Genomic DNA, 129570 nt, shown 5'->3' on the forward strand with positions numbered 1-129570 from the left:
TGACGGCAGCATCCGGAAGTCTGACCCCCCCATTTTTCTGTGCCCCCCAGAGCATTTCCTATCAGAAGAAGGGCAAGTGTCACCACCACCACACCAACAGGACACAGCACACACTCCCTCCACCATGCTGCGAAAACCCCTTAATCCCGATATTATTTTATTTTATTTTATTATTTGGTAGATTTACAAAAAGAAAAACACACACCAATTTTTACAAAGGGGCAAGATCAGGTGCAGACACACAAAGCATTTTTTAAATGAAAAATAAAATAAAGACTTATTGCGCTCCATTCCTCCTTTCTTTCCACCCAGGGCAGCCGTGCCCCCTGCCTGCCCCTCAGAGCCAGCAAATCACATGGGGCTGGGCCATAGCAGCAGCAGCCTCTCCTCCTCCTTGCCTGCTCTCCAGCAACTGCTACAAGCTGCCCAACGGAGGTTACTGGCAGTGGCAGCCATGGCGAGGCAACAGGATGCTTCTTCACAGCTGCCATTGCCGTCGCTCAGGACAAGCGCTGGTGGGGCAAACAGGGACATTCCAGGATCAAATCAGAAGCTGGGGTGGCTTTCATAATTCCAGGACTGTCCTTGGAAAATCAAGACACTCTGAGGGTATGTGGTCATAATGCTACCACTTCTGTTCTGTTTTCTAGCATTCCTTTCACACAGAGATACCTGCTATGCTATGGTTTTCTGACTGATATGCCAACATGTTGCACTAAATTTCATTCATACCAGTGGCCATGGTGTGACACATTGATGAATGGGCAGGTTTCACTTAGAAATGCAGAAGGCACCCTCTCAGGTAACCAGGTCCCAAGTTGTTTAAGGGCCTTATCAGTCAAAAAAAATTAAACCTTACGCTTAACTCAGTAGCAAATTGGTAGCCAGAGCAGCAAATTCAAGAGAGATGTCACATGACATGCATGCAATATAATGCTGCTGTATCCAACCTAGCCTCATGCTGAGAAATTTATATTTCTCTAAATTCTTTGGCAGGGCCTGCTAGCAAACACCAAGAAAGTGGTTCCCTCATTACACTGCTTTAGTCAATTATTAAGAGAGTTCAGTGAGAACAGCCCTACCATTAGGCAAGGGAACAGGCTGTTTAAGGCAGTGCTGGGGCCCTAGGAGTGACAGTTTGGTTTCTGTAAGTGGAATGGGGGAGCCATCTTGTCCTTCACCCTCAGGCAGCAAAATGTCTTGGGCCAGAACTTGAGTGTGGGAAGGGTTTACTTATTTATTTTCAGGGGAGAAAGGGGCTTGTCACCTGACATTTTGTCACCTTATTTATTCAGCATCTGCAACCAGCTTCCCAAAATTACACATTGTTGTTTGCACACAGAGTAGAAACATACAGATATGGCTTCTTGTTCCATTTCCAAACTGTCATCCAGCATATTTGGCCACTGCCAGTTGGCCATGTGGTAAGTATCTCGGGTTTTCTCCCCCTTCCTTTTGTAGAGAAGCCCAGCTGGGTTAGCACACTGTGCCAAGATGCAGAATACCGTATCCTAGAGTGATGACAACAACAGTTTAAAAACACAAGGACCTTTGAAGGCCTTGTCATTGAAATAAAAAGGCAAAAGCCTGGGCTGTGAGCCCATGGAAATTGATGCCAGGCTGTATAGTCAGCCAAAACCTTCCTTGTAACTGGAGGCACTTATAGCCTAATTGGTCTGCGGAGCTGACAGCTGTCACTTGAGCAGAATTTGAAATCTGGCCTGTGCCCTGCTGAAGGAATGGGCTTGGAACGCTTTCACTGCGTTCCATTTCAGTTTGGGTGGCCCCATCGATTGCTCTTCTCAAATGAGGCTATAGGAATTAGCCAACACTTCTCAGGTTCTTAAAGACAACTTGATTATACTGCCCTGTGCTATCCAGGTTTTTGCAAACTGGAGCAATGTTTCTGTTGGGTCAGTAGTGATCTCATTACATAGACATGCAATACGGTGTAAGAAAATGCATGGACAGGGAGGGCCTCTTTCTTTTTTTAAACTGCAGACAGGAATGATGCATTGAGCAAAGATACCACACAGGTAGAAGTGGGAATGAATATTTGCTGCGGCATTTGGGTCAGCCCCGGCTAGTCAGGTGGCCTTAAGCTGTAAATAGTACAATTAGCCACACCCGGGACTCCAAAGTTCATAAAAATTACCGTATTTTTTGCTCACTTTTTCCCTCCTAAAAAGTAAGGGGAAATGTGTGTGCATCTTATGGAGTGAATGCAGACTGCGCAGCTATCCCAGAAGCCAGAACAGCAAGAGGGATTGCTGCTTTCACTGCGCAGCGATCCCTCTTGCTGTTCTGGCTTCTGAGATTCAGAATATTTTTTTTCTTGTTTTCCTCCTCCGAAAACTAGGTGCGTCTTGTGGTCTGGTGCGTCTTATAGAGCGAAAAATATGGTAAGTGTGCCTGGTCAAAGGCTTGCGAGCACTGTCAAAGTGAGTGGAACCCTGTTTATGTCAATAATTACAAGCACCACCACTACCTTCCCTTTCCCTAAGGCCCAGGCATTCACTTTGGGGCATGGAAAAGAAACAAATTGTGGCGGCAGCAGCAGGTGCTCCCAGTCCAGTCCATGGCTTGAGAAGATGTTCCACCAGTAAGTGAGGCAGCATGCCTCTGTTTCCCATTTGCCGGGAATCACTAGTGGGGAGAGAGGGCTGTTGCAGTCAGGTCTTCCCTGTGGGGGCTTGGCATAGAGTCTGACAGGCCTCTGTGAGAACGAGGTGCTGGACTAGATGGGCCATTGGCCCAATAAAGCAGGGCTGTTTTTGCGTTTTCAGTTGCTAGGACAAAGGTGGCACGCCAAGAGAGCCATTGAAACCTTTGTGAGCCTTCAATTGGGCATTTGCAAAAAAAACACACACAAGCTTTTCAAAGCATCCAAAATGTACACCCTTAAAAGTGCTATCTTCTTTGAGTCGAATACAGTGGTACCTCGGGTTACATACGCTTCAGGTTACAGACTCCGCTAACCCAGAAATAGTGCTTCAGGTTAAGAACTTTGCTTCAGGATGAGAACAGAAATCGTGCTCCGGCAGCGCAGCGGCAGCGGGACGCCCCATTAGCTAAAGTGGTGCTTCAGGTTAAGAGCAGTTTCAGGTTAAGAACAGACCTCCGGAGCGAATTAAGTACTTAACCCGAGGTACCACTGTATTGGGTGAGTTGCTCATCCTACTGAAAGCCCAAAGAGTCATGTGGCATCTGAAGAAAACAACAACACACTAACCAGTTTATTACAGTATAAACTTTTGTGGGTCAGGGTCCACTTTGTCAGGTAGGAAATTCACAAGGGACCCTCTAGCATTCTATATCCTGTGATCCGCTCTATATAATGCTATTTATTATATTGTTTAGTTGGTTCATGCAAAAGCCTCCAGGCGAAATAGAATAAAACATAAACAAATAAAAATATACAACTACACACATAAAGCAAGATAAGCCGCATGGAGAACAATTTAGACCCTGGCACAACTTATTAAAAACAAAGAACAGAGCACCATACAAGCAAAACTAATCACCATAAAAATTAAACAGGGATTGAAATAACTGATGTAAAAATGAAAGAGACATTAAAATACAGTAATAAAGGATTGGTTTCCAAAAGCTTTTAATTTTGTCAGAGTTCCAGAATGGGAAATCACCAACAAAGATTATTATCGTGATTACTTAGGACTCAGCTATACAGCTGCAAATAAAATGCTTTAAGTGTGTTTTAAGTGCAATATATCATGTGACGCTAGATGGTGGTGGTGAGCCTTATGGAAAATTCAATGTATTTTTAAAAACGCTTTTTTTAAAAAAGCATTTTCAGAACGTTTTTAATATGTGTGTAGATTCCACCATAGTTAACTTTAGTTTATAAAGTATCGGGTACTATTGATAATCAATTTTCAAGACACTGGGTTGGATCCAAAGGGTCTCTCCTTCCTCCAATGAGAAACAAACCATTCTCTTTACAATTTCAAGCTATAGGGTATTTCAGTATCCATTGCTAAATCCAAGACAGTGTGTCGTTGTTGGGGGTTTGTTTTTGTTTTTAAGCAACTTGTGGTCTGTCGTCTAACAGGAGAGCAAAATTACAGACAAATCCTAAATAGTATGATGATTCTGGATTATAGAAAATCATGTTTGTCCTCAGCAAGATTACATGACGGTAGGTCGGATTTCAGTAGATCTACTCTGAAGCAATTGGTTAGTGTGGGTTGTGGCTTTAGAAAGGAGTCATAGCAGAGACAACTTAGCTGGAATGGAATTTCTTGAATAATGGAAAGAGTAGAATTTAGAGTCAAATATATGACAGAACAAAACTGGACCCGTGGATAACTCAGAGTATATGGAGGGCGGGGGACAGCCAAGTTCTTTTAATGCTGCCTTTAAATTCAGTTAAGGTCAATGAACTTTAGTGACTTCTATTATTCTCTTTTTAACAATTTGCCCTATAACAACACTATGAGCCTTAACTTGTCTCTATTCTCATGGAATCCTTCTATAATTAACAACAGCACTCTATCAAGAAAGCACTTGTTTAGCATGTCAACACTCCCCCCCCAAAAAAATGATTCACTCAGCTGGCTTTCCTTATAAAAGGTGCTTTCTGATTCTGTAATCCCCGAGGTATGTGTTTCATCTCCCAGTATGGAACTGGTGTGGACACATGACTAAAAAAAATAAAATCCTTGATCTTCTTTTATAATACCCCCTTTCCAACAATAAAAGTTTTGAGTGCCCATCTACTGAGGTTTACGAGTAACTCCTCCACAGATAAGATATGTAATGCTTCTTTCTCAAAGCAAGACAAACACAAGACACGGGAATTAAAAATCACAATAATTCCTGCCAACTCTTCTAAACAAGTGCCAAATGATTATTACTTTTTAGGCGTTCATTGTAAAAAAGTGACTCACAGTACATTCTTTGGGTGTTCCGATCTATCTCGTATAATCTCTCAGGCTCCACCACTGATCCAACTTCTTGGCTTTTATCTGCCATATACAGCCATGATGGGAATCAGTGATAGGCATGTGTGGAGACTCATGTATGTCCTGTCATAGGCTTTGCAGTTCTCACTACTGAAGAGAAAAGCCATGAGAAATAAAGAAATGAATGAATGGAACCTTGTTTCTTTGGCTTGTACCCAAACACATTCCTGGGCAAAGATGGAGAACAGTGTACTAGGGTCAGGTGTGAGGAACTTTGGCCCTCCAGATGTTATTGAATGGCAACACCCATCATCCTTGGCCGTAGGCTGTGCTTTCTGGGGCTGATGGGAAATGTGGTTGAGCAATATCTGCAGGGCCAAAGGTAACGCACACCTGACCAACACTGTTCTCCATCTTTGCCCAGGATTATGTTTAGACAGTGCTATTTTTCCACAAAAAGAGGTGCTGGAATGGAGTTACGGCTGGGGGGGGGGGGGAAGCCCTGTGTTTGGGTACTTTTAGACCTGGGACTTAATCATCTTGCAGGGTAGGGCCCCCTCTAGATCACAACTTGTATTACTTTAGATTGTGTTAAGACAACTGAACTTGCAGGATGGTCTGCCTGTTCCATTGGTGAGGTCTTGCCTCAAACTGACTGGAAAGGGTCTAACACTCAGTTCCTTCTGATGGTTGAAGGACCAGTCGTTAATATGATGTATCAATTTAATGTAAAATACGACATTAGGTAATTATATAAAGCTGGTGCTCAATTTAAGAATTAAATCAGTGGAATGTAAAAAAAAAAAAATTCTTTTCTTTATTTCTTAGCAGACTGAGCAGGCACACAGATCACACTCTTTCCACTTACGATGAGATATATTTTATTTCATGGTAAATTATAGTCGTTATGTCTATACATATAAATTAGCATAGGTGCATTTTATGCAAATCACTACCCTCTCTTGCATTCTTTTGCAGTGATACATTTGCTCCCTTTTTCGGGGGCTGTATGTAAGTGGCCACACCCTGGTTGTTCGGCTTTAAAGATTAGAAAGGGTCAGTTATTCTGGGTCTTGCAAAAAGCTCCGCCTTGCAGCTGCAGTTTTTCATTTCCCCATTTTCAGTTGCCATCATTTCCCAGATTATCCGTGTGGTCCACATGCTCCAAAACAAACACAGCTCAATGCCCTGGCTACTACTAACATTTTCTTAACATTTTTCAAAACCCGGCTCTAGTTACTGCCACCAAGCTGTTAGCTGGGGACAACTGCATATTAGAAGACTGAGTAATATGGAATTCTCTCAACTCACTGCTGGTCCAGGGTGCAAAATTGCTGGCTTCTGCCATGCCTTCCATGAGGCAGGCTGCTTTGAACGTGGAATAATCCCTGAATCTATGTAAATTTGCAGCAAAAGGAAATTTAAAGTGTGGGGCATTGTTTTAGCTGGTGAAGCATTCACTTTTATTTCCTGCAACTTTCACTTTCTATCGATTGGGTTGCCAGTTCTCTCATTTGCTTCATATTTCTAACTACTTCTTGCCTTTTTTGTAAAAGAGCAATGTGAGTTCAGCTTGAATGAGAAGTCAGCAAGAAAGTGTAATCAACAGCACTGGGTAAACATAGCTGCAAATAGCAAGAGAAAAGGAAGGGGTAGGGTAAAACTGGGATTATATTATCTATTAAATTTCAATACCACCCTTCATCTGAGAATCACAGGGCAATCTGCAACGTAAAAACACAAGGGGCTCCACAGAGATTTGCAGTTGGGTATCAATGCTGAGGCAAACACTAGGATCTTTACTGACCCTGGATCTAGTTGCGGTGAAGTGCTGTAGGCTCAGTCTGGAATCAGTTCAGTAATTCCAAGCTTTCTCAGTGGGTGTTGAATGGGACCAAGCTCTTTCTCAGCTTTGAATGTTGGTGTGTGCATGCTAATGGTGCTCTTTAATTTCTTGCACCCCGGGAGTTGTAGTTCCCAGAACAAATCACAGTTGACAGCATAACCTCTCAAACAAAACACACTCAGGAACAAAAGGTTCTGCAGAGGACTACCTGAAAACCTTTCAGATCAGCTGAAATTATCATGATGCCAACCCATTACTAGTGATGTTTATGTAACAAAGCCCTATTAAAATGTAGGAAAGTCGGATACTCAAATGTTTTGTTTTAATATAGAATTCAAGTGTTGTTTTCCCCCAGATCACTCTAACTGTTAGCCAACAGTTAAATGCACATTAATAAGCCCTTACAGTTACAATTTTTATTCCATGAACATGCACGGATGAAAATACCATGTAAATACAGTGGTACCTCGGGTTACATACGCTTCAGGTTACATACACTTCAGGTTACAGACTCCGCTAACCCAGAAATGTTACCTCGGGTTAAGAACTTTGCTTCAGGATGGGAACAGAAATCGTGCTCCAGCGGCGCGGCGGCAGCAGCAGGAGGCCCCATTAGCTAAAATGGTGCTTCAGGTTAAGAACAGTTTCAGGTTAAGAACAGATCTCCGGAACGAATTAAGTACTTAACCCGAGGTACCACTGTACATGATTTATAGGACAAAATGTCCTATACGCAATGCTTCTTTTCAGGGGGTACTCAAGGACACGCAGTTCCAGCACTTCATTTTGTTGTTGTTGAGAAGTGTGGCACTTACTGTAACAACTTCATTGTGAATACCAGCACTTATTTTTCTAGGGGGGGAAAGCACTGCCTATAAGTGTAACATATGCCCAAGCAAACCAGTAGGGTGATACAGGAGCCTGGCTATGACAGAAGCTTAATATACTGGGGAGGTGGGGGAAGAAGGGCTATAATGAAGCTAACCTGAATCTGCACAAATTCCTCGGTAAATAGGTTGGTGGTAACATGGATCTTCTTTTAGTAGCCCCAGCTGGGTGAAAAAATGTGGCATTATCTAGTGAGCTGAAACCCAGGCTCAGCATTCCAGAATTCCCATCTTCCCCATACCTGCAACTGAGAAATGTTGCTTGCAACTAAGAAGGAATCTCCCAGGAGGACCTCTGAACTTAAAACAAATGCTGTTTAATTTGCCACTCATTAGGGGTGTATCTGGATTGATTTATTGAGCACTTATGACCTGGCTTCTTTTGAGAAGCATTCCTTCATGATTAAATAGGGAGAGGATTTGAGAAAACAGAGCACAGGCAGACTTTTAAAAAAGCTTCCTATCATGTAACAAAAAAAAGGAAAGAGCAAATGGTCTGCAAAAAGCTTTCCTTTGGCTCAGACTACACATTTTCTGACCAGACTTCAGGTGGCTTTGGTAATGGATACGATCACAGCAATTCATGAGCTGTACACATTGTGATTCTATTACTTCTTCCAGGTTTGGTGTATTTGAGAAACGTGCAACCACATGAAATCAAAGAGATCTGCTGCTTCTAAGGAAAACATCCTGGTTTCTGCCGGATAGTAAAAGCCAATATATGTGCCCCTAAGGGATCAGTTCCTACTTGCAACCTGGTCTACAATGATCAGGAAATAAGAAAATTAAAACAAAGAACAGCCCACTACCACTGTAAATATTTCACAGACAATATGTTGTTATGGTAACCTCATTTTCGCCACAGAAGAACATATACTTAAGTGCTCAGGCTTCCATAGCGCTAGGCTGGCCGTGCAGTGAACGGGATCAGGAACTGCTCAACAGTACAAGTTGTGATGACATAGCAATGGCCAGAGAGGACCTGCGATGGAGATGGGGCATGTGGTTGTCCCTGCAGTGCTGTGAAAAGTGTTTTTGTACATCACTGGCAAGAGCCAGAAAGATGATGGGAAGAAGACTAATGCGTCCGCAGCAACACACCGTCTTTGCAACTGCAGGAAAACCTGCGCATCTGTGGACCTGCTCTGGAGCTGTCTCTGACATAGTATTTCCTGCTCACTACAGTGAATGGATTTAAAGCAATCACATGGGAATGAGTCTTCCACTTAACTTTCCCAAGAGCTGAACCGGTGACCAAGATCCATTGGAAATCTAGACTCTTGTTCATGGATCAAATTGAGAAACAATTACATTCTGACAACTCCTTCCCTAAATCGAGTCTGCAGAAAGTTAAGTATCTCAGAATGAACAGCAACTCCAGAGTAAGCTCTTTGGTTTCTTCATCTTCATGTCTGTTTGTACAGCTAATGGTTGAGATTAACCGACTATTCTTCTACAGTGGTTTTTTTCCCCCAACACAAGAGAAAGAGATGTACACTTACAAACTTTGTAGCAGGACAGGGATGGGGATTTGATTCAGTTCACATTTAAAGCCAAATTTATCAAATGTTCACTTTACAAAACAATGAAAGAAGCAAGACACTGCCACCCTTAGAAATTCATACTTCTCTGAATTTTGCAATGCAGTTCTCCAACTAACCAATGTTTACAGAAACACATATACTATGGAGGAATGTGCAGAAAAATGGATAAATTAGTGGAAATAAAACTTGCAGATTCATTATGGTAGAAGAAATTGCATTACTTCAGGAGAAAAATGTGTACATTAGCCAAAACTGCATACAAAAATGTGTTGAGGAGAAATTTGCATGAAAATGCTGAAGAATTTTCATGAAAACTTTTTAAAAAAATCATCATGATTGCCAGCTGCTTCAGAAATGGGGAGAACTGGATTAAAATTGGGGAAATGAGAAATGAAGAAAACTGAACTGGCAGCACCCCCACAGTAGGGAAAAACAACCCATACCATGCGACCACCACGTTTCAGTGTAAGGCTGTAATTCTACAACAGCAACACTGTGGGGACTGCAAATGGCAGCTGGACCCAAAAACTTGGCGCTGGTTGGAGCATTGCTGCTCACTTGCAGGGCTCACCAATGCAAGGGAACCACCAGAGAGAGGGCCCTCAACCTTGGAGTTGGCCCTGGTCTGCTTCATGCCTTGTGGCACACCAAGATTATAGCAGCTAACTCCCACCTGCTTCAGAACTGCCTTTGTTGGCAGCTCCAGGCAGGCAGGAAAAACAGGAGCCATTGATTCAGGTTAGGATGACCAGAAGCATAGATTCTGACAGAGCTCTGGCATTTCTCAGCATCTCCCTTCATCAGAAGTTTCACCTGACAAAATTTCCTCTTTCAAGCACACCAGGAGTTGATAGAAGAAGCCCAGCTCTCCTTTTTCCAATGGCTCGCCCCAAATAAAATCCAACTGCAGTCCCAATCATCAGAAGATAAGATCAGTTCCTTACAATTGTGGGGAAATTGGCTCGGCAGCTCAGATACACAGCTGATCTCATATTTGTCATATATGCCCAGCAGTGATGTCTGTGCAGTCCAGGGGCCATTCAAGTGAAGGTTGACCAGGTTGCGAACAGCACAAAGGCTAGTTTCTGCCAGATCTGCCTTCTGATTGCACACAAATCAGAAGGCTGTGTGAAATATGTAGTTCATAAAAGAGCACTTTGAAGTGGCTGATGTTAAAAGTATAGTACATTTGGTAGAGAGCCCTGAATATTAGGCTCTTACAAGAACACGTCCCGACGGCTGCATGTTTATCTCTAGATGTTTTTTTAATGCTTCAACTGTTGTTGTTGGGGTTTGTTTTTAAGGTGACAGTGATTTTATATGTTTTGTAACTTTTCACAATAATAAAAAAAGTGGGGCTGAGGCTAGCTACATGGATTTCTGTGCAAATTCTCTGTAAACTCCCCGGAATCAAGAGAGTCCTTTCTGTCTTCTCACTCCTGGACATTTGATTCATACAAAGGCAGTTTAGGCTGAAGGAGCAACATGCCCAAGGCCTCCCACTGAGCTTTCTGGTGGAACTGGGTCCATAGACAGAAATTCTGTAGTGAGGGGGCCATAACGGTGTCAAGTCAATGCAAAACATTTATTCTTGTATCAAGATAGTTGCATTGAACATTAATAAAATAACAAAAACAAACAAACCACCACATCTTCCACATCTGTAAGTCCCTGTGATGGGATACAGGGAAACACTTTTCTCCACATTTGGTGGTATTTTGCTGCAATAAAATCCACATTCCAGGACAGAAACCTCATTTCCTGAGTGTTGTGAACTGAGCCTTTTTCAGAGTCTGCAATACAGTACCAGAAGTAGGGGTGTAAGAAGGAAGCGAAATCAGCCCTGTCTCCGTTCCACTGCAGTTCAGTTTCTGCAAAATTTTATATTGTTTGTATCTCTGTCCTCCATTTTAATGCTGGTTACGTTACCTCCATAACTTAGATTCATTTCAGTGTAAAGGAAATGTTAAAACAATGTATGGCACAACCACCCAACAGTGAATACCTATCATATCTGTTTGACTTGTTTATGTTCTTGACCACAGACAAACATACAAAGTGCAGCAATTTCTTCCTCCTTTTCCATTTTTGTCAGAATTTTCTGGCACCCCTAGCCAGAAGCTACCTGGCACAATGAATGTGAATGCATTTCAAAGTCCTGTAGCTTAACTCTGTGAGACTACATTTTAAATAAAGCAAGTGAAATTGCCTTGTCAATTCCCCCCCCCTTCTCTTTTCTTTTCGCCTTTCAGCCTTATATAATTCCCAGGCAGCACCCTCCCAGCAGGAGCCATGACAAAGAAATTAAGTTGTTTCTGCTGATTGAGTGATTCTCTCAGGTGGGGCGGCCACCTCCTTCCATCGCCCTCGCTCCAGAAGTGGAAAGATTACAATCTCAAGCGACACACTTGCTGTGCTAACTGCAGGGTATTTTTTCCTCCCTCTTTTTAACCCCACAGGCATTTGGTTTCCTTCCTCTTTTCCTTTTCTTCATGAAATGATTGTAGAGGGTTGTCTGGAGCTAGAGGTTTTTTTTCACTTGTTTCTTTCTATGAGTTCTGTGGGTATTTCAACACCGCCCCCTGTTGTGTGGTGTTTGTTTATCTTGGCTCCAGCTTTCCCTGTAAGGCACTACCTAGCCTCTCTTGTGTGGGTTACCAGTCATCGGGTTAGAGAACAGATCCCATACAAGGAGCTGATAGTTACGCCAATCAGAAAGAAACCCAAACATAAGGGCTGGAATCCAAAGGGAAGGTCAAATTAACCAAAGGTACCCTCTCTGTTATTTTGTACATACAACAAGATACCATTACAGTGAACGCTTATGCCCTCGTGAAGCGGAGAAAATAGAAACTGTGAGGCATGTCTTATTGCATTGTCCCTTCTACTTTGATATCCACCGCCATTTTATTAATCCAGTTTTACAAAATATACCAGGAAGATCTGAAGTGTTTTATACCAGTTATCTTTCGGCTGACCAGTTTCCTGAGATTCCTGCCAAGGTAGCTGGTTTTTGTGTGGCAGCAATAATAACAACAACAATAATTTATTATTTATACCCTGCCCATCTGGCTGGGTTTCGCCAGCCACTCTGGGTGACTCCCAACAGATTGAAAACACGATAAAACATCAAACATTAAAAACGTCCCTAAACAGAGCTGCCTTCAGATGTCTTCTAAAAGTCATATACAGTGGTTCCTCGGGTTAAGTATTTAATTCGTTCTGGAGGTCTGTTCTTAACCTGAAATTGTACTTAACCTGAAGCACCACTTTAGCTAATGGGGCCTCCCACTGCTGCCGCTGCTCCACTGCTGCACGATTTCTGTTCTTATCCTGAAGCAAAGTTCTTAATCTGAGGTACTATTTCTGGGTTAGTGGAGTCTGTAACCTGAAGCGTATGTAACCCGAGGTACCACTGTAGTTATTTATGTCCTTGACATCTGATGGGAGTGTGTTACACAGGGCAGACGCCACTACCAAGAAGGCCTTATTGCCTTAATTTTAAAAACTATAAACAACTTACCGTGATTCTTTTTACCATTTTAATATAATCATTTTATATTTCTAACTTAAAAAAAACAAAACATTATTTAAAGCTCTATATTTAATTGTATACTTAATGTATTTCATTGTGCTTTATGTATTCTATTTTCTTCTTATATTGTCTACTGGTTATTCTCACACACACACACACACACACACACACGTGTAATATTGCTTTTAGGAGCCAGTTCACAATTTTTTTTTACCCCGATTCACTGGTATTCTGCAGCCTGCAGGCCAAATAACATTCCACGGTGCAGGAAAACTGTGTTCCAATCTCCCATGTAAAAGCAGCAACAGTTGTGCTTGGGCAGGGGGAGGGTTATCTGATTTCAACAGAAGTGTGCTAACCCATTTCTAGCAATAGTAATCAATGCTTACAAATCCTGATAGCTATGTTATACCTCCACTGTTGGAGGCAGCATGCTTTGGAATACCATTTCCTGGAAAATGGAGGAGGAGAGAGTGATGTTGTGCTCAAGACCTTGTTTGCTGGCTTCCCATAGGCATCTGGTTGGCTATAGTGAGAGCAGGAAACTAAACTGGATGGGGCCATTGGCTTGATCCAGCAGAACTCTTCTTACCAACTATTTCCCTGTATCTCCAAAGCTGCTCTAAGATCTACAGTAGAAAAAAAAAAACACTACCTGGATTATTCCTGCATTCCCACCCACCCCCTGCTGTGGGACTAACAGCAGCTAGCAGAAGAGGAGACAATTTAGATCAAGAGAATGCAGTGGAAGAGTTAAACACCGTAACTATATTCTGAGGCCTTGGCAGGTGCTTCCAGACTGTAGCTGTTTCCAAAAGAGATTCAGTCACATCCAGGCAATTTTGGCTTGCCCAATTAAAACTGATTTGGAGCTCTTGAGCAACAAACTCACCCCTCCCCCTCCAATATTGGATCTCCCTTGCAATAAGGAAAAGTGATGGGGAAGCAATTGCTGAATGCAAACAAATTATTACTCAGTTCTGGGCTGGCACATACATTATATCACAGCATTTTTATGATGTAGAATTCTGAACCAGCTAAGCTCCTACCACCCTTTCTAAAGCTGCTCGCTCCCTTTTACTAGCTTCCTCTCAACTTTCACATCCAATTTAAGGGCACTTTTTCATTTCTGTCCTACAACCCTAGTCAAGCCACACATTTGCAGCAAGATGCCGAAAGAGCCAAGTCTGCTGTTTACACTTCAGTCTTCACCACATCAACACTTTAATCTCAGTGGAAGTGACTTTAATTCTATTATAACCCTTGACACAGGTTCACACCTGCTTACTGGGCTGTTAAAAAGTCTGCATCTGGCAAACACGGTGAAGGATTGGGGAAAGCACACTGAGCGACTTCATTTCACAATTCAAGACATTTCAGTGAAACAAGTTAAGGAGGTTATCATGGCTTTATTCTGCACGTATTGTTATTTCTCCCTATGGTATATACAGTGGTACCTCGGGTTAAGTACTTAATTAGTTCCGGAGGTCTGTTCTTAACCTGAAACTGTTCTTAACCTGAAGCACCACTTTAGCTAATGGGGCCTCCTCCTGCCGCTGCGCCGCCAGAACACGATTTCTGTTCTCATCCTGAAGCAAAGTTCTTAACCTGAAGCACTATTTCTGGGTTAGCAGAGTCTGTAACCTGAAGTGTATGTAACCTGAAGCGTATGTAACCCAAGGTACCACTGTATTTAAAGACTTGATTCAGGATCTACTCCCATTTTTAAAAGGTCCTGCAGAGTTGGCAGAATTTGGAAGCAACAATGGGGTGGGGGTCAAGAGAATGATGAGGGAATATTCAGAGTGGGTGGTTAAGGGATATTAGAATCACAGGTTAATGATCATGGGGGGTACGTTCCATACGTAAAACTTCCTCCTTCACTTTCAAGGACATTTTCTTTCATAGATACAGTGGTATCTCGGGTTACAAACACTTCAGGTTACAGGCTCTGCTAACCCAGAAGTAGTACCTCGGGTTAAGAACTTTACCTCAGGATGAGAACAGAAATTACGTGGCAGCAGCATGGCAGCAGCAGCAGCGGGAGGCCCCATTAGCTAAAGTGGTACCTCAGGTTAAGGACAGTTTCAGGTTAAAAATGGACCTCTGGAACGAATTAAGTTCATAACCAGAGGTACTACTGTATATAACCTGGAATTCTACATTTTGGATAAATGAAGGTGACAGGTGACCACCAGTACCAAGGATAAAACCCCAGCTTGGTTTCCATTCACAAGTAGCACTCTGGCTTGGCAAAATGGCTGCCTAGGGTCCTGGTGAGGCCAATGAGGGGACTTTCTGAGCTTCTGGGACCCATGACCAGTGCTTGAACAGGCCAACTGTTGGCATTGGGCCTGCCCGTGATGGAAATCTATCATCAATGCCAATTCCTCTCTTGATTTGCCTGTCCCTGTCCCACAGAATGTATGTGCAGTTACCTCACAGCAAAGCTAACAGGATTTGCCTAGAAAGATATCGGCTATGATGTGAACCAGGCTCCCCATCTTGCTGTCTGAAGAAACACTGCATCTCCTGAGGCCTTCAAAGGATTTCGAGAGGAGAGTCTTAACTTGCAAATGTTTTTGTCTTCATGCGGAAAGGCAATTGGCGCAGTCGTAAATGGAGAAGACAGGCAATGAATGGTGTGAGAGGAATGCAAAGATAGGCTGTGTGTGTGTGTGTGTGTGTGTGTGCGCGCGCGCCCCATAGGTGTAAAGGCATATCTCCCAGTGTTTTGCTTATGACTGTACACTGAACTTTAAATACACTTTGATGGAAGACAGGGCCCTTTCATTCTGGGGGCGACTGTTTAGGAGCTACAGTATACAAAGCAAGAACATAATGCTGTTAGCTTTAAGCTGTGATATACTGGTAGCAAAGACACTTGATAGCTTCCCAGCCCCCCCACCCCCCCTGTTAAATTAAGCCACCCACTGTGAATGCCTTTGCAGAAAGAATGGGGGGGGGGAGAATCCTCCAGTGCTCTTCTCACTACATTCCTTTTGTTAATTGTAAAACCTGTCTGGTTATGACAGTGCTCTTCTGGAAACTTTCCATCCGGGCCGCTCCTCCCTAGGAACAAGAGAAGCACAGCTCTCTCCTCATGTGTGTTTTCCTTGTGGCAGCCTTTGAAGTCCCCACTACCACCACAAACAGGAAGGAAAAACAAACCAGCCAATTCAAGTGTGGACGCAGAATGGCGCCAACATGGCAGATGATGTCGTCCACAGTGATGATCACTTGAACCCCATGGAGCTACTTGTGCTAAAACCAATAAACAAAACCACCTCAGAAAACTTTCAGCCTCCTGCTCCTTTCTCATTGGTTCTTTCCTCCACCTGTTCTGCTTTATTAGCCTCAATTTTCCCGAGGACCCATTGATACATATTTCTCAGATCTAGGGAAGTGCCAAGATGTGGCCGCCATGTATGTCATATTTGCTTTCAAATTCTGCACGCAGGAATGCAAGCCGATTTGGGTGAAAATATGTCAGAGCTCAGAATCTAGTTATGTGGAGTAGAACTCTGTGTGTGACTTGATACTATTATAGAAACCCTCTGCGGAATCTCTGGCAATTCCAATTAAGCATACTCATGAACTAGGGCTCGGAAATATGTTTGCATGGGCCATTCAGGTTTGACAGTCCTGGACTAGACGGAACATTTATTTGCCTCCATATAAGGCAGCCCCTTCTCCCCAGTTGCAGGGCAGTCTGTCAGATGAGAGAGAAACCCCTTCCTCCTCTTGCAATGTACTGCATGCTTGATTGCTTGAATCAGTTCAAATATCTGCCAGCTGGAATAAAGCTATTCATTGATAAAAACAGTTAAAAACACTGCCCCAAGTGACTTGGTCCTTTGATTCTCCAGCACAAGCCAGCCATTGCTGAGGAAACATCAAGCCCAGATTCCAGAAGAGTAAAGTAAATACAATGCTGGCATGGTCAGGTATGAACATGACATTTGGTGATTTATATCCCTTGCTCAGAACACTCTACACAAGTGTGTACTAGTGTTCATTGTTCCATGCTCCGAGCTATACTTGAGGCTGGCCTCTGCAGAAAGAATTTGATTGAAAGCAGCCTAGTCAAAAAAAAACAAGAAAGAAAAAACGCTCTGCCATAAAGCTAATGTTTAATATGTAGACTATGACCATGCAGGAACCGTTCCTGCTTCACTTAGCAGGATCCTAAGCCGCATCATAAAAAAAGAAACCTATTGATCATCTTTGAAAGAGCAAGGGCTAAGACTTGTGTTGTCTTCCTTTTAGCTGGTCCCTTGCAAGAGAAGAAAATGAGGTCACAGGAGTCAGCTGCCAAACATGCACATTTTAATTATTTGTGTGTGTGTGTGTGTGTCTGTGTGTGTACACATCTTAAGGCCACCCTTTCCAAACTCTCTGGTAAGGCGGAATCTCAAAGTTGAACCTACATGAAATCTGAGGACTAAATGTAAAGCTCTTGAATGTGTAATGCTTGCCCTGGCCTCACTTTTTATTAGGTGAAACTTTGGAAGCGCAGCCGGGGTTTTTGGATGGCAGAGCTTGTTTCGAGTAATGCTGCTGCTGCTGCTGCAATGTGAAAATAGCAGAATTGGTGATGAAAACAAAGAGGCTCTGACAACCTGGAACGGCCTTTGCCAACGTGGTGCCCTCCAGATTTTGGGAAGCTGTAACTCCTATCATCCGCAGCCGGCACAGGCCATTTCAGTCCTAAACTTCTAAAGATCTCCAGGCAGTGCTGGACTACCCAATAAGCAGAGTGAGTGCATGTTTAGGGCACCAGCAAAGCAGCCCCCCCCCCACTCAAGAGAGACTTTTAAAAAAGAATAATTTGGCATTTGATAATGTCAAAAAAAAAGAGAGGAAATCATCATGGGAAACATCAGAACTTCTGTCCTCCAGGTAGACCTGGTAACCTAGAATATTCCAAAATTTCTGATGGACCCTCCAAAATCTGCAGCCTTTCTGCTGACTCGCTATGCCCCTTCCGATCTTCAGGAGGAGGGGGGGTTGTGGGATCACGACCCCGCCCACACTCGCTCTCGCGAGGCTGGCGTCAGCCTCGCGGGAGACAGGGATTCCCCCAATTAGCATACCCTGTGGCGCCAGCCAATCGGCTGGCGGCAGGGGCGGGCCTTCGTAGGGCCACTTAAGCTCAGGGCAGCCCCTGGCTCGCCCCCTTTCTTCCCTGGAGACGACGCGGTTTCACTTTCTTTTCACACTCGCTATTCACTTTCTTTACTTCAAACTCCTTGAAAGATCGTGAGACACATCAGTAAGACTCGTATTACCAGACAATTCCAAGCACCTTTAGCAAACATAGAGTTGCATTTTGTGACTTTGTCTGGCCGTCAGGAGGCCACACTGCCTATTTTAAAGCATATTCAAACCACACCCCCACAAAATCCTAGGAACTGTATACAATTCTCAGCACTTTTAACAATATGCAATTCTCACGATTCTTTGGGAAGGAATACAGGCTTTGGGAAGGAATACAGGCTTTCAAATGTACTGTGTGTACAGAGCCCTGGTTCGCTTTGGTTTTAAGGTTAGTAGCTTTGAAGTGCTTTTGGTGCAAAATGAGAGATATAGATGTTTTGATTAAATAACTACTAATTCATTAGCCTACCCCAAGCCATCACAAAATGATAGGGTTAGAATTCTAAAACAAAATTTAAAAACTCAGCAGTGCATTATCCTTCCATCCATCCCCAAACATTTTCATGTAACTAGCCAGAAAGGGTGGGAAACATCTCAGAAATCTGCCCCTCCAGCAGCTCCCAGCTGCTGCTGTTGGATACATATGGGACTCACACTGCACACAGTTTACTCCATTTAATTGTCTACGAGGAGAGTTGTATGAATGGCAACCTTTGAGTAAAAACAAAAAAAAGCACCATTCCTGACTTATGGCAATCGCTGAAGTCTGCACTTGGCATAACATGAACATAGCATGAAATGATTTGTACATTGCCCCCACTATGGAATCAAATAACATTAAGGATTAAAATAGTTCTGCACAATAACTGCAATCCCAGTTATGTAAATTCTCCTGTCACTTTTGCCTTCGTACTGCAGTTCCAGCAATTTTATGTTAATAAAACGTAGACCTGTTGCTGTTGTTTTAAAAAATTTTTGATTTAAATGGCCAATTGACAAACTGTTCACCACTCAAACCCTCCTGCTATTAAACAATCCTTGGTTTGAATTGCACTCTTTAAAGACTCAACCAGAATGAAATAATGGCATAAAGTGCTGGTACGGTGTTCCAAGAGAAGCAAAGAGAGAAAAGAAAAGAAAAGAAAAAAGGTTCTAATATATACCAGTTCTTGCCAAGTGGCATTTCAAAGTTTGAAACAAAGGGTTCTGTATTCACATTGTTCACTTCACCAAATAACAGCAAGCTATAAAACACCGATATAGTCATATTCCATCAAGCAATTTGTTGCAAGTGCAAAATCATGCACTCAGATTCATGCCCATACAACCGCCCTTAATGTCATGAACTGGCAGAGCACAGAGGAAGGGGAAGAGGATTCTGGAGAGGGGTGCAGCAACAAGCTGAAGATGGGGAAGGGGAGGTTGGGGACTTAGGAGGTACTCACAGGACATCAGAAGACATCAAAGGGGCAGCTGATAGTTCACAGGAGCCAGGGGAAGGCGCCAGGACCAGACGTGCCCACATCTTCCCAAACATGGTGGGCTCTGAGGTGTCAGGAAGAGCAGGAAGTGCTGGGCAGGAGACTGAGGCAGCCCAGCTCACTACTGGACCAGGTGGAGATCACTGGACTCATTAGGTCTGGGAGGAGGTTGTGGTCACTCAGCTTGATTAGGCTCAAGGCAAATGAGGATCACCTACTTCATCAAGTCTCCACAACATGGCTGCTCAGCTGAAGCCAACTCAGGTGTAGCAATCAAGATTGTGAAGGAGAAAAAGGAAGCAAGGCAGAAACTCTGTGTCTGCTCACCTTTCTCTATTGATGGACCATGGACTGGCTGCTTCAGGGATTCCACTGGGCTGGGACTTTGGGACTGATCCTGGGTGTTTCAACCCTGGATCTTCTGCAGAGGCAGGAACCTGACCTTGCAGATTGACTTCGGACATTGCTCTTTGCATTGGACCTGGACTGGTATTTGGCTGTTTGGACTGTCCGACTATTCTCTAGTGTTGCCCAGGACTTATCTTTGGGTAGGCCAGGCTCAGGACACTTAACCAAAGGACCATTGTGATCAACTTAAATAGGCTACATTTGTATTCTTCTGTACACATATTCAGGAGTTCCGTGTTTGCACCAGCAGCTTCACAGAGCATTTTTGCCTTCCCCTATCTATGGCTCCTTCCCTCATTGCTCCCATTAACGCAAACGGAAACCAAGTTGGAGGGGAGGGGAGGGATAACAAGAACAACCTTCTTCTTGATCTGTCCTCTGGTGCCAGCATAGATCTTCCCTTGAAATCTCACATGTTTTTTGAATTCTTACACTGCCATGGAATTGAGCCATGAGGGAAAAGCAGCTATAAGAGTCGAAACTATGTCATATTTGGACATCACGGTAAACGTTGCATGAAAAAAAAATTAAGATGTGTCTGTGTGAAAGGACTGGTTGGAGTTACTTGTTTTAAAAAATAATAAAATGCAAAGCCAAGCACATGGCACACTGCATATATATATATATATATATGTGTGTGTGTGTGTGTGTGTGTGTGTGTGTGTATTCTCAATTAATTTAGCCTTGGAGAGTTCCTGAACAACTCTGGCAGTGAACTTAAAGACCCACCAACATTTGTGTGGTGGGGAAAGAAGGTTGGAGCATGAAGTTTCCATTTACCTTTCAGCTTCTCAGATCTGGATTTATGCTATGTTGGGAATTTCACACTAAGACAAATGAGCAAATAGCAGCTTGCTGGGATTAGATAATTAGAGTAACAGCCACTTCCATTTAGAAACCCAGCAATGTCAAGGAAAAAATAATTGTGGCCTAAGCCAGATCCACCTGAAAATATCATTTTCTATATCCAGCTGTTAACTGGCTGGCATATGATGGTCTTAATTAAAAGTTTGAAGTATTGTGGAAACATGTTGACCTTCAAAAGCCTTAATGGCTTCAGCCCTGTATACCTGAAGGACCATCTCCACCCCCACCATTCAGCCCAGACACTGAGGTTCAGCTCCGTGGGCCTTCTGGCTGTTCCCTCATTGTAAGAAGTGAAGTTACAGGGAACCAGGCAGAGGGCTTTCTCGGTAGTCATGCCCACTCTTTACAACAGCCTTTACCGAAGCTGTCATGGGGTTTGAAGATGCTCGAACTCAGGACGAAAGGGAGAAACGTGTTAAGAGGAAGGCAAGCTTGGCAAACCCTCACCATGATCAACTCCCACCCGGAAACCTATGTCCCCACTGTGGAAGGATGTGTGGATCCAGAACTGGCCTTCACAGTCACTTACGGACTCACTGTTAAAACAGTGTTTATGAAAGACCATCTTACTCGGCTACAAGTGATTGCCAAAGAAGAAGAAGAAACCCACCCTATGGAACGCCCTTCCATTAGATGTGAAGGAAATAAACAATTTTCTGACTTCTAGAAGATATCTAAAGTCAGCCCTGTATAGGGAAGTTTTAAATGTGTGATGTTCTGTTGTGTTGCTGTTGTTCTTTTATGCTGGAAGCCACCCAGAGTGGCTGGGGCAACCCAATGAGATGGGCATGGAACAGAAAATCATCATCATCATCACAACAACAAAACAACAACAACAACAACAACAACAACAACAACAACAACAACAACAACAACAACACTGAATAAACATGTGGAGAATTGTGCCACACAATTATTAGGTCTTATTTTTTAAAAAAATCAGAGATCATCTAAACCTAACTTGTAAGCACTGAGGAAAATAAGCTTAATTTCTTTCAAAGCTCAAATAACTTCAGTAAAGGATAATGTGCTGATATTTTAAATAATTTTTAGATCATATACTTGTTTAGATTAATTCTTGTCTACATAATATCATATAATTTCTACCCTATTTTGCAGATTCTTTACAAATGGATTTGTGTGCCTGCAGTCCATATAAAGCAAGAGGTTTTTAATGTACTCACACAACCAAGGACTCTGTGGCACATTCAAAAGAGCAGTAAATTAAGATTACAGCCTCTTTTTAAGGACGTTATTTTTCCAGAAATGTTTATTTAAAATTTAAACTGTTATTTCTTCTTGGGGGTTTTTAAAGACCTGTTGGAAGGGTGTTAAGGAAAAAAAGAGCACTGTGGTTCAAAAATCAGCATTCATGATTAAACAGCAGATATATTTCATGAAAATTGCATAGGTTTTTAATACAAGATTATGAATGAGTCCTAATGTATAAATTATATTAGATTGAATTTCAGAAAGTATTTAAAGTATGTCTATGCAACCTTGGGAGGTCTTTTCAATAACAGTGGTTATGAAGGGCAGACTATTTTTTAAATGAAAACACTGGTCCGGGCTTCTTGAAAAATGTTGTACATCTTTGCGGCTGACATTTTAGTTCTTTGGAATTAGCTTTGAAAACAGCCAAAAATGAAATATTTCACAGTACAATTCTTCATGCATATCTTTAAATAAAGCTGGCAATTTCCCTCAGAGGTTCTGAAGTAATAATACTATCTTGAGCTGAAAAACATTTTGCAGCTTGGAGGCAATATAAAAGCCTAAGTTATCCTATTCCTCAAAAAGTGTGTTCTTACCTCATGTCTAGCCTTTTAAGGCAGCGATTCCCTCAGCTGATTCTAGGGGATCTCAATGTATTACCTTGTAAACAATCCCAGATTTGGTCTTTTACAAGCCTCTTGTAGTTGGCTCCTTACTCTACTGACCCTGATAAAAACAAGCTGTTTGATTCCTGAGCGGAGTGCAGTAACGTTCTGAGTTTTCTCTGCGTAATGGTAAACATATTGCGATTATATATTACAAAGGGAAGCATGGTGCATTTGGGAAAGAAATGTCTAGGTCTTACCTTTAAAATTGTGTTTCTGACATAACCGGCAGCAAATGGGTTGGATCCGGATCAATGAGACTTAAAGCCATGGCTAACTTTTCACAATGATTTCAGTAGGAACTAAGTGCAGTTAATTTAGGCTGTGTGTACACGCCAGGCCTTTAAAGCTCATTTGAAGCATATTCATTCTCTTAAGGTATTGTGGGCGCTGTAGTTTGTTAAGAGTTGCTGGGAATCGCAACTCTGTGAGGGGAAAACTTCAGGGCCCAGAATTCTTTGAGGGAAAGAATGTGTTCCAAACATGATTTAAAGGCATAGGGCCAGATTCAAGGAGCAAGTCCCACTAACAGAAGCCCATGCAAGGATTTCCACTAGCTCAATGGAGCTTTTTGGCACTGTCCAGGATGACAGATCATCCTTGGCTGCCTTCCCTATAAAGAACGATGTGAAAAAGGGCTGTGTTTCGCCCCTACTCTCTTTGGCGCATTTTTCTCCCTGTTGCTTTCCCAAGCCTTCAGCTTGACTGAAAACAATTACAAGGCCTTCATCTACCCTACCTGCAACAAAACATGTCTCTACGGCCACAGCAGGCGCTGTAACTCTCTGCATGTCCCTGCTCCTTTTCACTTGGCATTGGCAGCAGCGGGGGTGGGGTGAGAGAACCCCCAGAACAGCATGCAAGGAAAGGGGGGGGTGTCATTTCATCTGGCAAGCTGGAATGCTTTCACATTTCAATAATGAGAATGTTTCTGACTTTACAGTTCTATGAGATTCGTGTGTTCTATGAGAAGAAGGTTGTATGTGCATGTGTTATGAGATTTTTTTTCTTTTCAAAGTGAGGAATTATACAGGCAAAAGATGACTTCAAAGGCTTAAAAACAATGGGTTATATACAACGAAGTCACGTTCATGCAAAGACTTTCAGTTATGCAATGAGACTTCCTCCCCTCCTCTCCTCTCTGTCTCCCCACCCCTGTTCTGGGGAGTCCCTCTACCCTCTGAAATAGATTTGTGGTGCATGAGGGGCCTGCAGGGAGAAGAAGAGGAAGTCCCGTTGTGTGGGCAAAAGGCCCTTGCACACACAGGATGACTTTGTTGAATGCAGCCCAATCATCTAGTCATTGTCAATACATGTTTCATGGCGGAAAGAGGAATCCTGCAAAGTGAGCCGGAAATGTCATTGCAGACCTCTTTGAAACATCACCATTATCAGTCTGAATACGCTTTTAGGATAGTGAGAACAGATTAACCATCTATGTCTGTAAACAAAGATCTGGTAGGACCTGTGTACCCCTGGACTATGGGTGTGGCGCTCATATTGCTTTTCAGGCTGAGGGAGCCGGCATTTGTCCACAGACAGCTTTCCAGGTCATGTGGCCAGCATGACTAAACCACTTCTGGCACAACAGGACTCAGTGATGAGTGCCCGATTGCATGGAAAAGCTGTTTCCTTCCCACTGCAACGGTACCTATTTATCTACTTGCCCTGGCGTGCTTTCGATCTGCTAGGTTGGCAGGAGTTGGGACTGAGCAATGGGAGCTCACCCCGTCATGTGGATTCGAACTGCTGACCTTCTGATTAGCAAGCCCAAGAGGCTCAGTGGTTTAGACCACAGTGCCACCCAACAATGCATCGATCCCCCCATCAAATCATGCTTTTAGAATTCCACTTTCCAGTTACACTGTGGCCTCTTCAGCAGGGGTTGGAAGCCCTTTTACTTAGGAGAGCTGCATGCCCTCCGGGACGATTTGTTGTGTGAGCATTGGTGCAAGGCAACACCTTCTCTCTCTTTCTCTCTCTCTCTTTGCCACCCTTCTCGGTAGTGGCACCCTCCCTTCATATGTCAAGGAGGTAAAGAATTACACAACTTTTAGAAGACATCTGAAGGAACCCCTGTATTAGGAGGTTTTTATCACTTGATGTTTTTATTTTTTATTTAGATATGCTCTAAGCATATCTTATGCTTTGAATCCCCGTGACGGGGTGAGCTCCTGTTGCTCGGTCCCTGCTCCTGCCAACCTAGCAGTTTGAAAGCACGTCAAAGTGCAAGTAGATAAATAGATACCGCTCCAGCGGGAAGGTAAATGGCGTTTCCGTGCGCTGCTCTGGTTCACCAGAAGCGGCTTAGTCATGCTGGCCACATTACCCAGAAGCTGTACGCCAGCTGTCTCGGCCAATAAAGCAAGATGAGCGCCGCAACTCCAGAGTCGGCCACGACTGGACCTAATGGTCAGGGGTCCCTTTACCTTTAAGCCCGCCAGAATGACTGACTGAGAAAACCTGGCCAGATGGGCAGGGTATAATAATAATAGTAATAGTAATAGTAGTAGTAGTAGTAGTAGTAGTAATAATAATAATAATAATAATAATAATAATAATAATAATAGTTGTTGTTGTTGTTGTTGTTGTTGTTTCTGCCCTACCCTTAGCACACTTCCAGGAGCAGAACAGGTCACTCTTGCCAGAGGTCTGAATTTTTTGTAGAAAGCTTGCCCCGCTCCTTCCATTGCTCCATCCAGGCTCTTCCCAGCCATGTGAAATGAGGTCTAGGACCATTGAGATGCAGTTACCCAACCCAGCACAGCAATGCTTTGAGGGACTAGGTTAAGGAAGGTCTTTATCCCTTAGCAACGAAACCAGTCGCAGAGCAATAGCAACCACAGAAAAAGCTGAAAACCAGGTGCGAGCTGCCTGATTGCTGCAAACAAGCACACCCTGAGAAATGGGCAACCTTTCCCACATGGAAAGCTGGTCAACTGTACTCATCCAGACTGTGATACATTTCTCTTGGAAACAAACGACCTGACCTAAAGAATAAAGGAAACATAAAACCCAACCACAAGCTTTTAAAAAAGCAATGCATAGATTCCCTACAGGCAAGAGGTACAGCTGCATCTTACCACAAAAAGGGTGGTGATGCTGGGAGTTTAGCAACCAGTATGTATCCATCACAAAAGATAATAAGGAACAGTGGTGTTCTCTGGAACAAGCATATGTTAAATGACTATAAAAGCTAGTTCCTATAAAGTTCCATCACACGGAGGCGGGTTAGACGGCACACCATATGCATTCAAAGGGCAATGGGATTATGCCTGAGAGCAATGACACCCCCTTTTCCTGAGACGGGCCATGTTGTTCTGTTGGCTAGCCATGCATCCTGCCCAATGGTCACGCCTTCCACCATTTGCATGTTTAGCATGCTTGAAAAGAGGTACTACTGGGGGGGAACAATGTTCTCCTCTCTCCACTCACCCCGGCAGGAGTACTTTCTGGAGGAAGACATCTGGATCCACAGCAACAAGAATCAGCAGCTGAGCTTTGAATTGATCAGCTGGAACGGCCCTAAATATATTTTTTTACATAAAATATTTTTTACATAAAAAAGCAAACAAAATAGAGAAAACAAGTCTAAATTGTTATTATCTTATACAGTGCAATTCTAGGCATTTCTACTTAGAAGCAAGCCACACTGAGTTAATAGGACTTATGCCCCGATATGTATGTGTAGGATTGCAGCCATAGTGACTCCTAGTTTTATGGCATATAGTGAGTGCAGTGATATATTACTTATTTCTGGTGTTTTATCATTAGGGGAAACTCACCAGCCTTTTATGCTCAACCTAACTTTCAGTAATTGACCATGGTTGTAAAATGTCTCCAACAGGCAAATACACACTGTTGCTCCACATCACTCTCATGGACTGAAAATGCCAATTATTTTTCACATTCTATGTACGTCATTCAGTAGTTGGAATTGCTCCCTATCTTGCCCAGAGTATCAGTTGGGATGGACAAAACTGCCCTTTGGCCAGGTCACTGTTTGGTTTAGGACATCCTGTTTGTTTGGATGCAGTGATCTGATGACGCCCACCATGCCTGCCGTCATTTTAAAATGTAAACAGGGTCTGGCATCTTGTGACCTTATGGCCAGAAGAGCCTCACCTGAGTAATGTAAACAAGGCTATTTTGAAAGTGGGCTTTTAGGCTTTAATCTCTCTTCCAGGAACAAAGGAATTTTGGTGTTCCTTAGGGAGAGCAATTTATGGTAGACCTTCCTGCTTGTAACAATATAAGTCAATAAACTAAGATTACCAGATTTTTTTCAATCAATCCGGGGACACCTTAGTAATTAATTAATTACTACACGTTCGGGACGTTGATGCTGCAGCAACGGCGGTGGCAGAGGGGCAGCCGCTGCCTTGACCTCAACCACCACGTTTCCCCTTCCTCCGAGGCTTCTATCTCCTTTCTCCATGAGCCTGGGCAGCCCCTGAGTTGTTGGTTCTTTGGTGGTGGTGGGTCAGGCATAGAAGGCGGAGGAGGGCCGAGAGCAGCAGCAGCGGCATGGCTCGGGCAGTGCGATGCCTTCCTTCCCATCGGAGCAGCCCCAATCCCATTCCTACTTGCGTGCAAGCAGGAGGGAGCAGCGATCCCTCAGCTGGGAAGGGAGGCTTCCCATTGCCTGAGAGATCTCTGCCCCCTCCTGTGAAGCCTCCCTTCCCAGCTGAGAGATCCCTGCTCCACTCCTGCTTGCACGCAAGTAGGAGTTGGGAGGCTGCTCCAATAGGCAGCATGAAGCCTCCCTTCACAGCTTAGTTGCTGGGGTCAGGGAAGGTGGCGGCAGCCCGGAAGCTGCATCTTAGAGCCCCTGCACCGCCATCATATGGGGACTTCTGAGCCGCTCCTGAAGCCAGCCAGAGCCAACTGCTCCAGTCTGCTGAGACTGCCACTGCTGCGTTCCCTGGGGACATTAGATGAAATCCGGGGACATTCCGGGGATGGAATTTGTCCAGGGATTTATTCGCAAATCTGGGGACTGTTCCCGGGAAACGGGGGCGTCTGGTAACCCTACAATAAACTCCACTTTATCACTTCTACAATTCCAGTGAAGTGGGGGGCAGGGGCCCGTTTTGGGGGTTTTAATCCATGATAAAAAGTATCCTCTTTGGGGAAAATAGGCAGAAGAGATTTTATTTCATAAGATAAAGCTTGTTGCTTCTGAAATCTAGTGAGGTAACAACCAAGGTTTCAGGCTGTTGAAAGAGGTATCAGATGGATCAACCCCAAACGCATCTCCTTTAAAATCCCCGGGCAGAATTATTGGATTGTGCATTCAGAAATTTACATGGTTGCTTCCCACAAATATAGCAAGTGCATACTCTATGGGTGGAATCATCCATCATAGTGCTGTCTCTAATTCTGCCAGTACAAGGATTTCTTCTTGTATAATGGAAGTCCCGCCCGCCCATCCCCTTATCATTTGTTCTAGGGGTTCCACCAACCCCATGGAACAGATTTGGGTAGGTTGCAGGGCATGTTGGGGGCGGGGAGAAGAGGGGGGTCCCATTTTGCAAGTGGAAATCAGTGTGCTGACACGGGACACAATAGTTGAATACTCCTTTTTGGGTTGTATCCAATGGTAGTTCCACTAGGAGCAGATCCTTTGAAAATAATGGACATTACTAACCTAGGTCTATGAATTTCAATAGGTATACTCTGGGTATAACATAGTTGGATACAACTCTATCTGTTGTGCATAGCTGCAGAGTTTCTCATAATATGAACATGCAATTATGTTCTTTTTAAACAGCATGTATGAAGCACAAAGGATTGTATAAAGATTCTTTGTCAATAGAGGCAAGCATGCTCCAGTATCTCCTGTGCAAGAACTGTTACTAAGAAGTTGTACCACAATACAAAAGTGAGACCGCCTCCTGGCATTCCCATCATCGGTTGCACCCACTGCCCCTTGATGCCCCTCGATAGTCCTCCTAATATTTGACAATTAACAACTTAATGGATGCACCAGCAGTTCTCAGGGAATGTCAACATGACAGCTGAGTTGAGACCACCACAAAAGCTCCCTTTTCACCCAATTTTTGTGTTGCTGATTTCTCAAACTGAGCTTATCTGCAAACAATAGGGCATTCCAAATCTGTTTCCCTAGACACCAATCCGCAAGAAAACATCTCCAGCCAAATTATTCAGCTGTAGTTTAGAACTTCTTTGGCAAGACTTCCTTTTAGTAAGCAATGTGCTATCTTTATGGAACAGTCCCAAAGAACACAATAATGTACACGAAAAGCTAAGATCTTTTTCTTTCTGTCTTTTTGCTAAGGTGGAGGCTGAGTACTTCTGTCAGTGCTCCCTCCCCTAAGTTATATCTGAATCCTTGAAAATATTTTCCCAGGGTCATAACCACATGCAGGGAATTTGGGTGTGCTTTATTCCTTTGCTCCACCTATTCATCTTGGAAAGGATGCTGGAGCTCAAATGTTGATGTGTCACCGCTACTGACAGGTGAGGAAAAGGGCTGGGGCACAATGCAGCTGCAGGCACAATATCATAACCATTAAAACAGAGGCATTTATTTATAAATTAACTTTATTATATACCCAGCGTACAAGAAATATATTAAAAGATACCCTTCGTTGAAAAATCCAACACTATTGTCTCAAAAGCAAACCATAATTGTGAGGAAAAGTTCGATTTTTTTCAAAATGAATAAAATACTTTTATTTTTCTCTTTTTTCCAAGTATCTTTTGATATTTATATATTAAGCTCTGCAAATCTCTATATAATATAGATTGGATACTATAAAATACAGTTCTCTGTTCTTATATAATTTGCATTCAGTAGTTGCACGCACCCATACAATACAAAGAGTGAAGTCCAAGCAATGGGCTCCCTGCTTATTTATTGTGCTCACCTTCTGAGATCCTCTGCCAAGGACATAAACAAGATGACCTGCATTTGAGTTCTGCAGTACCAGTCATACTTATATCCCCTACTAGCCTTAATAGTGAAAAATGTTGCCCAGTGTTCCGTACAGAGAAAGAACAATGGCTTTCTTCTGCTAACAGTGTTCCACTCTTACAGATCACATACACCTAGCCATATTGATTCAGTTCATTGCATTCCATATCCTGCAAATATAAATCTACCGATGGACAGCTGGCATTATTGCTCATTGAAGTTTTAGTAATATATTTCTTTAATGCAAGACAGAAATATGCTGAAACTCGATAACCCTTAACTACAGCAGAGATCTGAAAAGCAAAATGCATGTAGGCTCCACATTTTTACAAATGTTGCATATTAGAGATTTATGGCAGAAAATGTGATAGGAGAAAACTCACTTCTCTTCCAACAAAGGCAAGGAATAAGAACAGCCCTTTGGGAGAGGGAAATAAGCAAAAGAATGACATGAAGCATAGAAAATTCTCTGCCATTGTAAAGGAAGGACTGCACAAACTGGAAAGTACATAATTGCATACATGAACAGTGAGGCTAACACGAGTAATTGTTCTCTTATGCATACGGTTGCATTCTGAAGTTCTACATCTGTCTATTCTTCAATCATATTAGCAAACAAGTTTTTTTTCTCGCTTTTGAGCTATAAGGCTATAAAGGTTGCAATTTCAACCTATTGTACAGGGCTTCGGTGTTAGATATGTCAGGTAGTATCTACTGATATTGAAATTGAATATTCTACAACAAAATTATCTTAAACAGTACAGTACTTGTATCGAGTTTAGAAAATGCAGCTATTCTCTGCTTCAACCATATATATATATATATGCACACACACTACCTATAGACAGTTTTCTTGCAGTGTAAAAAAGGAAGTTTCAGCACAAAGTAGATGGTCATATCCTTAGAAGGCTTAAAAACGTCTAATCTGATCTCACTAAAGGCCTTGGGACAAGTTTCCATTTAAAACTCTTCCGTCTTCGTGGACATGTCTACTTCTTGCTGCATTTCTTAATGTTTTGGTTGTCGGCTTTGTGCATTTCCTGTACATACATGCGCTCAGAAAATAAGACTAAGCACACATACAAGCTGGAAAATAGTAAGGTTGTTCTTCAAGCAGCACACTGCTGTAAATTTGCACATGAGAAGGCACAGCCACTTGGTGCTTATAATTGCACATTGAAACTGCTTGAAAGAAAGGGAACTGCATCCCTTCTAATGCCTGTCCAAACATTGTAAGGGGGAATTGTAGGGAAGTTTGTACCTCTTCAATGAGGTATTCACTTTCCCAGGACAAAACCTGAAAGCGGAGCAGTAATTAGCAACATTACTGCATGCTCCAAGGCGCGACTCACAAAACAACTAGTTCATGCTACACTGTGAATCCTCTTTGGCTCGTTGATGTTTTGTTTTTGCAGGACCCTCATTAGGGGCATAGTAAAACAAGTGACCTACTATTCGCTTTCACCTACTTCTGGCTGACAGACCAGGCCTGTAAAAGTGCTGGTTGCTACTGGTTAAAACAAACAGGTTTCCATCCACATTCGTTTAAATACTCATCGCAACTTGGAGGAGACTCAGGGGCAAAGGCCTGCTATCCACTCCAGCTGGCCCTATCACAGCAAAAGGATGGGCTGGATATGACCCACCGCTCTTTAACTAACACACACTTCCATAATGGAGGTTGGGTGATGTGTCAAATGGAAAGATGGTCGAGTACACACGTCATGTAAATCAGAGCAAAATCACTGAAGTAATGAGATATTAGGAGACTGCTGTATATACAGTACAGTTCTGCAATGAATGAACTACAGCCTGTTCCCTCAGAAAGAAGGAGGGATATTATTCAAACCTATTTTAACAAAGCACTAAGTGGAGATTAATAACCCATAGTGCTAAATACCCTTTTGTTATGAGGTTCCCCACTGCATGTAAGTTGACAATTATTTTAGTGTGATTATATAACAAAAATACATTGGCACACACAAGGCCTCATTTTGATACACAAAAAAACTGATAGTGCAGAATATCCCTAAAAGGTTCTGTGGGTTTTTTTAACATATAAGGTAGAAGGCAATTTAGAATAACATTCTTTAAGAGTCATCTAGGAAAATAAGCTTTGTGAGAAACTATCTTCCTTCTACAGCTCTGTCTTGTCTGGTTGGGCAGAAGTCGCGCTAATGCTTCCTTCTTCAGCATGATTCTTGTCTGCAGACTCAAAAGACAATGAAGCTGAATTTATGCAGTATCGTTTGCCAGATGGACGAGGCCCATCGTCAAAAATATGTCCAAGGTGAGCACCACACTGAAATAGAAGAGCATAATTTGTATTCATTAGTAAGTATCAATAAGCATAATGAAAACACTTACAACAACCTGTAATAGTATATGGGCTTCTCTTTGAGAGTCACAGATATGGGCTTCGTTTTGAAGTTTAAACTTAATCAGGAGGTAAAGCATTTGAGGGTCAGCCATTGCCTTTTTTCTAGTTGCTAGTAATGTGAAAATATAAGCGGTCATCCAAGAGAAGTCTGGTTTTTACAAATGGACTTCAGACATGCACAGTTTGATGCCAACATCTGAAAATAGAATGTGCTTATCACGCAGGCTTAGAGTCACCAAAGCATGTGAAGTACCAATGCTAAGTTGTGGTATCAAAACCTGAACATGCCAAAAGGCAGGTTGAGGCCTGAACAACATATTCTGACTAAATACTCTTTAAAAAGAAAAAAAAATCCAAAATATTTAGTATAGCAATACCTTTATTAGGCCAACCAAGTTAACATCTACATGAAACTGATGAGTGGGGTCATTCAGAGTTTTGGAGTACATTGTCCACAATATGCTAATGACACACAGCTCTGCTTCTCCTTTACATCTGCAGGTGAGGCAGTGGATGTGCTGGACCATTGTTTTGCCTCGGTAATGGATTGGATGAGAGCCAACAATTTGAAGCTCAATCCAGATAAAACTGAGGTGGTCTGCCCATTTTGCATTGTTCAAGTAAATGCATCAGTATTGGTCATAATCTTTAAAAAAATCAAAGGTAGAAAGATTTTGATGATTGGTGTTTAAGACTGAACATACTGAATTATGTGTTTAATTTTAATTGAATTCACACAATATTGAAGGGTGTGTGCGTCTATGCATGCAAATGTGTTTAATGATTTGAATTCTTCATAATAAAATTATTTAAACATTTTTTTAAAAAAAGACTGGCAACTGAAATAAAAGGCGGGAGCAAGAGTGAGCCCACAAGGCCAGAAAGGAGCAAGTTTGCACGGGCTTTATCTTTTCCTTGTAGCAAAACTTTTTAACAGCTTTTGATGTCAGCTCAGGTCATGGAAGAAGAATCCAAAGAATTATGTACACATGCTAGGCAAAAAGAATTTGTCTAATCAAACATGTAACTTTCAGGTTACAAATACTTATTAATGCTTCTGTGACTCATGTTGGGGGGGAACACCTTGTACATCTGTAAGCAAATTCTTAGAAGAGAGCTCCCAGGTGTTGTTATCCGAGTCATTTTCCCTCCAGGGCCTTTGAACTCCAGTAACATGACACTGTGAAGCAAACTTAAAATACTGAAGATACCACAGGATGATTCCAGGGCAAACAAGTGATCAATCAGGAATAAAGAAACAAAGCAAGAATCACAACAGAAGGGAATTTCTGGAATGGCAGACAATTACACATGTATGAAGTGTGGTTTCAGTCTACTACCCCTACATTTCCTTGCAGAAAGTTAATGACCGTAATTTTCTTCTGAAACTCCAAAGTGAAAGAAGTTAAGCAGCAATTGGATACCTGACCAATTTAGCTTTCCTTCTTAAAAAAACAAAAACAGTTTTTCCAAATAACTCTTTGCATCAGCCCGCTTCAACTTGATCAGCTTGATCAACCCGGAAATGCGATGCCTCATAGTTTTGTTCAATCTTATATCAATTGTGTTTGTAGCCCACACATAAAAGAATTTTCACACTGGAGTTCCGCTGAAGACTCAGTTCATACTTGCTAAAATATCGTATGCAAAGAGAGGTCTTGTAGTCACAGCTGCATGGAGGGAGGGAGGACCAGACCATGCAGCTTCCCAGGGGTGATCACGGAACACAGGACACTACACACACACACACACACCAATGCACCACTATGTTCAAGAGAAGTTGTGTGGATGGGGCAGTGGGCTCATATATTACAGCTCTCCAAGTAGCTGCAACGTTAGGTCTGCACCATGGTGGTGGTTAATTTATGTAAAATGGGCTGCAGGGTGCTATTCAACTAAGTTTTACTCACAGCAGACCCACTGCTATTAATGGAGTTAAGTTAGCCATCTCCTGTCATTTCAATAGGTCTACCTTGAGTAAACCTTAGTTGGCTAACATATAATAATAATAATAATAATTTATTATTTATACCCCGCCCATCTGGCTGAGTTTCCCCAGCCACTCTGGGCGGCTCCCAATCAGTATTAAAAACAATACAGCATTACATATTAAAAACATCCCTGAACAGGGCTGCCTTAAGATGTCTTCTGAACGTCAGGTAATTCTTTATCTCTTTGACATCTGATGGGAGGGCGTTCCACAGGGCGGGCGCCACTACCGAGAAGGCCCTCTGTCTGGTTCCCTGTAGCCTCACTTCTCGCAATGAGGGAACCGCCAGAAGGCCCTCGGCGCTGGATCTCAGTGTCCGGGCTGAACGATGGGGGTGGAGACGCTCCTTCAGGTATACAGGACCGAGGCCGTTTAGGGCTTTAAAGGTCAGCACCAACACTTTGAATTGTGCTCGGAAACGTACTGGGAGCCAATGCAGATCTCTCAGAACCGGTGTTATGTGGTCCCGGCGGCCACTCCCAGTCACCAGTCTAGCTGCCGCATTCTGGATTAATTGCAGTTTCCGGGTCACCTTCAAAGGTAGCCCCACGTAGAGCGCATTGCAGTAGTCCAAGCGTGAGATAACTAGAGCATGCACCACTCTGGCGAGACAGTCCGCGGGGAGGTAGGGTCTTAGCCTGCGTACCAGGTGGAGCTGGTAGACAGCTGCCCTGGACACAGAGTTAATCTGCGCCTCCATGGACAGCTGTGAGTCCAAAATGACTCCCAGGCTGCGCACCTGGTCCTTCAGGGGCACAGTTACCCCATTCAGGACCAGGGAATCCTCCACACCTGCCCGCCTCCTGTCCCCCAAAAACAGTACTTCTGTCTTGTCAGGATTCAACCTCAATCTGTTAGCCGCCATCCAACCTCCAACCGCCTCCAGGCACTCACACAGGACCTTCACCGCCTTCACTAGTTCTGATTTAAAGGAGAGGTAGAACTGGGTGTCATCTGCATACTGATGAACACCCAGTCCAAACCCCCTGATGATCTCTCCCAGCGGCTTCATATAGATATTAAAAAGCATGGGGGAGAGGACAGAACCCTGAGGCACCCCACAAGTGAGAGCCCAGGGGTCTGAACACTCACCCCCCACCACCACCTTCTGGACACGGCCCAGGAGGAAGGAGCGGAACCACTGTATAACAGTGCCCCCAGCTCCCAGCCCCTCTAGACGGTCCAGAAGGATGTTATGGTCGATGGTGTCAAAGGCCGCTGAGAGATCCAGCAGAACTAGGAAACAGCTCTCACCTTTGTCCCTAGCCCGCCGGAGATCATCAACCAGCGCGACCAAGGCAGTTTCAGTCCCATGGTGAGGCCTGAATCCCGATTGGAAGGGATCCAAATGGTCCGTTTCCTCCAGGCGTGCTTGGAGTTGTTCAGCAACCACCCGCTCAATCACCTTGCCCAAGAATGGCAGATTTGAGACTGGGCGATAGTTGGCCAAATTGGCCGGGTCTAAAGATGTTTTTTTAAGAAGCGGTTTAATGACCGCCTCTTTCAGCGGGTCTGGGAAGGCTCCCTCACAGAGGGAAGCATTCACCACCCCGCAGATCCCATCGCCCAGCCCTTCCCGGCTCGCTTTTATCAGCCAGGATGGGCAAGGATCAAAGAGACAGGTGGTCGGTTTCACTCGTCCAAGCAGCCTGTCCACATCCTCGGAGGTAACATAATGAGAGTTTGCAAAAATTTCAGCCTTTACCATAAGCAGGAAAGTAGAGAGATTGCAAACTGGACTGACTGCAAGGAGCGATAATTGTGTCACTTTTCAACTTGTACAACCTTAGTGTCATGCTGTAGATATGGGCTGAGTGGATCTAGAACTGCAGAGAATTCGGCGCATGTATTTGTGTGAATATCTCAATGAATGTGTAGTGTGCAAGTTGTCCCACACTTACAGTGCCACTGCTAAGCTGCCAGACATGAGCTGAACACTGGTTTGGTAAGACAAGCATATGACTACTGTGCCATATTCCGAATTCAGTTCTCAAACCACGTTTGTCTACTGTACATGCCAGTTTGGACATGGAAATTAGCTGTCTGCCAATTGAGAACGTATTTCACCTCTCAGAGTTCCTGACTTTACACACAATAATCCCATTACTATGAGATAAAGAAAGATCTGTGCAGATGGTTGCCAGTGATTTAGTCACAGCACATCAATGTGCAACCCATTTTTTGTGATTAAACAGTGTTATTGGCTTCTACAGGTACAATGTAATAGCTGCAGAGGTCTCCAAGGGAAATAGCCCTTGAATAGGAAAGGAAGGAAGAATGTGCAACCAATTTAATATTACTCCCTAAGTGCACCTGCAATTAACATTTTCTTGTCACAAATATTTGACTTTTCTCATATTTCCACAGTGATGTATTTCTAACAAAACCGTGAAAGCTGTTTCGCAGACAATATTTAGGATGCTTTTGTTTTATAGGAAGGCAATTTTCTTCCAAAGCACTTATTTGTATCCTAAATCAATGACATTCCAAAAGAAGATGTTCGCACAGGAGCAAAACAGGTGTTAGAATGTTTATGGGAAGTGTACTTAATTCTTTCATCTGCTGGATTCTGCCCCCCACCCCTAAAAGGGGAAAAAATAAAATAAAAGGATTTTGCTCTCCGCTTTAACCAAGTAAACTCCCAATGCAATTCTGATTTGTAATAAAACAATAGCATTTTGCAGCTGGATGTATGATTCATATTGTTAGATTCATGGAGATGGGAATAAATGACTGGATAATGGATGCATTGTATGGTGTGGTAATGTCAGGGAACTGCCATCAGGGCCAGAGGGAGAGAGCGGGCTCCAGAGGGATTCCAGAGAGCGTCCCGGGAGGGGGAGATGCAGCCCATCTTCTGGAGAAGGGAATCAGCGTAGCACCAGTGGAGAAGGGGGGCAGATGGGGGAATCAGCGAGGCGGTCCCATGACTCCTCACCGGGGACCAGTGGGGAGAGTAAGGGTCCTCCGCTGCCCACACCCTCCTTGCGCAGAAGGCTTCCGCGCAGGGAGAGTAGGAGGAGACCAGGCATCAAAGAGCTTCTTTGCTGGAAGAAGTTCAAGAAACGCCCACTGACGGATTCTGCCAGCGATTGAGACAGCCATGGACGAGTGGCTGTCCGGACAGAAAAGGTTCAGAAAAGGGTGGCTTACAATAAAAGCTGCAAGCCATATATGCAAATAATATAACAGAACCATAAAACGTAACACAGCATAAAACCAGAAACAGAGAATAAAATAAAAATAGCAAATGCACAACAGCACCAGAAATTCCAGAGATCGTCAATAAATATATGCTATCACTAAAGGGCTTTTTGTGTTAAAAGTAACAAAAGTTTTAGTATAGTTTACTACTTGATATTATTGTGAGCTGCCTCGGGACTTGTTTGCAGTGAAAGGCAAAATACAAATCCCAGAAACAGGCAAACATCTAATTATAAAGTGACATTAATACAAATACAGTGGTACCTCAGGTTACATATGCTTCAGGTTACATATGCTTCAGGTTACAGACTCCGCTAACCCAGAAATATTATCTCAGGTTAAGAACTTTGCTTCAGGATGAGAACAGAAATCGTGCTCCGGTGGCCCATTAGCTAAAGTGGTGCTTCAGGTTAAGAACAGTTTCGGGTTAAGAACTGACCTCTGGAACGAATTAAGTTCTTAACCTGAGGTACCACTGTATGATTAAAAGTTTACCTGTTTAAGTGCAGTATACCACCAAATACAAATACAACTATGGCTTGGATCTCAGATAACATTTCAATCTAGATATAGCTGGGCGCTAACCTATTGAACACTGTTTTGCAGCAGATTGAAAGTTCTTCCCCCAAAAAACCCTCCTGGAAAGAGTAATTGAAAGTGGCCACACAACATGTTGGCCCCTTGCTTATTCAGAGAGCTCATTTATCCCAATTTTCTTCCATATTCCCAGTTGGTCTAAAGCAAACAAAGCAGGAGATCAGACTTTAAGTTCTGATTAAAACTGGTGCATTCTCGGTGGAAGAAACTAGCTGCAGGTTAGCCAAGCGTCTCCTTCACTAACTGCCAGGTCAACAACCCTTCTCCCCTGATAAGTTAGTTAGGACTGAGCCATTAAGGCAACAGAAGGCTGGTGATGACAAAGAATGAAAGGAGACGGAACGAGAAAGATAATGGGAAACTGACAAGTGTCTGGTATTATTATTCACTTGCTTATTTGGGCAGATGGGACATAGAGGTGGCCGGAAAGATACCTTGATCATTGTCACTAGTGATCCTCAGCAAATGCTCTGTGATGCAATCTGCAGATATAGAGTCAATTCAATGTTCGTCTAGACTATCTGCATTTAGGCTTAAGAGAACAGAGTTCAGAGGTGAACTTTGAAGAGATGCCTTCCTGGAAGACCATTCCTGTAGGCTACAGCCCTCTGATGTCATTTATACATGCTCTGTTAAATAATGCTTAACCTAGATAACAATACAGATTCTCATTAGCACTTTGACTTTCGTTTTTATCCACCAGCTGTCATGCCTGTGGCTCATCATGCAACCCTAATGAGCCTTTCTGGCAACTAAGAATTTTGCAGAACTTCAGATGTAAAGAAACTACACGCACTACGGTTTCGGCAACCTTTTAACATGAGAATGACCTATTTGTGTCTGAACTGACCTGGCTGCAGCTTGTCTCAACCCTGTGCATCCCGTAGGAGTAGTCATCAGTGAATGTAATTCTGTCAGAAGCCATCACATCATAGAATGAAGGCCAACCTGGGAAAAAACAAAAGGATGAACAATAGCAGCAACAACCTGTGATAATTTCTGCATCAGATAGGATTTTAAAAGTTTCAATCACAAATAGAATTGTCAGTGATCTAACAAGCTCTAGATGATAACGTCCGTTGGCTGGCAAGGTAAAGCAGCAAGTTTCCAATTGCAAATATACTCTTCTTTTTTGCCTACAGAATCCTATGCAACCTGAAAATGTGCAAATCTACAACCGTGTACTAATACACTTTGTCCAATAGAACAGTTTTATCCAAGAAATTTTGAATTTCTTGAAAAGTGTACACCTAAAATAGGAAGTTAACAGGTCCCTTTATCATGGAGCTAAATTAATACGTTGCAAGCAAATTCTAGAAGGGCATAATTTTCCTTGGATTGTTTGTTTGTTTGTTGAAAGACCTCTTCCACTTTTAAAAGCGGTGGGTGATAGTAAGGTGTGCCATTCTGCCATTTTCTTTCTGGTATGAAAATGTGTAAGACCAGTAGGAACACTTGGCTCTTGTATCAGAGAATCTCTACAACCACCTACTGCTATTAATGCTTTGAACAGGACTGGGGACCTTCTGCCTTCCAGATGTTGTTGGATTACAGTTCTTATCATCCCTGGCTATTGGTCATGCTGCCTGGTCCTGATGGGAATTGGAGTTCAACAAGACACGAAGGGCTACTGTTTTCCCATCCCTACTATAAAAACAACTCCTTGTCAATAAGAACACTGAGGAGAACAAATTAAATTTGAGCAAATCATAGTTGTACTAAGCAAAGACCTACTATTTCCAAATAGTCTCAGGATGTAAAGTTCATTCAAGGTCCAATGAATCAGATGAATAATTGATCCAGTGCAGTTTCCAACTGGTACTTCCAAGCAGAGTGGGAAGTCAGCAAAGTTCCTTGTTTTCTAAAGTAGTTGATTGCTGTCAAGGCAGCAAAGACTGAAGGATCAGCCAGACTTCTGCTTGTCCTGCCACTTTCCCCAGGAAAAAAAACACTATTTACCGCTGAATTGGAGCAAATGTCAATTGGGTTTTCCATAGATTGCCGTTTGCTCTGAATCAGCACTAAAGAGCAGCTTTTCCAGGGGAAAGCAGCGGGGGGGGGGGGGGAATGGGACTGAAAACTGCTCAGACCTGTGCCTAGAAAGCATGGGACAAGTGGAAAACCACTTGGGCCTGTGCTTTCTGGGCAGGGGGGAAGAGGACGTGTGGATCAGCCTTTAGGGTTTGTATCCAGCAAGGTTGTCCTATTCACACAAGGACTTTTGCTTGCTCAATGGATCTTTCTCTCTCTCTCCTCCCCCCATGCTCCCTCAATCGATTTTGGGCTTCCCCTTCTGAAGATTGAGGGGCTAGGGGGAACACAAGGAGAGGAGTGGGAAGAGAAGTTCCACTGAGGAAGTAGAAGGCCTTGGGAAAATGAGATGACTTTTTTTTTGAAAGATATAATCCAATCATTCATTCATATATATGTATATGTATATGTATATGTATATGTATATGTATATGTATATGTATATGTATATGTATATGTATATGTATATGTATATGTATATATGTATATGTGTGTGTGTGTGTGTATATATATATATATATATATATATATATGCAGGTTTTGGTGTCCTCGGGTGTCTTCCCGTGTAAAAGTTGGGGTGTCTAGGCGACGTTTCGACGAGGTCTCACTCGTCATCTTCAGGCTGGTGCTTTCGGCTTCTTGTTACTGGAACAGAGCAGGATCTCAGTGTTTGAGTTCCTATAAATACTGTAGAGGGGGTGTGGTGTATAGCCTCCAATGTTCTGGGCAGAGAGGAAGTTCCCAGGCTAGTGTGCCTTTTCTTCTTTTGTTCCTTAATTACTTGAGAGATATCTTGAGTGATTTCTTGAGTGATATCCTGAGTACCACTTAGGTGGGTCATTAGGTGTGGATTAGTTGTTAAAGTCTTTGTGTCTTGACCTCTTGAACTTTGTGAAGAGTTTTCCTGAGAAGATGGCTGTACTGTACTTAGTTGTGCTCTGGCTTGGCTTCGTGTATAGGGGCGAGCTGTGGTTTTGTGGCTTGTGTCAGCCAGATCTGTGTAGGGATTGCAGGGGGGTGCAGCATCCGGAGGTGCCACCATGGATTGGCTACTGGATGGTGTCTGTAATTCATCTGTGGAGAGGGTCTGGGTTTGGGTCTGGTGTGGTTGATTGGTGTTGGCGTTCTGTGTGCCTCTGGATCTGGTGTCAGTTTTTGTGGGGAGGGCTAATTTCCAGATGTCTGGCAAGCGGGATGTGTCGTCACGCTTGTTCATGTTGTGAGGGTGTTTCTCTATCTCGATGGCTTCCATGATTATTCTCTTGTGGTGATGTTCCGTGTTAAAGAGCAATTTGGAACCAATTTGAAACCAATTTGAAACCAATTTGAAACCAATTTGAAACCAATTTGAAACCAAGGGATCTATGAAATACCCTGCAAAGTCTGCCCAGCCACGTACATTGGACAAACAAACAGACGAATAAATGCACGTATCGCAGAACACAAGAATGCCGTCAAAAAAGAAGAAAAAACTTCCTCTCTTTTCCAACACATGAAAGAAACAGGACACAAAATTAATTTTGCAGATTCCAAATTGCTCTTTAACACGGAACATCACCACAAGAGAATAATCATGGAAGCCATCGAGATAGAGAAACACCCTCACAACATGAACAAGCGTGACGACACATCCCGCTTGCCAGACATCTGGAAATTAGCCCTCCCCACAAAAACTGACACCAGATCCAGAGGCACACAGAACGCCAACACCAATCAACCACACCAGACCCAAACCCAGACCCTCTCCACAGATGAATTACAGACACCATCCAGTAGCCAATCCATGGTGGCACCTCCGGATGCTGCACCCCCCTGCAATCCCTACACAGATCTGGCTGACACAAGCCACAAAACCACAGCTCGCCCCTATACACGAAGCCAAGCCAGAGCACAACTAAGTACAGTACAGCCATCTTCTCAGGAAAACTCTTCACAAAGTTCAAGAGGTCAAGACACAAAGACTTTAACAACTAATCCACACCTAATGACCCACCTAAGTGGTACTCAGGATATCACTCAAGAAATCACTCAAGATATCTCTCAAGTAATTAAGGAACAAAAGAAGAAAAGGCACACTAGCCTGGGAACTTCCTCTCTGCCCAGAACATTGGAGGCTATACACCACACCCCCTCTACAGTATTTATAGGAACTCAAACACTGAGATCCTGCTCTGTTCCAGTAACAAGAAGCCGAAAGCACCAGCCTGAAGATGACGAGTGAGACCTCGTCGAAACGTCGCCTAGACACCCCAACTTTTACACGGGAAGACACCCGAGGACACCAAAACCTGCATTCCTGTACCCGTGAAAATCTACGAAAGCAAATATATATATATATATATATGTATATACCGTATTTTTCGCCCTATAGGACGCACTTTTTCCCCTCCAAAAATGAAGGGGAAATCTGTGTGCGTCCTATGGGGCGAATACAGGCTTTCGCTGAAGCTTGGAGAGCGAGAGGAGTCGGTGCACACCGACCCCTCTCGCTCTCCAGGCTTCAGGAAGCTATCAGTAAGCCTGGGGAGCCCACGGGAGTTCCCGCGGGGCACCCCACGCTGCGGGTAGCAGCCTGCTGCCCGGCGCGCAGGATGCCCTGAAGCAGAGCGCCTGGCGCGCCGGGCAGACATCCACAGCGTGGGGAGCCCTGCGGGAGTTCCTGCAGGGTTCCCCACGCTGCGGATAGCAGCCTGCCGCCCGGCACGCAGGGTGCCCTGAAGCAGAGCCGCCATCCCACTGTTCCCTGACCTGGTTTTGGGGGGGAAATAAAGGAAAAAAAAATTTCCTTTATTTCCCCCCCCAAAAATTAGGTGTGTCCTATGGGACGGAGTGTCCAATGGGTCGAAAAATATGGTATACACTCAGAGCCTGCAATCATATTACATTAGAAAAATGTTAATCAAACTCTCTTATCCAGTCTCCACTATTTCCTGAAAGCATGCCGCTAATGACTTCATGAAATTATGCCATACAAAAGACGGGGGGGGGGCTGCTTTCAGAGACAAGTATTTTGCAGATGTGCTTAATTTTTACAAATATTTTAAAGCAAAATGGTGCAAAGGTCATCAAAAGATCTCAACATAGGTTGAATACAATCTGTTTCAGATGCAATTGAAACCAAGTTAAAACAAGATGAAAAACTGAAAGAGTGTATTTTAAAAGGACTCATAAAAAAAACTTGAATAAAGAAACACACTAAATTAAGTTTCATATCTTCCTGCCACTTCCATGCAGAGTGTTCTAAGGCCAAAAACCTCACTGGGGAGTCAATATAGCCCATGCGTAGAATTAATGGAAAGACTGTGCCTCATTCTTACCCAGCTGCGTAAAACTAATTATTTAGGATTATAGCCTAAGAGTATCTACCAATTACATCAGAATGAGAAGAGCAGGGTCATTTGGGCTCTCTGAAGAAGATGCAGACCAAAATGACTGGACAACACAAAACATCTTGAAACATAAACTCTAAAGATTCCTCTATTCCTGCCAAGCCAATGGAAAGGAGCCAGAGAACATAATCTTCCACAAACATTCACATCTTCCAGGAGGATAAAGTATCCCTAATAATTGCTTCTGGTTTGGACCAGTACTTTATTGCTATAAACTGACAACAGCACTTTGGAAGAAGAATGCCTTTATCATTTGGGGAGGAAGACTAGTTCAGTGCTGAAGAAATCCTCAAAGAGAACATCCTTCACCACACAACAAGAGGCAAACTTCAAAGGCTGAAATGAAAAGACTGGAGCAATCTCTGTCTTATGGGAAAAGTTATATTGTTCAAAAGAACTAGAAGATGGATGAGTTTCTTTCCAGTTCTGATACTGATAATCAATTGCTCATTCCCCTTACTTGTAGCCTCTTATTTTTGTCCCCTGCAAAGGCATAAAGAAATATATATATATATATATATTACCCCATCCACATTATGAACATGAAATCAGCTGAAAAAATATACTGAACTATCAGAAAATACTCCACTGCAAAAAAAATTATTTCATTTTCTATTTCTTATTCAGTTTCTTTGTCAGTAAGGCAACTGCTCTTTCAAGACATGGACTGCATTATAGCTTGGAAATATAGAATGGTGAATCCATATTGACCATATAAATGTAATCTGTCTCATTGTGAATCTATTTTCCAGTACATTTAGTGAGGAAAGCACTAATATGCAAACTCAGTCCAGCAGGTTAATCAATGTTTGTTTTATGGAAACAAACCATGATGTTTGTTGTTGTCTTATGAACCATAGCTTTTTAAAAAACTATGTACAGATAGGTAGCCGTGTTGGTCTGCCATGGTCAAAACAAAATAAAAAAATTCCTTCCAGTAGCACCTTAAAGACCAACTGAGTTAGTTCTAGGTATGAGCTTTCGTGTGCATGCACACTTCTTCAGATACCAGGTATCTGAAGAAGTGTGCATGCACACGAAAGCTCATACCTAGAACTAACTCAGTTGGTCTTTAAGGTGCTACTGGAAGGAATTTTTTTATTTTGTTTTAAAAAACTATGGTTTGGCATTATGTCCAAACCCAACAGCCTTGCTTAACAATGGTTTGTTTTACCACCTGGCCACAACTGTTTGTCAGGCTACAAAAACACAAGTCAAGAGTAGCTAGAAAACAAAATAAGCTTTGGGAGAAACAAACCATGGCTTGCTTGCCTGCTCATCTGTGAGATGACTCATGGTTTGCTGAAGAACCTGCTGGATTAAGAGGCACAAGTCCTGAAGTGAATATGACCTAACACAAGTGAGAGCACATAACTGTTGCCTCCTCCATGGGATCCTCAAAGACCTTCATAAGTTCATGACTTTTTTGTATAGCTTTTTTTTTAAAAAAAAAAACCAGCAACAAAATGGGATGGAACTGTCTGGCATCAAACAGAAAAAGGTGATCCATCAGTCCCTGTCCTCTTTGCTGGCTCCTCAAAGGTATTTGGTTGATCGCTGCAGGAAATAGGATGGTGGGCTAGAGACGCCTTTGCTCTGATCTAACAAGGTTCTTAATCTCTCCAGCAACAGCACACTCAATGGCTACCACTGGAAAATATGCTGCAAAGTAATTGCCTTGAGAGGTTTCAGACTAGGAACATGAAGGTAGTTTATGTCTGGAGATGAATTGACAACATTGGAAGCAGCACAAGGAGGCAAAATTGGGAATTGTACTTGTGGGGAGCAGGGACACCCTGCATAAATTTTAGCTACATGTCTGAATCTCAAACTTTATGAGGAAAGCCCATTTCTCTCTCTCTCCTTTCAATAATAAGGAAATAAAAACTGTAGGGATTATATTTCTTTCTTCACTTCCCTTTCTGATGAATGTGCTAAGAGATCTAACAAAAATAGTTTGTCAGGATTCATTTCTTTGGCTCAGTTCTCAGTAGGATAACACTTGTTTTAAAAGGGACTTAAAAATGCAAGATTTTACATGTGGTTTGCTCAGAAAAGTGAGATTGACAAGAGCAATTTAGACACCCTTGGGGAATGAAAATATCCTCTGATTCTTTTCAGAGATTAAACACATCAATACGTACAATACTATCACAATTATAATATATTTAATAAACTCTACCAGCATCTGCCAGTCTTCAAAATGTATCAGAATTGGTGACAGTAAAATTATATCACCCCAATATATTAACTTCTATTTATTATACAAATGCACTAATCCTGTTGTTGGGAGGGAATACAGTGGTACCTCAGGTTACATACGCTTCATGTTACATATGCTTCAGGTTACAGACTCCGCTAACGCAGAAATATTACCTCAGATTAAGAACTTTGCTTCAGGATGAGAACAGAAATCGTGCAATGGCGGCCCATTCGCTAAAGTGGTGCTTCAGAACAGTTAAGAACAGTGCTTTAAGAACAGTTTCAGGTTAAGAACAGACCTCCAGAACGAATTAAGTACTTAACCTGAGGTACCACTGTATCTTGCCAGTGAAGTTTGTACCATTAATTGCATACTTTACATCTTAGGGGGAACCCGCTTCATTTCAGCAAAAGCATTTTATTCGGCTCGTCCACTTCTGTTTGATCTCTCGTGTTACTTTAAATCACAGGGAAGATTTTTGAAAATAGAACGTAAAATGTAAGTCAGTTGTATATCATAAATATCAAAGGATCCCAATGGCACTGTGTAGAAGTATAACCCTAAGCTGTAATTTTGAAGTGCCATTTAAAAATGTATGAAATAGTTTTTAAGAATTTACTGGTGACCTGGTAACCTCAATCCAAAAACATTCAGTGTTGAACAATATTTTTGTTACTATCCCAAAAAGCAGTTCAACTGAAAAACAAAACAAAACCTGTCACGCTGCCCATGTTTATTTTTTTTAATGAATTACTCACTAGCTCCAGGATGCTATAAAACTACTGCAGCTTCTATAGTTAATATTGTCCATATTAAAACACCATCTATAGGACCCTCTGCAGATATTTAAGCCTTAGTCTACACTACCTTATCAACACAACACATGTGAAACATGAAATCCTATCATTTAAATCAAATCAATGACAAACCTAATTTTGTAAGTAAATTTCTCATTCACATAAATGCAACATTAGCTTCTTTTGCATGTTGCCATCACACTGCACAGCCACTAGGTGTATGCAGTAGCCAAAGTCAAGCACTTCTTAGCCATACTGATTCAAAGGGAAAGCATTTAGAAAGCATTCATCACTTGAAACCCATCTAACTCAAAAAATATAGCTTCTCAAATGCTTTGTTCTTTACTCTCCAACTGTCCTCTAATTTAGCAGAGACAATCTTGATTTCCAGTGCCTTTTGTCCCAGAGAACCCTGTGCAATTTTAAAGACGCAGCTACTTTTCTCTTTGCACTCCTCATGTAACAGGAATATATAACATGTAGAAGCTATAGAACTCGCTACTTAGAGAAATCACAGGGATATTTGGAAACCGATTGATAAGGGGAAGCCTTGTGGAAATATTGGACTCCTTGTCTGGTGGTAGCTAAGGGGAAAGGGGAAGGGGCTGAGTTTGGGGTATACTCTGTGTTAGCTGGGTCCTAGGCCAAGTGGCCCATTACATTTTTATTCAGAAGGCAGTCCCAGTGAGTTCCATGGGAATCATTTCAAGCATATGTGCACACCTTTGCAATCTCAAATTGAATTCTAAGCATCAGAGACAGAAACATGCAAACTGAGTAAGAATAAACAAAACAAATTCCTTCCAGTAGCACCTTAAAGACCAACTAAGTCAGTTCTTGGTATGAGCTTTCGTGTGCATGCACACTTCTTCAGATACCTTCAGATATTCTTCAGGTATCTGAAGAAGTGTGCATGCACACGAAAGCTCATACCAAGAACTGACTTAGTTGGTCTTTAAGGTGCTACTGGAAGGAATTTGTTTTGTTTTGACTATGGCAGACCAACACGGCTACCTATCTGTAACTGAGTAAGAATAGTTAGCCCAACGAATTCTTAGGTGGTGATGAGAGATGATAAAGAAACAAAAGTAGTGAGTGTATACAATGGACAATGTTGCCTGCTAATCATACTACCACCAACACCCTTAATAACAATTAACCAACAATTAAGGGTTGCTATACAGTGGTACCTCGAGTTACAGGCGCTTCAGGTTACAGACACTTCGGGTTACAGACTCCGCTAACCCAGAAATAGTACCTCGAGTTAAGAACTTTGCTTCAGGATGAGAACAGAAATAGCATGGCAGCAGCGCGAGGCGCCATTAGCTAAAGTGGTACCTCAGGTTAAGAACAGTTTCAGGTTAAGAACGGACCTCCAGAATGAATTAAGTTCTTAACCCGAGGTACCACTGTATTTCAAAAGGTTAAAGTGGCCATACGCCTGTACTTTCCCGGACATTTAAGTGATTTCTGCCTGGACACTTTCCGATGACCAAATACCGGCTATGTCCAGGAAATTCCTGTCATATGGCAACCCTAGTGTTGTCTCTTTTTGTTTAACAGTTCAGCAAATGTGGTTCCCAAAAATTAACAAGGGAGAAAAGTAGATGATGACATCTGTAGTCAAGACTGATTATGGAAGTCAACCACATTAATTAAAAATTAAGAAAATGAGTCATTGCTACTTGCAATACAGAAGGTGGCTATCATGAGGGGACTAGGAAAAAGCAACTTCACATGATAATAGTGTAAAAAATAATGGATAAATTTTCTGCACTAATTATTCAAGAAGACTGTATAACTTTATCTACGGCAGTTGGATTACTTCTAGCAAGGAGGAACATTTCTTTCCCCAGTTTCTTTTCCATTGTCAAACATGAAACATCATCAAGCTTTTAAAAATCTTATCCATTTTTCTGTTCTTACCCTGAAGGAGTGAAGAAAATGAAATTGTACAGAAGAGTTTCTACAGAGTTATGTAGCAATGGCCCCAGTATCACTTCAGAGAAGGGATTCCAAAAGTGAGTTATCACATACAATGCTGGTTACCCATTCCCATGATGGACTTGTTCAAATAAACAACTTGTATTCACATGAAGGGCTTAGCAGAATTTAGGTAAAGGAGCAATTTATGTAGCATAATCTGGAAGCTTTAGAAAAATCTCAAAATAGCTAGCATGGAGCTGCTTCCATCTGGTGGCAACTGCCTACATTTTTAAACGAAAGCTAGCATGCATGCTATAAAAAGACTGATGTGCATTGTCTATGTTCCTGTCTCCACCTGCTGATAGGGAAAGAAAATCAATTTATCCAGGTCAATGTAGGTTTTTAAAGATAGATCACCACTAAACTGCAGCTTCAAGAAATGGAACATTATCTGTTGCAACTGAAGTTGTTTTAACTGCTTTTAGTTCAGCTGATTTTTTTTAACATTAACCATGAAAAATAAGAAATTAACACTAGACTTGTATGTAATACCATTCCCAGATTCAAACATTTCAGTTTGTATCTGATTCAAGTAACATTAGTCTCTTATAAGAGGCTACTCAAAGAGGAATCTGTAAAAAAGTGTAAACAGAAGAATGAAAATTCCATATGGATTTTTTAAAAAAACCAACACATTTAACCTGCATTTTGTTCTGAAAGCAGATCCATCAAAGCCGTACAAAATAACTTAAATTTAAACTGTTTAAATATGCACACATATACACATAAAAGATAGGCAGTATCAATTAAAAACAAATAGAACATATAGCAGCCACATGCACAAAATACAGTACTCCTGATATAGTAAACCACCCCAAACAACACAGCTTTCACTGTTTTCTTTTTTCAGAGGAAATTGCTCAGGGATGAAGCCGCCACCACAAGGATACTCTGATCCTTATTACCACTACCTGTGGCTAAGTCTAGATTTGCAGTGGAAGAATGGCATGTACCAAGGCGGCAGATACACCCTTTGATGCTGTTCCACATAGGAAACTCCCTACAATTGAAGAATAGCTCATGAAGGAGAAAGATTATAGCCTAATATTTTGATTGCCATGCTAGCTTTCTACTTGAGGGGATTCTTTAATACAGAGGAGCTCTAAAAAGAAATGTGAACTTCTATCTGCCTTCAGAAACAACGCAGCCCGATGAATCACCTTGCAGCGTGAACTACTATATTTTGCTGCATGTATGTATAAGGGTAAAGGGACCCCTGACCATTAGGTCCAGTCACGGCTGACTCTGGGGTTGCGGCGCTCATCTCGTTTATTGGCCGAGGGAGCCGGCGTACAACTTCTGGGTCATGTGGCCAGCATGACTAAGCCGCTTCTGGCGAACCAGAGCAGCGCACGGAAATGGCGCTTACCTTCCCGCCAGAGCGGTACCTATTTATCTACTTGCACTTTGATGTGCTTTCGAACTGCTAGGTTGGCAGGAGCAGGGACTAAGCAACAGGAGCTCACGCCGTCACGGGGATTCAAAGCGCCAACCTTCTGATCGGCAAGTCCTAGGCTCTGCGGTTTAACCCACAGCGCTGCCTGCGTCCCGCATGTATGTATACATCAGGCCCAAACTTTTGGTGAATTCTGACTAGGGCCCCATCATATGATCTTATTGTACGAAGGATTTATATGGGAGAAGTTGTTCCCTAAAGCTCTCTGGCCCCAGATGACTTAGATTTTTCCTGCAAATATCTAGTGAGAATGCAGGTATGTACAACATGGAAGGTTTCAGTCCAGGGGCAGCTGGATCTGGCCCAGCAAGCTGCGGGAAGTGGCCTGCCAGCACCTACAGCTTTATCTCCTAATTTGATCAGGAGATAAAATTCCTTTGCTTGTAAAAAAACAAAAACCAGTAGGAGAGACATTTTAAGATCAGAGATAACACAGTCTGCCTGCTCTTTAAGAGTCAAAAGCAGCCTTTCATCCAAGTATTGGAATGGGAGTAGGGGGAAAGGCTACCTTTTACTTTGCACAAAATGATCTGTGTGAAACAGGGGTGTGAAAGTGGGTCTAGCTGGCCGGCAGAAGGGATCCTTATCTCCCAAACAGGTCAGGTTTGACAGGTGGGCGGGCCACACAACCGTCAGTCACCTGACATCACAATGATCTATAGCGCTCTGCAAGCCTGGACAATCAGCTGATTGCCAGCATTTGCACTGAGTTATATATTAGTGGCCTCCAGGCTTCTGAACAGAATAAAACAATTGATCACCAGTAGACCATTAGTCAGGATATCATCTCCGTGACAGAAAATGGCTGCAATGACGTGCTTCATGCAACCTATTTTGTATCTCCTACTCATGCAGTTGTGAAGTGTGGTAATTGTGTGTTAGTGACTTGAACAGTATGGTTGGTTGCAAGGTCTGTGAGCTTTGTTATTTTTCTTACAAGTAATTTGCAAGTCATGATTATTGCAGTTATACTTATGTAACTGTTATGTTATATGTATGTTAAGGCTATAATATGTTTTTGATAACCCGTGGGATCACACCCTGTTCTTGTAGGTGAGATACAGTTGACCCAATTATTTTTTTCCCCTTTTGTTTTGCTGGAAAATGACATTTTTCAGCAAAGGCATACTATCATTCTTGCATATGGTATCATGCTTAATATCTTCCCTCAGTTATTTTATTTTTATGGCTTTCTTGGAGTATATTTGAGTCCCAAACCAGATTGATACAGTAAATTTTTCTATTGGCACTTTCAACAGAGGGTTAAAAGTACATCTGGAAATATTGTTACCTGTAGCATGATCATCTCAAACTCAAGGATGTTCAAATATATCACACAACTGATAACTAATAACAGCTAAGTGCAGTCACCTTATACAACCGGAGAGATACATCCATGAAAAATTCCTTGCATAAGCCAGCCTTGCTCACATTACAATCACTCCATACATTTCCGGAACTCACATGTCAAGATGTATCATCCTCAAATCACTCAGCCTTGCAAAGAAAAACACACTAAAATTCTGGTATTCCGACCTATCTGAATTTTATCTGCTTCCCCCCTCCCTGAAAAATGTCATGAAAGAGAAAAAGAGTGTACATAATGGGCATAAAAGCATTCTTTACCAATTGCTAAATGGGCCAATATAGTTGTAACTTTAGCTTTCTCTTATATAACAAGTGAGTGATGGAAACCTGATGGGACAAGCCTGGAAGCCACATACTAATAGTAAATGACTGTGGTTCATTCAAACTAAAATATGCACATCTAGCTTCTGGGAAACACGCTAAGCAGCCAAGTGAAGATGTTATTGAAAGGAAGAGGTTAAAAAGATTAAGAAAATATCTGAATAAAACCACCATGGGAGAGGCACCAAAAGGGATCAATTTTCTTGAGAAACGGGAGTAAATCTGTGACCTGGCTCCCCAGGTATTACAAGAAAACTTCAGAAACTGCTTCAACAAACCCAGCTATAACTACAAAGACATGAAATTCCTTTCTTACACAATAAATTCTTTAGGGAATAAAAGAGTTGTATGACTCAGAAGATGAAAATCTCCATGAATACTCAACTAATCTAATGAGCTATTGTCGCTAGGAAAGGAGGTTGATGAATTTAGTGCAGGGGAGCAAGAATTGAAATACAGCAGGAAATCAGACCAACCTGAGCCAATTTTCATTGGCCTTTATCTCTTTCACAAGGAAACTTCCACCCTTGGTAGCTTTTCGATTCAGGGAGTTTATTTGTGATGGTGGTAAAACTGGTAGGATAACTGAAATATAGGGAAGATGTCCCGGATCCAATTAAGTATAAATAATTGTGGTTATTGCTTCCCTTTCTGTCTCACCCTTCATCAGTTCATGATCCCAGGCTGGGCTACAACACAAAATATAATAACTGTAAATTCCAACTGCCAATAAAATGTGACAACTAAGAGTGGAATCCAAACCATATATATTTAGAAGTAAATCCAATTGAATTCAATGGGATTTATTCCCAGGTAAATGGGATTAGGATTACAGCCTAAAACAGTGCCAAGACTGCCTCATAGATCCATGCAAATGGTGGAATCAGGTAACCTGGGAGCCATGCAGTAGCTGCTGCATAGCACCTGTGCTATAAACAGAATGATGCAATTATTTGCAATAATGAAAGATGAAGTTAGCACTCGCACGCTTGCTCAGAAATCCAGGAGAGCGGAAGCCATGTAATCAAAGGTTAGAAGTGTCATGTCATAGGCTTTTCTTTGGCTACTGTATGGCTTCTGAAGCCAACGCAAAATTAATCCCAAACTGCTGGCACACAAAAAGACAAGGACACTTAAGTAGTGTACGAATGTGATAGAAATATGCTTCGATATCATCTAGGAATGTGCTTGCTTTCTAATCCCCTCACAAAACTTTGGATATTTAAATTTTGAGTTTCCATATGGTCTTCTGAATCTTAATTAATTTGAAGGTGGATCTCAGATTAGAAACTCAGGGCCAACTGTATAAGACACTAAAAACCCATGAGTGGATTTTTTTTGTGTCTTTTAAACTTTCTTTAAAAAGTTGTCACGGGGTCCCCAAAGTTATAGAATTGTACAGTTGGAAGGTACACCAAGGGTCACTGAGTCCAACTCCCTGGAATGCAGAAATCACAGTGACAGAATCCCTGACAGATGGCCATGCAACCACTGCTTAAAAAACGTCAACAAAGGAGAGTTTGTCACCTTCTGAGGGAGGTTGCTCCACTGTCAAATGGCTCTTGCCATCAGAAAGTTCTTCCCAGTGTTTAGCAGGAATCCCCTTCCTTGTAATGTGAATCTGTTGCTCCATGTCCTCCCCTCTGGATCAGCAGGGCCATGCTGCTAAGGGCAGAGTCAAAAGTATTTTCTCCTGTACTGTTTTCTACAATGTACTGGGCCAAATTCAGATCAGGAAAATGGGATAGGGAAAAACACCTGGTGCCATGGTATTGCTTCAAGGGCTACTTTTAAAATAAATTTAAAGAGCTGTGAAACAAGGATCCTCAAAATCACATCTAGCTTGATTCACCTGGAATAATTTAAAACACCATCATTTATAAAACTGTCTCTAGACTTTTCCTTAGTAAAGTTTAACTCTCACTGAAGTAGTAAACCTATGTTTCTGCTGGACTACTTCTGACTGCAGTCAGGGTGAGGGCTTACATGATTCTCAGAAAACAAAAATGCTAGATGTTAAGGAGTGTCCTAGCCTGCCAAGACTGGGAAGAGTTGGCAGGAAGCAGTCCAACAGAACCGTCTGGAGCAGAAATGAAAAGCAGGCAAAAGAACAGCCAGGATCTACTTGTCGAGATTAATAATCCTTAAACCGAAAGGAAAGGAAAATCTGCAGCGAGTCCTTCAGTACTCTGGACAGATCACACAGAGCACATGACTAGTTCCAACATGTTCTTAGCTTCAAGGGACCTGACTACCCCCTCCCAGGCTCTGCCCCCTTCCTGAAGACTGAAGAGCTTTAGAAGAGGACTCAAAGCCCCTCTTTCAACTCCTGCCTGGTGCATTTCATATGCTGGCAAGCAAGCACTAGAGAAAATGAGACCCTTGGCATTGCACCAGGAGAATCTGGCTCAAAGTGAACTGTCCTTAGGTCTTTCAGCTCAAAGGTTTCTGGCTGAAAGGGCTGCTGGCCATCGAGGTAAATTTTTATGCAGCCATATGAGCCCCCACCTGCTGCCTCAAGTGGGAGACCCCATGCATAGGTTTACTACCTGAATGAGAACCGGGTTATACTGAGCATAGAACTGAGGTCCATATCACATTAGGCTGAGATTCTGAGCACAATTACCTGGAAATGGATTCCAATGAAATAAGTGTGAATTGCTTGCAAATAAATGTGTTAAGGGTGGAGGTGCTAGATTGTTACTTTGCTTCTGGCACTGTGGTTTAGTTCTGGACTCTCCTTAAAACAGCAATGTTTAGATTAAATAGACATGAGAATGTGTGATGTATAGTTAACTGTCAGAAATGTTGTGAATATCAGCAGCTGGAAGAAGACTGTTTAATTCAAACCACAGTTAAACACATCACAGTTACCAAAAGGTCTTTAGATTTCACCCATCAGCGTCCATTATCTTCACTTCCTTTACTCATTAAATAATTTCCAATATAAAGAAACAAAATATAAGGCGAGACAGCATCAGACCTGTGTGCAGAATCCAGAAGTCAACCTGCAGAGCTCTAGTGCCTTTGTAATGTTTGTATTATTTACAAATAAGGAAGCGGATCATAGGTAAAGATAAATAGGTATCCTTAAAAGACAAAAGATGCACCAGGGAACAGTGCTCCCCACCCCCAATTACAACCTCACAGACACACACTTTTAGAGGAATCTCCAGTTAGAACTGATGTTCGGTTCAGTTTTTGGTGTTCTCAATTTTTGTATTTTGCTCACAACCTCGGTTTACTTACTCTGTACCCACTTGCAAGGGCTCCAAAGGAAATTGTGATTTGTTAGTGTTCAAGTTTCTCCTTTATAAGCCTTCACCCTAGAGAACTCTGTCCTACAGGGGACTCAGAAGGAACTAAGTGGCCTGGCCCCAGTACCATCTCTTGAGCACCTCCATGCCAGCCACATGTAACCATCTTCTAAACTTTTGTCTTTGTTCACATGCTCACAAAGTTGGTGCCCATCTTTCAAGGTTCTCTTCTTGGGCTTCAGTTCTTTTGCACACTTGTTTCCACTATGGGAAACGGTTTCATTTCTTAGGCACAAGCTCCTCTACAAACCAAAAAGGAGTGGTGCATTTCCATCCCTTGAAAAACTCAAGCATACCAAAAGGTTTGCACATGCCCCTGATGTAATTGTCCATAAATGCCAGGTGCACTCAGTAGGATTCCCTCTATAAAACTACTGAAGAGGTAACACACAGTCCACATCTCCGCAGGGGAGAGGGTGAGGAGCCATCAAGACAATCTGTTTCAGGGGAAATGCCTGATTTCCAAACACCAGCAAGGCAAAGTTCTCACAGAAGGCCTTCAAAACACCTTGCAAGCCTGTCCAGATGCGAGAATCAAAACAGGCCTTGAAGATTCAAATTTCCACACCTTATGCCACACATCCCTATTGCCTAAAAATACATGAAAGGGCTGGGGACCTCAAGAAACCTATCAATCCACGCCACATTTTTGTTTAAAGGTAGATCCCCATCTGCATCCCAGAACTGACATTATTAGTTCTAACAATAAAGAGATGGTTGGGATATTATATTGTTAATTTTATCCATATATTCCACCCTGAGCTCTCAGATCTCAGAACAAGATCCTGCTTTTTCATAAAAAGGTATGGAGATTAATTTTGCAGTCACACAAGAGAGTATAAAAAAGCACCCATTGTGAAGCAGGAAGGTTGTAGCCAGTGTGATCAATGTGTCTGAGAGTAAGCCTCGCTGGACACAATAGGGCTAAGTAGTCATGTCTGGGATTCAGACAAAAGGTTTCAGGTACAGAAAAATGCAAAGGATAACAAGAGATACGTCGTATTTCTATGTAGAGCCCAAACATCTACAAGTTAAGAACAGAGTGATCAATTCACAACAATATTATGGAAACAGTCCCAAGCACTGCTGTTGTGAATGGGTCACTCTTTTCTTATCTTGCATAAAAATACACTCTGCACAGAAATACCACAAGCCTATTTCTATGCTGTATAGTTCCTGGCCTTTGCACCTGTATGTAGGTTAACTCCAAGTGGACTCCAGTTCACAAGCACTTATGCCACAACAAAAATGCAGTCCTATGGACACTTACTTTGCAGTAAGTCCCACTGAACACACTTGAGCATACTTCTGCATATATCATGGAAGCACCCTCGGTTAAACCACTGGCACCTCTTAGACTATGTAATTGAGCTGAAGATTGCCATAATGTGCTCTTTACCAGAGCTATGACGAGTGCCAACAACTGCTGGACAGATCACCAATTAATACATATCACGATGGCTATCAAGATTATACCTCAACACAGGCTTCAAGTGAGGAAACCAAGGTGCAAATGAACACTCAAGCCGAGGTCCTCTCACAAATTCCACAAAAACAAATTAGAGATGAGCTTGCAGGATCTCCAAATCTGGGAGAGCTGTTCATATTAACCAAATGAAACCAAATGAGAAACAACAAACCAAATGAAAAACAACAAAGCCAGTGGACCTGATGGGATACCTGCGGAAGTCTGTAAAGTGGGAGGAATTGAACTTACACAACAACTTCACCTGGGAAGACGGGTGAACTAATACCCAGTGTACTGGAAGAAGCAGAAGCAATGGTTCTTCAACATCTACTTCGTTGGACTGGTCATGCTGTTTGGATTCCTGATTATTGTCTTCCAAAGCAACTACTCTATTCTGAACTTTAAAATGGAAAGCTTAATGCTGGTGACCAACAAAATAAGTTTAAAGTCTCAAGGCAAACCTAAAAAAAAGTAGTATAAACACAGACAACTGGGAGACACTGGCCTGCGGGAGCTCCAACTGGAGAACAGCCTTTACCAAAGGTGTCATGGACTTTGAAGACACTCAAACTCAGGACGAAAGAGAGAAACAACCTAAGAGAAAGGCACATTTGGCAAACCCTCACCATGATCAACTCCTGCCCGGCAACCTACTGTGGAAGGACATGTGGATCCAGAATTGGCCTCTACAGTCACCTACGGATATACCGTTAAGACTGTGTTCGTGGAAGACAATCTTACTCAGCTATGAGTGGTCGTCAAAGAAGGAAGAAGCATATATCATCATTAACACAGTGAAATTCTGATCAAAGTAGAGATGCAGTCATCAAAAACTAAATAAACATTTTCTTTCATAGTTTGGAACAATATGACATACATCCAAGTAAACAAACACAGGACTCCACTGTAAGAACTGTACCACTTGTTTCTCCACTGTGGTCTCTTGGAAGCAATGCGCTCCCTACTGTACAATGGCTCTGGAAGCTGTAGCACATTACTTGAGATAGATAATGCTACTAAAGAAAGATATCTCTCTCATCACTCACAAGGAAACCCAAACATATGAAGCCAACCTATGTAAGCTGCAGAATACTGGACAAAAGATGTTACTGGAATAAATAGGTAGGGACCCCTGACCATTAGGTCCTGTCGTGACCGACTCTGGGGTTGTGGCGCTCATCTCGCTTTATTGGCCGAGGGAGCCGGCGTACAGCTTCCGGGTCATGTGGCCAGCATGACTAAGCCACTTCTGGCGAACCAGAGCAGCACACGGAAACGCTGTTTACCTTCCCACCAGAGCGGTACCTATTTATCTACTTGCACTTTGACGTGCTTTCGAACTGCTAGGTTGGCAGGAACAGGGATCGAGCAACGGGAGCTCACCCCGTCACGGGGATTCGAACCGCCGACCTTCTGATTGGCAAGTCCTAGGCTCTGTGATTTAACCCACAGCGCCACCCGCGTCTCTTTTACTGGAATAAATAATAAAGCATTAATATCATATATGAGACACAGTCCTTTTGAAAGTGACCCATAAACTACAATTAATCCAGAGTGCGGCAGCTAGATGGGTAACTGGGAGCGGCCGCCAAGACCACATAACACCAATCCTGAAACACCTACATTGGCTCCCAGTACGTTTCCGAGCACAATTCAAAGTGTTGCTGCTGACCTTTAAAACCCTAAATGGCCTCAGCCCAGTATAAATAATACAATTATTATTATTATTATTATTATTATTATTATTATTATTATTATTATTATTGAATATTAGCATGATTCCTACTTGCCAGCAACTACTCTTCGTTCTCTTAAATCTTTTCCCCACAAGGCAAGCTGGATTTCCATAGAAGTACCTCTTTCCCTTCAATCAGCTTTTATGAAATCCAATTAGTTCAATTTCTTACCTCTTTAAAGTTAAAAGTATAGTGCAACATTTTAATCTATGCATCAGTTTATTCTATGACACTAAGTTTCAAAAACAGAAAATAATACAATTGTTTTCTTACACAGCAGTATCTACATTGAGTGGCGAATTTCTTTCAGCAAAAGATTACAGTGTTACTAAAGTAAATAAACTTCTGGCCATCAAAGTGAAGAATGTGCATTTCTGTACAGATGTTATAGCCATTTGCATGATGAATATCAAACATTAATTTAAATTTTTGTTTCACTTTGAAGTTAAATGTTCGGTTCAAATTCATGTTGCATAGACAATGTTTTCCTCAGTCTTTGAGCCTTGTACGAGGTTTCCAGATTTTGTAGTTGAAATTAATAAATTGGTCCTTTCATAACTGCATGCCAGACTCTGCTTTTATTACAAGGAAATAAATCTGTGTAATTCTTCATGTTATTTTCACCACAAAAAATTTAAAAAATCACAGAAATTATCAAGCTATTTGTGCCTTATAAATGGTTTTTCCAAATACATTTCCTCTCCAACAGAGGGAATTGTCCAAGGAAGGAGAAATGTGTGCTCTAGACTAGTGTGCAGAAGCAGAGCAACAAAAACAGTATTCAAGAAATGAGCCTCTTTAATTAAATGAGCTAGAAATTGTAATAGCAGACCCAAGAAAAAGTAAAACAAGTAGACTTATTCATCAAAATTGTCATATTCTATCCAGGAGTTGAGAAAACCTGCTAGGATATTCACACAATTCTGAGGTCAATGATAATAAGCATCTCTCTCTCTCTCTAGCTTATTCCATATCTTATGATATAACCTAAATGTGGTCTCCAGCCCACTTCTTCCTGTAAATTGTGGAGGCGCCAGAACAACTGCAATGCAGCTACCACCTACCCTGCCAGCGCTGTCTTCAGCATATGCGCCGCCGGGGTACAAAGATCCGCCCAGCACCCCCAAATTTAGTTTAGCCCCCAAATTAACTTGCATTATGCTTATGTCAGACACCACGCTTACGCCTTATCTCTTGTTTACGAAAGAAGGGAGGAAAAAGAAACAAGCTTTTTTATTTGCTCATTTATTTACAATACACTTATACTTAAGCATACAACACCACCACACTTAAACTTATAAGTATTGTTTAGGCACCTGCTTAGGAGAAACATCAGTCGTGTCAAAGGTGCTGCTGACCCCGCTGCCGCATAGCAGCTCAATACAATACATAACATAATATTTTGATGTAAGAGTTAATTTCGCGTGTATGGCGCCATTGAGAACGACAAGCACCGCCGCTGGGGCAGCACGTCTTGGGTAAATGAGCACACAAAGTTGAAAGTCCTTTAGTGAAACAGTAGGTATACATTTCAGTAATACCTAGGTATATATGTATTTTGTTTTTCTAGCTTGATCAAAATGATTTATTATTTCATAACAGGAAGATAGTTAAGAGCTTAGGCGGTTTTAGTGGCGGGCGCCTGGAGCCCTCCAGAATTCGGCACCCGGGTGCCCCGCACTCGTTGTACCTTCAGGTAAAGACGGCCCTGTGCCCTGCTGAGTATCATGGAAGACCATAGGCCATGTTTGAAGAAGCTACTATGCATCTCTTCCATCTACTGTCACTTCCTCCCACATGCCCTGGGGTTTCTTCATTACCTTAATGTCAAAGGAAACAGCCATGTTGTAGCAGCTACTACTACAACCACATAATTATAAGAAGGGGGCTGCAAGAACAGGTAATGATGCATAGCTATGTTTCAGGTATACTTCCCAGTAAGATATGCACATATACACTAAAGGTTATAAAGCTTGGCAATCAGGGGTAGGGAACTGGCGGTCTTCTGGATGCTGCTGAATTACAGTGCCTATCATCCCTAAGAATTGGCCATGCTGGCTGGGCCTGATGGGAGTTAGAATTCAGTAACTTTGAGAGGGCCATGACTTCTTCCACATCCCTGGTCAGGCAGAGGCAAACTTGGCCCTCCAGATGTTTTGGGACTACAACTTCCATCATCCCTAGCTAACAGGACCAGTGGTCAGGGATGATGGGAGTTGTAGTCCCAGAACATCTGGAGGGCAGAGTTTGGCTATGCCTGTCCCTGGTCTACAGCCATATTCCAGAATTCCAGAGTTCTTCTGATGGCTGAAGATTCAGATCTCCACAGATCTAGGGATCCTTCCCATAATTAAGGGCTATTATGCAGCGCTAACTCACCCCTTGGGCACAAAATGCAATGAATTTACAGCAGCATTACAAAGATTTATTGTTTTAACTGGGCAAGTCTGTTCTATATATTGTATATAGGATATAGCACAGTGTTCTCAGTTCTGAATTAACACATGTAGACACAAGTAAACTGTATCAAGGTGCTGCTGCCTGATAATTCTCATAGTAAGGCTAAACACAATCACTGAAAAAATCTAAATGGAAAGCCTCTGTCAAAGAATTCAGAGAGCTTTAATTATAGGTAAGCCACTTCAACTTCTCAGCAGGAAAGAAGATTTTACCATTAAACTGTGCTGAATGAAATGCAACTCAGATTCTTCCACCACCACCCTTGATTTAAGAAAGTCAGCCAGTTTGCTAGAATGCATACTTTCTCCTGCTCAATTTAAATTAACTTTTGGAATGTTCTGCTTTTTAGAGCCTATGACATCAATATTTCTTATATATCTAAAAGAAACAGACATTTAAATTAACCACCTAGAGAGAAATCTATAGCCTTGTCTGGCATGCAAGTATACATGGACATGTCATGAAAATTTGGTGACAAATAACCTGTTTCCTGATGTATTGGCTGCTCAGACTTCATGCCCGTGAAATAGCTTTGTCCTCCAGGAAGAAAAATATCCTTTTAAAACAGTCAATATTCCCAAAGTCCACTTCTCTCAGCCTGCTATATCATTCAAAACCTAATGCAGAACTGACATGGTTTCCTTGCAATCATTTTAACATAAAAGAGTAAAATTAAAGAGACTTGAAGCTATGAAAGGAATAAAAGCACTGCCATTCACAATAATAGCACTGTTTAAGGCAATCTGAAACCTGAGATTATTCAAAAGATTGGCTTGTTCCAGACTGTTTAAAGTTAAGACTGCACTTGAACTGATAAATTACTCTTTGGGGAACAACATGAAAACAGCATACAGTCAACATAAAAATGTAAACCTAAACATACCTGAATTGGAGTCAAACTTTGTTTCTGATCTAAAATAAAGAGAAAAAGAGGGGGGGGGGATCCTTTAATGATAAAGAACTGTTTGTGTCATGAGAAACCCATGACTGAAGTACAAATAGCAAACTTATATATTAATGCACCTCATCTGTAAACACATTTGTTCCTAAACATATTCTCAATGTATTTTTACATTAGAAACCTTGATCAATAATCACAGAACACACAAAAAACCCACAACCCTTCTCCATAAAGTTAAAAATAGAAGAAATACATTGTGAGAATTACAAACACCATGTCATTTATTCTCTATCATCACATTTGTCAGATTTATTTCTTTGGAAAGCATCGTAACACAGTTTTAATCTATGTGCATGTTAATCTGTCCCCTTAGTAAATAAATGGTTGTTTCCCTTAAGAACAGAGAAGGCTGGAAAACCCAGAGAACAAGAGACTAGTACACACAAAACATACAATTACCATGCCCATTCTATACTACCAATTTTGCCTGTTTATTACATGATATCTTATGTGTTTAGCATACCACAAAAGAACTCAGTAGGCTGTAGATTTAATAATGAGGGGGAGGAGTGGGGAACAGAGGGGAAATTAGCCTTTGTGGGAACATCATGTTTCAGATATAGCTTAATGATAGTTCTAAACTCAGAAGCCTTTGAAGCTCTCAATTCAGCTGTGGGAAAACGCAAGTTGGGTAATTGCTTTCAAGATGCTGCTGAAGTGCTGTCAAGCAGAATTAACCCTATGACTAGTCCTATCCGAAGAAACAGCTATAAGAAGCATTGTCTAGGTCTAACTCTCAAACCAATTAGTGGGCATACTCTAGCCAGAATTATATCACAAATTAACCATCAGTGGTGTGTGTGTGTGTGTGTGTGTATGTGTGTGTTTATACACATATGCGCGCGCACACACACCCTGCCACAGCAAGTTAGAAGTGCTGATTGGTAGGAATCTTCCTAAAGCCTGTTATTTCTGGAGCGGTATTTATTAAGGTGGTGATGGAGAATCTATGGCCCGACAGATATTGTTGAACTACAACCCCCAATATCCCTGACCACAAGCCATGCTGGTTGGGGCTGATGGGAGACCCACAACCTGGAGGTGCCACAGATTTCCCACCCCTGCCCTAAAGAATACAGGGAAGTACACCCAAGCCGCGTAGGAAATATCAGATTCCTTGAATCCACAAGAAGACATTGGTGCACTTTGGGGAGTTGTACAGGTCTTTTACTAAAGCAACAATTGCAAACTGTTCTGTGTTAAACATAAAAATCCCCCACCCAAAAACAAATTAGTGCAAAGCACCATAAATTTATTTTTTTAAACCCATAACTTCACGTTAACTGGAATAAGTCATTAGATGGCGATGGAAAGAGTCAGAAAAGCCAAGGGGGAAAAGGGGCAGTATATATGGAAAATGGTTGCTTTGTTCCACTAAGAAACACTCAATATGTTCAAAGGGTGGGAAAAGAAGCAAAGATTTTTAGCCAAAAATATATTCTAATAGTACTGAACAGTGCACCAGCAGCATGAATCAAAGCATTAATCTCCATTACAAGTGAACACCCTTCCAGTAAAGAGAATATTGCCTGCTCAAGGCCACGAACGGGTGAGTGGGTATACAGAACTCAGTGAGCCTGCTATATGGCCATAAATTTCACACATTACTCTGAGGGTATAAATAGTGTATTTTTTATAATAATAATAATAAAAAAGAATTCTGACAGCAATCTTACTGCCAACTTTTGTTTCTTTTGGGCACAATCCACAGGACATTTTCCTGTACAAGCCCCGCAGAATTCGTTTTGTAAGCTCTCCCACAAGAAGGGCAATTTTGATTCAAATCAGGCTACATCATTTCCCATTTGTGTATCAGATATTTCCTAAACAAATATGCCTACCTAGTGCTGTCACGCTTGCAACATGAGGACTGACAACTTAATAGAGCCATTATAGTATATCGGCAGATGCCATAGGCAGAGTTTATGGGGCTGATCCTACTGTGAAAGCTAGTATATACCTATATACAGTGGTACCTCAGGTTAAGTACATAATTCGTTCTGGAGGTCTGTTCTTAACCTGAAATTGTTCTTAACCTGAATCACCACTTTAGCTAATGGGGCCTCCCTCTGCTGCCGCGCCAATGGAGCACGATTTCTGTTCTCATCCTGAAGCAAAGTTCTTAACTTGAAGCACTATTTCTGGGTTAGCAGAGTCTGTAACCTGAAGCATATGTAACCCGAGGTACCACTGTACTTTATACAAAAGAAAGCCGGTGGCTGCCAATGGGGAAAGCTGGTTGGTGGCAAGCATTGCAGCCAATACCTAGCAGCTGAGGGGTCTTTGCCCCCCATAAAATATTTGAGGGGGGCAGGGGACCCCAAAATTAATGGGCATTGTCATTCAAATGGTGTGCATGCACCACATCATGTGATATATTATGTGGGGCGGGGCTTACCCCCCCCCAAAAAAAATATTTTTTTCAAGTTGTCACCCTTGGTGGCAAGCAGCTCCTGTACAGGGGGTAGCATGTGGGCAAGGTGGTAGGGAGCAGACAAAAGGCAACTGGATTCTAACCATTCTTATCAAATGCATAGGGAAACTTTGAGGGGATAATAGATGAAGGTAGAGGGGGTTGGCAGGTAGGCGGGATTGGTGAATGGAGGGGGTTAAACTTATTATTTTACTGCACTGCATTGTAGTTCTGCTTAATATTGCATTGCACTGTACCACAGTTTTTCATATATATTTGTTATTTTGTAAACCAGTTAAGTATTAAATAGACACCGCCAGCTTTGCTAAATTCCCTTACCGAATCCTGTTACATTTCTTCTGTCCTACTTCTAACTGGCTTTTCCTTCACCACTAGTCCAGAGGCCAAGTTGTGACGAAAATAGAAGTAAAATTAGCTAAATTAGACATCTACCATAGGCATAGGCAAACTCCGGCCCTCCAGATGTTTGGGACCACACTTCCCAGCTAACAGGACCAGTGGTCAGAGATTATGGGAATTGTAGTCCCAAACATCTGGAGGGCCGGAGTTTGCCTATTCCTGATCTACCACATACCTCCACCCCAGCCCATTGCCCAGCAAAAGTTGAAAACATTGCCCCACAATGGCACGTCAAATGAGGTACAGAAGAAACCCCTAACTGCCTGATCCTAGGGCATGGATGGTTTAAGTAGTCAGGCTTCCCGGTTTTTGTGTCTGTATTTAAACAATTTATATACTATTCAGCTACAATAGCCTCTAAGCAGTTTGCAAAGGTATAAAAGATAAAAATCAGTTAAAACTATAAAATCAAACTTTCCCCTCCCAAATCAGGCAGGGGTGTGTCCCACTCTGCATCTCAGGTCCTGCAATTCCCCCATTCCACAAGCTACAAAGCTCAGGCAAAGGCCTCGTTCTGCCAGAAAAGGGCTCTTTCTGCAAGTTTCTATAAAACAATTAATTAGGAAACAAAGCATTTTTTTTTATTGTAACAGGGACTCATAACACAACTACCTGTAGGAAGATTACAGGGAAAGCCAAGATTATCCCCACTTCAGATGTTCAGATGTGGGTAAATTTCCTAAGCAAAATGACTCTCAGTTGCATTTTTGCAAATGTAAAGCTGGATTTTTCTGGGCAATAATTTTAAGACTATGCCACATTTCATTATAGAAAAGTGGTGGTGGTGGTCACAATTAAATACCTTGTAGCTTTTCAAGTTGCTGGAACGATCAAATTAAATGAAGAGTGAGATTGAGTTTCACTGGTTCCTTGCTGATAAGGGTAGAATTCTATTTTAAACGTGTACCAAGAAACCTCAGGTCTTTCATCTGCAGAGCAAAATTCATGTGTTCCTTGACCTTAACGTGCCACACAGTAATGAAGCAGCATAAATCAGATCTATTAAAGGTGAAGTTTGTTAATCTTAGTGCTGAAGAACCATTCTCCCTTTCCTGGCAAAAATAACTGGTTCACAGGTCATGATGACATAGTTACAGACTACAATGGTGGAAAGAACAAAAAATTAACAGCAACTCTCAGAAACATGGAGTTCAGGGGATGGGAAGGAAGCCAAATTCTGTTACCCATATTTTACAATTGTGATGGTTCTTCAAATATAGCAGAGGTTATAATGATGACCCTGACTCTGTGTGGAGAAATGTAATGAATGCTAGACTATGAACTTCCAACATAGGTTTAAATTCTTGTTTATGGTGGTAAGGAATCGGCAAACCCTGAACTAATGCTTTTTACATCATCCTTTAGTCTATGCTCACATAAAGCCCAGTATTTTTTGACGTAGCCCTTGAGATTCTCCATCAACAAGGAGTTCAGTTATGCTGCTTCTGTTCAGGGCAGCTTTTCCCAACCTGGTGCCCTCCACACATTGTGGACTACAACTCCCATCAGCCATAGTGAGATCAGTATGAAGTACGAGACCAATACCTTAACATCCACCTCTATAGCACATATGTAACACTCAAAAAGCCAGAGCCACCATTATTTTGTAACCAGGTTTAATTTACTCACTTGAACAAAGGAGTTCCACAAACAACACATTTGTATATTCCATGAGCTTTGTGATGTGTGTATTCTCCTTCAAAGGCACTAGAACAAAACAGCAACATAGTACTTTAGCAAACAGGTTATTCCATATCAAGTTGTCCAACTTTTTAACCTCATGTCATCCAGTTTTCTTAATATTTTGCACACTTGTTGAACGATGAAAACTAAGTTTAAATCTAAAATTTTAGCTTTTTATCTCATCCTATTTTTGAGTTATGAGGGTTTGAAATTTCAAAAAAATGACAATTTTGGCCTTGTCGGACTACACTAAAACCCTAAAGGCTCAGCCCAGCATTGAGATACGTCAGAACTAAAAACACCAATCTCTTCAGAACTTCATGGGCTTTAATATGATATGCCACAAGATGTACTTACTTTAAATTATAAATGTAAGTTACATTTTTTTAAAAAAAAGTGATTAAAAATATGATTAAAGATTTTCAAAAAATGTATTGACTATTTAATATTTCTAAGATCTACCTACAAAATTTCATCTTGGGATCTCAATGGGAACACATTGAAAAAAATATTTAGGACATACATGTTTGCGTTATTGGGTTCTATTTAGGATAAATGGGTCTTCTTGGAGTAAAATATAACAGAAAAAACAAGACTTCAAACTCTAATATCAGTTACTTCAGGCATTTCTTTAGAAAGTTATGTAAATAAAAGGTATCTGAAAAGCTAGTCAGGCTTTTATTTTAAAAATGTGTTTAAAGTAGAGTGATAGCTTGCAGTTGCATTATAGAATTAATGCTTTCAAAGAATTTTTGTTAGAACTTCATTTCATTAACATTACAACAAAATGCATATCAAACAAAATTATGACACCCAAACAGGGAACTCTCATTGCGTTAACACTGAAATTGTTATGTTCAACTCTTATACCATATTGACCCGAATATAAGCCGCACCCACAAATAAGCCACACCTTTAAAATTCGGGGGGGGGGGGAGAGAATACCTGAATATAAGCCGCTCCCTTAAAATTACGCCTGCACTCACACCCATTCCATTTTACCAGATGTCTGTTTCAGCACCAATACTGTAAAAGCCATTTTTTGTAAGGCTGCGAATTTAAGCCGCACTTTAACTTTTCACAGTCGGAATTTGGGGGGAAAGTGCAGCTTATATTCAGGCCAATACGGTATGTTCCAATATAAATGGTACTTCATGGTTTTCGAATTATTGTTCTTTCTTCAGAAACAAAAAAGGTGCATATTAAAATCTGAACAGCAACATAAATGTGTCCTGTTTATGAAAAGAAACTATTGTTCAGATGTCCAAGTGCAGAATAGCTTACAAGTAGCTAGACGTTTTCAATCAAGCCCTTTTCTCTTTTTCTGCACCTGAACGTTACGGTAATTTTAAAATAAACCTCAATACTAAACATCTTAACAACATTTCCATATCATAGTCTTGATCTTTTGCATTAAGCTATGCAGTAGTGCAAGATCTTTGTGGGAGATTGGGCAGGACTACCAAGAGAATCAAACAGAAAAGGAGGAGAAGAAAACTGGCCCATGATTTCAAGCTGTGTGAGCTCTATATTTTTATTTGAAAAGGAATATTACTGCTTTAAGGGAATATTTTTCTAAGTTAACAATCTTAAAGGCTAGGAGGTCATTCATCTAATACAATTCAGCTGTGCTATTCCAACAAAAAGTCTATGTGCTCGGCAGCTTGTTTTTATTATCTTTTCACCCTTTTTATGGGGGTCCAATATATTTTTTTATAAACAGGATTTTTAAAAAATGACCTAAACCCTGGTTGTTTGTGCACACTAAATCATTTTTGCTAATCTTCTACACAACAGTAAACGACTTGCCTGGAAGGCCTACTGAGCTGGCGGAAAGTACCACCACCAGTTTGTTGTGGGGGTACAGACAACCTAGTGCCAGTGATCCCCATTCAGAAAGTCTAGTAAAAAGGCGACTCCGACAGGAAGACTGTTGCCAATTAAACAGGACCCCACATGTGGCAAAGGAGGTTTTTTGGAAATGGGAGTGGAATGAAAGATTGCATATTAACTGAAAGACCTACATTGGCTCCTGGTATGTTTCCGAGCACAATTCAAAGTGTCTGCTGACTGTCTTGCCAGAGTGGTGCATGCTCTAGTCTCCCACTTGGACTACTGCAATGCGTTCTACGTGGGGCTACCTTTGAAGGTGACCCAGAAACTACAACTAATCCAGAATGCAGCAGCTAGACTGGTGGCTGGGAGTGGCCGCCGAGACCATATAACACCGGTCTTGAAAGACCTACATTAGCTCCCAGTATGTTTCTGAGCACAATTCAAAGTGTTGGTGCTAACCTTTATAGCCCTAAACGGCCTCGGCCCAGTATACCTGAAGGAGCGTCTCCACCCCCATCGTTCTGCCCAGATACTGAGGTCCAGCGCCGAGGGCCTTCTGGCGGTTCCCTCCCTGCAAGAAGTGAGGTTGCAGGGAACCAGGCAGAGAGCCTTCTCAGTAGTGGCGCCTGCCCTGTGTAACAGCCTCCCAAATAAACAACTATCTGACTTTTAGAAGACAGCTGAAGTTTTTAATGTTTGATCTTTTAATGTGTTTTTAGTATTCTGTTGGGAGCCACCCAGAGTGGCTGGGGAAAGCCAGCCAGATGGACGGAGTATAAATAAATTATTATTATTATTATTATTATTATTATTATTATTATTATTACTACTACTACTACTACTACTACTAATACTACTACTACTATTGGAATGGAAGCAGGCCTGACTTTAAACTCCATGGTCAGAAGAAACAGAGAATCATAGAATTGCAGAGTTGAAAGGGACCCCGAGGATCATCTAGTCCAACCCTGCAGGAATATGCAACTGTGCCGAATGGGAATCGAACCTGCATACAGCAAAATAGTTAGACATTGACCGGGGTGACTGCTGCCTCCTCCTCATTCTAGAAATCAGCTGAGATAAATTATATTCACGGTGAGAGCCTTAGGAATTAGCTCTCTTGTCTCCTCCCCCCCCCAAACCTTCTCCAGGATTTAGAGCTTGCTTTCAAGGTCTAAAGCCATGTGAGGGCAGTTATTGAAAATATTTGACATTCCAGCCACAAATAAGCCAATAAATACTTTCTCCACATGTGCTTCAATACAGAAAGTGGAAAAGGAATGAAAATATGCTACCTTCTTACTCTTGCAGACCCCCAGCCAAACTCTCTGTACATACAATGACCACCTTCAAAACTTCACCTTTAAATGGCACAGGGCTATTTCCCTTATGGTTCTGCTTACTGTGGTGTCTCCACCCTCCTCCCCCAAAACAACAACAACAAAAGACTCTCTTAACTGCCATTACTTCCACACATTTTGTAGTAAACTGAAAACAGACCCCAAGAAGAAGCTAAGGGACAGAATAGCGTTCATTTTATATTTATGAAGTCCGTGACCTTGCCCTCCCCGCCGCAAATTCCTGTCTGGTTTGGTGGTGTTAATTTGTATAAGTTAGTAAACAAGTGCTAAATTTCTTGAAGCTGTCAGCTGAGGAGAAAACAGCAGCAGACTGAAAGGGGAGCAGCCTGTGTTTCTCATTGACCACATGGTCATACCTTACCTCTCAGTCCCTTTCTCCTGAGTAACATGGTATTGCAAAGGTGTCAGCCGCTTCCGCAGTTCTTGCTGGGAGAAGACCACCTTACAGTTCTTTTTATCCCTACGTGACCCTGCAAAGGGAGAGGATACAGGAGAAGGGGTCTTTTTAGTTGAAATCCTGAACAATAGCTTTGGCTTCTAGCCAAAACACAGCTTCTGCGTTTACTTTCCCAGTGACCAGATCAGCTTCTAATATATTAGAGTGCCTCAGCTGGTGGCTTCTTCAAATCCAACTTTTTAAAAAATAATAATAAAAAAAGTCTGCTGTTCACAAGGTGGGGGGTGACTCCATTGGAACAGTGATCATGTGATACAGCCAAAGCCTTCTGAATGCAGAAAAGTCACAACCATCGGCAAGATTCTACATTCACACAATCATTCACAAAAAGGCGACAACCTGAGCCTAAACATAATGGAACTTCCCAGTAAATATGCTTAGGAGCACAGCCATTGTATTTGGAAGAAACTGTAGATATAAAGGTAATGGGCATATGATGTTTAAACAGAATTCGGAGAAACTTGGACGTTTTGTAACTAGCTATCGTTAATTTAGAAACAAATGTTTCTTTGTTTAAAATTTTACTTTGCATCAAAGAGAATAGCTGACAGCACTTCAGTTGGAAGCTGTAATTTGCATTTTAGATCTAAATGAATGGTATTTTAAAGGTTTGCCTGCTGCTGATAAGAAACAGATAAGCCTTCCTGCCTCATCAATTTGATTTTTGTAAAATCTGTTGCAAGCTCGAAATACTTTCTCTGGAGGTTGCTCATGATTACTTCCTCTTGTGTCTTAGGAGCATCCAAAATATTAATGGCATTGGAAAGTATTACCTGCTACTGCTGAGAGAGATAAAGAAATATCTCTTAGAATCAATGTATTAATCTGCAAATTATTGCTACATGGAGTAGCATGCCTGCTACTTTATTGTTTGTTCTGTATATTGTACTAGAAATTAAAATATTCTGCTTGAAAAAGACTTTTAGTCAGTCCATTAGATCCAGTAAAATTAATCTGAACCTTGAAAAGCACATAAAGCTGAAAGAGAGAGTGGAAAAGGACCACTCTTTGAACCACCTCCTCTTTCCACTCTGTGTACTTTTCAAAAGATAAAAAGGTGACCAATTCATCACCAAGAGGGCAGTGAGTGGGTCAGCTCAGGGGCTTTGCAGATTCCGGGGAAGACCTCAAGGGTGCCCCTGCAGCCATGGATGCCAAGTTGGCGACCCTTGACTTATAGAATATGTTGTTATTTATTTAACAGGATTTATGCGCCCCTTGATTGTAATAAAACCTCGAAGTGGTTATGTACAGTGGTTGATGGCAGTGATGTGATTTATTAACAGTCTTCTGAGTCATTAAAATGATTAAGCAAAATAAAATGATCCAGTCTATGTTAAATGACAAAAACCAGGTCATCGAAAGCAGCAGGATAGGGAAGGATTTGGAAGAATTTGGAAGAGCCATTGGCTGTGTTTGGACATTACTCAAAACCACAGTTTAGCACAACATGAATGAGCCCTTGCGCATTCCTTCACCTCTCCCTATGCACTTCTTTACTAGGAGGAGGTACTTGGAATCTTTGACTTTTGCTACACCTCATGAGAAAAGAAGACTCCCTGGAAAAGACCCTGGTGTTGGGAAAGATTGCGGGCACAGGGAGAAGGGGACGACAGAGGACGAGATGGTTGGACAGTGTTCTCGAAGCTACAAACATGAGTTTGACCAAACTGCGGGAGGCAGTGGAAGACAGGAGTGCCTGGTGTGCTTTCGTCCATGGGGTCACGAAGAGTCGGACACGACTAAACAACAACACAACACCTCACTTGTTGTTTTGTCAGAGCCAACAAACTGTGGTTAATATTAAGTATAGTTTGTCTGACACAAGCCAACTAGAAACCATGATTTCAACAAACCCCAAGGTTTGTTGTGGCTCATTCATGCTTGCTCACATTGCGCTAGACCAGTGGTTCCCAATTGGGGGTCCACGTAGCCCACTCAGGGGGTCTGTGGCACCATTCACGTAACAAAAGCTACCATAGAGATGTCAACATTTTCAAAATATCTAACTTAATTATTTTTAACAGAATGAATATGGGGTTCTTTGACAAGACAAAATCACCACAAAATATATATTTTAAAGAATCCTGTTGTTGGATGGGCAGGTGGGGAGGGAAGGCATTTAATACCCTATAAAAACTTTAGTTTTTGGCCATATACTACTGAAGTTAGGCTACAAATACATGTATTTAAAATTATATTCAAAAGCCACACAGGTGTTTTAGGAAAATCAAAACTTTTGAAGTGTCTACAGTTAGCCTGGGTCTGAAAAACTAATGTTTTTCAAAATGAGTTTTTCTAATTACTGAAGGAGTTATGCTTGATTAGAAATAAACAGTCTTGACAAAAGTTTGTTAGTAACAGATATATGCCCATAAAGAAAGCAATTGTGTTCTCAAAGTAGAGTGACCAGAGTTATCCATCTGTATGTCATTTAGTACAAGAGAAGAAACGGCAGGTTTAAATTACATGGTATTGGATTGCAATTTCCTAACATTGGATGCTTTTCTGCTTTTTTACCTTCAGTCATTACTAAGAAGTGTTCATAAAAAGTAGCTTAAAGAACAGATGCTTTCAAATAATTTAAGGAAAGATGTTTCTTTCCCCCCCTCCCCTTTATTCCATTTCCATCTTTATATATATATATAAATAAATATATAATTTAAACATACACACTTCTGGTCACTACTGATTATCCCTTTGCAGGCAGAAAGAAGAACATTTAAAAGTATTTGATTGGAGTAAACAGTAGACATTACAAGCTTTGTTATTAACTTGCAAGGTACTAGAAAGAAACTTTTATCTCACAGATTAGAAATTACTTTTGATCTAGCCATTCTTTTAAAAACTCAAGTTTTCTACTTTGAGCTCTCTCATTAACGGCTGCAGAGCCCTCATTTTAATAGGAGTCTTTGAAAGACCACTGTTGTTAACCCCACTGTTGGTTTAAATCTTATTTTGGAGGAGGATAAAGACTTTATTCCAGATTTCTTTGTCTTACAAGATTCACTATGCAAGTACTCACCCAAATTTTGCAGGAATGTCCTGTTTCATAAGCGACAAATTATTTGGGTTTTGTGCACTTAAAGGTCACCTTACAAATTAGCAAGATTTTCCTACATCCTGGCTTCTCAACCTTAAATATAAATATTGTTTCCGAACTGTGAGTGAGGTTTGTGCTTTACAACGTTATGTTGATTATTTTAAGAAGTCAAGTGGTGGAAGTTTACATTCACAGACTCTGCTGTTTTCTTGCACTAATAAGTCTTTCAGAAGTTTACCTAAAAGCAAAATAAGAACCTACATTACTCATGCATGCAACACTGTTTTGACCTGTTTGGGGATCAACGTTAAAAACCCACAGACAAGGCAATGTTGCCCTATGCAATCTCTTAATTTTATAATTTAAGTTACCGTAGCTTCCAATCTAAATCCAGGGCTACAAAAAGACTATTTATTTTATTTTATGTGGCCCACTTCCATCTCTGGAGGTTCATAATAGGTAGCAGTGGTAGAACAAAGCTCCAAAGTCCAATAAAAAAACAAAAACAAACCCTTTTTGTCTTATCTCAATTTGTCCCTGGCTACCAAAAGTTTGATTGAACAAAAAGGTCTTCTTTAATTTGTTTATAAGAATTAAAAGATGAAGGATTGCACTTCATCTTTGCATTCATCCATTATATCATTTCAGAGGGTATTTGTATCGTTTTTATAAAACATAACAAATTACAAAATATCTTATAAATTTATTATTATTGTTGCCATACTTACATTTTGTAGATTGATTCTTTATTAATTTCAGTACAACCTTCCCAGTATTTTTCTACTGATTTTTACTGTTCTAATATTCACTAATTTTTTTACCAATATTCCAGTCAGGCTTTTCTTTGGGGGAAAAATCTTTTAAAAACTGTGGAGGAACAACTAGCCTTCAAAGAGTGAGTTTATTTGTTTTTAAATCACACTTATTTCAATTATTTATACACTACCTCTCCATCACTCAAAACTAGTTACGACTTAAATAATAATAATAATAATAATAATAATAATAATAATAATACAAACAAATGTAAAAATAAAATTCTAGCAAATCCTGAGTACTTCTACTCTAGAATGAAACGATAGGGAAGCCCTGGCATTTTAAAACTTTTAAATGTATTTTTCTGTATTTATATATACAGTATCTGATGCCACTTTATTGCTATATAGTGTTTTGCTCTCTGTTTCCTTATTTGTAAGCCGTTTCTGGACTTTCAAGCAGGTGTAGAAACTTGGGTTTTGCCAAAGTTCCTGGGCAATCGTGACTTTGTACATACTAGATGTTGGGCTTAACTGAACTGTTCAAATGAAAAAGGTCATGATATAATAAAACGGTGGGGTGTGTTTTGACAAGATCATTTAGGTCTGTTGGAATAATCAGCAGCACCTGAGATTGAGTCTGGGAGGCAGCAGGAAGCCAGTGCAGGCATTGGAGTGCTGTCAATCACATTATGATTATGACTATGCTCTCCACATAAGAAAGGTCAAATGCTCTGCACCAGCTGCAGCTTCTGAACCACTACCAATGGTAGCGCCACACAAAGTGCCTTAGGGTGGATCATGTCAGGATTATGAAGCTATGCATGATGGCTATGAGGTCCATCTCTGAAAGAGGGCCACAATGTACATGCCTACCCACTGCGACCTGAATATCTGGACTCAATGAAGAGTAATATAGGAGCACATCAAACACTGCAAGCCGCGGGTGGCGCTGTGGTCTAAACCACAGAGCCTAGGGCTTGCCGATTGGAAGGTCGGCAGTTCGAATCCCCGCGACGGCGTGAGCTCCTGTTGTTCGGTCCCTGCTCCTGCCCACCTAGCAGTTCAAAAGCACATCAAGTGCAAGTACCACTCCGGCGGGAAGGTAAACGGCATTTCCGTGCGCTGCTCTGGTTCACCAGAAGTGGTTTCGTCATGCTGGCCACATGACCCAGAAGCTATCTAAGGAAAAACACCATCTCACTCGGCCTGTATAGCGAGATGAGCACGCAGTCCCAGAGTCGTCCACAACTGGACCTAACGGTCAGGGGTACCTTTACCTTTAAGTGACCAGAGGATGTACATTGCTGACACTCTGAACAATGATGTGAGTGCCATCATGCTCTATATTATACTACTTCTATAGTGTCTGGAGTTAATTTCACTTGGTTCACCCACATCCAGCTCCCAAACATAGAACCAGAAGACAACCAATAAAGGTCAAAAGCACAGTCTTAATGTTATTTCCTGACCAAATATTGAACTGGTACAGATGTAACCATGTGTTCCTGGAACTGGACCATTGCTTACTCAGTGACCCATCTTCAAGAAGGACAAATTGGAGGGACGTTTTTAGATCAGAAGATATGAGACTGTACTTTAACCTCTCTGAAACACCTCACTGATGACCTCAAACAGTAAAGGGCCCTTCATCTCCTAGTTTGGATGTTGTTTTTAATAGAGAGATTGTCTAGAACTCTTTAAAATGTGTAAAAGAAACCACTTTAAATAACTAGGACAGGAACAAGTTCAGCTCTCAAGTTGTGGTCACAGTAAACAGACTCACAGCAAGGAAAAGACTGAAATAAGTTTAAGATTAAATATCCAACAATTTGAATTCTGTGTTTAAAACTGTGACGCTCAAGTTGAGGCAAATAGGTTCACTATACATCTTACTAGGATTTTTAAAAACATCTATCTGCTAAAGGACTTTTGTATAAAAACCCCCACTAGATTTGAACAGTTTTGCATCTTCCTTTTTGATAGGTATTATACTCAAAACATATTTAGTGCTTCACAGATGTGGCTGAATTTTGTATTTCCCATTATCATTAAAGTAGACTCAGCAAGCTACTTAACGACTTTGTAAGAGTTCATTTTCACATTAAAACTGCCTAATTATTATTAAAGTCAATTAAAAGAAAACAAAATTCAACATTAAAAACATACCAAAAAAAAAAAAATAACATGATATGCCCAATACCTGTATTGTAATTTCCACTGCGAACTTAGAAAATATTTTATAAATGGTATTTAAATATTCTAGCAATTAAACACTGCACAGTATTAAAAAACTTTAGTGTTAAGAAGCATCCATGTCTTTCAGACATCTTAACAATTAATGTAACTAAAATTATACATATAATTCTACTTTTCTAGACTTCTAAGAGCAAGAATAGCTTTCTACTACATGCCAAAGGTGATGCAAGCGACATAAAGTGTGAATGAGAAAAAGAGATGATTGAGCTTATAAAATGCAAACTCACAGCAAAGCAAAGTCAGTTTCCCCCTATATAAATACGGTGCTCTGCTACAGAAAATATATTTTAAAGTTTTGTATAAATACATATGAATAAAGGTTTTATTTTATCCTTACAAATTTACATTAAAGTTTTTATAAAACAAAATTTATCTGTATATTCACAGAAAATGTTGGGACACAAAAGTGTAATGAATTCTCAAATATTGTTAGATTATTCAATCGTCAAGTAGAACACTATTGATATATTTTCTAGATGAGAACTGCTTTTCAAACAAGATTAAGTCTGCATGTGAAAGATTTCTTCTTTGGAGAGGGATAATTCTATTTAAAATATTCAAAAGAATACATAATTAGTGCCATCTACTGGAAATCTGGAGCAATTAACTTTTAGGCTGAAATCTCTACAGAACATGTGTTAATTTAAAACTAAGTCGTTTCTAAATAAGCCCAATTTTGTACATTGGGAAAAAAATAAAAACAACTCAATTATATAAACATATAACTTCTAATATTTCCTACAGAAAAATAAGATTTATTCTATATGAATAGCAATATAAGGAAGAGGCCAATAAGGTGGCATAAACTGTGATAGGCTTGGAACAAGGGAGAGTATTGGGTGAGAGGGAAAGCAGATTGCTCTGAATATATTCATAAACTATCTTAAAGTGCAAATCTGTTACAAAAAGGTGAACAAAAAAAGTCAGACCAGCTCTAATTCCTAATACAGAAGGCAGTGACTACTTATAGATATAGTTACAGATAGGTAGCCGTGTTGGTCTGCCATAGTCAAAACAAAAAATTCCTTCCAGTAGCACCTTAAAGACCAACTAAGTTAGTTCTAGGTATGAGCTTTCGTGTGCATGCACACTTCTTCAGATACTATCTGACAAAGATACTATCAGATACTATCTGAAGAAGTGTGCATGCACACGAAAGCTCATACCTAGAACTAACTTAGTTGGTCTTTAAGGTGCTACTGGAAGGAATTTTTTGTTTTTACTTATAGATATATATGCCATATTACTAATTCCATTCTCCCTCATTAATGTACACTTAAGTACATCTAGACTGGAAAGTAGGTGCTAGTATTTTGAAGTGGAAACTATGACACTTATTGAGTCAATTTTACTCGGACGTTTTGGCTCCCGAATGCCGCAAACCCGGAAGTGAGTGTTCCGGTTTGCGAATGTTCTTTGGAACCCGAACGTCCAACGGGGCTTCCGATTGGCTGCAGGAGCTTCCTGCAGCCAATCAGAAGCTGCGCTTTGGTTTCCGAACGTTTTGGAAGTGAAGCTGAATTCCGGAACGGATTCCATTCAACTTCCAAGGTACGACTGTATTGCTTATATATTGCTAGGGGAGTATTTAATGTGACTATTATTTACAGGACAATTATATTGGAGTTGTGTTTTTTTTTATTTCTTTGTGAACTGAGAAACGTTGTCAAATCTAAAGGAATTGTGTCATGTATGGGCCTCCAAGACATTTCTCAAATAATTTTTCAACATAGCTGTAAAGCATGGTGTCTCTTTAACAAATACTTTCAGCTTCAGACGTTTTAGATAGCTAGCAGTTTAGCAAAGCATGGCATAGTATTTACTGTAGCAGAGGCACCCATGTCACTAAGAGGGACCTCCATATGCATGACCACAACAAGTAGCAGCCATTCAACCTGAGGGAAGCCCACAGGCTCGCAGGGCCACTGGCTGGCTCTTTGTCACCAAATGCAGAAGGTTGAATGCAGACATCACTGTAATATCCTCACCAACACAACCAGAGGCAAAGAACAGGGGCAAGAGCTGAGTAAGGGAGAAAAAAAAAGATGAAAATAAAATTAAAACATCAAAAATGTTAGATACATTCACAGCAAAACTGGTGGTTATGATTTTTTTTAAAATGAAAGGAAAATACAAGACTAACATTCCAAATACACATTCATAAGTAATTTTATCTAATTCCTTGCCGTCAGGCTTTTATGCTTGATTACATTAGCATGATTGATAACATAATAAGCAAACACACTGACTGCACTAGGCGTTGATGCACCTTACGAAAATACAAGACACAAAAAAAAGGGAATTCAAGGATGATTGGGAAATGATCTCATGAAAAATTCAGAAAATAAAACACAGAACTTTTCTTTTTCACTTATTATGAGATTACATGAATGTTCCAGGTCCCTTCAAAATAATGGGGCAGATAGTGTTACACAAATAATAGGCACTTTGAAACTGTTGAGTACTTTTAACAATTTCCCTGTCATCATATTTAAATGGTATAATCCCATGAACACTGCACTGAGGCCTTTGGTCAAAGAGCAAGAGATGCAGAGAGGAAAGTTAATCTGAGGGGACTGGAAATTTGTTACAAGAGTTGGCAAAGTGCAGTTACCCTATGAAATAAACATAGAATCTTTTCCTAAGTTTCTGCAATGCAAACCAAAAAGAAACTTCTAGTTGGCAGGCTGCAATAAAACAGATTGTGCAAGGCTGCATCTCTCTTCTGCTATTCCCATTCATCTGAATATCCAGGAGTTTGCAATAGATTGCACACTTTGTATAATAAAACATTTTATTAGCTGCACTAATTTTGCATCGTGACAACAACTTCATCCGCCTGTAATCTGAAGGTAAACTAAAGTTGCAGGAAGCAGTAGAAAGGGAGGCAAAGTTTCGCAGATGTTTGTACAAGAACCTGGGCAATTCCTTTTTTGTAAAGTATCATCTATGGCCTCCATGCTAATTCCCTGATGTGTAATTTGGCCAAACAGGATCAACATGGAAATTGACACCATTTTCATTTGGCTTGTGGGCATCATGAGTACACTAAATCAGGGCACACCAACAGCCTAGAAACCTGTGTGCAAACATCGAAAGAGTAGGAGGAAGGCCCTGGTGGGAAACAGTTATATCTTCTTTGCTCCCTCTTTAAGTTCTGAAAAACATGAGATTGAATCCAAAAGTTATGCAAGAGAAGGCACCTTGTGAAAGCAGAACTACACTCATGCAACAGGTATCTTCCCAATTGTCAGTGATTCCCTTTCACCACAGCAGTAGCTCCCACCCCACACTACAGTCCGTGCTCCAGAGATGCATGGCCTGGATGAGACAGGAAAGATCTGCTGCATGAATGGCCTTCTACTCACACAAACCTTGGGATCCAATCCTTTCCATTTGCATTGTGTGCGTGCACGCATTAGTTATGCAATGTAAAAGGCATGCAAAGGTATGTAGGTTACCCAGTTACACATCACCAAAGGTGTGGATAGAAGAGGATATGTTATTGGTGTGAAATTTTCTAGGATGCAAATTTAGAGGCATCTCCTAGCTTAAACGAAATACATCTTGTTACAGTGACCAGGTCACCTGTGGTGTCTGCAGTCTGCTCTCCATGAACTAACTGAGAGGGCCCCTTGTTGTTCCTTCTCTATCCTTAAAATTGGATTTTGACCACTTCTTCAGAGAACTGTCCTCTAAAGTAGGATATGCGGTCACCCTAAATATATACAGTGGTACCTCGGGTTAAGTACTTAATTCATTCCGGAGGTCCGTACTTAACCTGAAACTGTTCTTAACCTGAAGCACCACTTTAGCTAATGGGGCCTCCCGCTGCTGCCACGCCGCCAGAGCACGATTTCTGTTCTCATCCTGAAGCTAAGTTCTTAACCTGAAGCACTATTTCTGGGTTAGTGGAGTCTGTAACCTGAAGCGTATGTAACCCGAGGTACCACTGTACAAGAAGGATGACTGTTTCTACTTCCCCTACGTCAAGCAAAGGGGAAGTTGCATGTTGCTTCTTCCAGTCCCTTTACATAAGAAACATCAATATATGTATTATTAAATCAGTTTGAAATACCAACAACTACCATAACAATAAAAACCCTGCTTGAATTAACATGGCTGAACGCTGACTTAGAAAGCGATGGAAATGAAACATTTGTGAGTTCCTAAATGGAGAGGTGGGGAGGAAGAGTGAGAAGGTAAGTACCGCAATGAATAGCCTGAGAGAACCATTAAACATAAATAAACATGTCATTTCCACGAGTGACTGCAGAACTGCTTTTTTGTTTCCTTTCTTTAAAAAAAAACAAAAAACACCCAACTAACATTCCTCTGGAGCAGACTACTGACTAATAAAAGATCAAAGGTATATGCATTCCAAACACACAAATAAAAATGTAATCTTTTCTCCCAAGCAACCTTCACCATGAGGAATAAAAGTGTGCAGTGAAAACGTAATTACCTAGCAAAGCTGGAGTCTTATTGTGCTCCCGCAGCTGATCATAAAACGTCTTCCTATTCTGTTTCATCAACTGTAGTACCAGGCAGCCTGTGCGCCTACCAATTGCAGCCATCTGGCTTGTGTCAAAGACTGTGAGTCAAGCAGCTACAGTGCAACAGGAAGAAAGGCAGTGATGTCACTCTTCAGGTCAGGCAAAGAACAAAGATGTATTCTACCATTAAAAAAAACAACAACTGGGTGCCCCAGGAGTAGAGAGGCCTCTAGCATGCTTTGGCTTAGTGATTTATGATTAATGCTGCTCTTTCCACTAGCTAAGGAGCAGAGCACCACCTAGTGGTTAGAATAGGAAAAAAGTGTGAGCGAAAGGAATGGCTTGTGTTGTTGCTTAAACCAGATGATAGAACTTTTGAAAGTTAAAAAGATTAATATCAACTAGGAATAAAAGTGTAGGTTGGCTCACACTCAAGAAGCAATTAAGCGCTCTAGACTAAATAAGTCCATCTGTTTTGTGTAACGGTACACACAGTGAACGCATGCAATTTGGGATTTCACTGAAAATTCAGAAAGGATTGCCTCATCTCAGGAGTCTGACACTTATTGTCATCCAGCTAATAAGAGGTAAAGGGGGAGAGGCCCAAATATGCTTAGAAAAAGAGGGCATTTAAGCTTCTCACAACATATTTCATTCATTCATTCATTGAATTTCTATATCTCCCATCATCTGAGGACCACAGGGCAGTTTACAATATAAAAGCACAAAAATACATAACATAGTAACAAACAAAAACAATACTCCACCCACATACATAGCTTAAAATGCCATATATTCTTTAATTAGCCAAAGGCCTATTAGAAGATGAAAGTTTTTGCATGGCACCTAAAGATACATAATGAAGGCGCCAGGCAGGCCTCCCTAGGAAGAACATTCCACAAGTAGGGAGCCACCACAGAAAAGGCCTTTTCTCACATTGCCACCCTCAGACCTCTCGAGAAGGAGGCACATAAAGAAGGGCCTCAGATGATGATCACAGGGTTGGGGTCAGTTCATATGGGGAGAGTCAGTTTTTTGAGGTACTGTATTGCAGTCCTGCAGGAGGCAGTGGAAGACAGGAGTGCCTAGCGTGCTCTGGTCCATGGGGTCACGAAGAGTCGAACACGACTAAACGACTAAACAACAACATTGCAGTCCTGAGTCATTTAAGGCTTTATGTGTCAAAACAGGCACTTTGAATTGGACCTAGAACTAAATGGAAGCCAGTGTAATTGAGCCAGGATTGGTGTTATAACTATGCTCAAACCATCTTAACAATAAAAAGTAGGCTTTGCCAGACATATGGAACAACCTTTCATCAAACAGAGGAGTGGGTAATATCACAAGTTTAAAATACCCTTGACAAAAATCCACAGATACTAAGGCATCAAAGTGTGAATCTTGCATAAAACCCAAGAATCAGGCATTGATCACCTAAAGTTTGGGGTGGTGGGTGAAAGAAGACAGATGGCTCACTATCTTGCCTTGGTGTATTGCAGCTGCATAGCAGAAGTGAAGTCTACAGTGATGAAAGCGCCTATTATTTTCACAATTTCCCTCGAGTAAACAGTCAAATTGACAGGCAGGTGCATGGAATATAAAATAATTTATCCACATGGGGTTCCGCGTGGAGTCCCTAAGGCAGCTCACGATCACAAGTTAAAAACATAATTTAATCAACACATAATCATATGAAAAAACAGGCACAAGTAGAATATAGCTCAGAACAAGAAGGGGGAAAGGCATTGTAATGGTTCTGGGGTTGCTCGTGTGTAAGTTGGCGTCACACCTGGCTGGGTTACCTGGGTGAAACCTTTCTGTCCGGACAGCCACCCATCCGTGGCTGTCTCAATCGCTGGCAGAATCCGTCAGTGGGCGTTTCTTGAACTTCTTCCAGCAAAGAAGTTCTTTGACGCCCAGTCCCCTCCTACTCTCCCTGCGCAGAAGTCTTCTGCACAGGGAGGGTGTGGGCAGCGGAGGACCCGTGCTCTCCCCGCTGGTCTCCGGCGAGGAGTCCTGGAGCCTTCTCTCCGATTCCCCCATCTGCCCCCCTCCTCCACTGGTGCTACGCTGATTTCCTTCCCCAGCGGATGGGCTGCCTCTCTCCCTACTGGGACCCTCTCCGGCATCCCTCTGGAGCCTTCCCTCTAGTTCTGGCTCCGATGGCAGTTCCCTGACAGGCATTAACTGAACTTCAGAAAAGCAATGAGAGGGGGCCAACTGAGCTTCCCAAAAAAAGCCCTGTGGCGCTAACCAAGTTTCCAATGCCAATGGAACACTGAGCATGGTCTCAGACAAAAGACATAGTAGGTGGGCAGACTCTTAGGCCACCAATGGGCAGCAGGCAGCAACTCTTCAGAGGAAGAAAACTGATTGTTCTTGCAAGATCTCTGCCTGAGTTATTGACAGGGATATTTTGCAACAACGGGCGGAAGGGGGATCCTGGGAAGGAAGCAAGGTACAGGTGAGATTGTCAGCCTTATTTGATGACCAGGAGCAGGAAGGATTGGTATGGTTAACACAGGCAAAGGGGCGAATTAGGAAGACCCAAATTCAAATCCTCACTCAGCCATGAAATGGGGGAACTAGCTGCACCACACATAGCTTATTCAGAGAAGCCCAGAATAAATATAAAACAAAATAATTCATTTAAAAACAGAAACAACAATGTAATTGCTCCACAATAATTTGATTGTTGTTGATACTTGTTTTCTTTGTTGTTCTCCTTTAGGTTTGTTTCAGCAGGAGGCTTTTCCCTACTTATACATACTTTGGGATACCCTGAGTCTGCCAATACTTCCCTCTTGTGTGTAGCTTACCGTATATGGTTTTGGCTACATTAGCACAAGGAGGTAAAGGGTAAAGGTAAAGAGACCCCTGACCATTAGGTCCAGTCGTGGCCGACTCTGGGGTCATCTCGCTTTATTGGCCGAGGGAGCCGGCGTACAGCTTTTGGGTCATGTGGCCAGCATGACTAAGCCACTTCTGGTGAACCAGAGCAGCGCACGGAAATGCCGTTTACCTTCCCACCAGAGTGGTACCTATTTATCTACTTGCACTCTGACGTGCTTTCGAACTGCTAGGTTGGCAGGAGAAGGACCGAGCAACGGGAGCTCACCCCGTCGTGGGGATTCGAACCGCCGACCTTCTGATGGGCAAGCTTTCTGGTTTAACCCACAGCGCCACCCGCGTCCCTAGCACAAGGAGAGGAAGACTCAAATCAGTATTAGGGAATATGACAGAATGCTGAGAGACTGTAATGGAATGTCTGCAATGGAGAAACATAAGAAAAACTCAATTTGCAGTAATCCCACTTACCCCCTCTATGTTAATAGGGTTCCACCTCCTAAGTCAGTTTTGGCTGAACCTATAATGTCATACCTTATTTATACATTTTGTCAACAAATTAATGGAAAGGTTAAAACTGAAGAACTTGCTTTAAAATAGGTGGCTGCATTAAATGGGGGGGGGGGGACAAAATGTCACCAAGCAGGGTTTTCCACCTGAACATTTAATAGTTATGAGATGAAATACATAGTTAGCTGGAACAACATGTAAGAACGGCTGTTTCAATAGCATACGCTGTGTCAGCATACATAATTGCTTCTTAGAATAGAAATGGCTTATGTTCAGTTCTAAGTCGTTAGATGTCTTTCTTAACAAGCCATTAGCACAGCAGAGAACTGACAGTCACTCAAAGCTGCAGTAAATTCTTAATGTCAATGAATTTGCTGATACAACATATTGGGAGTCAATAGCCCATAAAATACCCAAACAAAGAAAACATTTTTAAGCCATCAGAATTGTAGGTGCAGCAGCCACATCTATGTTAAATTACTGCATTAAAAATCTAGATGATGCTAACACTTAGCATTTATATAGCTCTTTAGAGTTCATTCAGAGTGCTTTATGTACATGTGATCTTAGTAACCCTTACAACAACCCTACCTTACAGGTAGTCAGTAATATTACCCTCTTACTGCAGAGCCTAAGAGATAACAGCTTGCCTCAGGGCACCTAGCAAATTCATGACTAGAGTGAAAATTACATAAAGAACTTGTTCTCTCACAATTTACACACTGAAGCCAGTAACTGCAAAAGTCATTTTGGCAGCAATCATGGTCTTCTCATTTTCTTTAATAATGTATAAAATACCATTTTCATCAGACATTAAAAGTAAAAATGTATGCCACAGTGAGATTTAAACTATTCACTGAACTCAAGGATAACAAAAACCCAAAAACATTTGTTTGTTTTTTTACCTTCTAATGGTTTTCACTGTGTCACAAAAGTTCAGCCTGTGACCATGAGGGAGAAAAAAACTCTTCCCCTTGTGTCATGGAAGCTTTTGTGGGCTATTATTAAAGCTGAATTATTGATTTCATATCCTCCCTTGTCCTACGTAATGACTAAACTCCAGCCAAGTCTGAAGTTAGGAGAAGGAAAAAAGCAACACAACTGTGCATTTAAAAAGAAGAAGAAGAAAATATTGGGAACATAAATTAAGTCTGAAAATTTAAATACCAAATTGATTTACTGAGTCTTCTTTTAAACCCCTTTCCCTGCTTCCCATGAATAGTCAGGCATTCCATTTATGATGCAGGCACAAAACAGATTCCCAAATTCTGTTTTCTGTGGCCTCTGTAGCCCAGCCCAATTCCCAAAGAACACAACATATCATGAAGTGTCATTTTTATTAGTGCAGTCCAGGTGACAAAGAGAACTTCTTATCATATCTCACCTTGCAGACAGGGAACGCAAACCTCCTAACATCTCACCCATGTTCAGGCATCAATCAAATATTATCGTTTATCATTATTATTGATTATCATCTAATTTTCTTATTATTTGAATGCTTGTAGTAAATGGATATACAAGCACTTGACACAACTGCCAGATTCAAATGGTAATTATATTTTTTATAATATTAGTACAGGCCTGGAATTGTTGGAGGTGTTTTAGTAGTTCCCCACTTTTATTTAAAATTTCTGGGTTTTTAAAAGGGCCAAATTGATGACAAGGACAGAACAGTAAATTCTGCTTTGTTATTCCACTCATTACAAAAGTCCAGCTGATGTCAGTGGAACAACCAAATGACAGTGCGCACTTGCACAGCTACTGATCTGAGGATTTAGCATAGCTGCATTTCCTTGCAAGAAGATATGAGCACAGTAGTTCTCTATAAAGGAAAATAAACACCAATTTAAAACTCTTGCAAAAGGCAAGTCTAAAACCATCCTGGGGAATCCCCTAGACTCAATGTGCAAGTAATAAGACAACAGTGGAACACTTACTTCCTTGTGCTTCCCAGAAACTACGCTCCATTTGCTTATAGCTGCTGTGAGTTAGGAAAAGGGAGCATTCCATACTCTTGGCAGAATATTTAAAAAGACCAACTCATCCAGTAGAGAGTATGGAAAATGAATATAGGTGCCAGCGTCATAGTATGCAAAGGGTGATACACACTAGAGGATCAAGCAGGGCTATGGTGACTCATAAAATGAGGTCAGGCATCCATAGGCATCCTGTTGATAAGGCATTTAGTGTAGGGAATTTTCAAAGATCAAGGATGATGCCCAAGAAAGTGCAGTGAGCACATTCTGGTGTTGTAATAGAGCTCAGGTGGGGAATAACCAGCCTGGGATACAAATGTGGCCCTCTATGGACCTCTGCCTTTCCTGAAGATTCTCCCCAGGCGATACCCATCACTGGTCCTGCTCTGCACCCTCCTCAGGTGCTTTCGCCTGGCTGGAATGTGTTCTTGAACTGTGATAAAAATACGTCTTGCTTGTTTGGATGAAGAGCATTGTTGAGGGTGGTGGGTCAGGGTGTAGAAACGCCTGACTTTTGGGTAGCTGTAATATAGCCTACGGGACGCAGGTGGCACTGTGGGTTAAACCACAGAGCCTAGGGCTTGCCGATCAGAAGGTCGGCGGTTCGAATCCCCGTGATGGGGTGAGCTCCCGTTGCTCAGTCCCTGCTCCTGCCAACCTAGCAGTTCAAAAGTACATCAAAGTACAAGTAGATAAATAGGTACCGCTCCAGCAGGAGGGTAAACGGCGTTTCCGTGCGCTGCTCTGGTTTGCCAGAAGCGGCTTAGTCATGCTGGCCACATGACCTGGAAGCTGTACGCCGGCTCCCTCGGCCAGTAAAGTGAGATGAGCGCCGCAACCCCAGAGTCAGCCATGACTGGACCTAATGGTCAGGGGTCCCTTTACCTTTAATATAGCCTACTGGACAAAGGTAAGGGTAGAATCCAGTAGAAGAGTAGAATTGTTGACCCTGGGTCCTGCCCACCACTGGTATGTGTCTGCCCATGCGGAAATATGGGCCTCGGACCGAAAATGGATCACCACCTCTGTAACAGAGAATGGATCTATAATTAGAAAACTGATGTTATAGTCAAAGTTCCAGGGCCCATGTTCCAGGGTCTTCCCTCCAGTGGAGGGCTACAGATGGCACAGGTGCTCAGTTAAGCATTTTTGGATGCAGTAGATTAAACTAGTACCTTGGTAAACTCTGTACGTGCTAGAGGAGGCTGCGATATTGCCAGGCAAGATCTATTTTCTGCTGTACAGTACTGCAGATCTGCTTTTAAACACTCAATGCATGAGCCAATTCTCTGTTTAAAGGAATGATTCTGGCCTAGTTTGAACAAAAATCTTTTTGAAATCTTATTTAATTATTTAATAGGTGAAAATCCAGTTAGTGGAGACACCTATTCTCCTTTAAAATCACCTTAGTTGGCTTAGTTTAATCTGATTCCTTGCCACCTTAAACAAGATTAGAATAAAGCCAATTTAAACACTCCCACACAAACATTTCCCCTAATTCAGTTAAACCTGATTTTTAAGTTTGACCAATTTATAAAACTTACATAACTGTAAATAACCATGATATTAAGATGGATAGCAACATTTGAAAGATTGTAGATGAACAGTATTTAACAGAATCAAAGGGTTTGCTGATCTGAACAGTCCTGGATAACCAGGGGCAGTAAATAGACCAGGCATAGCAGTAAATAGACCAGGCATAGGCAAACTCGGCCCTCCAGATGTTTTGGGACTACAACTCCCATCATCCCTGACCACTGGCCCTGTTAGCTAGGGATGATGGGAGTTGTAGTCCCAAAACATCTGGAGGGCCAAGTTTGCCTATGCCTGAAACAGACAGACCCTGCACCACTGGTGTCCCCAAATGCACCAGAGCAGGAGGGTTTTCCCATAAATGAATGGTTACCATTAACTTTTAACGAAAAATTAAAGCACTGCATTTGGTGGCACTCTTTGGCTGTAAGGATTTATGTTCTGGTATTTAGGTGTGACTATTCTGCAACAAATACTAAAACAGCAGATACTGAAGCTGTCTGCTCCAATTCACCATCTCTCTAACCTTCAACTCAAGGGAAAGATCAATAAAAATATTTGAGGTCTTTTGTCAGTTCAAAATAAAAAGCCCAACGCAAACCTTTTCCTCTTATATAAGCAGACAGATATTGTATCCTGGGGAAACTAATAGTTAAGATGGATAAGAGAGACATACAATATTAACAAGAAGTCGTGCAGCACTGTAAACACAAACAAATGAATTGAGGCATAAGCTTTTATGGGAGAGTCTACTTCACTTAGCTGTTTCAAATCTTTAATTATGTTTTCATAGGTTGCCGTTAGGAAGTGGACATCTGATACTTTTATATCAAGTGCAGAAATAAATATTGTTAAACCAAATATTACAATCTCAAGAGCAGTAAACCTTTAAAATAATATAGGAACAAACGTTTAAGTTTAACAATCACATGGAAATTCTGTTGGAAATAAGCCTTGAAGGGCTCTCTTGCTCACATTTCTTGGCAAACTCCAACAACAACAACAACAACACAAAGAAGGAAACTACACTCTAGGCATTAGGACAGAACTATAAAAGTAAGCATAAAAAAGTGTCCCATAAGAAACAGGAGTGAGTCAGCAAGCAAGTAGAAATTCTCAGCACTAGGTTGGAATCAAAGTGATCGGCACTATGCTACAATGTGGGTGGATTCACATCTACTATTATAGATCGTGAGCTAAACCAGGCATGGCAACCTCTAGCCAATGGGAATAATTAGACCCAGCACTGGTCCCAGTTTGGTCAAATGTGGCTTCAGTTGTGGAGCAGGTAGAGATGCTGCTGCCAATGGGCCCTAAAAGTGTATTCCCAGTTTACTTTGGTAAGGGAGGCTTGCTTGGGTGGTGAAAGTAATCCCACTGGCTTTGGCTGAGCTACCGAGTTCCCGATACTCTATTGGTACACTACAAGTTTGTATTCATCACCTGTTTATATTCCACTGATATACGAAAAGCTTCATTCCTCTCCTAATTTATTCTATGCAACTGTCCCTTTTTTGTTGTTTAGTCGTTTGGTCATGTCCGACTCTTCGTGACCCCATGGACCAGAGCACGCCAGGCACTCCTGTCTTCCACTGCCATCCGCAGTTTGGTCAAACTCATTTTAGAAGCTTCGAGAACACTGTCCAACCATCTCATCCTCTGTTGTCCCCTTCTCCTTGTGCCCTCCATCTTTCCCAGCATCAGGGTCTTTTCCAGGGAGTCTTCTCTTCTCATGAGGTGACCAAAGTATTGGAGCCTCAGCTTCAGGAGCTGTCCTTCCAGTGAGCACTCAGGGCTGATTTCCTTAAGAATGGATAGGTTTGATCTTCTTGCAGTCCATGGGACTCTCAAGAGTCTCCTCCAGCACCATAATTCAAAAGCATCAATTCTTCGGTGATCAGCCTTCTTTATGGTCCAGCTCTCACTTCCATACATCACTACTGGGATACCCATAGCTTTAACTATACGGACCTTTGTTGGCAAGGTGATGTCTCTGCTTTTTAGGATGCTGTCTAGGTTTCTCATTGCTTTTCTCCCAAGAAGTAGAGATGTATAATTCCCCAAGCCAGGTAAGCAAGGCATTGGGTTTTGGGAAGGAGGAATGAGGGTCCTAGAGTCCTCCTGCCCCCTTCTGAAAGCCTAGTTAGCACTTTTCCCAGCTTTGGGAAAGAGGTAGAAGAGCTCAAGGATCCTGCTAGAGCCTCATACCTCCTTCCCAAAGCCCCGTGCCTTGCGTAACTAGCTTTGCAAAGGCAGTGCAAGGGCGGGGGGGGGGGGAGCATCAAACTTTGAGCTTGCTCCCCCCCCCCATCCCCACATGAAAAGGAAGTGTGAAACCTGCGGGTTCTGTGTAAAAGCACTCTTGCTGCCCACTTGGGATGAAAAGTTGGGCCACCCTGAGCAAGAATATGGGGAAGGCACACGTAATCTTGTGAGCAGTATGCTACTACTAATTCCAATGTGCATTGAAGGAACACTGGAATGTATTTAAGAATAAGAAATGAGAATTCAGCATTCAAAAACTGAATAGGAATTATAACTTTTAAGAAATTTAAAACGTTTTAAAAAAAATGAATGTCACTTATCCTCAGAGCTAATAATTTCAAGGTTGCCAAGTATATTAGTGCAATCAAAAGCCTGCATAAACAGGAATGTTTTAAAATTCCTCCTGAAAGTTAATAATGAGTGAGACAGATGCATCTCGCCGGGGAAGCATTCCATAAACAGGGAACTATTTTCAGTGACATCATCCAAAGGAATTGGGATCCTTGACATGGCTTAGCGGATAGGCATGAGGGAATCCCTGAATTGTCAACACTGTTCAGAAAGCAGAGTCCTTTTCCTGAATTCCAGCTGACTAGGCAAAGGTGGTGGCAGGACACTAGGAGGCAATATCTGTTGGACTACCTTGAAGCTTTGAATGCCTGCCCAAGATTCTGGGAGATGAACAACAAAAAAGTGTCTCTCAATATAGAATAAGGCATCTTATTCCAACATAGAATACTTTTTCACAGCACTAATTTACATCCTTGTTTCCATCTTACAATAAACTTTAGGAAAAGACCTAAATGTTAATACATTGTGTATCTTTTTTTTTAAATTTTTTTATTGATTTTCTTTTCTTGTAACAAATATCCAATATCATTACAAAACATCCATTTTCCAATTTCCCCCCTCCCTGTTGACTTCCCTCAGCTTCCATTTCTGGTTTATTACATCAAATGATACTTTCTGCTGTTTGTATATAATACTATGTTATCATATTGTTATACTTCTTGCTCTCTATAAATAAAATTGTAAATGTTTATTTAAATCCTGCCATCGAGTCCATGTTTTTTGTTTTGTTTCTGCAAATATATTGTAAAGGGTTCACATTCTTTTTCAAAATCACTATTGTCCTTTTCACACAGTTTGTCCGTTAACTTTGCTAACTCTAATATATTGTGTATCTTAGTCTTCCTCTTTCTGTTCTAGGTCATGCTATTATTTTTTGTGACTTAAAAAAGTTTTAAATGAAGTAATTCACAAGGACCAGGCAGGCTTTCTCCCAGGTAGACACTTGTTTGCTAATACAAGGAACATTATTGACATCTTGGAACTTCTGCAAACAGATATAAATACAAAAGCAGTGTTAATTTTTATAGATGCAGAGAAGGCCTTTGACAATATCTCCTGGAAATTTATGAAGGGAAATTTAAAAGAAATGGGAGTGGGATGGGGTTTTGAGAATGGGATTGACGCAATATATTCAGAACAAAAGGCTAAACTGATAGTTAACAATGTGGTTACAGAAGAGTTTAAAATCGAAAAAGGTACACGACAAGGCTGCCCTATTTCCCCTTTGCTATTTATTTCAGTTCTGGAGGTGCTCTTGAATATGATTAGAGGGGACCGGTTGGTGGAAGGAATTCAGGTCGGAGCGAAACAATATAAACTTAAAGCTTTTGCAGATGACCTAGTTTTGACCCTGCAGGAGCCAGAATCTAGTACGAAAAGAGTACTACAACTGATTCAAGACTTTGGTCGGGTGGCGGGATTTAAATTAAACAAACAGAAAACCAAGGTATTGGAAAAAAATTTGACAGATACAGAGTCAGAACGGTTTCAGAGAGAGACAGAATTAAATGTGGTTAAAAAAGTAAAGTACCTAGGGGTAAACATAACAGCAAAAAATCTGAGTCTATTTAAGGATAACTATGAAAAATGTTGGTCAGAAATTAAGAGAGACTTAGACAGTTGGACAAAATTGAAACTTTCTTTGTTAGGCCGAATTGCTGCTATTAAGATGAATGTATTGCCAAAAATGTTGTTTTTGTTCCAAACACTACAGATTGTGGACAAGACGGAGTGCTTCTGGAAGTGGCAGAGAGACATCTCTAAATTCGTCTGGCAGGGCAAAAAGCCCAGAATTAAGTTTAAGATATTAACTGATGCGAAAGAAAGAGGGGGCTTTGCCCTGCCAGACCTAAAGTTGTACTATGAGGCCGCAGCTTTCTGCTGGCTAAAAGACTGGCTACTTCTCGAAGACACTGACGTACTGGATCTGGAAGGTTTTAACAATGCTTTCGGTTGGCATGCATACTTATGGTATGACAAGGTTAAGATCAATAAGGCCTTTAAGAACCATATTGTTAGAAAAGCAGTGTTTAATGTCTGGACAAAATATAAAGACTTATTGGAAAACAAAACTCCAAGGTGGCTATCACCTCTGGAAGCTAAGGCCCGAAAAAGACCCAATATGGAGACCAAATGGCCAAAATATTGGGAAATATTAGAAAAAGATGGAGACAATTGGAAATTGCAGAGTTTGGAGAAAATGAAAGATAAAGTGCGAGACTGGTTACACTACGCTCAGATTAAAGAAGTTTTTAAAAATGACAAAAAGTTAGGGTTCCAGGTGGAGAAATCGAAATTGGAAACTGAACTGTTAGAACCTAAGACTAAGGTACTTTCAAGAATGTATAACTTGCTGTTAAAATGGAATACACAAGATGAAATGGTTAAATCGGCTATGATAAAGTGGGCACAGGACATTGGGTATAATATCATGTTTGAGGACTGGGAAAGGTTGTGGACCACTGGGTTGAACTTCACTGCATGTAATGCTCTGAAGGAAAATGTAATGAAAATGATATATAGATGGTACATGACCCCAGTTAAACTTGCCAAGATATACCATTTGTCTGATAACAAATGCTGGAAATGTAAAGGAAATGAAGGAACATTCTTTCACCTCTGGTGGACCTGCCCTAAAGTGAAGGCCTTTTGGGAAATGATATATAATGAGCTGAAAAAGGTATTTAAGTATACCTTCCCTAAGAAACCAGAGGCCTTCCTTCTGGGTATTGTCGGCCAGAGGGTGATAAAGAAGGACAGAACTTTTTTCCTGTATGCAACAACGGCAGCAAGGATACTCATCGCTAAGCATTGGAAAACTCAAGATCTACCCACACTGGAAGAATGGCAGATGCAACTGATAGACTATATGGAACTGGCTGAGATGACCGGCAGAATCCAAGACCTGGGAGAGGAGAGACTGGAAGAAGAAGACTGTTGAAGAAGACTGGAAGAAATTTAAGATTTACTTACAAAAATACTGTAATTTGGTTGAATGTTAAGAAGGATGCTAGATCATAAACAACTGTGCACCACTAAATTAGATGGAATCAGGATGATAAATGAGATCGAGGGAAATATAAACTTTTTGGAGAATTATTGGATTATATTTAAATGAACGGGACATAAGAATGTAAACAAGATGATAAATTGCTGGTAAAAATTTATAACGATGTAAGTGGGAGCGGGAGACGTGAGGGAGTCCAAAGAAGCCTTGAAACTATGTTATGATACATGTTATATTGTTTATTATTTTTGCACTTGTATTTGAAAACCTTAATAAACATTTTTTTAAAAAAATATTTTTTTTGTGAGAGAATTCAATATCAGCAACTAGAAAGGGAAGTTTTACAATCTGAAGTCCCACAACCTTCAAAGTAATTAGCTGATAAAAAGATTGTCTGCTATTATTTATTTTTTTTGCAAGGATTCATTTATCCGTTTATATGTGAATAGTTCTGTGTGTAAAATATTAACCCTCATTTATGAATTCAAAAAAGGAGCTCCTCCTGGTCCTCTGTATCTATTCTGTACTTTGTGTACAGAGATTGAAATGATTTCACCTGTGCATCATGGTTCCACAGCATTAAAACAAAGAGTAAACTATTTTCCAAGCCCTCAGTAGGATGTGACTTATATCTAGCATTCCAACATTCCATGGCCAGTTAGGACATACATTCTCAAGAGTCCAGAAAGTTGCCAACAGCTTTATTTCTATTCATGAGTCATAAGCTCACTTTGGACCATTAAATAGCTTCTCCTTTAGAACATGATTTGCTTTGGGAATTATTACACCCAAATGAGAAAACAAATGTAAATTCCTCCAGTACAGGATCCTTACAAAGAGGATCTAGAAGCAACCCTGTATTATGCGGGTGAGGGTTCCCCCCTCCCATTACCCTCCAGCCTACTGCAGGTGCCAAAAGCAAACCAAATAAAGTACAGTACCCTTTGGATTTTGTTGCCACATAAGCAGTGCTGCCGTCCAGGCAGGACTTTGGGACAGAAGTGCAGGGTCCCACTCAGAATGAGGAGCAGGGTCCCTAAATGCAGCTGGGGCTGGTTTAACACAGTTTGTAACACACACCGCTATCTAAAGAGGACACCACACCACAGGATCATTAAATCCTGATGCTAAAGTTAGCTAACTGGACATACGCAACATGCAAATTTGTAGGTCATGCTCCTGTCGGGAGCTTCCAGAGGCCGTGATGTGGCTACCCGCCATTGGAAACAGTATACTAGGTGAGAAGGGCCTTCCTGCGATCCTCCAAGCAGGGCAACCTTTACATACATACTTAACCCAGAAATCATTACCAGCCCTTGGTTTTATGGCCACAATTACCTTCTTAACCCTCTGAAACAAAAAGTAAAGGTTTTTCCTTTTAGATAAGCATACTGTCCACCATTCCGAAGACATTTGTGGATTGTTTTGGGGTTTTTTACTCATAGGAAAATCCCTTTCGTTTCTATGGCACCTGCTCCCAGGTTAAGTGGGCTGCAGTCTAGGAGTCCGTGTGCCAACTTGATCAAAATATTGGGGGGGGGGAGTAAGCCCCGCCCATCACAAAATCGATAACAATTCAGGGTGCACATGTAACCATTTGAATGGCAATGCCTATCAACTTTTTTGCGGGGAGGACCTCAAATATTTTATTGGGGGGAGGAGGTGAAGACACCTCAGCCCTTAGGAGTTAGGACTCCTAGGCTAGGAGTGCTTCTTGCTGTGCCCACTTACCTGGGAACAAGTGCCAACGGAACTCAGGGGGGTCTTACTCCCGAGTAGACATGCCTGAGCTTCAGGGAGGGATGACATGGCTTCCTTTCCCTAGACTTTTAAGGTTGTGTGGGGTCTGGGCGGGAGGGGGGGGGGGAGAGAGAGAAAGCGGGGCCGGGATGGAAAGCTCTAGAAACCCGAAGGGAGGCAGGCAGGGCAAGGCAAGGCAGGCTGCCCGGTCTGCAGCAATGACGGGCGACGACGTCTCCCTTACCTGCCACCGGCGCAGCGGCCGCCACAACAAGGCAAGAGAAGTTGAGCAGCAGCGAGGGAAACTCCGCGCGCATGGAGGGCGGCGAGGCGGGAAGTAAACGCGGGAAGAACAAGGAGGAGGAGGAGGAGGAGGAGGAGGAGGGGGAGAAGCAGCAGCCGCCGGGGCTGAAGGCACCGTCTCCCCCTCAGCTACGCCGCCCGCCTACGGCCCGGCGAAATGTCAGGCCCAGCCGCCTCTCGGAGAGGCATGACGGGAAATTCCTGGCCACCGGCTGCCCAGGCAACTCCAAATATGAGCATAAGAGAGCGCGAGCTGTGGAGAAGCCGGCCGAGGGGGGATAAATAGGGGCTGTGGTTATCCTGAGGCACCTCGGGGTGGGCTTCACTCCGCCCCCCCCCCACCCTCCCGGGGAGGCGAACTCCTGACTCCCCTCAAAATCAAGTCCTCGGGTGATGATGGGTCCCTATGGCTCTGCTTCCAGCTGGAATTTGGCCGTGTGCCTTTTCAGAGCTCTGCTGCAAGCACGGCGTTTTATTTGATTGGCTTTTTTTCCCCTCCCCTCCTCCAGCCAGGTTCTCCCAAGTCCAAAACAAGTAAGACAGGCTTGCAGAGAGATCTGTAAAGAAAGCAATCCGCATCCCCACGCTCCTAGGATCGCAGCCTAAAAGACAGATGCAAAAGAAGGAGCGGGGGCGTGGAAGCAAACTCAGGCACTAGCTACATCAACCTTTCCATTTGCATTTCTTCAGCATCTACTATGAGGCATAAGCTGGGTAGGTCAGACTACTTTTTTTAAATGTGAGTGCTCTTCATAGAGCTATTTAGAAAAAGACCAGAACATGATAAAAGTGTAATACAGATAAGCATCCCACCCATACCCAGGATGGAAAGAAGTCATCAGAACTCTTGCTTTGTTAGGTCCAAGTAAGTAATTGGGGGGGGGGTAGTTTTTGTTTTTTGTTTTTTAAAGCAAGCTTGAAGCCTACAAAATCCATGGCAGAGCTGCGTAGTGGTGCACCAAAAAGATCAGAATTCAGTATTTCTCAAACTTGGATCACCAGCCGTTAAGACTACAACACCCATCATCCATAGCCAGCAGGACCCGTGGACAGGCATGATGGGACTTGTAGTCCAACAGCTGGGGACCCAAGTCTAAGGTTGGTCGGTATTTACTATTGGTTGGTATTTACTACACTGACTGGCAGGGTTTTAGACATGGGTCTCTGCCAGCACTACCTGGAGATGTTGGGGATTGAATGCGGGACCTTTTGCACACAAAAGGATGTGCCCTACACAGCCCCACCCACTTTGCGGGATAATTCCTAAGTTTCAAGAAGGCACAATAAAAAGGTTTTTAAGGGCAGAACTGGATTTGTCTGCAGCTTATTAAAATAGGAACTTCCAGCTTCCTTCAGGGACATGAGCTTCTAGAGAGTCTACTCCCTCAGATACTGAAATGACTTAAAACAGAAGCATCAACCTAAACAAATGCATTGTTTCGCCTCTCATAAAACCTGGTGGAAGAAATAAAGAAGTACTACTTTAAAATATTTCACAAAGACACATAAATCAAAGGGCTCACTGCTGTTCAGCTTTGGCGCATTTGGCAGAGTGAATCATAAGGCTAGAAAAAGCTCACATTAAAAACACTGCTTTTAAAAGAAAAGACCACCACAAAGAGACACTGGGCGCATGAACTCTCAGCAGCAGTACACCAAGGTCTCTGAATGGCAGTAGGCATGTACTATGTTTTCCAGGTTCACCCAACAGAGTTTTCATAAAGGCAACTGATAAAAGCAGGAAGTTTGGGGTCTTTATAGAGTATTGAAGAATCTTTAAAATAATTAATGCCTTTTGTGGTGTTCCTATACTTTCTCCATTTTGTTTCTTGTAAACAAGGAGTTGAGCATCTTCTAAAGTTGTCTTTTCCACTCACTATACAAAGGAGGTTTAAATGAATGGCTGGAACCAAACAGGTTCTCTTGCAATTGCATTTTTGTATATAGTAGTTATCTCACCACCTTCTATAAGCACACATATTTATGGAATTCTAATGGCAAGCCACATAATGTACCAATGGTATCTAACTTGGAGTTGGTGTCAAACTAAGGCTCTCCATTTTTCAGTACTTTTAGCAGAAACTGGCAGCATGAAAAACACTGTTTATGTGGAATGTGGCATAGTATGGCTCTTTGTGCTGCAGTCTATATTGAACCCTCTTCCATGCCTTCTTCCACCCCCAAAAAAGAAGTATACAAGAGCTGTCATAAGCCCCAGAATGTCACAAAAACTGACACGTGTGTAAAAAGCCCTAATAAATCTTTAATTAGTTTAGTTTTGCTTTTGTGTTTTTACAGGACAAATTACAAATTACAAACATCTGATTTTTCTCAAATGTCCAAGGTATTATACACATTCCCATCTGTCTTGCAGGGAGGAATATTGGTCAACATTTTAAAGGTAAAATAAGCTGCATAATAGTACAGATTACTATAATAAATGTACAGTGTGTTTACAAATAGTTTAGAAGCAAGAACGATGCGACTGCATCAAAAGGCAACCTTTTAAACTGCCACAACTAAATTTTACATTCACACTTGCAACAGGTCACAAGATGGTTACTCAGCTCAATAAATCACTATGATGCACAAATACAGCAAAATCTGATTATATACATATAATACATATACATATATATTGTACATATTTGTATATGTATATAGTAAATCTCATGAAAAATTTACCAGACTTGACAAAAATCTACTCGCTGGTCAAAAATATGTACTTGTTCTTGGTGAGTAGAATTTTGCATGGCTGATTATATTACATATACTTGTTCATTAGCATCCAGGACATAGACCAAGTTTTTTTCAAAGATAAGAAACCGTCCATCATTATTAAACATGTTGCCCACAAAAAAGCACAAAGGTAAGGCACAATAGGATTTTCTGTTACAGAAGTGTGCATCATGTTCACTTAACCATAAGAAAACGTGCATTTGTGCAAGTTCATGCTGCAGATCCATATCTACAATAGAAACTGGGCTTTAATAAATGTATTTTAAACTGGCTGGTTTCCCATCTCTTCACTTATGCAATATCCAGGTGGATTGACAAATTATGCTGCTTCAACAGGAATTACTGAATCCAATTATTTGATATTTTCAACTAAAGGTCAACATTTTTGTAGTTTTAGGTGTAAACAATGCACACATTTAATATTGAACATAAATTCTTGCTGTAAGTGTTCTGCACTTCTAAGCTCTAACAATCAAAATTTTTGTTTCCAAAAATATGTGCATCTGTTTAATTTCACACATGCCTAGATAGCAAAACCATATAGGAAAGTATATTCCCCAGTGGTCAATTTTGTCAGAGCTTCTCCTTGTAATAAATAACAGCTTTTCACAAAGTGTTTAAGTACCTGCCAATTGTGTCTTTATTGCTCACATAATTTTGAATCCATTATCACAGTTACAATATCAGACCATTCACACAAAAATCATAACCATATATTTTAATATAAAACCTATAAAAGATATTTAACTTGTATCTAATACTTCAAGGTGTTTGGCCTTTATGTAATGGTACAGCCAAAACATAGAAAACATTAGGTTATGAATAAAATAGGAAGCTTATTCACTGCTTTAATGCAGACATCCTCACAAAACAAGATTACTTTTGCTGCCTCCGCCACCAGCATCTACATTTATATACAAAACCAGTAAACCTGTATTCAGTTTGTTTTCTCTCAGCAATTACCAAGACATAATTCCTTTCTCATCCTTAGGCTGACACAGATGAAGCTTTTACAGCAACAGAAGCCAAAAACCAGACAGAAACTAACACTTCTACTTACTTGCCATCAGAAACTGTAGGTGGTTGTGTTACAAAATACCCACAAGATTATTTCACAGGAACTATGGAAATACAGTACATCTCCATGCTTTTAGACTGTTATCAAACACTTGTTGGTGCAAAAATACAGCCACATCTGAGAATGTTTAATAAATTCAACATCTGTCATGCAAAACTTAATGTGTTTGTTTGCTTGAGCTCCAAAACACTTCATAGAGCAATTGTTCAGTATTACTGCCTCATTGCTCAGAAATCCTGAAAAATGAGACCTCTGGAACTTTGATTAATGAAAATGTTACATACAAAAAGTACTAAAAGTGGAAGACGGGACCAGACAGGAATTTTTCCTGCTGCAAGTCAACAGTTCTGGTAGCAGTAAGATGTCTCAGGAGTTTCCCTGAGAGTTAGTTGTGCCTGTTCGGAGACGAAGATGTGACATTGAGTTCATGCGTGTATTTGATGGCTTCAATGGAGCATTGCAAGTAATAGCCTGGGGAAAACGATGATGATATCGATCTAGCCGTAAATATTTTACAGTTACCAGTTTCCCTATAGTAAAGAAAGTTCAGAATGTTAAGATTTTGAACTTTTAAAGCATTATTCTACACACAGATTTGCGCATATAACTGAGATGAATACTTTGACATGCAATACTTTTATCTAGAAGCTAGTCACTCTTGCTGTTGAGACTGATGTATAGCCAATTACCAACCTGCTAAATTAATTGTAAATCAGAACAACTTACCATCAAACCAAGATCCATGTAATGCTTTAAAAGCCTTTCCAGCATATTCTGGAGATAAACATTTGACATATACACAACCCTGAGGAGAGAAATAAAGCTTTGATTTGTATCAAATAGAGAAACTGAGTATACTAACTATCGACTTTAAATCATTTTTTTTACCTCACGTGAATTTTTGTCTACTGCTATGTGGACAATTCCCTCATTATCACTGCATTTTTCCAAGATCGCTTCTTGAATTGCCAAATGCCAATGGTCACCTATTTCCCTAAAACACACACACATAAAATAAAACTTGCACATCATTATTAGTATTTTGATTTTTGTTAAAAAAAACCACAATACAAACTTATTAGGAAACACAGTAATAAACATTTTCTCTAGATCGAGATGGTTCACCTGTGGACATTTAAGGGTTGTTGGAGTCCCATTCCTACAAACACTAGCAAGCATCACATAAGTGGTTAGGGGTTATGGGAATTATTGTCCAACAAGGATCAAAATATTCCCCACTCCTGGTTTAGCAATCCATGCAAATATGGCCTATAGGTCTACAAGTACTGACTTCCTTGGAACAGAACTTCTCTGAAATGAATATGCATTAAAAATATAAAGTTATGAATAGTGGAAGAGTCAGTGTAAAGTGCTGGTTCTCAACAAAGAGAAAGCCCTAGTGGCTTGGGTCATCACATGAAGTTAAAAATGAAAACAGTATTCAGGCAATTTGTTCTTATGTCTCCCTCTCCAGCTGCCCAGTGTCATTACACCAGCTGAGACAGTAATAATGAATTTGTATTCCTTTTGCATCTGTACTGTCAAGACAAAACATAAACTCAATGTTTTCTATTCACAGTGAATTTAAAAATTACTTACATGACAGGATCAAACATATTGCGAATTTTTAGGCATGGTGTCAAACTATTTGGTGGTGAATTTCTTCTATCTAAATGGAACGCTGCCAAGGGAAAAAAAGTTCAATCAGCAAATAGGATTTGATTCTAGTCCACTTATTTCAAATATTAATCAGTTTCCTGTAGATTACACAAGTTATAAAAGCATACATGTGTGTGCACTATGTGTTGGGTCAACCACTAGCTTTCATGGTAGGAATCTGATAAACTAACTTTTAGAGCACACTGAGACAAGCAGATTTCAAAAGCCAAGGAACAGCCCTGAGGGGTAAGAGTGCACTTTTTATAACTGTACAAGACGCTAGTGTTAAAAAGAACGTACATAGCTATAGATGGTGCATGAAGCAATGATAAAAAAGTTCTATTTAAAGCACGATTTTCTGACTACAATTAAGTTGTATTAAACTTAGTTTAAAATGGTAACAGACCTCAGCTAGCGTAAATGCAGACTGAAGGGACGTATAAATAAACAGTTACATACCTTGCCCTTGCCATACTTTAGATGGTATAACTAATATTTTATCACATGGTGCAGATGGCTGTATCCATCTCCACACCAGGAAGTCAGCACCACCTAGTCTTCGTGTTTCTGTGCGAACTCTAGATTCATTAGCAGCAAGGAAATCAACAGATCTGTTCCATACTTTTTTCATTTTTTTCCTATATTTAAAAACAAACCCAAAAAAAGTTTTCAAAAGTTACGAAAGCAAAGTTACTTATCATTGTGGTAAGTGCTGTACTTCTCCCACTGAAGGCAAAACAGAACATGCATCAGTATAAACTGACTATAATGTAACTATAATGTAACTTGTACATGCCTGTTTTGAGGTGGAATCAAGGAATCTCGTACATGTGGAATAGGCATATATGGCTGCAAGTCTTTGTTTTCCTGGCATGCTTCGTTGTGGCTTCTTAAAACATCTGAAATAATTGCACCAAGTTAACAACACTGTAAAATCTGAACTGGAATCAATCACATTTACAAATGATAGTATTTAAAGAAAAAATGTTTCAAGATACTGCCCCTCTTACATTTAAGAAATATATCAGAAGACAGCATAATAAGCTATTCAAAGATCTTCCAGCATGAAATATTCTCCATTTTCCATCCTTGAATAGCATTTAATTTCTCAATACAGTACACAAAACTGAAAATGACGCAGATTCCCTTGACAGGGTCATCTGGCGAGACGCTGACTTCATTCACATGTAATGCTAGACTATGGATTAGCATTATGAACACAAGCCCTCTACTCCATTTCATAGAGAAAATCAGAAGCTATCACTTCTATTTTTAACTAATAGCATTTTACCAGGATTTCTGAACCCAGGCAAATGGTACTTAGTCTTAACTATGGTATAATGAAAAAGCTAACTTCAACCCTGCTTTTTAATGGAGTTGGCCTGCTTCAGGGAACTGGGTGCTGAGATTCCTGCATTACAGGGGGTTAGACTAGCTGACTTTAACGGTCCCTTCCAACTCTACAAATTTGATGATTCTATTATTCTATTCCCCACACCATAGTTAAGCTAACCACTGCTTAGGGTTCAGAAGTAAAATTTAACTGCAGTTTACCGAAAATGAAAGCAAGAGTTTCTCATCTGCTTGCAGCTGAACTGGAGAAAGGAGAATGAGAGGGAGTTTACCGCTCACATTCATTAGTATTGTGTTTGAGTCCAGCCACTGCCAAATTTAGCTAAAACTTACCTATAATTTTTACAACCATATCATACATCTGTCTGGTCTCTTCCTCTTCCTTAGACCATCGGTATTTCATATACCTTAAGACTCCCCAAGCCATTCCTATACCTGTGCCAAATAGAAAGATTTTCTTAGCTGAATAATCCAAATTTTATAAAAAATCACTGGCTGTCATTATGCAGTAGATATATTTTACACAAAACTAACATTTTAAAGGTATTTAAGGAGGAACATCATTCATCTACTACTTCCATCTACTCCTTAGTATCTTTTATGAAGAATATATTTACCCGGGGCAGGTAACCTGTGGCATTCCAGTTGTTGTTGGACTAGAACTCCCATCATCCTCAGTACTGTCAATTACCAGGGACAATGGAAGCTGCAATCCAGCAACGTCTGGAGGTTCCCCACCTCTGCATTATACCAAATGTTGATGAATAATTTTTACTGAACTATGGGAGCAGTAACAATTTTTTATACAAGGTGAGAATGCCTGTAGAGTTTTCAGTGCTTCTTTCTTGAGAAAGGGACAGACTTTGCTAAGATCTCATTGTAAGTGAAGAGAAGATAAAGACTGTTTCTTGCACTACAGAATTTTGATGTTGCCAACAACATGTCCTGCCTACACAATTTTTTTAGAAAGTGGTTGCCTATTTTCTCTTCTTTCTCATAGACTAATCTATCATGAAGTAGATTACAAAATCTTAAGCACTTGTCTGGTAACATTATTCTCACAGTTTCCCTAGAGATATACAAGTATTAAAATAAACTGACAGGGGGAAAACTCACCCAAAAGCAGAATTAACGATTTACATGTTACAGTAATAACTGCACGGCGAAAACGACATGTAAAAGACATCTGTGGCCTAGTTGATACCAGGTATTTTACATTAGTTGTATTGGTTATGGAATCCTCATCAGAGCTGTTGTCAACAAACCTATTTAAAAAGAGATATTATGACAGCTGTGGCTTAGACATGAATGAGTCACAAATGCACATCTGCCTCCTTTCTTCTGTGGTTTCCCCTCCATTACTTGTTTTATACTAACTATACATTGTTGTAACAACCAAATCAGACACCTATGCTTATCATTCATTCCCACCTTCAGCCAATCAGAAACCTCATATTATTCTGGTTTGGAGGGCAAGTGCACCAATTTTTGAGGGGAGGCAGGGAGCAGTATGGATCCTGCGTTTGTTCATAATACCCAACCATTATTTAAAAGGTTGCCTGAACTAAGCTTCTGTGTGAAAGCAGACTACAAAATAAAATGACTTACTTTATGCCAACATCTTCTCCACTATTTAGAATCCATTGCAGGGATTCATTAGATACACCTTCGTATTCTGGACCTAAACTCTAAAGAGAAACAAAGAAAACAAAGCAAAAGGTTCAACGGCAGGAGTTGTTGCAAGAGAAATTCCAAAATAAATGCTACAAAAATGTGACAATATCATCCAAAGCATTTTAATATAATAAAAAGGACCACCACCACATTTTTATATATAAATTCTTCCGCAACCATCAATTCCTTCCTCAACATCTGGAACATGCAAAGCCAACCACATTTTATTCAGCTTGGTTTATCAATATTAAATTCTGTGGTTTATAGTCGGAACTTGTCTATCAAATGCAGGAAAATTAAATGAAGTATTTGCTTGCACCACCCTTTCAAACCCCAGCAATAGCATTCAATACACTGTGACAATTTTACCAGGCCGCTGTCTGATGCAGCTGGAGATGCAGCCATGCCCTCACTTGGCCTGGCCTCTTCACTTTTGAACAATTTTTTTACATTTGTCAAGTGACCAGACTTTGACTCTAAATGTGCTTCCTCCACACCCCTTCCATTCCCTTGCCATACTAATAGGATCAAAAGCCATTCTGCCTATTTTGATTCTGTGTTCAGCATTGAGTAATATTTAAATGCTAATAATAGCTGTGCAATAAAATGCAACCATATTTCCTGGCTTTTTTTACCAAATCAACTACATCAATGAATCAACACGGTAATCACAAATGGCAGCAGCCATGTGCATTTCACAAAGAGGAACAGAAAAACTAATAGCAGAATAAAATGCAGTAAACAGATGATTTTACATTGTAGTGCGAGGATACAAAGCTATAAAATGTATAGACTGGTAACAGGCTAGCCTCCAGATATCTTTTACAAATATATGCATTTTAAAAGTAATACTATTGCTCTGCTAATTTCTGAGAAGTTTGATTTTTTTGTTATAATTTTTTTTTTTTGGTGGATGCAAAATACTGTTTAAAAAAACCATTCCTTTGCCCCTTTGAACACTTATTTGTGCCTGGTTACAACCAATGCTCTTCCAATCTGCTACTATTCAATCAGGTCATTTGCACTGGGATGTGCTGCTTGCAAATCTACATGTACAAACTACTGAAAGTATTGCAGTGCATTAGAATGTCAATGCGTTTACCCATTTTTAATCTTCAAAGTATTAAATCCATTTTCAAGCATGTTAGAACACACAAATGCCATCCTCTGTATTTGAATTGTTCAATGGAAATTAGTTCTACTACTTTTGTAAAAAGAATTGCACCCTGCTCTATACTTCTGTCCTAGTTTAATTGCTTACTTCCCATTCCATGAATGCAAATCAATATTGCCCCTTTCCTGTGAAAAGTGAGACTATAATGTAAGGCTTTTTAAAGTCGTATATTTATTGTTTAATTAACTGTGTTTATGCTGTTTTTCTGCCCCAGAACCCAATGCAGTTTACAACTTTAAAACACTAAAACACATGAACAGTATAAAATATAGAGCTACAGAGACCTCCCAGGCCAACTGACAGTATCTTCAGAGTTGGTGGCACAAGCTCCCTGGCCTTAGCTTCCTTATTTCTGCATTCCCTCAAAACACACAGGTCTTAAAATAGCCCCAGACTGCATATTATACACCAACCAACAGTGATACAGTGCATATTTCAACGGAAAAATGTATTGTATCACCACTGTAGGGCCAAAGAGAATTTAGCTTAGAACTATTATTGTTGCTAGTAAATGTCTAATAAGGCAACACAGGACTGAGATGTTGCTATGCTATTGAAATAAGCTGATAATCAACAATGCAAATCCCTGTACTCAGAGTAGAAGAATTTACTTAATAAGTAGCTATGCAGGAATTTAGACAAAAAAATCTGGCAGAACCAGTTTTTATGAAGTTAATTAACTGGGGGGGGGGGGGAGTATCTACGGTTGTCAGTCTCTCTCTACCACATCAACATTCCTCCCGGGCTATTGAATACAACAGGTAAATATTTATATAACAAACTGCAGAAAATGACATTCACATACTTATGTATAAGCAACAAAATTCAACACTTATGTTTCTACTAGCAATATTGCCATGTTCATGCGGATCAGCTTAGGCCCAAAGCCTTCATATTGTCCAGAGCTAGAGAAAGTCAAACTATCATGCTTCTCAACTGAAAAAAATTCTCCTTTCTAGAAGATTGGCAAACTCCCAAAGGACTTCCCTCATGACACAGGTACACACAGATGAGCAAAAGGAACAAGCAGTATAAGAAGAAATAAGACAGAAGAATCTTCCCCACAACATACCTACTCCAAATTTAAAATCTGTGAGCTCCATGCTACTCTTTGCTCATGTCTACTCTCCGGTAGCCTGTAAAACCTTGTATTCAAGTGTCGTACCTTCAGAATTCTCTCCCCAGAACAGCAGGGCATGGTGCTTAAGTTTTTTGCCTAATCAGCGGCAACTGAGTAGAGTGCACTTCCTTCCTTGGTGGCATACAATATTAAGTAAAAATTTAGAGGTGTCAGCTGATCCACAGTACTTCACCCCAAAGCAGAGAAACAACAGTCTAATGAGAAATGTATGGAAACCCTCATCAGGTAATGAAGAGAAACCATTGTGCTTAGGCCTTGATCCCTCTATTCTAAAGACCAAAACACTCAAGGTTTGGCTCCATGGCTCTCAATTGAAAACACACATAGCATGTAAACACTTCAATTTGATGCTTATGGTCTCCTACAATCCTCCAAGTGAGGATTTCTCCCATTCTTAGAGAGCTTTCTGATCAACAGTGGAGCAGGTAAGGACAGCTAAATGTATTTTAAATATATAGGTTATAATGAGTAATTTGACCAACAAGAACAGAATCCTGCTTTTTTTAAAAAACAACAACCAAAAACCTACATTTTCCCACTCAATATTTTTTTGCTATTAAATCACACATGCTAAGAAACCTACCACTGAAGCTTCTGTTTTGCTGACAAAACAAAACAAAAATAAGAGGAATAACATTCATACCAAGTTAATTGCAATATTTAAAATGATGAGCATTTACTTACTTTTAAATATGTATCTGCCTCCTGGAGAGAAAGACCTTTCTTGATAGAGTTGCCACATTCATGATCTCCTAGTACAATGAAAAGTATTTTTATGTATTTCTCACAGTTATGTGACTAAATAAACTTTGGATAGATTAATACTAACTTCGGATACATGAGGGAAAATGTTGTAAGTTATTTTTTATATTGCTTTGATAGAAAAGTATCCTATAAGATAAATAGTATATAAATCTCTAGATGACTCTACTAACAGTTGACAGTACAATCTTATACATGTATACACAGAAGTAGAGTCCTTTTTCTTCGCTGGAGCTTATTCTCAAAATTAACTTAAGTGTCAAATTCTATTCAGGTATGGAATAAAGTCTAATAATCTTTAAGTTTAATGATATTGTGCACTTTAACCATTACAGTATATACACTTTTAAAATTTATCAGACTTAAAATAGGTTTTCTGTACAGTTCCTACTGACACACATATTGCAAAGGTACTCTCTTAAATATTTTCAATCTTGTATTTTTAAGCTGTTGTAAAGGCTCTCCCCTGGACCTCATGGTGAAAGACAGGTAAGAAACTAAATACCACTACGCTGACTTTTATTTACTAACTTTATTTCTGACAAAAAAATCAAAACCAAATGCAAGATAGATTTAACTGAAGTAGTCTCTCATAGCTAATCTTCTACCATTTGAAGACCTTGGGGGACTGATGCAAATAATCCAAAATTTTGCTAATCTAAAGACTCCTCCTTTCTGTTCTTTGCCTCCTAAGTCACTTATGTGTTCCAGTTAGAGCCCGACACAAAACTGGAAAACTGCTCATTTTTATATTTCCAAAAACAAGGGTAACATCCATTCCTGCTTTTTAGCCCCAACAGTAATGAATGCAACCTGCAATCTGTCTTGGACCTTGGGGAACTCCTGTATTCCAGCTCAGGATTGCTATAAACTGCAGACTTCAGAAAATACACCACTCCCTGCTTTTTCTTGCCTCCCCCAAACCTCACTTACTCCACCCTGCCCTGTCAAATTTTGTTTTAATGTCTGCCTGATGAAGAGTTCTGGACAGCTTGAAAGTTGGCTCACTCTTTCATATTGTTTTAGCTGGTCCCAATAAACGTACTTACCTTTAACATTTTCCCCTAATGGGCTAACACAGCTTTTTCTATGTTTTTTTCTGAGGGAATTAGTTACCCTGCTGATTAATGCAATATTTAAGTTCTTGTTTTAAAATCTCTCTTGTTTTATAAGCATATTTCAACAGTCAAGACAAGGTATTTTACCATAATATCTGTGATATTAGCACTGATTCAATACAAGAATTATTGTATCAATACGAATGAAATAATTATTCTTATTCCTGCAATCACAAAGCACCTTCACAATTTGCTTATTGCTATAAATCTTTACACATGCATTCTTTTGAAATCCAACAGTTTAATATTGGCTTTAAATGCTCACCTGCTATTTGTGCCAGCTTATCATGTAGTTTATATAAGCTGTTCATAAGAATTGTTTCATTTACCTAGAAATTGAATAAGCCAGTTAAGAAGTGTTATAATAAAGTCTGAAATAATGGAAATAGCATATATCCTAGATAGGATTACACAGAGATGTTACAATTTCCCAAAACATTTTTGAAGCGGTGGGAGCAAAATTGTCCCCCCCCCCCATTTTGGGAAAAATGAAAATATATCGAATAGATACATTCTTATCAAACAAAACTTACTTTTCTGCTTTAATATAAAATGTGGTATGTTGCTATGTTGCTATTTATATCCCGCCTTTCAGCCAAAAAGGCTTCCAAGGTGTCTCAAGAATAAGCAGATAAATACAATAACAGAAATACAAAATTATAGAAATACAAAAAATATAAAGATACATTTTTGTATGTAACATGTTGCTATATGACACATGGCTTCATTTTCTACAAGCAAAGCGGTGAGTATGCTAAATATGACATACTTGCGAAATTCATAGAGCAATCCTATATAAGTTTACAAAATGGTAAGCATGCTAAATACTACAGAGTTGCAAATGGTTGCATCCTGTGCTATCTAAGCACATTATCTTATTTTTTCCTACTTCTGAGATGCACAAACTAAGAAAGCTGTAGGAAACAAAAGCAATGTATGTTCTTCATGAAGATGGCAGCATGTCCTAGGAGCAGAAATGCATCTTTGATCCAAGCATTGTATATTTCTACATTGTTATAGATAGAAATTATCAGTTTCTAAAGCTTCAGAATGCCTTTAATAGAAATTTTCACACTAGACATTCCAAATGAATAAAATTTCACTCATTCCAAAAGAGAAACTGTTTCACAGGAGTGTGTGTTCTCTTCAAAATTGGGAGATAAATATATTTTTGCCCCCTGGGCTTTCGCTTCTTTAGTGCCACAGACTTTAAAGTATACCATCCTAAATTCTGAGAAACATCACTCAACAGCAAGGAAACCCAGGGGCTGGGAGAGGCACAATGCTCTAATTAAAAGGAACGAACAATTTACTTTCCCATCTCTCTCTCTCTCTCTCTCTCTCTCTCTCTCTCTCTCTCTCTCTCTCTGTCAGCTGCCACTATTCCAATACTGGCTCAAAGAAGAGTGTAGTTATATGAAATGCTGTGTTACGTTTGGATGGTAGTTTGTCATATAGGGACTGATCTACCTTGCCAAAAATTGTGAGGCTACTGCATACTGAAAGCAAAGCAATACAAGGAACTGAGTGCCCTCACTTCTAGGTGAGTGGTTGGAAATGATAAGGCCATCGGAGTAAATGGTTTCAGAACCTAATGTGCTTAAGCTAGCAAAACAGGATTTCCCCTAATTCAACTATTTTTTTCTGCAGTGTAGGGTTTGTGTACAAGTCATTCAAACACAGCCTTATAATCAAGAGGCCTACAAACTGGATTTCTCAGAGTCGGCAACAATTCTTAGGACACAAATTCTTAGTAAAATGGAGATCTAGCTTGCAGACACAAAACTCTTGCATTAAGATTATCCAAGATTTAAGGTCGTCAATAACCTATTTAATCAAAATTATCAGGACATGATACAGCTCAAAGACAAGGCCTCAACATAGATACTAAGAACATACTCACGTTTCTATTAACCATCCCAGTGAGAAGATTTTTATCTATTAAAGGGGAAAAAAGAAATTTACTTAATACCATTTCAATACCAATATCTTAAATGTTGCAAAAATTAAAACCACTAAGTTAAATGCAGCTTACATTATTATACATATTACAAAGGAATCCAGTAATTACAATGTGACAACTAGCACAATATCATGCCAGTCATAATATTTTGTGTATTACAGTGTTCCTACACCTAGAAGCAAGTGGGGAAGTTGTCCACCTGACTTGCTTGGCTAGCATAGCATGTCACTGCTGAAAGCATAAACGTGCTCCTAAACAGCAGAATTTGAGCAGGCTATCAACAATTTACTAGATTTTAGTTGGATACAGAGTGGCTGTTCCACAAATGGAAACAGTTATTCTGCTTATGGAAGGCACAGAGATTCAGCAGAGACTTCCTAAGGAGGGCAAGAAGACAATATTCACAGATGCCCACTTCCTCAATGCTACCCATCATGCTACCTTCAAAGGATTCCCCAACCTGCCAGAGGAGATTCTTAGGAGGCGCAGGGGGCTGCAGGAAGAGGGGGAATTGGCAAAAAAGGTCTCACCACCACCCCCTTCTACAGCAGAGCTCTACTAAGCACAATTCAGCAGCCAGACCAATTTGTTTGGTACCCTCAAACAGCAATTGAAGACTTAAGTATTGCCAAAAGAAATAGAACAGTTGTTCCTGACTACACTGATATTGCTCATAAAGCATTTACATTTGAGAAGAAAGAAGAAAAACTTGTCCAACGTTATGTTTAGGTGTACACATAAGATATTTTAAGCATGTCAGGGAATAGTTTCAGGGTCAGACCAGGACCAATGAGACCTAGGTTAGAATCCCCAATGAGCCATGAAATTCACTGAGATGGTTGTTCTCCTCAGCATAACCTACTGCATAAGGATGTTGTGAGGATAATATAGCAGGTGAAGAAATTGTGTATATGAGATTCAGCTGCTGCAAAATGCTGCAACCAGCATTCAGAATTCGCCATGCACTTTTTGCACCTGGCTATTGGCCACTTGCAAGCAAGTGAAGATGTCCGGACTCCAAGATGGCGCCTGATGTCTCCACTATCTGGAGGTGCATTCCTGGAAATCCTTAAATCCTACCTGTTTTCACACACTAACAACACATCCTTTAAAATTTTATCTGCACAATTAGAATGAATTTCAAGGAACCAAAAAGTCATATTGAAAAATACGACTTATCTGGCCCCAAAATGGCAACGAGACATTCCAGTTTGGTGACTGTAACCCTGGCTTAAGGAGCCATTTGGTGCCTATCTTATATATCTGAGTTTCTAACACTGGCTACAACCAGGTTACGGTCTGAAACCAGTTTGAGAGAGCATTTGACACCCCCCCCCAATTAAGTTCACCAGCTAGCAGTTAATTTCAGGCACAATTCCAACTATTGGTATGGCCAACTGTTCTCTGACCACGCTGTGGAAAAGCCTGTCCAGCTTTTAAGTAGAGCTGGACAGAAATCCCTACCACCACCACCACCGTTGTTGAATTTTTCTTCCCATCCTGGGACTAGGGGAGCTTTCAGGGGTATGCCTTCCTTTTATTAGAGTGGAAGCCTGCAGGTAGGGAATGGATTGTTTTGATTTCTTGTCAGCCACTCTAGGAGCCTTTTTGACTGAAGAGTGGGGTACAAATGCTATACAGTGGTACCTCGGGTTAAGTACTTAATTCGTTCCGGAGGTCCGTTCTTAACCTGAAACTGTTCTTAACCTGACCAAAATTATAGCCAAAAATATGGAAAAAACAATGATGGAAGTATTGCAACAACAAAAGGGTATTGAAATTGCTAAAAAGGTGAAATATTTGGGAATATGGTTAACTCCAAAAAATATTGATCTGTTCCAAAACAACTACGTCCCGGTGTGGAATGGAATTAAGAAGGACCTGGGGGTATGGAGAAGACTAAAACTATCCCTCTGGGGTAGAATCTCAATGATCAAGATGTCAGTGCTACCAAAGATGTTATTTCTATTCCAGATGATACCAATATTAAAAGGCGCGGCGATCTTTAAAGAATGGCAAAGGATGATCTCAAGATATGTCTGGCAGGGCAAAAAGCCGAGAATCAAATATAAATTATTAACAGATGCAAAAGAAAGAGGAGGCTTTGCCCTGCCAGATTTGAAGTTATATTATGAAGCATCATGTCTTTGCTGGTTAAAAGAATGGATTAAACTTAAAAATACAAAGCTCCTGGATTTGGAAGGATTTGATAACAGATTTGGATGGCACGCGCACCTTTGGAAAGAAAAGAAAAAGGGTTATAAATCATTTGAAAATCATGTCTTCCGGAGATCGTTATTGGAAGTTTGGGACAGATACAAAAATATATTAGAAATGGGGGTCCCACATTGTTATCCCCATTAGAGGTTATAGGTGTCAAAAAAATTAGTATGAGAAGTGACTGGATTACCTATGGAGATTTGGTGGTGAAGGAAGGGGGGAAGTGGAGATTAAAACCATACAAACAAGTAAAAGAACATGTTTATGATTGGTTGCACTACTATCAAATAAGTGAAATGTTTAAAAAGGATGTGAAAGAAAAAGGGTACAAAGAAAAAGACTCAAAATTTCAAACAGAAATTGTCAATAATGATTGTAAGATAATTTCCAAAATGTATAAAATTCTGTTGGAATGGCATGCAATGGATGAGGAAGTAAAAGTGGTCATGATTCAATGGGCCAAAGATTTAGGTTATAACATAGAAATGGATGATTGGCAAAGAATATGGAATGAAAACCTGAAGTTTACAGCATGTGTCACATTGAAAGAAAATGTTATGAAGATGGTATATAGGTGGTATATGACACCAGTAAAATTAGCAAAAATGTACAAAACTTGTAACAAATGTCGGAGATGTAAGGAGAAAGAAGGTACATTCATGCATATGTGGTGGGATTGTAAGAAAGTAAGGGGGTTCTGGGAGATGATATATAATGAACTAAAGAAAATGCTAAAATATAGCTTTGTTAAGAAACCAGAAACCTTTCTGCTGGGAATAACAAGAATGGACATAAATAGGAGAGACTGTAAACTTTTTCAGTATGCAATCACCGCAGCAAGAACACTGTTGGCCCAAAAATGGAAACAAGAAGAAGTACCGACTTTGGAAGAATGGAGGACAAAATTAACAGACTATGCAGAACTGGATAAATTAACTGGGAAAATCAGATTCCAAAAGGATCACAGGTTTTTTGAGGACTGGGGAAAATTTACGGAGTATTTGAAAACTGTATGTGAGGACTGTACAACGCTAGTGTGCTTTAAAGAAGCTTTGTGAAAATACAAGGAATATTGTTAGAAAGCAAATAAGGACAGAAATATAGTATTTAATGGCAATATTAAAATTAAGGAATGTGAAGATAGGATTTGAACTACGAATGATTGTCAGAGAAGTTGAGGGAGGTCCAATAAGCTAAAATATGTGATGTGTAAATGGATATGATTGGAGTTTTTCATGGAAAAATTTTTAATAAAAAAAATTATAAAAAAGAAGAAGAAACTGTTCTTAACCTGAAGCACCACTTTAGTTAATGGGGCCTCCTGCTGCTGCCACGCTGCTGGAGCATGATTTCTGTTCTCATCCTGAAGCAAAGTTCTTAACGCGAGGTACTATTTCTGGGTTAGCGGAGTCTGTAACCTGAAGCGTATGTAACCCGAGGTACCACTGTAAATAAATAAATATACACCCACTCAACCAGCGGAACCAGCACTGTTACAGGTGCACATAATACCCGTTCCGCATTTGTAAGAACTTGATCTTTTATAGTGTCAGCACCTACACTATGGATATCTGGCAGATGCCATGTGCATTTACTGTACTCTTTTCAGTGCCCGCTGGAAACATTTGCTTGCCCAGATACTTAGAAAGTTGGTGCAAGTTTTAATATGCTTTATTATCTTAACTTTTGAAAGTCTTAAATTGTTGTTAGTTCTTCTTATTGATAATCCTACTGGTTTAACTTTGTGAACCACTTTGAGGGTGTGTGTGTTTTTTACAACCAAGCAGTGCATAAATTTTATGAAATAAAACAACAATAATAATTGGGGGGAACAAAGCTTATTTGACTTTGAGGTGAGTGAGGGAAGCAGTTAGTCAACTTGCAGTTACAAGGTAGTTTCCTTTTAAAAGAAAAAGTTTATGCCTGGGGCAGCCATTTTTTTTTTCCTGTACCAAGTCCCTGAAAACAAGATTACATCACATAGCTTCCTGCTCAAGAACATTCCAGCCCTATTTTGAAAGTCTACAGTGGCAGTCAGGTTTCTAACCACTTACAGAAACTTTTACCTTTAATAAACCTTTTAAATCAAGCAACAGAAAGTTGCTTGGAGGATCATATACGTTGTACCTCAATGTAGCTTTTGTTTAGAATCACAGGGCTGCTGCCAAGATCACTAGTCCCATGTCACAGAGGAGCATGTTGCTATATGCAGCGTAAAGTCCACTTTACGTACCAACAACAACATTTCCACACTCTGTAGGCAAATGCAGCAGAGTAGGTAGGGGTGGCCTACTTGTGACTCTCCATATGTTGTTGGATTCCAATTCCTATTAGTGCCTGTCAGAAATGCCAGGGACTGTGGGAGCTGTAGGGCAAGTATCTGTCTTGACTGGGTCTCACCCCTATTCCATCCAGCTTAGCACTGTCCCCGGTTACTAACATTAGCTCTCCAGGATTTCAGATATGGCCTTTCCCAGTCACACCTGGAGACACCAAGGATTGAACTTGGGGAATTCTGCGTACAAAAGCATGTGCAGCACCCAGGAGCTACACCTCCTCCCCAACTTTGTTGGGTGCACCTCAGTTTCAGAAACACAATAAACATTCTTGCCCACCTGAAAAAGTATGCAGTTTTGATACAAATTTCAGTTTTCAAGATCCACTTGTTCAGAAGCTGCTGAACAAAACCTCCAACTATTCAATTTCACACACCCCAAAACCCCCCTAAGCTTACAGTTATTACACACATTTAGAAATAGGGGACAAGACACATTTGTCGGTTCTCCTCACCTGAGCCTTGCTAGAATTATACACATTCCAACTCTTTAAATGACATTTTGCTTCATTAGACATGCTTAGAAACATGTCTAAACTTCCTCTCCTTGGTTTGGAGTGTCATGGGACTGGGGCAGCTTTGAATACTTCAGCTCCAAGCTGCTTCATGGGAGGCTCCAGACATGTCCCTCTTTTGGCCCTACAGATGCTGGAGCTCTGACATTAGTTCAAGCAGGGCACTGAAGCCAGCAGCAAAGATAGAGGCTCACATGAGATGCCCCTGTCCAGATCGCTGCCTTCAGTATCAATCAGTATTGTATGGCCCATGATACACTCTCTCAGAGACCGCAAGATTACATCCACAGAAAACTTCAGAAGCAAATATAAATTGCAATTAGCATACATATAGCATATTAATAAGGAAAGGGCCAAGATGACTCAATATGCAGTACCCACTTGCCAAAACCACCAGGTGAATGTGTGTGCACACAATCTGGAGGCTTGAGATTCAAAAGCCAAGCATATCACCAAACCACTAGGAATATAGCTTGAGGCACAAGAACTCTGGGGAAATATTATGATTTGGCACCAATTTCTCTCTCTTTTTCCTCGCTGCTATTTCTCGCTGCTATTTCCAAGCATTTCAAGTCTTGGGTGCTGCTTCACATGTTATCTACATGATATATGAAGCAACACAAAAACCAGGCCGATAAAAACAGTAGCATGTACTTTTTGACTTTTGAACCTCATCATACAGCAGCACAATTTCAGAATTCTGATAACATATTACTTATCTACCTAGTTTTTATAATCCATCAAGGGTTTTTTTGTCCAAACAGTACTTCAGGCAGGCAATTATGAATTAATAAAAATGAACACATACAACTAAGCTAGAAGGATTCAAAGGTATGCAAGAAGCACTTTGCCTGATTAAATAAACCAAGGAAGACTGCAGCTTCCAAGTATTAAATAGTCTTTTATCCATGTTTTCCTAGTAAAAAGGTTTTCATAAATCACAAAACTACCATTGGGGGAACCACCATATTCTGTTTTTCCATCTTTACCAGCAGGACAACACTGGCCTGGTTCATACATCATACACTACACCACACCACACCACACCACACCACACCAAACCATGGCTCAGTCCAAATGTGAGTGTGCAAGTTTCCAGAGAAGAGCATGACCTCCCCAGTGGTTCTGGCTGCTGTGTTACACTAAGCCATAGCTTGATTCAGCATGTTGTCTGAACCCAGGCTCACAGTTTAGCTCTTCCAAACAAACAATGAGCCACAAACCATGGGACAAATTTGGGTTACATCTAATGGTTAGTATGGAGACAGTTAAACCACAAACCCAGGACCACATGCTAAGTCAAGTGCTGACTTAGCATAGCAGCAGAGTGACTAGGGAGGAGTAAGGTAGGCACAAATCTGTCTCCTGGGACCTGTGTGTTTATGCTAAGCTATGGTTTGGCTTAGGGTGACATGAAAACCAGGTCACCATGAAAGTGCCAAGAGTAAACCAACAAAAACACAGCATTAAGATGGAAAAATCTTCTAAATCTAGCCTTGTGGCTTTGTCAATGAACCGCAAGTTACAGGAAATCATTTAAAGGTGCTGATTTGCTTAGCAAAAGGTGCATGTATGCCAGATTTTCAGGGGGCCTTTAAGCTCCCCTTTTTTCTGCACAGCATAGTAAATCCAAGGTGTTTATGCCTTAAACAAGACAATCATCTTGTTAAAACCACTTTAAACTAATTATTTTTTCCTGCTCAAGATCTCCCACTACCCTATCCCCCCTCAGCTGAACTCAAACACCTGCTTTTTCCTCCCACTGTTCCTTCCAACTGTCAGAACCCAATGTAAGTAAGCCAACTTTGAGTCGCTGACAATTAGTTGTTGTTTTTTTCAGAATCCTAAGAGTAAATCCTAAATTTAAATTTAGAATTTAAATTAAATTTAAACAGGTGTCACTCACATGTTATAAATACCTACATAATAAGATTTCCATGTAGGAATTAACATACAACATGTGCATCAGAATGAATTTACCCTATGCAACTCATTCATTTTTAAACAGAAGCATCTCCTGTGTCTGAATTTTGTCATGTGTGGGGTGCTTTCTACAGAATAAAAATTAGTTGGTTGAGTATCTGAGTTTCAAACATCATTTACAACTGATTCACCCCACGAGCACTACAGCTACAAATCACAAGCTTAGAATAAGATTCCCATTTTTAAATCTAAGAGGCATAGCAGTAATTATTCTGTACTGAGAAGAAGAAAAAAGATAGTAAAGTGCACCAACTCCTGGCCAATGACCCCAATCCATCTTTAAGGACATATCCTTAAACGTTTGAGACGTTCTAACAAAATTAATGGCAAGAAGTTAAGAGGAAACAAAATCTACATAAAGGCTATTGGATTAAGGAACAGAGAGGTCTCTGTGGTTTGCCCAAAAGCTGTTTCTCGTTCCACTCCATAAGCAAAAACATCCACAAGTCTACAGAAGCAGTTGTTAGGGTTGACAGAAAACAAAGCAGCAACTCAAGCTTCTGGGTTCCTTATGTGACATACTTCACACATTTATTTACGTCATTAAGTGGAGCAAAGGGCTTCTGCCCAGTTTCCCAATACTTACTGTCAATTCCCACATCCTCAGTTATTCCCGAACCTCTCATTCTTAGGTACGTGAGCCCCAATATCAGAAAGAACAAGCATGCAGCAGTTAAAAGGAACATAGATAGGTAATGGGCACTGAAGCCTCCTGTGGTGGATACTTCTTCTCTCTTGAACTGCTGCAGAAGATCCTCCTCGGGCTCCGAAACCTTCTGCTTGTAGGTGTTTTTCGGATAAGTATGATTTGAACCTGTGTGGTTGGAGTGATTGATTCTAGTGGACGAGGAAGTGGTAGCACCTGGAGAGAGGCTGGTGGTAGCAGTATATATCCTGGGTTCCACATTGTAGCCACCAGTGAGGATATGATTGTTGGCTGGTTTCCTGTCGCCGCCCAAGGAATCAGTCATTTTGCTACTACTGTCCAAGCCGCTGAGCAGCGGCGGAAGAAACAGCTGCTGGTGGGCTTTCCTCGCAGAGCCGCCACCGCGGTACCTGGGCAGGAGCGGCGGACTGGAATCCAGATACCGGCCCCTTTTTGCCAGGTCGACTTCCTCCTCTTCCTCCTCCTCGTCTTCCTCTCGACTTCTCCCCCTGTCACTGCTCCTGCCAGCAGCAACCACCCTAACATTCAATGCACGGCCACCACCAGCACCCTGGCCAGTCTCCATCAAGCCCCCTGCTGCACCTGCCTGGCCCGAGAACGGCGAGGCAGGTCTGTTAAGGCTCCTTCGGGCCAGGTAGTGGCGGGCAAGCGCCTCCTCTCTCAGCACCTGCTGCTTGGCCCCCGTCGCAACCGCAGCCGCCGCCTCTTCCTCCTCCGAGTCCGAGTACTTGTCCCTCCTGCTGGAGAGGAACCGGCTCCCGTTCACGGCGCGGTTCTTGCAGCGCTCCTGCTGCTGCTGCGGCTGCTGCTCCTCCTGGGGCTCGTCCTCGGCAGCGGCGGCTGCTTCCTCCTCGTCGTCCTCCTCCCCGTCGTCGTCGTCGTCCTCTCCGCCGCCCGGAATCTGCTCCCGAGCTCCAGCCGCCCGCCTGGCCGTCGCCCCCCACCAGGCATGGGGCTTCCTCCGAAGAGGCGGCGCCGCCGCGCTGCTGGGGAGGCAGCCAGTGCCCGCCGCCGCCGCAGGCCTCGCGTCCCTCCGGGAGGCTGAGCCCCGCTCCCGCCGGCTGCCCGCGGCGCCAGCCGGGCCCCGGGGACCGGCCTCCGCATCCGACTCGTCAGAGCTGAAGCCCAGCAGCACTTTGCCGCCGCCGCGGGCCCGGACGCCGCCGCCTCCTGCCGCCCCCGACAGGGAGGAGGAGGAGAGGTCGGCGCTGGCCAGCCGAGACGCCAAACCGCCGCCGCCGCCTGCCCCGGGGTTATTGTTGTTACTGTTCCGGGTCTTGCTGGCGGCGGCGGCGGCGGCGGCGGTGGCTCGGGCCCCGCCAGCTCGCTCTTCCTCGCGGAGCTTCTTGAGCTTCTTCAGGTAGACGGGCCGTGTGCTCTCGGTGACGGGCCCCGGCGAGAAGCCGAGTCGCCTCAGCTCGGAGAAAAGCTCCTCGTCGGTAAGCTGCGCGGCGGCGGCGGCAGCCGCCATTTTCCTCCCTCAACAGCCGCCGCGGCCGCTTCCTACCCACGCGCCGAAGCTCCGGTCCCCGCCCAAGGGGCTGCGGTCTTATAGGTTCCTCTGACGAGAGTTCCGGTTCGCCGATGGAAGCCCTTCCATGTGCGGGGTAAAAAGGAGAGTTAAGCGCTGCACACACGCGCGCTCTGCTCATAGCTTCGAAAAAAAGGGGAAAGCAGACCCAACCTCCAAGGGCGACTTTTTTATTCCTGACAGGATTCGCACCTTGGCTTGGACGGAAATTCAAGAGATGGGGTGGGTTTCACTCGCTGAGTTTCTGTGCCGCACCTGGTTTTTTAGAGAACCTTTCGGGTGTGGCCGTTTTCTGCGCGCACACACACACCCAAAGTAGGAAATGGTCTTTATATGATGGAATCAGATTCTGCGTTTACTTTCTGTGGCACAGCCAGAAGTTTAACAGTTTACAGCGCACCTCCGTTTATTATCCACACCTGTGGAATTTCTGCCTGCTGACAACTTTGAAAGGCACGAGGCTTCCCAGTGGAAGCCCTGCGGACTTCAGCCAGTTTCACCCTCGTATAAAACCATTGCTTCAAGTATCAAACATGGATCCTCCTGGCGCTGCGATCCTGTACACGCCCACCTGAAAGTGCGCTTGCTGGGCTCCTTTGGCAGGAAGGGCGAGGTGCAGATTTAAATATTGCTCCGTGTTTGGATACGGCCGTCAGTATATTTGCACACGCAGTGTGCAGCTGTGCTGGGAATCATTTGAAAGCTTCCTTCGCCCAGGTAGCAATCCGCACTTGCTTGGCTTGGGGAAGTCTAATCAGAACAAGGAAGCGATAGGTGTGGGAAGCTTCAGGGTTTTTGTTTTATCCCTTTGGTCCCCGCCGGCCGGAACTGACGCGTGCGCACTAGACTGTGGCCTAGACCCGCCCGTCACCCTGGAAGCGCCGCTCTGCCCGCCAGGGAGGGAGGCGGGTTGTGTGGGCTTCCTAAATTCAAGATCTCTCTCTCTCTCTCTCTCTCTCTCTGGGACAGAGACTGCAAACTCCCATCTCGACCCCAAAGTACAAGCATGCCATGCGTGCCATGTAAAAGCACACAGTGTTACACACACACGCGCGCGTGTCTTCCTTATTAGGGACGTTTTTCTTCCATGTGGCTGGAATAGCAACTTAATAAGCAAACACTCCCTTCCTGTACAAAGGGCACGAAGTCCAAACGGAGAGAGGCTGTAATTCAGTTTTGGGGCCACCCTACACGTGTAGGGGGGATCCTAACGTCCTGAACTGAAGAGCTCTCTCTATGTTCTTTAAAGGAACAGCTGTAAAAGACTTTTAGCAGCTTCATATCCTTCATCCTGTAACAGCTTTTGCAGTGGGATGCCCAGCTCAAAACGTTATTCGCGTGACCATAATGCAGCCAGATCCAAAACCTCCCTCAAAAAATGGGTTTGCTTCAAGATGCTATTTGTTCTCACCACCGTGGCTGATGCTACCAGCTCCTTTACCTTACCAAATACCAAGTGACCCCAGTGTGCCTTTAACTACTCGGTCATCCCCTAAAAGTGCGATAAAATACTCCTTAGGGCTTGACACAATGATACAAAATTGAGTTCCTCCAGTTCACCTGAGATAATTCCCAGTCATTTTGTATGGGCTCCATGTTCTACTTTGAAGTGGTGAACTTTGCCACATTCCTTTTAATAATGAACATTATTCCTAGCAAATGCCGATAGGATGTTGAAACCAAATTCAGAAATGGAGGTATCCACATGATCAGAGACTGACTGTTTTTTAAAAACGAGAAGGCGGGGAATAAGGCATTTGGATAAAGCAGATTAAAAATAAGAGGGACTGCTGTGACTCTGTCCAACCCTATGCTAATTACTTACAAGAAGGCTTTTTAGTTTACTCATGAGTAACAGTGAGGATGGTAAATGAGGGATGGAATGGATCCTGATGGGAGGGACAAAGACTGCATTCCATAGCCCATTTTTAAGGCCTCTCTCCCATGCCAGTTGGAGGAGGATGGCAAGCAAGCTTTGGTAGCAAGAGAAAATATAAATTATGCACTACATTTGTTTTACATAACATGCAGCAGCCACCAAAGTTAGCTTCCTACCCCACTCAGCCCAGATATTTAATCTAATTTGTTTGTTTGTTTCCTAGTTTAGAATATGCACAGCACCCAAGAATCAACACTCTTGTCAAGAAGGAAGTCATCCAGTTCCATGATGCTGTTGTTACATGACAGTTGTGAATAGTTCTCTGTTATGCAGTGATCGGAGATTATTCCATGTCTGCAAAGCTTTCTGTTTTCCTGATCTGAGAAAGAGCAGCCACAAGAAGGAATAAGAATAGGATGCATTGTTTATAAATCTATATTAGCTGCTAGGTCTCAGGATATCTCCTGAAGGTATATGAGGCTTCCACCTTGCTGGAGCTAAGCAGGTCTGGGTTTGGGCATTTGTGTGCTGCTTTGAAAATGCTAATAACAGATATTGGGCTGTCACTGTTTGCGGAAATCTTAGCTCAGCATAGGAGCTTTCATTCAGGAATTGATCCATCCATCAGTTAAATCCACAGATTTGCATATGAATAAAATACATTTGAGAAAAATGTTTGCTTTTTTCTAAGAGGATGTCTGTCACAGTTCTGGGAAGTTCTTGAATTGTATGTATATATACTAACCATTAACTCCAATGAGTTTGGCTAATGTCACCCAAATGGGAGGTGTCAAGAGGGAGGTGCTAGCAGCCTCAAGGAGACTTCAAGATCTGCAGAAAGATGGGTGTGGAAATCTCAAGTAAAAAACCCTAAGGGAGCAAAGATTCTCCAGAACAGCAGACTCAGCACGCATGGAATGATGCTGACTCACTCTGTGTGTGTGCGTGTGTAATGGAGTAGCCTAATCAAAAGCACTGCACACAGCAGTGTTTTGCTGTAAGTCCCATTTCTAAAATAATTTACCTCGTTTATATATAAGACAATTATGTGAAAATGCAGCTGGTGACATTTATTTGTTTATTTGTTTGTTTGTTTGTTTGCTTGCTTGCTTTTATATCCTACCTTTCTCTCCAACGAGCGTGAGGTGGCATACATGGTTCTTCTCCCCCCCCCCCCCAATTTAATTCCTACAAAAACTCTGTGAGGTAGGTTGGACTAAGAGGCAGTGCCTGGCCCAAGGTCACAAAGTGAGCTTTGTGGTCAAGTGCGGATTATGAACCCTGGTCTCCCAGGTCCTAGTCAGACACTGTAACCACTAAACCATACTGGCTCTCAACAGGCATTAAGTTCAGAATAAACTTTGACTTTGCAGCTAGCCCAGACACATGCATTGCATCCTTTCCTGGTGGGTGGGTGGTCAACATTCCTTGCCACACCACATCAATGGCTTAAGCAACAGTGTTTAGCCTTTTCATACCCCGTGACCCACATGCATTTGGAGACCGACTCCTTAATTTGTTTACCATTTACTTCTGTGGCTGTCATGCTGCTGTTCTAACCCACCTTAAGTCAAAGGGCAAGCCACCAAGCAGAGCATAGAGCAGCCTTCTCCAAGCCTTGGTCCCCAGATGCCTTTGGACTTCAACGTCCATCATCCCTGACCACTAGCCATGCTGCCGGAGTTGACAGGAGCCATAGTTCACCTACACTTGGGCTCAAGGTTGGGTAAAGCTAGCCTAGAGAACCTCTGTCATTAGCAGGGCTACCACATGGGAAAGGACATTCAAGCCACTCGCCCAACCTCTGGCAGCAGCCGCAACATCCCTGTAAAGCAGTGGCACTGCAACCCACAGTGCCCCTCTTCATCACTTACATTCCTCCCAGCAGCTTGCAGACCACTTATAAAGGACATCAACTCCTTAAAAGATCCATCAACGGTGTCTCCGAAAAATTTAACACATCACTTGGGAAGACAGGAGAACGAACGCCAGTGTAGCGGAAGAAGCAAAGATCATCAGTGTCAAAAGCAATGATTCTTCAACATCAACTTTGTTGGACTGGTCATGTTGTTCGGATGGCTGAGTATCATCTGCCAATGCAACTACTCTATTCCAAACTTAAAAATGAAAAGCGTAATGCCGGTGGTCAACAAAGAGGTTGGAAGACTCTCTCAAGGCAAATCTAAAAAAATATAGTATTAACACCAACAACTGGGAAACACTGGCCTGTGAGCGCTGCAATTGGAGAACAGCCTTTACCAAAGGTGTTGTGGGCTTTGAAGACGCTTGAACTCAGGATGAAAGGGAGAGAGGTGTTAAGAGGAAGGCATGCTTGGCAAACCCTCACTGTGATCAACTCCTGCCTGAAAAGCTATGTCCCCACTGTGGAAGGAAGTGTGGATCCAGAACTGGCCTCCACAGTCACTTACGGACTCACTGTTAAAACTGTGTTCATGGAAGACAAACTTACTCAGCTACAAGTGATTGCCAAAGAAGAAGAAGACTCTCCTGCACTGGCACATAGCTGATGGAGGTGAGGGGGGTTAAGCAAGTGAAGGGGAAGATCGCTTTTGGGAGGCAGTGAGGATTCCACAAGAGAGCCTACACGGGTGGCGCATGGGACACAGGTGACGCTGTGGGTTAAACCACAGAGCCTAGGACTTGCCAATCAGAAGGTTGGCGGTTCGAATCCCCGCGGCGGGGTGAGCTCCCGTTGCTCGGTCCCTGCTCCTGCCAACCTAGCAGTTCGAAAGCACATCAAAGTGCAAGTAGATAAATAGGTACCACTCTGGTGGGAAGGTAAATGGCAGTTCTGTGCGCTCTCTGGTTTGCCAGAAGCGGCTTAGTCATGCTGGCCACATGACCCAGAAGCTGTACGCCGGCTCCCTCGGCCAATAAAGCGAGATGAGTGCCGCAACCCCAGAGTCGGTCATGACTGGACCTGATGGTCAGGGGTCCCTTTACCTTTACCTTAAGAATATAAGAGAAGTTCTGATGGATCAGAGCAGACGTCCATCTCAGCTCCACAGCAGCCAGTCACTTGTGGAGATCCTTCTTAATTGTTGGCCACCAGATACTCTATGGCAGATATACTGCCCTGGGCAGAGCAATCTAAGCTGCAGGAAGCCGTGTAACTTACGCCAGGGCAATTTATGCCAGTGTAACTTACCCCTGTTTCAAACTCCTATCAGGAGTGTGGCTGCTGCCAGCTAATTCAGCCCCACCCAGCCTTTTGGAGGGAAAACAGCCCTTTAAAATGGAGTTTGACTTACATCTGCCTTTTTGTAACTTCTACTGGGTTGCTAGGTCACATGATGCAGCGGAGAAGAGTTTGCAACAGGTGGATGTCTCCCTCTGCTCGACTGAGCTCAGACTCAGCCAGCAATCCAGTCTATTCCAAACTCAGTTCATCCTGGCAGATCTGGGGCTTGGCTGGCTCCCTACATGGGGAAACGCCATTTAATTTAGCCATCATCATGGCATTTGATAACCCTGTCTAGAATACGGCTCTAAATTGAAGTTACTCATATCATGTTATTCAGAAACAGCTACAAACCCTTCCTCAGCCCAGGGTGACCTGCATTCTTTGCTTGTAGCCCTACACCATAAACCCCAACACCCTGACAAGAAGAGAAACGTTGAGCAGAGAGAGCAGTTGCAAAATACAAGCCAGAAATCTGCCCCCCCCCCAAGAGAGAACAGAAGCCTCCTATGTCCACAGCAGCCGGCCCTCCTCTCTGCTTGGATGCCAGCCAGGTTGTTCCCCAGAGATCTGAAGACAGTTTGGGACTTGGGCTGAATGAAATCCCACCCCAAACCTTGCTTCAGAAACAGAAGGTTTTCCGTTCCGCTGCTGGAAATGGCTGTACTTGAACAAAATAATCTTCAAAGAGAAACTCCAGTGTGAAAAATGTGGAATTGCAACTCAGTCATCAGGTTCAGTTCTAGCAGCTATGATAATCGCTTCTTAATGGTAATTAACTTAGTGTTAAGGTATTGCATTACCACCAATGATTACAATTGTGGATGGTCATTGTGCATAGATGTAAATTTTAATGTGTCACTTGGCTGCATTGTTAGCATGAAAGCTGTCAACTGAGGATAACACTTTCTGTTCCTGATGTGTGGTTTCTTGCAACATGGTAAATTATTCTTTAAGATGCCATGAGATACTTGGTTGTTTTTGCTGCAGCCGACTAACAGAGCTGGTGCAACAGCCAATTTTCCTATACACTTACCATGCTTAGCTGTTTCCTCACCAGGGGGCGCCAATGTACCACCTTATGGTATAGTAGAGCAGGGTTTCCTAAATTTGGGTCTCCAGCTGTATTTGGACTACAATTCCCATCATTCCTGATGCTGGTCCTGCTAGCTAGAGATGGTGGAAGTTGTGGTCCTAAAACAGTTGGAGACCCTGCACAGGACAAACACACAAAGGACTCCGCGATACAGCTGCATATACTATATATCGTTTTAAGCGTGTTTTAAGTGCATTATACAAATGTGACACTAGATGGCGATGGTGAGCTGATGGCAAATTCGATATATTTTTCAAAACTTTTTTTTTTAAAAAAGCATTTTCACAAGTCAGCCATTGCAACCGATGCTGTTAGTTTGTCCCTGAATCTTAGGAACCTTTTGTTGTTTGCTCGGACCCATTAAAAATCAACACAGTGAGTGAATTGAACTATCAGGCCCAGTCAAGGAAATGATTGCAGCAGTGTCTCTCATTTCTCTATCCACTTCTAACTGGTCATGATGCCTAGCAAGCAAAGTCTTGAAGTTTTGAAGGACAGCAGACATTGGTGAACCAAGAAACCAAGTTCAATCTCCCTTCCCACCCTTTTTGTTTTCATTTTTTCCTTCAGAGGTGGCATATTTTCTCAAGGCCTTTTTAGTTGCTCCAGGGAAAGCAGAGGGCCTCTGTTTGGCCTATCGGTCGGATTAAGCCCAGAAGGCAAACCAGGGTTAGAACAACCCAGCGGGGAGGAAGGGGTCGGTCCAGAAACAGCTTGGGGGTTTAGGGAGAACATTTTATTTGTTAGGTTTTCAGACTGCTCTTCCACAAGAAGAGTTCAGAGTGAAATATGTAGGCTTCTCCCATTTTTATCCTAACAATGACGCTGTGAGGTAGGTTAGGCTGAGAGGATAGGGCTGATCCAAGGCCACCCAAAGTGAGCTACACAGCTAAGCAAGGGATTGAAACACAAGTCACAAGTCCAGTGCACTCAAGGCACTTCACTTGTGGATGCTGACAGGGAAAACACTCGCTGACACCCACATCTGGATTGCAGCTGCGATCCCTATAGGCAGCTGCTTGTAGAAATCATATGTCGGCTACATGGGAAGCTCAAGTGCAGTAGCAACCTTTTTTAAAAAAACAGCTGAAACGGAGAAGACCTTTTTTATTTTACTACTTTATAATGTATGTCCCACTTCTCAGTCTCTGTTACCAAGTGGCTGACATCATAATTGGAACAACGCACAATTGTGCTGTTTTCTCCTGCTTCTGGTGTTTGGTCTTCAGAAACAAACGTAGAGACTAGGACACATTTTACAACATCGTTAAGAAACAACGGCAGCAGGCGAGAAATACGACCGATCTGAACTAAGCTCCGATCAAAACTTGGGCAAGTTGCTGTGTCTTAGCAACAAAAAGTATTCGAAGAAGGAACGTGATGAGTGGATAGAGTTTGGGTTGCCAGCGTGGCGCAGTAACACCTTTGAGGGCTTCCTCTGGTGTCTACTAGCCCTCTGAACTCACCCACCCAAATAACTGCCCCATTTATCATAAAATGGTGAGAGAGGTTGTCTCCCCACCTAAGATACTTTCAGATGTACATGATATTGAAGGAGGAAACCAGATTTGTGGTGATACGTTTTAATTGGGCAACGCTGACAGCAACAATAGCAGGCAGAAAACTCTCCAAGCATGTGACGTTTTGAAACCTAGGTGACTCTCAGTCTAACCTACCTCACAGGGCTGTTGCAAAGATAGAACTTCGTAGGACATAAGATTTCTGAAAACAACCAAGAGTGCTTTGCCACTTCAAAGGCTTACAGATTTGTTAGCCTATATCAGGGGTCAGCAAACATTTTCAGCAGGGGGCCAGTCCACTGTCCCTCAGCCTTGAGGGGGGCCGGACTATATTGGGGGGGGGGTGTACGAATTCCTATGCCCCACAAATAACCCAGAGGTGCATTTTAAATAAAAGCACACATTCTAATCATGTAAAAACACACTGATTCCTGGACAGTCCGCAGGCTGGATTTAGAAGGCGATTGAGCCGGATCCTGCCCCCGAGCCTTAATTTGCCTACGCATGGCCTATATGAACCTTCTTAGACCATTAGATCTTAATGAAGGCCTTCTCTGGATTCCTGCTTTGAAGGGTGCTTGGAGAATAATGACAAAGGATCCACTCATAGAATCACAGAGTTAGAAAGGCCCACACAGGCATCTAGTACAACCCCCTGCAATGCAGAAATATTTTGCCCAACATGATGCTTGAGCCCATGACTCTGAGATTAAGAGTTTCGGGCTCTGGTGACTGAACTGTTCCAGGATGTGGCCTTTGCAATTGTGGCTCCCTGCTTGTGGAGTGAGAGAGCTTCAACTATATACACACTGTATTCCCTTCCCGCTCCAAGCTTTTGATTGACTACAACAATGATGTTTCCTTTTGGTTGTGCTGGGAGCAGGGAGCGGGTGGCACTGTGGTCTAAACCACTGAGCCTCTTGGTAGTGGCAGAGCTTCAGTGGCGGAGAGCAGGTTGGGGCGAGGCTGGCGTGCCTCCCAGGGGCGTCGTGTGCCACCCGCTGTGGATATTTCACCCCTCCCATTGCAAGAATCTACTGACAAGGAGGGGGCGGAATCTGCTCACTGCTTCTTCTGCTCCAGCCTGACTCAAAAAGAGTCTGAGTGTTATCTGTGTAGAGATAAGATGACTGCTTAAGCAACTGTAACACTCATGCAGTCCGGTAGCCTCCGATAGTTTTTAGTTAGTTTATTTTAGTTTTGCAGTAGTTGTAAAAGAATAAAGAAGTTATGCCTCAGAGCCGTCGTTCATGTAGTTCATACTCTGCTGTGCTCCGCTGACTTTGGAACGGAGTTTGGTGCTCACAGCTCGAAGTTGCGTCTCCATTGCACTTAGACCTGCTTCCTGCAGTGGAAGGTCTCTGGAAGAGCTTGAGCCTAGTCGTTGGCACCGGGGCTTGAGCCTGAAGAGCTTGAGCCTAGTCGTTGGCACCGGGGCTTGAGCCTGAAGAGCTTGAGCCTAGTCGTTGGCACCAGCTCAAAGGCGAAGCTGACACCCACAGGGGCATGGCATGCGTCCTGGGGGTGGGGCACGCCACCTGCAGGGGTGTGGCACCCAGCGCAGGCAGGGAGGCAGCCGCGATGGCACCCCACCAGGATCACACTGCCAGAGGCGGTGCGCTCCCCCCACACTCCTCTTCCTCCGCCAGTGCCTCTTGGGCAGAAGGTTGGCGGTTCAAATGCCCGTGACTGGTGAGCTCCCGTTGCTCTTTCCCAGCTCCTGCCAACCTAGCAGTTCAAAAGCACACCAGTGCAAGTAGATAAATAGGTACCACTGTGGCAGGAAGGTAAATGGTGTTTCCGTGCGCTCTGGGTTCCGTCACAGTGTCCCATTGTGCCAGAAGTGGTTTATTCATGCTGGCCACACAACCCAGAAAGCTGTCTGTGGACAAACACTGGCTCTGTGATGGCCTGGGAATCTGATTCAGAGGCTGAACCGGAGGAATCCCAGCCTGCACAGGAGTCCCTGCCTCCAGGGCCGGCTGAGCCGGGGCCGAGGCTTGAATCTGAAGGGCCTGCACCTGTGCCGGATCCTCAGGAGCAGACACCAGATGAATCCACTCTGGCTCCGGGGGTGATTGAGGACCCATTGCCTGCAGGTGCTCCCCTCCCAGCCCTGTCAGGGGAAGGTGAGGCTGCCTCTGGGTCCAGTAACCCTCCAGCCTCTCCCGAGCTGCAGAGGCTCAGGGCAGAGAGGCGGAGGGAACTAAGTTCTATCAGGAGGAGTGCTTGCCTTAAGGCCAGGAGAGGCAAGTCACCTGTGGGCCGGGACCGCCCTGGGCCCCAGAGGAGATAAAGGCCAGTCAGCCCAGTCCCAGGTTCCAGGAGCAACATTGCTGGAAACCTGTTCCTGCCAGCACCCTGACCTGCTCTTCTGGAGTTCCTGACCACGCCCGGCTCCTTGCCTTGGACCCCACTTCGCCCCTGACAGACAGCCTCCAGACCCTTGACCCAGGACCGGACTCAGACCACGCCGCACAGTAACCCCCCCCCCCCCGAGACCAGCACAGTTTGCTTCCTCAGCCTGAACGTGAGATGAGTGCTGCATTCCATAGTCGCCTTTGACTTAACCATCTAGGAGTCCTTTACCTTTACCCTTTTTTTGCTGGGATCGGAGGCTGCTCATGTGTGTGTGTAGTGAATTGCATGTGTTTTGGCGTACATATGTTTTATATCAATATGCTTTTATTATAATATATTTTTACTCATGCTTATTCTCTTACATATGATGCAGGTCATTCAGAAAACCTTTTGTCTAACAAGCAGCTAACAAGTTTATTCATAGATAAAGAAATTAAAACCAACAAATAATAGGTTAAGATGCCAGAAGACTCTGGCTGGACCTAGACACATCAAAGAAGTGTTTCAGTTCAAAGCATTGTAAATTTAAACAGGGAAAACAGGTAGAGGAAAAATGAGACTCTACATCTCCATCTGGTGGCACAATGTTGTATCTCACATACAATGCATATAAATCGCTTTCTCTTTACCAGTCTAGCTGGTCTCTCTGTTGTTTTTCTTGCAGAACACCAGCGTGACTACCCAGTAGCACTTCATTGCGGGCGCATGTGCAAAATAAATTTTGGGGCAGCACTCCCCGTTTAGTTTGACTGTCCATCAGTATCTAATTACATGTCTTTTCACTTATGATTTATATGGATTTTTAGCAGCTGTGTTATATGCCTGGGCATTAGGAGATTTTAAGAATGTGGTGGTGCGTGGTGGTGGGCATTAGGAGATTTTAAGAATGTGGTGGTGCGTGACTGTAAAAAGATATTCTACAGTTGACAGATACTTTATTGCTACAGTAACAGATTTATTATTACTTTAAATTTTGTTACATTAAATGTTACATTGCTTCTCCTAGGAAAAGGTAACAGGTGCTCTCTAAACGAAAAAAAACTTAAAAGCTGATGTGGCGCCATTGCATGAGACACATATTTTAGTGGATGATTAAGACAGAATATGTAGACACTGAGCAAGAGAAATATATTATAGTAGTCCTTCTAAGAATTCTAGGGGTGTGGCTGTACTTGTTCATAAAAATGCTCCCCTTTAAGTGCTACAAA

At 41.7% G+C, this 129570-nt stretch overlaps 2 protein-coding genes across 5 annotated transcripts; both read right to left on the reverse strand.

The window, feature by feature from the left end:
- Positions 1-29082: 29082 nt before the first annotated feature.
- MSRB3 (methionine sulfoxide reductase B3) lies at positions 29083-94560 on the reverse strand. 4 transcript variants are annotated; one of them, XM_081878123.1, is made up of 7 exons: positions 94334-94534; positions 77260-77386; positions 69212-69320; positions 65600-65677; positions 61060-61088; positions 38495-38592; positions 29083-31775 (listed from the first exon to the last, which is right to left on the reverse strand). In XM_081878123.1, the coding sequence occupies exons 2-7, from the start codon at positions 77333-77335 to the stop codon at positions 31611-31613; spliced, it is 555 nt and encodes a 184-aa protein (XP_081734249.1). In that variant the 5' UTR covers positions 77336-77386; positions 94334-94534; the 3' UTR covers positions 29083-31610. The 4 variants fall into 4 exon arrangements, with proteins under 4 accessions (XP_081734249.1, XP_081734246.1, XP_081734247.1 ...); XM_081878120.1 differs by lacking the exon at positions 77260-77386 and adding an exon at positions 79830-79973 and having other exon boundaries at positions 94334-94473; XM_081878121.1 differs by lacking the exon at positions 94334-94534 and adding an exon at positions 79830-79970.
- Positions 94561-96635: 2075 nt separating this feature from the next.
- On the reverse strand, positions 96636-118319 carry LEMD3 (LEM domain containing 3). Its single transcript, XM_081877883.1, has 13 exons — positions 116693-118319; positions 108994-109028; positions 107356-107419; positions 105895-105962; positions 102830-102909; positions 102338-102486; positions 101555-101656; positions 100665-100767; positions 100328-100506; positions 99809-99890; positions 99098-99203; positions 98936-99014; positions 96636-98739 (listed from the first exon to the last, which is right to left on the reverse strand). Exons 1-13 carry the CDS (start codon positions 118242-118244, stop codon positions 98576-98578), a joined length of 2763 nt encoding a protein of 920 aa, XP_081734009.1. The 5' UTR covers positions 118245-118319; the 3' UTR covers positions 96636-98575.
- Positions 118320-129570: the final 11251 nt, after the last annotated feature.

The sequence above is a fragment of the Podarcis erhardii genome, assembly GCF_964252035.2.
Source record: "Podarcis erhardii genome assembly, chromosome: 10".
In the NCBI taxonomy this organism is placed as follows: domain Eukaryota; kingdom Metazoa; phylum Chordata; class Lepidosauria; order Squamata; family Lacertidae; genus Podarcis; species Podarcis erhardii.

Coding starts and splice junctions, on each gene's coding strand:
- MSRB3 (XM_081878120.1), bottom strand. CDS start 79,941: ATGGCTGCAATTGGTAGGCGCACAGGCTGCCTGGTACTACAGTTGATG. Junction 69,321..79,829: donor TAAGACTCCAGCTTTGCTAG/GTAATTACGTTT, acceptor CTCCCTTTGCAG/GGTCACGTAGGGATAAAAAG. Junction 31,776..38,494: donor TTGAGACAAGCTGCAGCCAG/GTCAGTTCAGAC, acceptor CTTCTATTTCAG/TGTGGTGCTCACCTTGGACA.
- LEMD3 (XM_081877883.1), bottom strand. CDS start 118,244: ATGGCGGCTGCCGCCGCCGCCGCGCAGCTTACCGACGAGGAGCTTTTC. Junction 109,029..116,692: donor TGAGGATGTGGGAATTGACA/GTAAGTATTGGG, acceptor CCCCTTTAATAG/ATAAAAATCTTCTCACTGGG. Junction 99,891..100,327: donor TAAAGTATGGCAAGGGCAAG/GTATGTAACTGT, acceptor TTCCCTTGGCAG/CGTTCCATTTAGATAGAAGA.